The 136,714-nt window shown below is 43.2% G+C and overlaps 1 protein-coding gene across 2 annotated transcripts; it reads right to left on the reverse strand.

Moving 5' to 3' along the window:
- Positions 1-11,845: 11,845 nt before the first annotated feature.
- Positions 11,846-112,243, reverse strand: LOC137519078 (hippocampus abundant transcript 1 protein-like). 2 transcript variants are annotated; one of them, XM_068237740.1, is made up of 12 exons: positions 112,082-112,243; positions 60,885-60,977; positions 55,834-55,896; positions 38,175-38,302; positions 35,816-35,930; positions 35,412-35,630; positions 33,382-33,495; positions 29,146-29,217; positions 27,933-28,045; positions 23,643-23,740; positions 20,798-20,955; positions 11,846-13,921 (listed from the first exon to the last, which is right to left on the reverse strand). In XM_068237740.1, exons 1-12 carry the CDS (start codon positions 112,157-112,159, stop codon positions 13,709-13,711), a joined length of 1,464 nt encoding a protein of 487 aa, XP_068093841.1. In that variant the 5' UTR covers positions 112,160-112,243; the 3' UTR covers positions 11,846-13,708. The 2 variants fall into 2 exon arrangements, with proteins under 2 accessions (XP_068093841.1, XP_068093833.1); XM_068237732.1 differs by having other exon boundaries at positions 60,885-60,980.
- Between the last annotated feature and the right edge of the window lie 24,471 nt (positions 112,244-136,714).

Genomic DNA, 136,714 nt, shown 5'->3' on the forward strand with positions numbered 1-136,714 from the left:
AAAAAGTAAAGAAAATAAATGAATACTTAAGTTCAGATAAAATATGTCCCTTTGGCCTCAATTCACTAAGCTTTATCAAACACTTTATCAAACGTTTGATAATTTACCTCATGGGTAAAATCTAATTTTGAATTCAATAAGGTGTTATATATTTATCGAATGCTTTATTGATAAAACATTCAATATTTCTATAACACCTTTGTGAATTCAAAATTAGATTTTACCCATGAGGTAAATTATCAAACGTTTGATAAAGTGTTTGATAAAGCTTAGTGAATTGAGGCCTTGGCCTCAATTCACGGAGCATTATCAAACGTTTATCAAACACTTTATCAAACGTTTGATAATTTACCTCATGGGTAAATCTCACTAAGGTGTTATATATTTGTTAAACATTTTATCGGTAAAAAACACCTTAGTGAATTTAAAATGAGATTTTACCCATGAGGTAAATTATCAAACGTTTGATAATGCTCCGTGAATTGAGGCAATGTGTTGAAATCGAGCACATGGAAAGTTCTTAATTTCGGGCGGGATGCTTAAGCCCAAACAAATACGACATTTACCATATTTAAAGAGACACTGAAGCGAGAATAAATCTCGCTTCAGAGCTTATATTCAGCAGGGGCATGTGTGCCCCTGCTAAAACACCGCTATCCCGCGGCTAAACGGGGGTCCCTTACCTCCCAAATCCCCTCCCCTGCAAAATCCACAACTTGGTCGTAGATTTTGCTGCTGTTGAGGCAGGGCTAACGGCTGCAGCCATGCCTCTCAGCGCCGTCTATCAGCGGTGCATCGCCGCCTCTCAGCGAAGAAAGAGGCGGAGATACGCGCTGATAGACGCGCATGAAGGCAGGGCTGCGGCCAATCCCCGGGACTCCACGAGGGGATTTGGGAGGTGAGGGACCCCCGTTTAGCCACGGGATAGCGGCGTTTTAGCAGGGGCACACATGCCCCTGCTGAATATAAGCTCTGAAGCGAGATTTATTCTCGCTTCAGACTCTCTTTAAGCCCATGCTTCTCGCACACAAATAATCCCAAATTCATAATCCTTAAGAAATAGACGTTGAAATTATATGAAACATGGCTATCGTAGGATGTGCAGTTACTGAGAAGTTTATTAACTTGGTTGTGGCTTACCGCCGCTCCTCAATATTTGTATCAAAATGTTCAGCTAGACACCACGAATCAAATGATACAACTCCTATAACCATCCTAGGTACGGTATCTCTCAAACAGGCAAAAATCATACATCACATCCAGTTTCAATCTGCTCCCACCGGTGCCAGTAGGTCTGGTCACCTGCTGAGGCAAAGTTCAGCTCTGCTCTGGGTAGCAAATGGCTTTCTTTACAGCAAGTAGTTATCTGCCAATGAAGGAACTCCTTTTATTCTGGTTAATTAAACACAAACCTTGGCTTCCCTGAAGAACATATGGAGTCATATGAATGGGGATCTACTAGAAAAGACAGACCCCAAGTAACTACACATACAATTGCAATTGTACCGTTAATCACAATCAGTGCAGAAAACCGATTGCGTCTTTTCACGGCTCATCTGTGACAGGTTGGTATAGTCAGGATGGCTGAACCAGCCAACATGGGGCTCTGGCAGCACAATCTCCCTTCTCTTTTCCCTACCAACTGGTAGTGCTTAAAGTACCCCTGACCTGGTTTTTACTTCCCTTAAAAACTTTTAATAGTGTTTTATTATTTCACAGCACCATCTCCCCCTAACACCCCCCCCCCCCCCCCCCCGAACCCCTGTGGCTCCCATTCTGTTCAGTCGTAATCTTAGACGGAGTAGAATGTCAAATATGGGCAGGGAGGAAGTGGCAGTTTTTTCTCCCTTCTGCCCGTCCACAACTACGCCCTCTCCACTCGCTGCTATAGTTCTGTTTTAAGATCCTCTGCACACAGCGTTCACGGAAGATGCGCTGTGTGGGATCTCGTGGTAATTGATATCCTTCTGACCTCAAGTATTAAAAGCCTGCACACAGCTCAGCATCCCTGCGCACTGTGAATCATATTCGGACCTAAAGCTGCGAGTGGACGGAGCGGAGTTAAGGACATGAAGAGGGAAGAACTGCCACTTCCTCCCCATCCATCATTGATGCCAGAACAGGGCCACATGGGGGCGCTGGAGGGGGGAGGATTGTGCTGTGTGCCCATGGAGAGAGAAGGATCGTGCTGGGGAGATTAGACCAGGTCAGGAGTACTTTAAAAGGAAATAAGGCTATGGGGGCATCCTCCATATTATGATCACCTCAGGTTCACTTTAAGAGGCAGCTGCAAGCCTGAAAGTGTAATTAAACCTCAGCATGTTTTTTGTTATTGATCAGTTTGCTACCAACATAGTAAAAAGGAGACCTTAGTACCTAGTGATATTTCCGCAGACCATTAATATTCCTGGCCACAGGCAAATAGCTGTTGCAAGTGGAGATCAACTCAAAGAACTTCACCAAATTTGACAAAATGTCAAGGTTTACAGGTGTTTATTTCCTCTACAGCTATGTGGTCTAAATGTTAACAGTCTTTTGTTGTGCTAACTTGAATTCTCTGTAAAGGAGTCTATATAAAGCAGCTTTTCTCTTGCAAGATTGTTTATTCTACTGCCTCTAAATCAGAGTTAAGCTATGCACATAGGGTAGCTTTCTAATGCGAGTCTCACTGTTCCATGACATCACCAATAACAGTGTTCAGTAAGACCTGTTTGGTTAAAAGAAGAGTCACATGCCGGCGGGGAGTCCTTAAGAGTTTTAGGAGAAGGGTGTTTAAGCACCAGCAAGGGTGTCTTTCAGATTAGGTAGGGTGGCAGTGCAAGGCTAGCTTTATCATTAGGCAGCGCTAAGAGTTACTATCAGGTTTAAAGAGAACTTGAGGTGGGTTCAACAATGCTATCAGCACACAGAGGCTCGGTCTGCATATACTGCCCAGCCTCTGTTGCTTTACCAATGCCCCCCTGCGCTCTGCCCCCATAAATCACCCAGCCATGCTGTCGACACACAGCGTGTCACAGCCGGCTGTTTACTTCTGTGTCAGTCTCTCCACTCCCCAGTCTCCTCCTTAGCTCTGGTCCCCACCCGCGTCCCTTCCCTCCCCGCTGATAACTAGTAGAATATCAGTAATTTTACATATATTCTACTAGCAGCCATCTCCGGCACCCTGCAGATTAAGGTCAGAAACCCACTAGGAGCTATTTCTAATCGCTAGTGATTTGAAAAAGCTGTTGCTAATGCAATGCTATAGAGGATTTTTATAAAATCACATCGGTCAAGTGGGATCATGCCCACAGCATTACATTAGCAAGAGATTTCAAATCACAAACTGCTCAGAAAATCGCTCCTAGTGGGTTTCTGGCCTAATTGTTTTGAGTTACTACACTATATTTCTACTTACATCCAGTAGAGGGGTCTTACATACTGTATATGTGACAAGTAAGGAAAGCTGTGCTGATCCTATTGAGGGCCCTGGATTTAAATGGTAAATTGTAGAAGGATATTACAAAAACAAAAAAAACAAAAAACGACACTTCATACATAAAACAATATCCGTAAATATGCCCATTTATTATGTATCATGATCTGTTAACATAAAAACCAAATGCATATTACAAAAAAATGAACTGTATGTTGAAGGAATAACATTTCAAAATATATATAAAGAAAAAAAAACAAATTAATTCATAGATAATCCTTTATATAAAAGCAGTATATTTTTCTGTCAAGAATCTTGTTACAGTTATAAATACAAGATATACACAGCCTCTCAAGTAGGGAAATGTTTCTTACAAATATCTACATATAAAACATTAAAAGCAATGCTCCTTTAATGATGTTCTAGCTTTTGTTTTAATGGTTTATGTTGGTTTCAGAAAAAAAAAACACATTTTAATCAATTAAAAGGGATGTTACAAAGTTGCCCTAAGATTGACTAGTTAAAAAAAATAGTAATGTATATTTCTTTAACAAAGCCGTGTAGGAAGAAGATTTCGATGTGACAGCTATGATTTGTGTCCGCAAGACGCCACATAGCAGTTAAGGCTGGGGTGTAATTAATGAGGTGACCTTAATATTTGGACAGAAGAAACTATGCAAGCTGCTAGCATTAGCTTTCACCTGCATTCTGCATGGAAGCCTCCTTAAATCAGGAATGTTGTCATGTAACTAAAATAGCATCCAACTGCTAATAGGTAAAGTGCAATAGAAGCGGAGATAAATAATAATAATAGCGTATCCATGGCTACATTGGTATCTAGCATCATATGATTCAAAGCCTACATACAATCTACTTTGTACAATGGATTTTGAATTAGAGATAACCATTGAGATGCAAGGAATTCTGGCTTGCATGCACACTTCATGTAAACACGATGCAGCCTGGAACTGAGCCAATCAAAGTTGAAGGTACAATTGATTGTCCCGGTACGAAGTTCCATATAATTTTAATGAAATTGGCTTGCTAGAGTGATTAGTATCTCATTGGCTATCTCTAATGCTGATAACATTCACAGATATTTATGTAGAAGAGCCCACTCCTGTTTTTGAAGCCAGTCCAGTCAGATATCAGACATCTATTTTAGCAGAACTGGGCAATCACTCCTAAAGTCCCACCTCTCACTTGTTTAGCTGCCCAATGTCCAGCTCAAGTGGCCAATAGATGCTCTCACATTTGGAGTTTGGACAAAAGAGAGAAGAGATTAATGCAAAGTTGGGCAGGAGAGGCTCTCTACAGCAAACCCATAGGGTACAGTGCTCTCCAGAAATCAGCTTGAAAATGAGCACAGTAACAAGAAGGTACCATAAAGTACCCGAACTTCAGCAGTATTGTTAATGTAATCACTTCATGTGACCCAACTGGATCACTAATGTTCTATGCCACATAAGAAAGCTCCCTTCATTTTAAGTATCTGATGAGCACCTTAAACTTACCTGTTTACACATCCCTACATTAGTGACTAGTGTGCAGTGAAGTAAACTACACTTACCTTTACAGTGCTGATGTAAAGTTAGTTCTGCCTCTATTTGCCTGTGAGGTCCCCATTTTATGCACTACAGAACAAAATTACCTTTTCACCCCAACTACAGGTTTAGATATTTGTAGAGAACACAACCAATCCTGCAATACTTTTCTGAATTTATTAGAAGCTGTTATCAGTGGCAAATGTTTGCACTTCTTACTAGGGATGATCAATGAGATACAAATATTTCCGAGCTTATGCAGCATTGTGTACATTGTTATGCAAATATATGCAGCCTGAAAATGAAGCAATCAAGACCCACCAGGTTTAAATTGACTGGTCAATATTCAAGCTGCATATATTTGCATAAAAATGTACATAATCTTGCATGAACTCAGAAATATTTGCAACTAATTGATCATCCCTACACCTCACCCATGACATATGACCATAGCATGGCAAACCGAAGGGTAGTGTTTAGGCTGTTGTGCTACTTTAGAACTGCAGTAAAACATTAACTTTTAAAAACTCCAAGGCAGACTTTATTTATAACCGTTCTTCTTGTGACAGTATGCATATTACAACATTTTCATAAGCAACAGCAACCTTTATTAAACTCCGATATACCCAAGTAAGGATTTTCAGATGCTTATTACCTAGATGCCAATTTCTGTTCATAAATTTGTCTAAAGAATAACTTTTTTGTTTTCCAAGCCTTGGTAAACCCCACATTCCTAGTTCTGGTACATTTTTATATGCATTTAACAGAACATTAATTACAATGATTAGACCTGCAGGGAATCCAGGAGACTGTGTAGACAGCTAGAGGCTGCTGAGAAGAACATGCAGATCTATGCACTGCTGCAGGAGCTAATCACCTTTATTTTGCAAAACTTATTTTTATAAAATAAAACATACAAAACGAAAATAAATGTTCTATTACATACATTTAACAAAACACATTTGCCTAATTATGGGCTTAAGGCCTGGTTTACATGTTTTCACTATTTAAATGTTATGGTTTAAACATCTTAACACTCATCTGAGATCCGCATGCATGGCAATGTGTCCATACAACAACAGGAATTTTAGGAGGCAATGTTTCATAGACTTCATGTAAACGCCATGTGATGCATCTAGAAATGATTAAAAAGACACATCACAATGCAGCTTTAATGCGACCAAATGTTGTATGTCCAATCGACTACCCCTTATTGATAAATGCATGCAAGCTTGGCATGTGCTTAGGCTTTGTTCACATTTAATATCGAAATAACTGACAGCAGCAATTTTTTTGATTTTGTGGGCGATTTTCCCCCTTCCCGGCACTCGGGTGGGCGCTGCGATTTTTTAAGGCGCTTTTACAGAGCGAATCGGTTTTTTCACTTCCTGACACAAGTAAGGAAGTGAACTCTTTGATCTGGAAATGAATAAATACAATGTATTTATTCATCAAAGCGCTGGGGAAATCACTATACAAAACGCTTTTTCAAGCGCTTTGCGATTTCCCTATACCTTCTATTGAGCAAAAACACTCAGAAATTGGTACAGGCAACGCTTCGCTGTGCGGATCAGAAACGAACCGCTCAGATAAGAACACTCTCATAGGGAATCATTGCACAAGCTTTTTAAGGCGATTTTGAAAATCACCGGTGCTTGAAAAAAGGGCAAAAACGCCCTAGGTGTGAGCAAGGCCTTATTCACACATTTAAAAAACAGTGTGTAAACCAAGTATTACAGATGCTGCTTTTTAGTGACCTTCTGCCACAATAAACTCTGAAATGATGGAAAATATTTGTTTTCCATGTGCTGGTGCCCAACACAGAACACTAGATGCTTATTGTAACCAGGGGCTGCTACAGTTTATCTACCAGCAGAATCCCCATTATTGTACTTCTCCTCATCACCACTAGTCATGCACTGGGTCTCAAACTACACATATGCCAATTGGCCTCAACCAGAAGGCAGATGTTGACATTAGGAAACGAAAGCTTCTAGTTGCCGATCTACATAGCAAGTAGCTCTTGGTTAATTACTCAATAATTTGCAAGTGCCAACTTCCACCCCCTGGATGAAGCTAATTAGCAGTGTTGGGAGATCTTTTTGATCAATACAAGTCAACGTCTCATATTTGCCATTGCAAGGAAATATGGAAAACAAAAGATGGCTCTCAATTATTGCTAAGACAAAAACCTTAGTTATAGCAGAAAGATGAATATAGATTTCAGTCGTCAATTTTAACCTGTTTGTAACTATAAAGTTAGCCAAGACACAGCCATTTAACTGGCAGACAGTGATACAGTCAATGCAACACTTTTTGGATGGACATATCCTCAAAGGCTTATTTAAATGTGAAGATAAAATGGGTTTAATCTACACAACAATGTGGACTCAAAAGAGAAAAAACTTTGGCAGTACATTACTACTGGCAGCACTGAGATGACTAGATCAGGGTCTACATTCTCTTAACCCTTTAGTAATGGGGATGTAGGGGTTTCTTCACAAACATTCATACATTTGATATATTTTATAGCTTGTTTGTGGAAGCACAGCCATATTTGCTGTGGGCAAAGTTCCCAACCTGGTGATGCAGCAAAAAGATTACAGTTCACTATGACAATCATGTCAGCATCGATCTGTAAAGCTGCTCAGAGTGGTTGAAAAAAATGCACATGCTATCAGATGTGTAGTAGTAATTTAAAAATTTGTAATTTGGTAGAAATTGCATGGGAAAATTACATTGGGGAAAATATTATGATACCAACTGAGAAAACAACTAATTTTTCAACTAGCAGATAAGATGCAATCTTCTAAACATGTCAAGTAATTAAACAGCTTAGCCTGGATAAGGAGGCCCCACAAACAGGCACAACAAAGAAGGTCTTGCAGCTAGATAATGAAAGTAATTTTGAAAAGGCTATTCACTTTATGTTACTTATCCCTCTATGTCCCCTTAGAGGGCAAGAAGAACCTCAATAAGGCCTTTCCTGCTTGGTAATCTACCTATACAGTCCTAAAGTACCCTTGAACCGGTTTTTATATTACATACTTTTAATGCAGCTTTAGTTGTGGTGCTGTGGCAATATGTCACAGCACCATCCTCCCTCTCCAGCACCCCCAGTGCCTCTCACTCTACTAGCCGTGGATTATGCCCGGGGAGGAAGTGTCCATTCTTCCTTACAGCTGTGCTGTGTGTGTTCTTGTGGCAATTGAGGTCGGAATAATAGTGTACTAATACAGCTATTAGTACAATATCCTTCTGACCTCAATTACCACATGACCACACATAGCAAAGCTCCCTTGCACACTGCGTACTGTAACACTTATCAGGAACTATAAGCAGTGAGTGGAGGGGGCGAAACGAAGGATGGGTGGAAAGGAGGAAGAAGTGACACTTCCTTTCCACCCATACATTTTGCTCAGTCTAATATTACGGCTGAGCAGAGCAGGTGGAGACGGGGGCGCTGGAGAGGGAAGAAGGTGCTGTGCATATGTCCCAGTAACACAAGTAAAGTAGGACTAAAAGTATGTAATTTAATAACCGTTCAGGGGTACATTAAGTTAAATACACACACTAGATACCACTCAGCTAAAAAATGCAAAGGACCATCTCAGCCACAAGATAGTGGACAGAAGCTCCCCCCACGTTGCCTACAGATCCAGCATCCCCAACACCCCAAGTGTATTGTACCCTCCTCAACCTGCCTACTGGAAGCCACTCCATGTGCTGCACATCGTTCCTCCTCCTCCATCCCCTGCATAGCTTCAAAGGCATCACTAGCCTCTAGGGTAGTGACACATCTGTACAGCACTCTGCCCTGAACGGTCGCTCGAGGGATCGAGTCCGGATTCCTGCGGGCGACCGTAATTGTGCATACACAGCTTTAATAAAACGTACCAGACGTTTCTGTTAAAAACATTCTACCTTGCAACTTTTAATTATAGCAAAAGGTTACACCAAAAATACACGATTCCTTCATATTACACAAAAAGTGAACAGGAAGAAAAAAAATATAAATCTCTCACTTATCAGCTCAGCACACACATTTCACACAACTCTCACATTTCTGATTACACTTTAATCAGAGGAAGTTGTAGGAAATAAAAAAAAATAAAACACAACCTTGATGTACCTGGTCTGTAAGAAATAAAAGAATGTTAATTTGGTATTTAAAAAAAACAGCCTTACCTGTCCATAAATGAAACAAAATACAATTAATAAAACCATGCGTGTCAGACCGTTTCCATTTTAGTTGTTTATTACTTATTAAATGTAAATAAACACATTTCGTCTACCTGGTGTTTCATAAACCCACTGGGCTTCTTATAAGAGAGCATATTCCTTTATTAGGCTAGTGCTGAACATGTGTTAAGCTATTTTTACCTTACCTGGCAGCCCTGAGAATGTTGGTTAATGACACAATTACTCAATGGGCACTAGCATGTGAACGTATAAGTCAGAGAGTCAATGTTCCAGATCCCTGCCCTATTTTCTCTGCAGCAATTATACAATGAGAGAGCTCAGACTAAACTGCATGCACAGCACGCTGGGGCAAATGTAGAAAACTAGATGTAGCAAATAGTCAGTTGTCAGCTGTCATTTCTTTTCATGAAAGGAAAAAAACCCATTTGGTTATTATGAGAAACACACACTTGTCTATCATTCAGACTTTACACAGCGACTGTCATGTGAAGAAGACTTTAAAGATTTTACTTTACATCTGAACTTCACCCTCTAATGTTTATACTATTTTTCTATCCCTCTACCTGTATTTTTATTTTATTTTCAGTTACCGTATATACATTTATTTTATGTGCAAATAAACACTTGACAAGACAGATTGTGGCAGCACGCTCTCTCTTCGCCTAAGAATGGCTACAAAGGACAACACATTCAATAAATAAAATATACTTAAAGCTTTGGCTATACCATACCTTCTGACAAACGTCATACTGTGAGGCAGTAAAATAAAAAAAAACCTTGAAAATATATGATCTATTCAGATTCTTATATTTACACATAACCAGAAAGTATCTGTTTTTCCCAGAAGGAGGAATGGTAATTTCACTTGTTGACTCACAAAACACAGTTTGTTCACAAAATGCTTGAAAAAAAGATTTACTAGGGATGAAGAATGGTGAGGAACAGGAGTGATTCAGCAAGAGAGGCCTGGATTTTTTTTGTTTACTTTTATGACTGATCTGACCTGGAAAATATACCAGAATATAGTAATGATTGCTGAAAGCTTAGCAAGAACGGCAAGGTTCACAGTGGAATTTGCACCGTGTTCCCTGTAACAGCAGGACCACAAGGGAACAGGAAAGCAGCGCCGCACGTTATCTGTGCATTGTGTCGCATACAGTGAATGAAAATTATGTTTCACGGTCACTGTTAGGGCCTGAGCCCACTAACGCAGTTGTGTGCAGTTGTGTCCGCTTTTCAGCAACGCATCAATGTTACGGATGATGAAAAGCAGACAACTGCGCACAACTGCGTTAGTGGGCTCAGGCCCTTAATGCTTTCGTTTCCATGCAGTGTGCTGGAATGCCACACGCAGTTATACCACATTTGCTACACTGTGATCTTTACATAGGTGGTGCATCGCAACGTGGTAAGTCAGGTTACAATGTGGCAGTTAGGCCGCAATGCACCACATGACATAGATATACGTAGTTACCTTTTGCCAACTAATTGGTCTTTAAAAAAACACTGAACACTGAAAGTTTGCTGGATCGCTTGAGTTCTCAATTATTCTTCGTCTTAGTAAATCAATCCCAATGTTGGTTCATTTTTTTTTTAACCATTGTTAAATAGGGATGGTCAAAGAGATGCAATAATGAGTTGATGCAGGGTTATTCAAATTCTGTATGTAAAAGTAAGCAACTTGAAAATGGACCAATCCAATTCCACCTCTGTATCATTAGCCCATTTTCAAGCGTCATACAAGATTTGTGTAACCCTGCATCAATTGACAACAACTTGCATCTCACTGACCATCCCCTATTGTTAAAAGAGTTACCAATCACAAAAGGCTGTTTCATGATGTTTCAAACATTGGACATGCTCAAGAATACATTACTGATTCTGAACAGTTAAGAGAGTCTGGTGCCAGCTCCTCCTGTTTTTACATTAAGAAGTTTATATAAACTTTTATATATGCCCCCCCTCCCCCAACCCTGGTATTGCACATACAGATCCTACTCATCTGCTCTGTTTTATGACCAATACCCTACACACTGGTAAATCTCCTGCAACTTATTTTGTGCTGGATGTGAGACGCTCCGATTTACTGATACAAAACAATATCCCACAATCTGGTTAGAAAAAAATAAATTTATAATAGGTAGCAGGTAGCTTAGCACTTTATAGTTATAGGTCATAATACAGGTAGGAATCAAGATTACATGAAAGAATATGGCAGAGCAGCAGTTGGGTTGGGACTGGGAAAAGGGCTCATAGGAGTCAAAGCCTGCAAATTCCCCAGGGACACAACTGATACTTCAACATCCTGTAACATTTAGTAACAAAAAGGTACTAAGAGTTCTATTTACAATGCTGGTAACATAACTGCCTGACCTACAGTATCAAACCTGTCAGAAGTCTAGAGTTGGGCTTTAAAGTGACCCATGAAAGTTTCAAACACATAATGAAACAAATTCCGGTTTGTGTAACAAAAACATGGTTCAAATGCTAACATCTTTATTTTTTTTTTAATGCCAAACCGCAGTACACCCCCTCCCCCTTCTTTTGGTAACCCTTTTGGAACCGGACCGCTCTGGAACCTTAAAGGGGCACTACACTGCCATATAGGCTATTGGGATTTCCCTAGTAGCCTGTTTCTTTTACAAGGAGCAACATATATTAGACAGTGCTTTTGTTTACAAAGGTCATTTGGATAATTTATAGCTTATATACAGATCCTGCCAAAGGAAGGGAAGCTAGGCTGTGTGATAACAGCTAATATCGTTCTCCTCTCTGTCAGTTCCAAGCCAGTTTGCCTAATGTAAGTTCATTCAGCAACAAGCACCTTGCTGTGAAATGTTCTAGGTAGATAAACAGGCTGCCTGTTTATTTACCTAGCACCTTTTACAGCATTACAAAAATGAGCTTGCATTACAAGAATGGTGCTTGGAGCTGACAAGATGAGAGAGATAGCCGTTATCACACAGCCTAACTGAATACAGAGTACATCGCTTCCTTTGCCTTGCAATGCCAGAATCTGTATGTGAGCTATAAATCTTATCCAGATGACCTAATTAAACAAAAGCACCGACTAATATGTGTTGCTCTTTCTAATAGAAACATGCTACTAGGAAAATCCCAATAGCTTATATTTCGCTGTAGTGCCCCTGTAAGGACCAGACCTGTCTGTTCCTTATTTTGCCCTGTGATTACTGAGATTGGCTCACAGTAATCCCGGGGTCAGGAGGCAGTGAAATTAGCTCCTGACTGAAATGCAGAAGCTCTGCTGTCACTGAGACAGCAGAGGTAGCAGGTGCAACAACTAAACAGCGGTAAGGACAGTGCGAGTGCACAATGGTGAATAGTTGGAATCTATGTCCTGTCAGAGCCACAAAGCCACCAGCAGGACGTAGATTCCAACTGTGCTGGTCCTGAACAGGTTAAGATACAAGGACTTGAAGAGGAGCACTACCACAGCATTGCTAAACTCTTTGCACTCATCTTCAAACGGACAAACATTTTTCTCCGCTTTATCTTATCAAGTCTGATAGGGTAAGGCAAGTAAAAGTGTTCAAGTTAAGAGTGGAGAACATCCTCTCTGTCCATCGTGCTCCAGCACATACGACACAAGATCAATGAGAAACAAATAATTCTGGCTTGTATGAAAATGCAATGCAAATTGTATGCAGCATGAAACTGAGCCAATGTCAACAGTTTGGTGCATCTAACTGATCCAATTCAAATCTGCATACAATTTAAATTAAATCTGCATGCAAGCCAGAACTATTAGGCTCTTATTCACCATTTCACCATTAAGTCCCCATATCTAAACAATGATACGATACTTTGAAAAATCTCCTGTACAGCAAATCTGAATTCAGCGTGAAAGGCGATTGGGTCACTGTAATATTGTGACATTGCTACTAGGCATACTAAGCTGTAATTTGATTGTTTTGACCTATCAAGAATTATTGGGATATGTCTGATGAATAACTGGTCAAGAAAGTTGTGGTTTGGGAGTTCCTGCAGCATTATATTCGTCATAAGACTAATGTCTCTGTAAACAGGTCATTGATAACTGCAGTCCAGAAGACAAGGCTACTCAGAATATGCAGCAAGAAAGGCAAAACCAAGACCCCTCCCACCTTTCCCAAAAACAGAAAAATAAAATGGAAATGTACTAGCAGGCACTGTATGGTGTATCACACCAGTTCTCTTTGCATATGGTACCTTCAGAGATCGATGCTCTGTCACTGCATCAACAACAGTCAATATAAAATGCAATGACAAGGTTTGAGGTAGCATAAACGGAAAATCACAATCTCAAACCTTTAGCTGCTTTCCTGCTGGAGATTTCTGCTACACATGCAACCTCCCATGCAGTGAATAGGTAATAACTGATATTTTAGACAATAATAAAACAAAAACCAGTGGCAGTCTTTTAGGGGCCTGCATGGAGATCCAATATAGAACGGTTTCGTTTCTGTTCCTTCTCTTCAGCAGAGTTTGGTACATTCTTTTAGATGCCACCTTCAGGTGTCGCCAAGGGAGAATATGGAAAACAGTCTCACACGCTGGTGTCTTGTAACAGCGGTTCTATGTCCTCATCACTACTGCGGTCTGGGTTATTTGTCTGTGGGTTGTTGCTAATGCCGTGCTTTGCAGCATTGCTGTTTTTGTTTGATTGACTGCTGTGTTCAGGTATGAACAAGGCAACCAGGAAAGCAAGGAGGACAGCAACTGCTCCAAATAAAAATGGTGGTCCTGGTATGATTGACCCCTGTGAATGGAAAGAAGAAAAAATAAATCGGACATAGAGCATTTTCACTCGTGTCAATCTAGAGACTTAATCCAATTAAATAATATAGGCATCTACTGATAGAATAAGGTCAGTATAAAAATAGTTAGAGGCAAGTTGGCCTTCTGACTCTGTATGAGGCAAATCACACTCAGCAGATGATTTCTGGGAAGATCACTGTTCAAGTAAAATAGGTATAGGTAGCTCTACATACACAGGGTTTAAAGAGACACTGAAGCGAGACTAAATCTCGCTTCAGGTCTTATATATAGCAGGGGCACGTGTGCCCCTGCTAAAACGCCGCTATCCCGCGGCTTAACGGGGGTCCCTTCACCCCCAACCCACCCCCCGCAAAAGTTGGTCGTAAAATGGTCGCTGGCAATTTTCTTCCTGGAGGCATGGCTAACGGCTGCAGCCCTGCCTCCCAGCGCGTCTATCAGACGCGCATCGCCGCCTCTCCCCCGCCCCTCTCAGTGAAGGAAGACTGAGAGGGGCGGGGGAGAGGCGGAGATACGCATCTGACAGACGCGCATGGGGCAGGGCTGCGGCGGTTAGCCCTGCCCCAACCAGGAAGCGCTCCCCCGCTGCACGGAGGGGGTTTGGGGGGACAGGGACCCCCGTTAAGCCGCGCTATAGCGGCGTTTTAGCAGGGGCACGCATGCCCCTGCTAGCTATGAGGTCTGAAGCGAGATCTATTCTCGCTTCAGACTCTCTTTAAGATATGTATTGTAGTATGACAACACAATGCTATCATATACCATATACACTTGTGTATAACCTGAGACACATAAGCCGAGGTACCCACTTTTCCCTTAACTAGGAAAAAGTTATGGACTTGTACAAACCTCCTTCCCAGTATAGCCCTCTCCACAGTATACAGTGGTTTGCACCAGTATTCGGCCCCCTTGAAGTTTTCCACATCTTGTCATATTACTGCCACAAGCATGAATGAATTTTATTGGAATTCCACTTGAAAGACCAATACAAAGTGGTGTACACGTGAGAAGTGGAACGAAAATCATACATGATTCCAAACATTTTTTTTTACAAATAAATAGCTGACAGGTCAGGGATAAAGTTATTGAGAAATTTAAAGCAGGCTTAGACTACAAAAATATTTCCAAAGCCTTGAACATCCCACTGAGCACTGTTCAAGTGATCATTCAGAAATGGGAGTATGGCACAACTGTAAACCTACCAAGACAAGGCCTTCCACCTAAACTCACAGGCCAACCAAGAAGAGCGCTGATCAGAAATACAGTCAAGAGGCCCATGGTGACTCTGGACGAGCTGCAGAGATCTACAGCTCAGGTGAGGGAATCTGTCCATAGGACAACTATTGGTCATGCACTGTACAAAGTTGGCCTTTGTGGAAGAGTGGCAAGAAGAAAGCCATTGTTAATAGAAAGCATAAGAAGTCCCGTTTGCAGTTTGCCACAAGCTATGTGGGGGACACAGCAAACATGTGGAAGAAGGTGTTCTGGTCAGATGAGACCAAAATGGAACTTTTTGGCCAAAATGCAAAATGCTATGTGTGGCGGAAAAGTAACACTGCACATCACTCTGAACACACCATCCCCACTGTCAAATATGGTGGTGGCAGCATCATGCTCTGGGGGTGCATCTCTTCAGCAGGGACTTCCAGCTTCCCTAGCTGGTCAGAGTTGATGGGAAGATGGATGGAGCCAACTACAGGGCAATCTTGGAAGAAAACCTCTTGAAGTCTGCAAAAGACTTGAGACTGGGGCGGAGGTTCACCTTCCAGCAGGACAAAGACCCTAAACATAAAGCCAGGGCAAGAATGGAATGGTTTAAAACAAAACACATCCATGTGTTAGAATGGCCCAGTCAAAGTCCAGATCTAAAGCCAATCGAGAATCTGTGGCAAGATCTGAAAACTGCTGTTCACAAATGCTGTCCATCTAATCTGACTGAGCTGGAGCCATTTTGCAAAGAAGAATGGGCAAGGATTTCAGTCTCTAGATGTGCAAAGCTGATAGAGACATAACCTAACAGACTGGCAGCTGTAATTGCAGCAAAAGGTGGTTCTACAAAGTATTGACTCAGGGGGCTGAATAATTACGCACACCCCACTTTGCAGGGTTTTTTTTTTTTTTTTTAAATGTTTGGAATAATATATGATTTTTGTTCCACTTCTCACGTGTACACCACTTTGTATTGGTCTTTCACGTGGAATTCCAATAAAATGGATTCAGGTTTGTGGCAGTAATGTGACAAAATGTGGAAAACTTCAAGGGGCCCACATACTTTTGCAAAACCACTGTAAATAGCCAGACGTGCCCCCAGAATGATGCGCCCCCGTCCCCACTATAAATAGCCAGCCGTGCCCCCAGAATGATGCACCCCCGTCCCCAGTATAAATAGCCAGACGTGCCCACAGAATGATGCGCCCCCCTCTAGTATAAATAGCCAGAAGTGCCCCCCAGAATGATGCGCACCTCCAAAGTATATATAGCCAGACGTGCCCCCAGAATGATGCACCCCCTCCCCAGGATAAATAGCCAGAAGTGCCCACCAGAATGATGCGCTCCCCCCCCAGTATAAATAGCCAGAAGTGCCCACCAGAATGATGCTCCCCCCCCCCCCCCGTATTAATAGCCAGACGTGCCCCCAGAATGGAGCACACTTCCCCAGTATAAATAGCTAGACATGCCCCCTGAATAATGCACCCCCCAAGTATAAATAGCCAGACATGCCCCCAGAATAATGCACCCCCCTCTCCAGTATAAATAGCCAGACGTGCCCCCCCCCCCCAATGATGCGCCCCCTCCCCAGTATAAAGAACCAGAGGTGCCCCCAGAATGATGCGCCCCCTCCCCAGTATAAATAACCAGAGGTGCCCCCAGAATGATGCTCCCCCCTCTCCAGTATAAATAGCCAGACCCGCCCCCAGAATAATGCGCCCCCCCTCCCCAGTATAAATAGCCAGACATGCCCCCAGAATAATGCGCCTCCCCAGTATAGCCAGACGTGCCCCCAGAATAATGTGCCCCCCCCCCCCCCCCCGGATAAATAGCCAGACGTGCCCCCAGAATAATGCGCCCCCCAGTATAGCCAGACGTGCCCCCAGAATAATGCGCGCCCCCCCCCCCAGTATAAATAGACGTGCCTCAGAATTATGCACCCCCACCCCCCAGTAGTAATTGCCAGACGTGCCGCCAGAATGCAGCCAGCAAAGAAAGACCGTCGCAGCAAGATTTTAAAATACAATGAACACACATGTAACTATTGATGTGCTTACTTCCCCCGTATAAATAGCCAGACATGCCCCCAGAATAATGCACCCCCCTCCCCAGTATATATAGCAAGACGTGCTCCCAGAATAATGCACCCCCTCAACAGTATATATAGCCAGACGTGCCCCAGAATTATGCGTCCCCCCCACCTCCTCCCCAGTATAAATAGCCAGACATGCCCCAAGAATAATGCACCCCCCCTCCCCAGTATATATAGCCAGACGTGCCCCCAGAATAATGTGCCCCACTCCCCAGTATATATAGCCAGACGTACCCCCAGAATAATGCGCCCCACTCCCCAGTATACAGTGGAGGAAATAATTATTTGACCCCTCACTGATTTTGTAAGTTTGTCCAATGACAAAGAAATGAAGAGTCTCAGAACAGTATCATTTCAATGGTAGGTTTATTTTAACAGTGGCAGATAGCACATCAAAAGGAAAATCGAAAAAATAACCTTAAATAAAAGATAGCAACTGATTTGTATTTCATTGGGTGAAATACGTTTTTGAACCCTCTAACAACAAAAGACTTAATACTTAGTGGAAAAACCCTTGTTTGCAAGCACAGAGGTCAAACGTTTCTTGTAATTGATGACCAAGTTTGCACACATTTTAGGAGGAATGTTGGTCCACTCCTCTTTGCAGATCATCTCTAAATCCCTAAGGTTTCGAGGCTGTCTCTGTGCAACTCTGAGCTTGAGCTCCCTCCATAGGCTTTCCATTGGATTAAGGTCCGGAGACTGACTAGGCCACTCCATGACCTTAATGTGCTTCTTCTTGAGCCACTCCTTTGTTGCCTTTGCTGTATGTTTTGGGTCATTGTCGTGCTGGAACACCCATCCACGGCCCATTTTCAGTTTCCTGGCAGAGGGAAGGAGGTTGACGTTCAGGATTTCACGATTCATGGCTCCGTCTATTTTCCCGTTAATGTGATTAAGTTGTCCTGTGCCCTTAGCAGAAAAACACCCCCAAAGCAAAATGTTTCCACCCCCATGCTTGACGGTGGGGACGGTGTTTTGGGGGTCATAGGCAGCATTTTTCTTCCTCCAAACACAGCGAGTTGAGTTAATGCCAAAGAGCTCTATTTTGGTCTCATCAGACCACAGCACCCTTCTCCCAGTCACTCACAGAATCATTCAGGTGTTCATTGGCAAACTTCAGACGGGCCTGCACATGTGCCTTCTTGAGCAGGGGGACCTTGCGAGCCCTGCAGGATTTTAATCCATTGCGGTGTAATGTGTTTCCAATGGTTTTCTTGGTGACTGTGGTCCCTGCTAATTTGATGTCATTCACTAACTCCTCCCGTGTAGTTCTAGGATGCTTTTTCACCTTTCTCAGAACCATTGACACCCCACGAGGTGAGATCTTGCGTGGAGCCCCAGAGCGAGGTCGATTGATGGTCATTTTGTGCTCCTTCCATTTTCGAACAATCGCACCAACAGTTGTCACCTTCTCTCCCAGCTTCTTGCTAATGATTTTGTAGCCCATTCCAGCCTTGTGCAGGTCTACAATTTTGTCTCTGACATCCTTGGACAGCTCTTTGGTCTTTCCCATGTTGGAGAGTTTGGAGTCTGCTTGATTGATTGATTCTGTGGACAGGTGTCTTTTATACTGGTGACTAGTTAAGACAGGTGTCCTTAATGAGGGTGACTAATTGAGTAGAAGTGTCTAACCACTCTGTGGGAGCCAGAACTCTTAATGGTTGGTAGGGGTTCAAAAACTTATTTCACTCAATGAAATGCAAATCAGTTGCTATCTTTTATTTAAGGTTATTTTTTTCGATTTTCCTTCTGATGTGCTATCTGCCACTGTTAAAATAAACCTACCATTGAAATGATACTGTTCTGAGACTTTTCATTACTTTGTCATTGGACAAACTTACAAAATCAGTGAGGGGTCAAATAATTATTTCCTCCACTGTATATAGTCAGACGTGCCCCCAGAATAATGCACCCACCTCCCCAGTATATATAGCCAGACGTGCCTCCCAGAATGATGCGCCCCACTCCCCAGTATAAATGGCCAGACCTGCCCCCAGAATAATGCGCCCCCCCTCCCCAGTATAAATAGCCAGACATGCCCCCAGAATAATGCGCCTCCCCAGTATAGCCAGACGTGCCCCCAGAATAATGCCCCCCCCCGGATAAATAGCGAGACGTGCCCCCAGAATAACGTGCCCCCCCAGTATAGCCAGACGTGCCCCCAGAATAATGTGCCCCCAGAATAATGCGCCCCCCCAGTATAGCCAGACGTGCCCCCAGAATAATGCGCGCCCCCCCAGTATAAATAGCCAGACGTGCCCCAGAATTATGCACCCCCACCCCCCAGTAGTAATTGCCAGACGTGCCGCCAGAATGCAGCCAGCAAAGAAAGACTGTCGCAGCAAGATTTTAAAATACAATGAACACACATGTAACTATTGATGTGCTTACTTCCCCCGTATAAATAGCCAGACATGCCCCAAGAATAATGCACCCCCCCTCCCCAGTATATATAGCCAGACGTGCCCCCAGAATAATGCGCCCCACTCCCCAGTATATATAGTCAGACGTGCCCCCAGAATAATGCACCCACCTCCCCAGTATATATAGCCAGACGTGCCCCCAGAATAATGAACCCCCCTACCCAGTATATATAGCCAGACGTGCCCCCAGAATAATGCACCCCCCTCCCCAGTATATATAGCCAGACGTGCCCCCAGAATAATGCACCCACCTCCCCAGTATATATAGCCAGACGTGCCCCCAGAATAATGCACCCCCCTCCCCAGTATATATAGCCAGACGTGCCCCCCAGAATGATGCGCACCTCCCCAGTATATATAGCCAGACGTGCCCCCAGAATAATGCGCCCCCCTCCCCAGTATATATAGCCAGACGTGCCCCCAAAATAATACACCCCCTCCCCAGTATATATAGCCAGACGTACCCCCAGAATGATGCGCACCTCCCCAGTATATATAGCCAGGCGTGCCCCCAGAATAATGTGCCCCCCCCAGTATATATAGCTGGACGTGCCCCCAGAATGATGCGTCCCCCCTCCCCAGTATAAATAGCCAGACGTGCCCCCAGAATGATGCGTCCCCCCCTCCCCAGTATAAATAGCCAGACGTGCCCCAAGAATGATGCGCCCACCTCCCCAGTAATAATAGACAGACATGCCCCCAGAATGATGCGTTCCCTACCCCCCCCCCCCCAGTATAAATAGCCAGACGTGCCCCCAGAATGATGCACCCCCCCCAAGTAATAATAGCCAGACGTGCCCCCAGAATGATGCGTTCCCTACCCCCAGCCAGTATAAATAGCCAGACGTGCCCCCTGAATGATGCACCCCCCCCCCAGTAATAATAGCCAGACGTGCCCCCAGAATGATGCGTTCCCTACCCTCCCCCCCAGTATAAATAGCCAGACATGCCCCCAGAATGATGCGTTCCCTACCCCCCCCCCCCCCAGTATAAATAGCCAGACGTGCCCCCAGAATGATGCACCCCCCCAGTAATAATAGCCAGACGTGCCCCCAGAATGCAGCCAGCAAAGAAAGACTGTCGCAGCAAGATTTTAAAATACAATGAACACACATGTAACTATTGATGTGCTTACTTCATCAGTGGGATCCTTCCTGGTGGTCTTGTCATCTGTGCTAGGCACTGGCACCAAGCCAAGCTCCACGTGGAAGAGGAAGAAAACAAAGCCATAAAGTGCTGGCCCCAGACCATTGCATAAACCCCGAATGCCAGTCACCATACCTTGTGCAACACCTACAGCAGCAAAGACACATTTGTTAGATGTACAGAACACTATACGTGTGTAAATAATAAAAACACAGGACATAACCCCACCAACTGCTTAATAGTTGATGGATGATAGCAAAAACAAAGAAAAGTTGTATTAAGCATACAAAGTAGCCTGATAACACATACCTCTGCTAAATCAGATCAGCTATCTTTTCTGTAAAAATATATCTGCTGTAAACGTAGTGATACTCCCGATGGTTAAACGTAAATCTGTAAGTCTTGTGGTTACTCTGTGCATATACTGATCATAAAATAGTTAAGTATGTGTGCTGATTACTATTTAAAAAAACGTGTTTTTTTTGAAGACCCTCAATTCTGAAGTGTTTTCTTCCTTCTCTTTTGATGCAAATTTCCTCTTTCCACCTCTTATGCTTGTGCAGGTCTTACCAGCACAATAGCAAGCACACTACGTAGTAGTGTTTCCAGCTAATTAAGACAGGTTGCTTAATTGTGTGGCTCGGCCATACATGCAACATAGTGGGGGAATCAATATGGGCACTTGCTGGGCATTGATCAACCATGTGGTTAAGGCAGCCACATGGATCATATCTACCTCATAACAAAACAAAAAGGCAGAATTGGTGCTAGTAGTTCAGCACTGCCCTGGATCTGTATCCACCCCTTACATTCTTTTACATTAGGCCAGACAATCTTCACTATTAGGCATCCACTGCCAAGACTGTAAAAACAAGGAACACCAAGTGCCCCAATAGTGTAAAATGGATTGGTAAATGGTTACTAGATAGAGTAAATATTAATACTCACAAACCAGGGTTACCATTAGGCAACCACTGTAAAAGCAGGTGGGGAGATTTTCCTGACCCCACTCAGGAATAAGAAGTCGCTCTCTGTAGATGAGAAAAAGGGGGTTCTACCCTCCACCCAGGGTGGACTCAATATTATGCAGGAGAACAGAGGCGCCAAAAGGATAAAGGGAAGCTAAATGAGCTTAAAAACCAAATTCTTGGTAAATAGAGGAGGTAATGGTGGACTTACCTCCTCCAAGTAGACACACAACGACTGTAGTAAAGACAGTCAATATATTTTATTTATGAACTCCAAATATGCAAGGCGTTTCGCAGGTTTGATCCCGCTTCATCAGGCAATAACAACGGAGCAATAGCATATGTGGTCAGTAGAAGAGCTAGGCACCTGGGTCAGTTCTTTTTCCTTCTGGCAGTTCTAGGCCCCACTCACTATTGTTAGGCAGCAAGTGTGCACGTGTATGTAACTTCACACCAGTGGATGGGAGCCTGGGCTACAAACTAGTAAAAGCTGGCATAATCCTACTAAAGGGGAAATGGAACTAAAACAAAGTAAAGTTAGTGCAGAGTAATTGAGATAAAAAAAATAGTTGGGCTTAAAGTTTGAAGAAATGTATGTACTCTCACACCTAAGGAGGTCTAAAACTAAAGATGCCCATACATGGTACAATTTGTTTTACATTTTTTTTCCATTAGATAATTTAGTTTGATTATTCCGTTAGATCGAATATAAAGATTTTTCCAGCATGTCTGATCAGATTTTTCTCAAAAAAATGGGATAATCGTTATATTTTCAACCTTTATCTGATACGATCATTTAGATCGAGCGGGAAAATCAAACATTTTTATTGTATCGTGTATGGGCACCATAAGAGAAAAATCTATTCCCCCAAAATGCAATAGGAGTTTCTCCTAACTTGTAGTATGTATGATCTGCTAGTAATTGGGGAGGCTTATACATTCACAAATAGAAAGACCTCTACATTATCTGCAGATCTCTGCACTTTATGGGACACTGACTTTCAAAATCATTAACTAAGGGCTAGCTCACACGGACGCTTGGCGGCGTTTTCCGCCAAGCGATCGGGACTCGTGGGATAAACGCTTTCATTCAAGTTAATGGGAGAGTTTAGCATCGTGCGGTTACTGGCAATTGTGAAAACGCAGCGTGCCAATTGAATGCATCGTTTCCGCAGGTCCTAGAAGCCGCATGCGACGTCCAGGACCGGCTAACCACCGCAGCTTCATGTCCCCTTGCAGGGGACGAGAAACGTCGATCGCGACGGGAAGCCGACGATCGCCGTACCACTGCCCCCAAATGAGATCACAGGACGACGCCGCTTCCCAGCCGCCCCAACGCTGCCTGCCGTCCGTGTGAACCAGCCCTAAAGCTCAAAAAAATGAAAGTTTTATAACTCATGAACAAGACAGTAATGAAGCTGTATACAGACAAAATACAATCCAACTATTATCTGTCTGCTAGAGACACCTGTACAGACATGCCACCTTGGCCAAGCAGCATGTGTTGTATTATTCAGAGGAGACAGAAACCAGAATCAGGAGACCTTTTCCTCTGACCCCATACAGTTGTTTGCTATTCTTCTGAGCAGGGTAAGCTGCACAAGTACTACAGCTGCCATTTTTTAGTGTAAAAAAAAAAAAAAAAAAAAAAAGAATGTAGTGACTCAGATCTGTCACAAATATGTTTATTTGCAGTACAGCTGAATAGAGGGTGAGTCATCAGCATAGCATACTTTATCTGTATCTCCTGGCAATACACACACTGTTAATTAGCTAAAAACCTACCAATTAACTAAAAAAATCAGCCAGCATTCGCCAGCCTCACAACATATGCAAGAAAGCGTGTGGTTTGACAGTGAAACATACCTTGTTGATCTGACTCAGCGTTGCGGGAAATTAGAGCACTTACTGCAGGGAATGTGATACTGGACATTGCAGCTACAGAGCCAGCAGCCCACATCATCCTGGAAATTACAAAGTAAAACTGGCAAGTAAGCAGATGCACTTATATTTTGATGAGTTCACAAGGGCTAAAACTACTCCATTAAACTGTCAAACTAGAGCGCCCGCCATAACAGTCCACAAACTTTATTCTAGCTTTGCTCCAAAGTTATACACTTACACTAAAACAAAAACAATAAAGCCATACATAAAGTGTGAGGTTAAAACCCTTATGAATTTGCAGAAATTAGGAAAGCACGATATTTTGTGCATTACGTATCTGTGGTTTTTGCTATACATATATCAAAAGTAACATGTCTCGCTGGCTCCTGTACATTCTCTTAAAGGGAACCAAAACCCTATGGAAAAAAATGAGTTTCACTTACCTAGGGCTTTTACCTGCCCCCCCTGCAGCCATCCTGTGCCCTCGACGTCAATCCTGGATCCTCTGGTTCCCCGCCAGCAGCTAGTTTCGTTTTTGCCGACTGAGTCGGTGGACTGCAATGCGTATAATTATACAATACAATCGCATTTCTATAGCGCTTTTCTACCATAGGACTCAAAGCACTTAGGCTCTCTCAGATTCAGTAGTTGGTAGTAGGATGAAGTATTCACACAAAAAAAGTTATATTTCTGCAAATGCCAAACTGAACAGGTGGGGTTTTTTTAGTCTGGATTTAAACACGTCCAGGGATGGCCCTGTCCTGATCTGCTGAGGTAAGGAGTTCCAAAAACGTAGGAGCAGCATGACAGAAGGCTCTGGGACCAAACGTTTCCAAGTGGACTCTGGGTATGACTAGATTATTAAAACCTGTGGATCTGAGATTGCAGGGATTGCTACGCAGCTGTAACATTTCTTTCATGTATCCAGGGTCCAGATTATTTAGTGATTTAAATGTCAGTAGGCCGATCTTGAAAAGGATCCTCCATTTTATAGGTAGCCAGTGAAGGGAATGCAGGACTGGCATTATGTGGCAGTGACATAGTTGGTTGGTTAGCAGTCTGGCAGCAGTATTCTGTATCAGCTGTAGGAGGTACAAGTCCTTTTTTGGAAGGCCAGTGTAGAGAGCATCATTATTATTATTATGTATTTATATAGCGCCGACATATTACGCAGCGCTGTACAGTGTATGTATATATTATAATTATATATATATATATATATATATATATATATATATATATATATATATCTTGTCACTAACTGTCCCTCAAAGGAGCTCACAATCTAATCCCTACCATTGCCATATGTCTATATTATGTAGTGTAAGTACTGTAGTCTAGGGCCAATTTTTTTAGGGGGGGGGGCCAATTAACTTATCCGTATGTTTTTGGAATGTGGGAGGAAACCGGAGTGCCCAAAGGAGACCCACGCAGACACGGAGAGAACATACAAACTCTTTGCAGATAGTGCCCTGGCTGGGATTCGAACCAGGGACCCAGCGCTGCAAGGCGAGAGAGCTAACCACTACGCCACCATGCCAGAGCATTGCAGTAGTCCAGTCGGGATGTAATGAAGGAATGAACTTAGGTTGGTAGATCTTCTGGGGGGATGAGGTGCTTGATTTTTGCAATGTTCTTCAGGTGAAAATAGGATGATTTCACCACAGCAGAGATGTGAGTTCTGAAGTTTAAATCTCCATCAATTAGAACTCCCAGGCTACGCACATGATCAGAGCTGTGTAGGTCTGTGCCTCCTATTCCCAGTGGTGAAGACTGCAAGTTAAGTTGTTTTGTTGTCATGCGCTGCCCTCCGATCAGAAGGACTTCAGTTTTTTCTGCATTTAGTTTCAGCCAGTTGTCACTCATCCATTGCTGAAGTTCACCTAAGCAGGCGTTACCACGGTAACAGAACGCTAAAGCAGGTGTCAACATGTATCTTTGTATGCATTCACACCTGCTATAGCGCCCTGATACCGCGGTAACACATGTAATGATACGCGTTGCGGCCTGCCGACTCAGAGTCAGAGTCGGCGGGGGACCAGGGGATTCAGGAGTGACGTCGAGGGCACAGCATGGCTGCAAAGGGCTGGTAAAAGCCCCAGGTAAGTGAAACTCATTTTTTTCTAGGGTTTAGGTTCCCTTTAAAGAGGAACTCTACTGAATATAGCTCAATGAATAAAGATGTTTATTTTTAACAATAGTACTTTATACATTTTTTAGTTAATGTTTAGCCATTGTAAAAAGAAAAAAAAATGACTCTCCCCGATTTACATTCTTAAAGCACACCTGAAGTGCGACGGATACAGAAGCTGGCATTGTTATTTCCTTTTAAACAATGCAAATTGCCCTGTACAAGCATGCAGATCAGAAGTTTCTGACTGGGTAAGCTGCATGGTTGTTTCAGGTGTGTGATTCAGACACTAATGCTGACCGGAAAGAGCAGCAGTGCTGCCAGACAACTGGAATTGTTTAAAAGGAAATAAATATGGCAGCCTTCATATGCCCTCCCTTCGGGTTCCCTTTAAAATTTATCACAAGCGGCTACATCTTCACAGCTGGAAGGTGTTTACTGAGAGTTCAGAAGTCAGTAGAAACAACACCTGGTCTCCCAGAATGCTCTAGGCAAAGCAGCATGGGAGAAAGGGGGTGGGGGAAATTTCATGCCAATATACAGTTATATATAGAAAGTGTTTCTGATGCTGAAACCAGAATAGTTTACATAAAAGTTGGTATCTTGAATAATTTACCGATATTACATTCTACTATATATCTCTAAGGAACCTCTTTAAAGGGACACTTAAGTCTCTGTAAAAAAAACCTCACCTGAAGCTTCCAGCAGCCCCCTGTAGCTGTATCGTGCCCACGCAGACTCCATCAGATGCTCCTGGCCCCGCCGGCAGCCACTTCCGGTTTCGGTGATTATTCACATTCCCTAGTGCCCTCTATGCTGCTATAGCAGATAGCAGCATAGAGGGTGCTATTGTAACTGGGAACGCGAAGAATCACTTGCGTTCCCGGCCTGTCGGTTCCTGACGCCGAAAACGGAAGTGGCTGCCGGTGGGGTCAGGCGCATCTGATGGAGTCTGCGTGGGCACGATACAGCTGCAGGGGGCTGCTGGAAGCCCCAGGTGAGTAAAAAACTTTTTTTTTACAGAGACTTAAGTGTTAAGGTTCCCACTAATAATACAATCTTACCACTTCTATGTAATATGCGATCAAGTCTGTATCATTAGTGGCCAACTGGGTTGTCCAGACTCTTTCCCATCACATTGTGAGAGACTTTTTGTGTCCAGCATTGCAGTTTAGTAGATCCTAATCCGTATGTGAGGCAAAGTCAATCTCTCAGCGACACAGAAGATTTTTAGGGTGACTGCTGTTCATAGTTTGACAATACAGTACCAACTCTGATCCCTAAAGAAAGTATGCCACTGGAAGCAGAGTCATATGACTGACTATTCCTAAGGAAATTTCTTTGGAGTGACTGCATCAAATATAAAATTTGTATGCTTATTGACAGGCTGCAATTCATTTCTTTGTAATATACAAAAAAATTATTTGAGAATATAAGCAGAATGTTCGCATGCAGATTTCCAAGTGCAGGATTTTAAAATACCAATGCGAACTTGCAATTGTACAGTGAGATTTTTCTGCCAAAATATTTTTTCTCATATTAAAAGTCTGTGAAGCCAATGAAGCTATAAGGATCACCAAGGAATCCATATGAGAGGAAAGGGGGAAACACTAGACACCAAGGACCTATATAGAGAAAAGGGGGGATAAAGCAGACCACTAGACATTAAGTACTTGTATAGGGAAATGGAGGGGCCACTAGACACCTGTAACTGCATAGGGGACTGAGGAGGGCCATTAGAAACCAGGGAACTGTGAAGGGGAGGGAGTGGGCCACTAGACACCAGGGAAATGTATAAGCGAGGGAGGGGGCCACTTGAGTTCCTGGGAAACTTTGTGGGGGGGACCAGGGTACTTTTATAAAGGGAGAAAGGACCACTAGAAACTAGGCAACAGTGTAGGGGATAGAGGGGGACACTAGACACCAGGGAATGTCTATAAGGGAGGAAGGTGTTCACGAAACACTGAGGTTGGCCCACGACTTGGTCCCTGTGTTCAATTTCGACCCACCTTTTTTTGAGTTTGACATCCCTGTTCTAGAAAGAGTCCAGCAATGCAGCCTCAATATTTTTCTCATCACAGGTTCTTTAAAAAGCATATAACAAAAAACCTTCACATCACTAGAGTAGATGAAAAACCTACCATGGCTGTGAGCCAAAGCCATACCAGGCTAGCTGGAACATTTGAAAGCCCAAACCAAGGAGAACAGTATTTTTGTTTCCAATGGACCTCATCAGTATGCTGAGAAACACAGTCTAGAAAAAGACAAGCCAAGCAAAATATGAGACAAACATGCTTTTCTCTCTGTAAAGAAAAACTGAAGAGACAATAAAGCCTAAATAAGAAATATTTTCTAACAAATCTGTAATAGCTAAGATAACTTTGGGATCGCAATGAACCCCTGCAACCAATTTTTTGATCTTGAGGAACCCCTGCATTTATTTTGCAGGTGGCATGGTCTTTGAAAGCAGGTGAGGCTGTATATTTCACAACCCCCTATTACACTGCCACTGTCTCCTTATGCAAGTGCTTTTTATTAATGTGCTCATTATTATTCTGACCCCTAATTTAGTGCTTCTTTTTATAGTACCCCCTGTTATAATGACCTTCCTGCACGATGTTGGATAATGCCCCTGCAGAGTACTCAAGGAAGCCTGGGGTTCCAGGGAACCCTGGTTGAGAAAGCCTGATCTAGAGTATTCTCAAGCATTGGATTTACTTAGAGCATGAAAAAACTGAGGATATCTGACAAAACAGATTTTTAAACGGAACCCGAGGTAAAAGATTTATTTTCTTGAAATGCAGCAGATTGCCTCGCTGCCTACTGACACACTGCCTCTAATACTTTTAGCCATAGACCCTGAAAAAGTATGCAGACTAGATATTTCTGAAATATATAACAAGGTTAACTGCATGTTTGTTTCCAGTTTGTGATTTAGACTCTGCTGACCAGAAAGATCAGCAGGACAGCCAGGCAATTGGTATTGTTTAAAAGGAAATAAATATGGCAGCCTCCATTTGGCTCTTATAATTAGCTAGAGACCTCACTGATGAGTATCTTCTTGTAGAGACTAGCACCCAATAACTTGTTACTGCATTCCAAAACCTTCCAACTCTCAATAACTCAGGTGCAGTGTTCTGCAAACAAACTCTCCTAACATTCAAATTACTTAGCTGCCATACCTCAGGCGAAGGGAAAAAATCCCTGGCATGCATACATTTGTTAATAGTCTCTAAACTTTCAATACTTCATAATTAGGGTTTTTTGCTGGACTACTAATTTAATTAATTGAATCATGGTATTAAAGGGAACACACACCACACACTACAGAATTAAATGTTAAGAGAAACATACCTGAGCCACAATGGACAAAATTCCCACCACTGCTATGAAAGCAGCAATGCTACTTTGATTAAATCCTATAATCTGTGATAGAAAGGAGATGAGCATTACTTTACACCTAACAGTGCAGACAGAATGAGTAGTAACAAAATGCAGTACAAATAACTATAGCCGTTTTTAATTTTTGCCATTTTATTCACGCTTTGAAACAGAGATCCTGACCCATAAGCAATTCACTTTCTCTTGAGTTTTCGCTTAGGAGTTAATTTTTCATCTTTTATTTAAAGTAACTCAGCATTTTGCAACTGAAAAGGTACCAAAAAGCAGATGAAAAAGTACTGTCAAATTTAATTTGAGTATTTTCTTGTTTGCTGGTGATTTAAAATGCATTTTATTGCCAAGTTTAAAAATATCACCGAGGAGAAAATGCAGTAGAAAAACGTAATTGCATTTGGGTCCTTGACTCAAATCGAATAAGATTTCAGTTTATAATCATCTCATACTCATTACTTACCACTCCATACAGAGTGAGATCGTAAGATTTTGCTGCATGCCACCCTTAAAACCCACAGAGCACATATACAGGGCATACAAGGTTTATCTGTAAACACACCTTTCACTACTTAAAGTGGACTTGAACTCTTGCACAGGACAGAAGGAAAACAGAGAAATGCACCATGTAAGTATTTATAGAGTTTAGCCTGTTTAATCCCCACTCATCTGTGTCTACTCACAAGTTGTAATCTGATCACTCCTGTGTCACATGATTGCTATGGCAGAGATGGCAGATACGCTCATTTGAAAGCACAGTATGTTAACAATATGTCTGCTTCCATGAGTCAGGAAGCAGAAACAGTGCACATTTATTTTAGGATTTGTATCTGCTGAAACAAAGAAATGTTTTTCTTTAAAGCGGATCCGAGATGAAAAACTAAGTACAACAAGTAACTTTTCTATATATCTTATCTAAAGTTTAGATAGTTTACACAGCAAATCTGGCTGCATACAGCTTCAACAGTTTATAATATAGTCCTGTGATACAATGACAGCGGCCATGTTCTGTTTGTCATCATTACACACAGGCAATCTGCAACTGCATCTCCACCCCTCAGCCTGTGAAACATTCACTCCCCCCTCCCCTCTGCCTCTGAAATCTCTGGCTAGTAACCTCCTCCTCCTTCTCCTGCCTAGACTGAGCTCCCATAAGCCCTTGCTACATGGGTCTGAGTGCCTTGGCGTTTTGGAGAAGCTGTGGGCGAGGCTTGTTTAGTTTATAGGAAATAAGAGTATTAAAACAAAAAAAAGAAAAACAGTATTTGGCTTGAGGAATGCCCTATAAACTATATGCAAGTAACACAATTGTGCAATGAATAAAGGTTCATCTCGGATCCACTTTAAAGGGCAACTCTGGTGAAAATAACCTGATGAAATAAATTTCTTATTTTTTACAATATTCATTTATAAATTATTTACTCAGTGTTTGCCACTTTGATTTACATTCTGCAATCTATCACAGGTGGCAACATCTTTAGTTCTGTCAGGTGCACATCTGCAGAATGTTCGTATACACCATGTTCCTAAGCCAGTATAGGTAATACCTGGGCTCCCAGAATGCTCTGCAAATCATCGCCTGTTAACATTTATGAGCAGAATGGCGGTTTGATTCTAGTGCTGGTGAACACACAGGTGGTACACACAAGAATCACCATGGAGTCAAGTATGAGGAAACCGGTGATGGGCGTGTGAAACATATCAGTAGAAATGTCACACAACAGTAGTGTTTCTACCCCTTGTGGATTTTAGCATGTAGCACTTATGTGATTCTCAGCACTGAAAAAGGCCTGTGTGAAATGGAGTTGCTGAAAACTGACTCTCTAACCTCAAGTGTAAATGTGCAATGAGTTATGTCAGTGGTGTGTACTGACAGATGTGCATCTGTACTCAAGCCCTGGCCGTAAGATATAGAGGCACTTCAGGATGATCAGTACGAACACTAGAAATCCAGCGCAGGAGGTTTGGGTGCAGCCGGCGCCACCATAGACCGTAATAGGAAATACGAGATAAACAGAGGAACACCAAGAGCCCCAATAGTGTAGTATGTATTGACAAAGGAGGTAATAAAGAGTAATAGTTGTTATACTCACAAACATGGGTCACCAATAGGCAACCACTGTAAAGGCAGGTGGGGAGATTATCCTGACCCCACTCAGGAATAAGAAGTCGCTCTCTGTAGATAGTAGAAAGGGTCGCAACCCTCCACCAAGGGTGGATACAATATTATATAAGAGAGAACAGAGGCGCCAAAAGGATAAAAGGGGTTTTAAAGGAGCTTAAAAGCCAAAACTTGGTAATCAGAGGCGCTGAGTGTCGTTTGTTTTGCTAGATGCTGTAACTCCTTTTTCTATTGCCTGAGGAAGTGGGCGCTGACCCGTGAAACGCGTTGCTTTGCTTTATCTGGAGTTTGTTAATAAATAGACTGAATGTACAGTCGTGTTGTGTCTGCTTGGAAGGGGTAAGTCCACCACTGCCTCCTCTAATTACCAAGTTTTGGCTTTTAAGCTCCATTAAAACCCCTTTTATCCTTTTGGCGCCTCTGTTCTCTCTTATATAGTAATAGGAAATACGGCTATATCGGTGCACAGTCAGTAACTTCGGCGCCGTCAGCTGAAGTTACTTTTTAAAACACTAATTCGGCCGCCAGCACTTGCTGGAAGCCGAATTATGTATTTCCCTACCATCCACGTCGAACTGGAGGGGGAATAGTAATTAACACCACCGGGAGTTGTGCAGGAGCAGGGTTAGCCATATACCGGCTATATCCTGCACCCAAGTCTCCTGGCGGCTTTTTCATAGGTACATGATCAGCAGCTTTATAGTGCTTTAAAAATGGAACTCATGACTACTCTAGCTGCTTGCTTGAAGTTTGTAAATAAGTAGCTATATGCTAGTTTTACATGCTTGGCCAGCAGACTCATCGAAGTCCTTCAGAATTGCTAGCGTGTCTAGTGTTGTGGTAAATGTTTCTAAGGGTAATGAATAGCCAGCCAAGAAGCCATGCATGGGAAAAAAACGTTATGAGTCAAGAAGACATTAGTTAAGGGAGTATAGATCTGTGAGTGAAACTTGTCCGTACAATAAGCACAAGTTGTGGTTTGATCTGTGTTAGTTTTGAAAATTAGCTATTTTTTTTCTCAATTACATCAACCCAGCCCGCCTACAACAGCTTACAGGCATGAAACTGGGAAGGTTTGTTGTTTGCGTAGATATCATTGTTCTATATTGTTCAGGAGATATTAAAATGTTCTTGTTTACCCTAACCTGAGGTGAACTTTTGCCTTTATTAGAAATCTTCAAATCTGCTGTGTATTTTGGAAATGCTGGCTGAAGATGGCAGGGCCCAGAGATGATGTGGATGTGGGGTGTGAAAGACTGTGTTTTTCTGAAATGGAGATGAGAGGAGGGGTAGTGAGGACATATTGGGTACAGTGAGGTGAGGAGGCACACCACTACCTGTCCTAGTGTCAGATCTAGGGGTTGAGTAAAAAAGTGCAAGCCTCAGTAGGAGAATGCAGCAGCAGAAGCAGTCAGTGAAAGCCTTTGTAGAGATGCAAATAATTAATTGAATGGCTCTAAGTAGAGATGCAAATAATTCCAACTAATTGCATGATTATGCATTTTTTTTAGCCAATTCATGTACAGTGATAACTTTCCAATCTATTCCCTCCTTGGCTTCCTTCGATTGGTCATTTTCAAACTGCAGATTCCCTCCTTGGCTTTCTTCGAATGGTCATTTTCAAGCTACATAATTTTTTATACAGAATTTGCATCATCTGGGAATTAGTAGCATCCCATTGACCATTCCTAGCTTGAAGTACTCTGAAATACACTGTGGACTATTTTGGTAGTTTATAAATATGGGAAGTAAATGATAACCTGTTTAGGTAAAACAGATCCCTGCCTTTGCAAAGAAAAAAAACCTGGAGCTCCTGTAATCAGGTATGCTCAATTTAAAGTTAGTTCCAGGTCAGAAATATGTACTTCTCTAATAATTTCTGAGATCTGATTAACTGTCTTAAAATATTCCAAAGAAGGGAGCTCAGAAGAAACTTCCTACCCTGTCAGATGTAACTAGTTTTCTTAAATTATAATCATTTACAGAGATAAAATGACCTCTAGTCATCAAAGGTTAAACATCTGCTAAGCTGATGTCTGCCCCAGGAAATAACATTCCACACTGCAAGCACTCACCTGCTTGAGATAGAGGAAAAAGCTGGAATACTGTCCTGCTTCTGGCAGGTAGGAGAAGAACACTGTGATACAAATGAGAAGAACTGTTGTGTCTTTTCCAATCTTTTTAAGTGACTGAAAGAAAATGCAAGAAAAATAATCATTTGTAAACACCAGTATGTAACAGAATGTTTTACAAAATATATTTGAGCTAATGTCATTTTATCAAAATGCAACGTAACTGGGCTGCACTGTGTCATTGTGGATAGGTAGCACTCTAGCATGGCAGTACTAGGACACTAGTTCAAATCTGTATGGAGTTTGTATGTTCTCCATGTGCTTGTGTGCATTTCCTCCAGGCTGTTCTGGTTTCCTGCCACATCCCAAAATCATACAAATAAATGAATAGGGCACTTGTCTGCCGCATAAATTTGCATAAAGCCTGGCTGGGGCCTCCTCCCAGCTCCCTCTTCCTAACCCTTGCACATTGCAAATTACAATACATTTTACACGGTATGCATTAAAGTAACAAGTCTAAACATGATCCGATAGAATGATCACAGTCATGAAAATAAAGAAAACTCTTTGAATGAGAAGATGTGTCCAAACTTTTGGTCTGTACGGTATGTAGTCTTGTCACTAACTGTTCCTCAGAAGAGCTCACAACCTAATCCCTACCATGGTCCTATGTCTATGTAGTGTATGTATTGTAGTCTAGGGCCAAGGGGGGAGCCAATTAACTTATCTGAATGCTTTTGTGATGTGGGAGGAAACCGGAGTACCAGAAGGAAACCCATGCAGACACAGGAAGAACATACAAACTCCTTGCAGACATTGCCTTGGTAGGGATATGAACCGGGGACCCAGCGCTGCAAGGCGAGATTGCCTATCACTCCCCTACCGTGCTGCCCAATGTGGGAAACCACAGTCTTGAAAGTGAATTTAAACTGATGCCAATGCCACGCAATCTTGCAAAGGAAGGGAGCTGAATACAATGACCAGTATAGCTTTTGGGAATTATTTTTTGCAAAGCATCATGGAGATCCCATTTTACTTGGATTTAATATGTTTAATAAAGTGAGACACCAGACCCTATATGTTTTTCTTTATTTAGACTTGCATAGTGGGAAAGTGTTGGATCCTTTAAATAGGCCCACGTTAGAAGAGTTCCCCTTTGCTTTCTGTTATGGTGTCACAATGGGAATAGGAAGTGGGGATACTCCCAAATGTGGTATCACCAACTATAAAGCAACAGCTGCTGATGTCCACAAAACAATTCACTACATACTACAGTGTTCTCCCCAGAACTTTTTTCCAGCAGGGTGGCATGAAATAGTAGCCGGGTGGCATGAAAAAGTAGCCGGGTGGGGCGAGATGAGAGAATGCAGGAGCCTTGCTTCTGTGAGCAATTAGGCTTACAGAATAGGAGGAGGTGAGCTGATGACAGCCGGGGTACTCATCAAAACTAGCCGGGTGGAGCACCCAGCTAAAAGAGCCTGGGGAGAACACTGCATACTACATGTGAATTATCCAGTGAGATCTGTATTTAAAAGCAGCTAAGTTGTACTTTGATCAAATGGATGTGCAAGAAAAAATGTAAAATAACGAACATCACAACGCAGAAATAAAAGTTTCACATGAGAAAAGCAACATCTCCAGTCTTCACTGCACGTCTCCCTAAAGGCCTGTACACACGCTCAACAAAACTGCTTGATTGTCGTCTGACTTTAGACTGTTTTAGACTGTTGGATGACAATCAGGCATGTGTTTGCATGGAAACTACTTGACGAGTGACTAATGACAGGCGTTTCGTAAGATCCAACTGTCAGATCTATTCACATGACTATTGGTCGGATATCGTGCAGTAGATGCATGTGTACAAGACGTTTGACTGACTTGTACTTGTTTTCAATGTATAGTCAGTCGTTCACGTGCGCAGTATGTAAATGAGTTGGTTGTTTAGCCTTTGTTGGACTTGTGTATGTAGCTTAAGTAAATCACTCCCATTCTGCTTTTCAGTCACATGAGCAATAAGAACAGCAGGAACTTACAGAAAATGGGTCAGCTTGCTCCCAGGAAATTGGTGCTCCCCAGAAAGTAGGTCTCATCTTGTCACGCAATGATTCTGGCACAACCAACAAGATGAAGCAGATATCTATCACTGCTACCACTGTTGCAAGAAGAACAACTAAATTATCACCATAGAAGGTAGAGATATAAGCGCCAATTGCTGGGCTCGTCACCAAACTCGCTGCAAATGTAGCCGATACCTGTGGGGGAAAAAAACAATGTGATATTAAACCAACTTAAAAAAAGAAAAAGTATATACAGGAGTTATGCTGAATTATGAAGGGTAGTGTAAAAGTTATACTAAAATGATATACTTCTGAATTTGCATCTAGCCCTTAGAATAAACATAAAATAGCATGCTGAATACTACTTCTACTTAACTTACCAGACCATACGCAGTACTTCGCTCATGTTCTTGTGTAATGTCCGCAACATAGGCAAAAATAACAGAGAATGTAACAGAGAAGGCTCCAGATACTGAGATCATAGCAAAGTACCACCTGAAATCAAAGCAAAATACACTGGTTACATTTTTCATAAATGTTTTCCAAGTCTCTTTCTAGTTTACAAAGCAATTAAATGCTGCACTTGTTTCAGTTATCTACGAACAGAGCGGACAACAGCAGAACAATGGACTATGCAGAATGAACCCATGATTTCCTATGAGCTCCTTTCACCAGGTCTGGTTTTGTCTGTTGTGTTTCGGCAACATACAAACTTGAACTGCATTTTTTCCCCCAGAAAGTGGATGTATTGTAATTCATCCCATAGCCTAGCCGGCATCCAACCCATAGTTCAGCAGACAGCCATGGCCTTATTGCCAATTCACTGAACGTCCTTCCAAGGACCATTTGTGGACCTACCATTTCAGAGATGTTCTGGCAAAGGAAAAATTGTGATGACAAGATGACTAGTCAGTACCGTACCTCTGAAATTGTTGCTCTACCCTACTGTCCTCCTTCCAACAAATCACTTTCAAGAATTGAGTGACTTTAACAGTTAGTCTTTCATGTCACCTGCCAGTGGTTGTAAGGTTGTGGCTGATTGGTGTACATCTTTGGGATGTATAAATATCTGCAAACATTTTGAACATGTTGAGTACTGTAAAGCTGTATGGCTACAGGCATTACAGGCATTACTGACTGTCAATACAGTACATGTGCCTTTGTCTTCAGCTTAGCATATATATATATATATATATATATATATATATATATACATATATATATATACATATATATATATATATATATATATATATATATATATATATATATATATACATATATACATATATACATATATACATATATATATATATATATATACATATACATACACACACACACACACACACACACACAATTGGCTCAATAAAAACAATCCATTCCTCTGTGTACACAATTAATCTACCATAATTCCTAGCAATAAAAGGTGATTTATCCTCAGTAAATTAAGAACAGAACAAACAAAGGAGCCAATTGAATATAGCAACCTCACCATACATATCCATCCATACATATCCATGGTGAGGAGATGAAAGTAAACAGGACTACCAGTGACAAGAGAGTGTTTTTCCTCTACATTTAATTAAGAAGTTTAACTAAAAGCACCCAATATATACAAGTATCTTACAAACAAGTCCAATTCTGCAAGTTTGATTTTCAAGTCGAGGTAATGTATTATACATATATAAGCATTAAATGGACTATGTAGTGAAAAATAAGTAATGAAACTAAACATACCCCATATAAGGTACTGACTATACTTCCAGTCAGTTCATCAGTTACTGTGCATTAGTATTATCCAGTATTTCCTGATGCAAGTTCTATACAAATCTGAACAGCAGCCTTATTACAAGGAGCTTGACCTGGTAACAGCGGCTGGCTTTGCTCACATCACGATGTCATGTCTGATTCACATTTCTGACATCAGCCTGTCCATACATGTTGGGAGGTGGACAGGAGCATGACAATATTATGGGGGCAGAGACAACAAATATCTTATCAATCTCTGCCTTGAAATGATTAACAACTCCTAATGCCTGCAATACACGGGTCGATCCGGTGGCCGATTAGCCGCCGGATCGACTCCCGTCGCGCTCCCGCTCGTATCGATTACCGCTTGTCCCCACCGGCGCTTCCTTATCAACGCTCGATTCCCTGCCATTGTCCGCCGGCGGGGATCGAGCGGGCGGGGGTCGAGCAGCTTGATCGGGCCAGCTGAATATGATCAGCTGGCCGGATCAGCTGGTCGATACACGGTACAGAAACGTACCGTGTATCCCCAGCATAAGTTGTTAACATGATGCATTGCATCCAAGTCAAGCTCTATGCGACCAGGCTGTCAGCAAAAATCAATTAACCCTTCGCACACTCTGTCAGGCTGTCAGCAAGACTTGCAAGGATCTTGCATTGAGGGACACTACACTACACAAATCAGACACACCAGTGATGGCTAACCTTGGCACCCCCAGCTGTGACAAAACTACAAATCCCCATCATGCCTCTGCCTCCCCGAGTCATGCTTAGAGCTGTCAGAGTATTGCAATGGCTCATGGGACTTGTAGTTCCACCACAGCTGGAGTGCCAAGGTTAGCCATCACTGAGGAAGACCATAGTACTGACTGAAGCACAGTCAGTGCCTGACATGGGGTTATGCTTACTTTCATTAATTTTCCCACACTACATGGTACCTTTAAGACTTCCATACTTGTGTCTTAAAATGGAAATTTGGTGACTTACCATGGGCTTATTCTCATTAATGGAATAGGAACACATGTAAAGAAAACTGTTATGAGGAGGAAAGACTTTCTGCCGTAAACATCGGATAAAGCACCAATGAGGGGAGCACACATGAATGATAAGAAGCCCTGCAGAGAAAAGATACACAGAAAAAAATTAAATTAGCAGATATCTTGACACATACAAAACACACACTAAAAAGACAGGATTTTATTAAGCAGAGCACTGCGGAATATTTTGGCGCTTCATAAATTAATAATAAAAATATGGTAGTAAGACTATATTTGATTGCTAATGCAATTTGGTTCAATGAATGTACACAGGTAATCACTGTACAACATTTCAGCATACTGTAATGGCATATTATTACAACTGTATTTTTCCCAACTCTGCATGGGAATGCATCTTAAAGCTCACCATGTGTTAAAAAGACAATGCTATTTTTTGGCTTGAAATGGAAACATTTTTTAAAGAAGCAGTGAATTAAAGGGAGTGCGTGTGAAGGTTAACACCTAGTTCACGCTTATGGTTAAACTGAATGGCTACCATGCTATTTAGTTTCCCAGCAACTAGGTACCGACCACTCCTCAAATGCTGTATATGCAACAACCAGATCCTGAAGTTGGCCACTTTGGGATCGGGCAGACTAATATTAGAAGTGGCTGGGCTACTACGTGGACTTTGACTGGCTAGAACATGACCTGACCAGAGCTGGCCAGCCAAGTCCCACAGAAAGGAAGGGTAGTGTGGCTGCAATCCCTCAGAAGTGCTGCTGCAATCACTAAAGACTCCTAAACCCGCCTTTGTGTCCTCTCACCTCTGTACACTGCCCCTCCATCCCGACTCCACTGCTCCCCATGTCCCTCTCACTGAGGCGAAAATACAAGGGACAGACCCTCCAAGCAGCACACCTGCTTGTGGCCTCTCTTTCTTGTTATTGCAGCCCCACATGTTGCCAGCATTCGCTGCCCTATGAAAACTTCTTAGGGCAATAAATGCTGTGAGGGGATACTAGTCGTGAAATTCATTCATGTGGTTTGATCCTCCATGAGCCTGCAGGTCAGCATCTTCAAAGTTTATAGACATGGGAAAAAAAAAAAAAAAAAAAACCAGCCCAAACTGACCTCATCTATAAGCACGCCTACTAACAACGTGATAGGCTAAAAGGGTTTTTATATTATTTTTTTTTTGCACAGAGGGAGGTAGTGTTTGCGTGGCAACAACACATTATCTTCCACAATGCAACAAAGATCACAGCCAGGAAGCTGCCATAGTCATGGCTAAAACAGCCAGGAAACTAACACAGAGTGGTTTCACCTCAATATCAGTAAGGTAAAGAATTATTGTGGGAAAGATGGTACTGGCTACTAATCGGGATGAAGTTCAATCCTGGGTTAAAGCTGCTCCTAAAGGGCCAGTCCACACGGGCTTCTGCCCGGCTTCCAGCGGCATCTTTTTCTCAGACTTTCAGCAGCGTTCCGTTGCGATCTGCGTTTTTCAACCCCATAGGGGAACACTAAGACACGGCGGTAATCAACCCTGGACGCCGCATGTAGCAACCAGGGTCGCCTGAAACGACGGGAAAAATCGGGAACAGAACGCTGCGTTCGTGCAAATGCCAGTAAAAGCCTGTTACAAGTGCTCCCATTCACTTGAATGGGAGCCTTTAACAAGTCCTGGACGCCATCGCTAAACGCCCATAAAGCGCCCGTCTGAACCGGCCCTAAAACAAAAACAAAAAAAAAAAAAAAGAATAGAAAGAGTACAACTCTATCTGGTACTTTTTTAAGTCGCACAGGTTCTGACAACTCTCCATTTGTTTTTTTTTATGCCATTCTCAAATATCACAGAATTCACAAGTGCTCAGGGCCTAGTTCCACATGTTCAAAGATTCCTTCAATAAAGCATTAACTGACCCCATTAAACAGGAGGCTGTTTTTATTCTGTAAAGTATCCTTACATTTTTCACTAACAAACTAGGGCACTAGCAATATATATAAAAAATAAGACATCCAAAACATTGGAATTCAATCTACAGTGGATGTCACAAAACTCCAACCACTGCAACAGAAAACACAGTTTACTGAAACAGATCTCAATTCAGGAAACATGCCCAAACTGTCGGAGACTCACTTGCAGCACACAGAAAACAGGCTGATTTGTTTCAATGCTCTCGGGAGATCTCGGGCTGGAAAAAAGCCAGCTGCACTACACACCAGATGTCTTCCTTGAGAATACTTTAGCAGAACATAGCCTTGCACATTTTACAGATTCAGACTCAGCAGCACTGCATATCTAAGGCAGATGTCAGTATTGTATGTATAAAAGGAGCTAAAATGTGTGGAAAGGAAGTCTTTGCACATACATCTTGTACATCACATTGGGATAAGCTAGAAATAACCAGTTTCTGTATTTGTAGATACCATATAGCCCTTTATAGAAGGTCGGCATAATGAATTAACGCTAAAGAGTGGCTTTGTATATGTGTTTTCCAACAACCTCTTACAACAATTACGGTTTTAAACCATTTGTTTTCTAATTTGAACAGGGAATAGGTTGAATTCTTCTTCTTCCCCTGTACCACGATGGTCGGAGCCATGCTTATGCGCTTTGAGTCCCACGGGAGAAAAGCGCTTTACAAATGTTATTTGTTGTTGTTGTTGTTGAATTATCTATGTAGTTGGTGCCAGCCAGCTATAGGTATATTCATCTGCCAGCCTGCATATTTAAACTACTATTCATTCTGACATGCACTTTTCACAGAGGCATTTCATTATATATTCCAGATCTTGTTTTTGTTACACAAGTATGCAACACATTTATGCTAGTCATACACAACACAAGCTTGAAAGCAATCTGTGAGCAAACAATCTGGTCACAAACAAATTTAGGGCTCTTGCACACTACATGCGATTCCGATCTGTGATTTAGCCAAGATTTTACATGCGATTCGGATTTTAAATTGGTACTGCAAGCTGCATTTTTTTCTTCTTGTTTTGATACCATCCAGGGAAAATCGGAATCGCAACTCGGATTTGCCTGAAGCTTCGCAATTTCCTACCTATACCAATCAGTTTTCTGTCAGAGATGATCAAGCAAAAGAATGTTCGCCATTCATAAGGAAATCTGTATTCAATTTCACAATCACTGTAATTATCCATCTATTTGATTGGTCTATCAATCATTTTGTATCATGTATAACCAATAGTACTTTAAAGCCCTCTGCCTAATGATACAGAGCTGTAGGAATAATAAGAGGTTTTATTTTGTAACTGCCTATCCTCTAGGGTAAATTCATCCCAGGCTCTTAACCACCCTGGCGTTCTGATTAAATCGCCAGGGTGGCTGCGGGAGGGTTTTTTTTAAATAAAAAAAAAACTATTTCATGCAGCCAACTGAAAGTTGGCTGCATGAAAGCCCACTAGAGGGCGCTCCGGAGGCGATCTTCCGATCGCCTCCGGCGCCCAGAATAAACAAGGAAGGCCGCAATGAGCGGCCTTCCTTGTTTCGCTTATATCGTCGCCATAGCGACGAGCGGAGTGACGTCATCGACGTCAGCCGACGTCCTGACGTCAGCCGCCTCCGATCCAGCCCTTAGCGCTGGCCGGAACTTTTTGTTCCGGCTACGCTGGGCTCAGGCGGCTAGGGGGGCCCTCTTTCGCCGCTGCTCGCGGCGAATCGCCGCAGAGCGGCGGCGATCAGGCAGCACACGCGGCTGGCAAAGTGCCGGCTGCGTGTGCTGCTTTTTATTTCGTTAAAATCGGCCCAGCAGGGCCTGAGCGGCAGCCGCTGGCGGTGTTGGACGAGCTGAGCTCGTCCAGACCGCTCAGCTGGTTAATTACCCATCTATGCTACACTAGTATATTGAACTACGGAATGACATCACTTGCTGTTCCTCAGCAGGGCTCACAATTTTATGTACCTGCTACAGTCAGAGGCTACTTTAGGAGAAGACCATTTACCTACTGCTAAGTTAGTGCTGTGTGGAAGGAAACTGTGCGATTCTACTAGACACTCCAGACATAAGCATAGAATACCAATTTCATGAACACAGTTCTCTGCTGAGAACTGATTCCACCACCTTGGAGTTGCAATGCTTGAGTGCTAACCATCTGGCCATCCACTATTCATCTTTCTACGCCCAATCTTCTAAGGCTTCTGTGTATTTGCCTGCTATTCTGATCCCTGCGGCAGCTGAGACTCCCCATTTAAACTGGGGGGGGGGGGGGGTCTAAAAACCAGACCACTTGTCAAGACTAGCAATATGCCACTACAGAGCACTCATTCTCTAGGAGCTTGTTACCACTTTCCATGTTTCTATTCACTTTTCCACATAGAAGATCCATTATAGCATTTGTTCCAATCCGTTGCAATGCATTTTATAAAAGCATTGCATTTGCTAAAGGTAGCATTGGAGATCTACTGCCTCATCCACTAACTAATGTTTCGCCTGCCCTATTGTCTCCAACCCACTACCCTCTAGAATGTAAGCTTGCAAGGGCAGGGACCTCCTCCTAATGCTTCTTCTAATGCTGAAGAAAGTCATCATATGAAAATGCACCAGTATTGGTGATGTCTCAAACGACACAACAATGTATGTATTTGTATTGCCGGATGTCCAAATTGTATGCTACTCATAATTTGTTTTGTACTATGTGCAAAGCTACAGAAAATGTTGGCGCTATACAAATAAAAAAATAAAAATGACACATTTGCGTGTACCAAATGCTTGCATACAACGCTACTGACATATAAATGAAACGTGCACTGAGAATCACACATACAGTGGAGGAAATAATTATTTGACCCCTCACTGATTTTGTAAGTTTGTCCAATGACAAAGAAATGAAAAGTCTCAGAACAGTATCATTTCAATGGTAGGTTTATTTTAACAGTGGCAGATAGCACATCAAAAGGAAAATCGAAAAAATAACCTTAAATAAAAGATAGCAACTGATTTGCATTTCATTGAGTGAAATAAGTTTTTGAACCCCTGCCAAGGGCACAGGACAACTTAATCGCATTAATGGGAAAATTGACGGAGCCATGTATCGTGAAATCCTGAACGACAACCTCCTTCCCTCTGCCAGGAAACTGAAAATGGGTCGTGGATGGGTGTTCCAGCACGACAATGACCCAAAACATACAGCAAAGGCAACAAAGGAGTGGCTCAAGAAGAAGCATTTTCGAACAATCGCACCAACAGTTGTCACCTTCTCTCCCAGCTTCTTGCTAATGGTTTTGTAGCCCATTCCAGCCTTGTGCAGGTCTACAATTTTGTCTCTGACATCCTTGGACAGCTCTTTGGTCTTTCCCATGTTGGAGAGTTTGGAGTCTGCTTGATTGATTGATTCTGTGGACAGGTGTCTTTTATACAGGTGACTAGTTAAGACAGGTGTCCTTAATGAGGGTGACTAATTGAGTAGAAGTGTCTAAACACTCTGTGGGAGCCAGAACTCTTAATGGTTGGTAGGTGTTCAAAAACGTATTTCACTCAATGAAATGCAAATCAGTTGCTATCTTTTATTTAAAGGGAACCAGAGATGAACGTTTCACACAAAATAAACATATCAGTTGATAGCTTGTAAAGAATAAATGCTCTACCTGATAATTTCGCCGCTCTGGTGTGCCTTTTTTAGTGTTTTTTATCCATTATTGCTCCAGGAAAAATCAAATATGGCCGCCGGCTCATATCCCTTCTCCTTCCGGGTTATCAGTTGTTCTGGATGTGCTGTCTAGCCTATATGAGACTAGGCTACTATCTAGGCTAAATGCAGCCTTTCATCTATGTGCTTTCATTTTGGTATGATGTACAGCTGCCTGTAAGAAGTGTCTATCATAGGAATGAAACTGCCGTTATTATCAGTATCTAGTGCACACAGGGATCATATTACAGCCACAGAGCTTCTCTCTCAGGAGCAGCAGCCACTCCCATGTCATCACAGCTCTCAGTATGCAAAGCAGGAAATCTAAGCCAGGAGAGGGGAAGGCTTGGGCTTGAAAAGACTACACAGAAGAGTGACTCAGCTATAATGATTCCAGGTCAAACCTAGACTGAATAGTCGGTGGATTCTTATCACAGTTGCTAATAGACTAATTAAGCAGATAACAATGAAACTAAAAGCAGGGTAGGTGTTTACTGTCATGTTCCCACTGATAAATGTAATAAAATACATGAGGGTGCTTCATCTCTGGTTCTCTTTAAGGTTATTTTTTCGATTTTCCTTTTGATGTGCTATCTGCCACTGTTAAAATAAACCTACCATTGAAATGATACTGTTCTGAGACTTTTCATTTCTTTGTCATTGGACAAACTTACAAAATCAGTGAGGGGTCAAATAATTATTTCCTCCACTGTAGATACAAATAAAAAAGCAGGTGCAAACAGGGTACAAAGACAAGACAAATAACATTTATATTGCGCTTTTCTCCTGGCGGACTCAAAGCGCCAGAGCAGCAGCCACTAGGACGCGCTCTATAGGCAGTAGCAGTGTTAGGGAGACTTGCCCAAGGTCTCCTACTGAATAGGTGCTGGCTTACTGAACAGGCAGAGCCGAGATTTGAACCCTGGTCTCCCGTGTCAGAGGAAGAGCCCTTAACCATTACACCATCCAGCCACCATACTTTTCTTCACCTGCAGGAAACAAGTCAAACAAGTCCAAATGCAGGGAGGAGCATTTCTAGGCTTCTTGTAGATACTAGGGAGTTGCTGCTTCACAACATTTTTTTTAGCAATGCAGCAGTTCCAGTCATTTGCAGATTTTTACTGTCTAGGTCTCAAGGACATATCGCGATTGAAGGGCTTCAATTGCTAGTCCAGTGTTCTCCCCAGAAATTTTTTCCAGCCGGGTGGCATGAAATAGTAGCCGGGTGGCATGAAAAAGTAGCCGGGTGTCGCAATATGAAAAAATGCAGGACTGGTGCTTCTTTGTGCAACTCTGCTTATAGTATAGGAGGAGGTGAGCCAATGACAGCCGGGTGCTCATCAAAACTAGCCGGGTGGAGCACCCAGCTGAAAGAGCCTGGGGAGAACACTCAAGTCTCCTATTAATGCTTGCTATGTGGCTTTAATACACATTCATGTGGTAAAATACTTTCTGAAGTTTGTAACCCGCAAAAGTCTGAAAATTAGAAAAAATAAAGGAAAATCTTCATATGATAAAAATTCAATCATTAAAAAAAGATGTCCTGGCTTGTTTGAGTGCCCAGTAGAAAATTAAGACTGCTCTTTGGCTGATTTGGCAAAAAAACATCTGAAACACAAGACTGGGCCACAAAGCTGCAACAACTTTTGGCAGACAGGTCCTTTAAGTTTAAACTAAATGGCTAAATAGACAGATGAACTACAGTTTACATCAAAGGGCAGCTGTACCTTTAACAGGGGCATGGTGGAGACCTATCTTTCTGTTATTCATCTGATCAGTAGAATCAAAATATTTTTCTGCTCTAGGCGATAATATGGAAGAATATGCAGAATTTAGACTCAACTGTTACTCATTCTACATTACTAATTGATTAAAATGGCCTGTCAATTCTACTGCGCTTTTGCATTGAATTTAAACTGACAGCATTGCAGATAGCGCAACCAAGTCCTAAATATAATTTTAAAACAGCAACTCATTACTTTCAATTTAGACAGGAGGCTGAAGCCTACAAGCAGAAACTGATTTAAGATTTTGCAAAGGTAAATAACAAATCCCTGTACCCATAACCTTTTTTGTGCTGCCTGACCCTCTCTATCCCATTCGCGTTCCGTCGTTTTCACGTGAGAAATGTTCACCTCCCATTCATTAGCCTATAACTTTATCACTACTTAATACAATGAACTGATCTATATCTTGTTTTTTCCGCCACCAATTAGGCTTTCTTTGGGGGGTACATTTTGCTAAGAGCCACTTTACTGTAAATGCATTTTAACAGGAAGAATAAGAAAAAAATGGAAAAATTCATTATTTCTCAGTTTTCAGCCATTATAGTTTTAAAATAATACATGCCTCCATAATTAAAACTCACGTATTGTATTTGCCCATATGTCCCGGTTATTACACCGTTAAAATTATGTCCCTATCACAATGTATGGCGACAATATTTTATTTGGAAATAAAGGTGCATTTTTTCCATTTTGCATCTATCACTATTTACAAGTTTGAAATAAAAAAAGTATAGAAATATTTCATCTTTACATTGATATTTAAAAAGTTTAGACCCTTAGGTAAATATTTACTTTTTTTTTTTATTGTAATTTTTTTTTTATTTTTTTTTTTATAGTAAACATTTTATTTGGGTGAGTGGGCATGCTCTTAATCAACTTCTGGGCCAAATCCTGACTGATAGAAACCCATTCTTTCATTATCACTTCTTTGAGTTTCTCAGAATTAGTTCACGGAAGTGAAAGTGGGCCATTGCGGCCCACAGGAGCGGTGGTTTTTGCGTCTACCTGATCTGGTCAGCCCTGCGGACCAGGTAGCCTACTTTTTCTTATTTTTTGAGCCCACCTCGGGTTTTTTTTAAAGGACCACTGAAGTGAGATGTATATGGAGGCTGCAATGTTTTTTTTTTTCCTTTTGTGCAATACCAGTTGTCTGGCTATGCTGCTGATCATCTGCCTCTAATACTTTTAGCCATCGCCCCTGAACAAGCATGCAGCAGATTAGGTGTTTCTGACATGATTGTCAGATCTGACAAGATTAGCTGCATGCTTGTTTCTGGTGTTATTCAGATACTACTGCATTCAAATAGATCAGCAGGCTGCCAGGCAACTGGTATTGCTTAATAATAAATATGGCCGCCTCTATATACCTCTTGCTACAGTTGTCCTTTAATTCTTCCAGCACTTGTTATGACATAGGGTCCCTTGCGTCCCCTAGGCAAGTATCAGATGTCACCTTGCCATCCATGAGAACCCTCTTAAGCTGGCCTACATTCTGTCCTAGGGTGAAAAACCATATCCGGCCCTAGCCACTCTGCATTTTTGCCACAACTGCCATTCAGTGCAAACAAATGAGACTTGCCAAATGCACTACAATAGGACCGAAAAGTACAAAGCAACTGATGAAAATTGACTGTGTTCTCCTCTGTGCACATGCGATTTGCAGTGGCAAAAGGGCCTCAGTGGTGTGGAGCAGTAAGTGGCCTGCCAACATGAAGTCTGCTAGAAAGAGGGGAGCATATGTTCTTCTGACAGACTGTTTACATTTTCCCAAAGATCCACTTAAACAATTGCCACCGCTAAGTAGGTCTACCCCTACCTCTGCTGTGCCCCTACAGCCATACATTTTGCTAGTGCTCTAAAAACCTAAACGGACCATATAGGACTATTTCCTATATCAAGCTGGAAAGCATAAATGCCTACAGACTCAGAAAGCCCACACCATTCAAGGGGTTAATCCAAATTCTCAATTACTCAATGCCACAGCATAGTTATAATAATTCAAAGATTAAGTAATATGTGGGCCAAAGAAGGAACAGATGTTCTGCATTAACTTGTTACAATATAATTCTCCCAGCTGCACTTTTCCGAAGAAAGATATTTAATAAGTTCATGCCAACAAAATCAGTTTTCACAGTCTTCAGAGCATAAATAAATATCAGTGATAGGCCTCCGCCTGGAAACTACCAGTAAAACTGTAACTCTGAAAGACAGTACTGTGACCTGATGTAAACGCCATGAATTCTGCCTGTATTGACAGCTGTTCTTTTTCAAAGCTGCATAAAATCGGATCACATTTTGGAGCCAAACAAATCTGGGTTTATTTCATGAGACTGAGTAAACAGATAAAACCAAATGGAAAAAAGTGTGTAGTCAAAGAATGTTTGATGCCAATAGCTGCCACTGGAGACATGACTACCTGCCATCAGGGACTTACCCAGGTTAGCATTAACAGGTGGCTAGAGAACAGGACTCTGATGTTATGCAAAGTATATCATTGTTTACTTAATGCAAATATACAGTAGATTCAGAGTGAAATAAACAGCAAAGTAAACAAAAGGGATGAATAATAAGCATACATTTCAGGCCTTTTCCATGTGTTTAATAATATCTCATTTTCATAATGAATTATGAAAATACAAACTGGTCCTATTTCAGTCTGCACCTCAATACCATCTTTTCTGGTACCCTGGACCTCGTGTAATAAACATTTTTCACAGGGAAGTTCGTTTTCTGACTCATTTTTTTCCCTAGAGTTCGGTATGTACAGGTTCAGCTGTATCATCATTTACTCCAATCTGCATCACCTGTAGCACATGTGAAGTACAGCTAGGTGCAAAGAGTGAAAAAATGATATAAGAGGTCTAGATTAGGTACTTAGGGAGAAAAGTCACGTGGGATTGGGATGGTGTGAGAATCAATATTATTCTCAGGGTGGATACATGCTAATGAGACCTAATATCTGCTCTACAATCTGCATGTATACATTGACACAAGATATACTAACAGCATTCTTTTGCCAAGAAAAAGTATGCTGCTGGCTGGGGAAGAGGCATAGAGTATCTGATAGATGGTAATCGCTGCATTTTGACAGAGAGCAGAAAGATGAATCACCGTCTCCAGTTCTTAAGCACTGAAATGGAGTCTGAGGTGGGCTAAAAAAAAAAAAAAAAAATAGGCTACCTGATCCACAGGGCTGAGCGGATCAGGAAGCCGCAAGAACCCTCGCTCCCGTGGGCCGCAATGGCTACCTAACTTTTGTGACCTCTGGGACATGACGCTGCGCTGAGAGACTGTGCGTCTCTCATATCATGCAGGGAGACGGGGGGGGAGGAGGCGCAGCCAGGGAGAGAGCTGCCCAATGGTAGCTGTGGAAACCCTGCAGGAACGTCCCTGGCGGCGTTTTGGTCAGGGAATTCCTCTCCCCTGTGTTTACCTCTGAGTTAGTGACAAATCTTGTCACTAAATGCAGGAGGCTATAGCGCGGTGGTCGGGGGCAGAGAACGGCAGTTGGGGGACACAGATCCATGTCATTAGGCAGAGGACATGCCTCTGTGTCCAATCTGCCCCCCCCCCCCCCCCAGATCGGGGTCACTTTGGTGCAGTTGGTGACCTTAAGCGCATTAAAGCGTAACCAAGAGCCCCTGTCACTGTTTTCCTGCTGTGTGTTGCAGTGTGTGTGTTGCGTGTGTTGCGTGTGTTGCGTGTGTTGCGTGTGTTGCGTGTGTTGCGTGTGTTGCGTGTGTTGCGTGTGTGTGTGTGTGTGTGTGTGTGTGTGTGTGTGTGTGTGTGTGTGTGTGTGTGTGTGTGTGTGTGTGTGTGCGCGCGCGCACACACACACATCACTTCCTGGTTAACGGCCATGTTTTTTGTTTGTAAAACCTGTCTAAAACTGGCACTCAAAATGTATATCTCATTTTACTCTGGAAGAAATATACATGTAAAATGTCTGCGATAATAGAAAGGCCCTAATTCACTAATGTTCTGTGAGTCTATGTGAGAATAGTAGAGAACATAAATGATCCTTCAGAATTAGACTGGCTTTAAAAAAACATTGTCCCCTATAGACAATGATACGCAGCCTGAATTCGTAAGCGGGTGCCATGGGAACGCGGTATGCGTTTCCCTGACTACGGGGGCGTGATTAGCCTGAATGGGGGTGTGCATTGGTACCTCCCCCCCTACGCACAGCCTAATGGGAGGCGCAGAGATTAGGGCGAGACCTACCCAGTGCCCGCTCACGCGAGATGCAGGAGACGAGAGCGGATGGTGCGCAAGTGAGGCGCAAACTCCGCCCCCTCAGAGACCTGTGGAACGCATACGGCGTTCCTTCCACAATGCGGACAACTGGGGAACCTTTGGCACTTCTATTTAGGGGGATGTGATCTCTACAAGTAAGCACACTTGGGGAGCCTGTTCCCCGCTATATAGGCCTTACTTCAGGGCATTTTTTAAGTGCGGGGATAATATGATAAGGGTGGGCGTGGCCCAATGTGGCAGTGACCTCCTCTTCCTCCCTCCTAAGTATAAATATGGCTGCCTAACGTGGCGCAGACAGCTCTGACTGGGGCTACCAGTTATGGGGGGCATTTTGTTATTTTAATCTAAGTGGTGATGTGTATGTTGTATAGCACTTATGTAATATATGTATAGCACCTCTGAAGAAGCCGTTTTTAGGTGAAATGTGATCTCATTAGGTTCATATGTACAGCACTATGCACGTTTTCTAAACACTATTGTATTTTAGCCCCCCCTAATGGGGTGTGTATAGGACTTAGACCGTGAGGTGTTTGCTAAAGTGGTTTATAGTACCACACCTGCGATCACACTTAGGTCCAGACCACCCTTACAGGACACTAAGTAGTATTGATGTGGGATAGCTACACCCCACTGATACATTGTTGCAGTGGAGGGGGATCAGCCAGGACCCCCACAATACAATGCTACTATAGATATATAGCTAGTGTTACTGTATGAAACACCAGGACGCTTATGGTGTTCCTCTTTTATTGAAATTTCAATCCTAATATATATCAAGTGCATTTGACTTGACCTAGTACCTATAGGGCATGTCCAAGTGACAAGTGTGTTTGTTGTATTATTTCCCTGGTACTTACCTTCGGTTAGTGTATGTACTCTATTTTTTGATTACGGTGTGCCGAACACCTTCTTTGTTTCAGCTCAGTGATATGGCCTATTTATCCGAGGGGCTACCATCCATTGAATCATTTACTAAGGAGGCGAGAGAGACGTTTAGTACAGAAAACATAGAAAGTGATACTGAGGGAGAATCAGGGACCAATCAGACTGATATTGAGCCTGTGTTCGTGGATATTTTTAAAACCTACAAAGAATTTATTAGGTCTTCATGGGAAGTGGCATCCTTTAGTGTCTATTTGAAGGAACAGATCACTGTTAGAGGTCTACGTAACCTAACAAAGTTACATTCCCATACTGATGATACTTCATTTATGATCGGGTGGGATGAACTTAAGACGAGACAATCTTTAGAACAAATGAAATATTTACATGACTACGAACAAAAATTTGCAGATAAAGCTAGAGCCAAATTGGTACAGGAACAAAAAATACTTCTGGAGCTATCCGGCCACCCGGAATTTGAAAAATTTGAAGCCAAACTTGAACGTAAGGTCAGCGCATATACTGAGGAAATTAAGAGTAGGAAACATAAGAAATTTCAAAGAGACAGTTCTGACTTTAAAAACAATAAAGTTTATACGTGGGCAGAAAAACCTAGACAACCCAAACAGCCAGTTCCTGGGAGTGAACCAATTACGGGGTCTGACATTGATACACAGTCAGGAAGTGAATCTAACAGCTCCTATAGTCAATTCTCACCTAGAGCGCGCAATAAGAAAAAACACTTCCAACGTGGTATACGTAACCCGCCTAGGGGACCACAACCAAGCCACAATAAAAATAAAAGTAAACAAACTTTTTTAGACCATCCCCCGTCTGCCCCGAACTTACAATGTGTAGATCCACAACAGGTGCAGATGAAACCGGAACAACATACCCTAAGAGATCGGAAGCAGTGGGGTTACACGGGGCAAAGGAGGGGTGGCAGCAGGAAACCCGTTCATCAATGGTAACTACATATGATTCTATAGCACAAATAAGGGTAGTCAATTTGTCATCACATATTTTGACGCCAATGGAGAATTCACTATTAACTAAAGGTTTGTCATTCGTACCCACGGAGAGATTTCGTGCATTTGATTGGGTGAAGGATGTAAATCTCTTTGCTAGGAAACTAGCACTAGTCAAAATGTATGAGAATAAAGAGGCAAAGCAAAAGGTAACAGATAGACAAGAAAAAGAGGCATATGAGGCCCTACAGGAACTGTTAACTGAATATGACACCGGTATTCCACCTCTAGCACCACCAAGTGGTACTAGGCCAAAGAGTAAATATTGCCCACCTTTATCTCAGTACCCTCAGATATACACTTTCGTTGACATGGTGACCAGAGCTCTAAAAAGACTTGAAAGTGACAGTATCAGAACCCCCATACACGATAATCTCAATAAAGATGAAAGATGTGCATTGAATATACTTAAAGCCAATAAAAATCTCGTAATTAAACCTGCGGATAAGGGGGGCAATGTAGTCATTATGGACAAAGACATGTATGAACAAATGTGCCTGACGATCTTAAGGAATGAAAACCAATACACTATCATCCGTGAGAATCCAATTAAACAACATACTGAAGATTTATGTAAAATATTAAAGGATGCGGTCAATGAGGGTTGTTTGGACCCTACTGACTATACACGATTGGAAAATTCCACTAAGTTTCCGAGACTGGCGGTTTTTTATGCCCTACCTAAGATACATAAAGAAGTACTGCCGCCCCCGGGTAGGCCGATAGTGTCAGGATGTGGTAACCTTACAGATGAAATTAGTAAATATGTAGATGGCTTCTTAAGACCATTTGTAGAGGCCCTGCCATCATATTTAAGGGATACTAAAGATCTACTAACGAAGTTACAGGACACTGAGGTTCCACCTACTACTCTATTGGCAAGCCTTGATGTTGAATCTCTGTATAGCAACATAGAACATAAATTGGGGCTGGAAGCAGTACAATATTTTCTAAGAACACGGGGACAACATCTTGAAGCACATAACCGGTTGCTCATCCACCTTCTCGAATTTATTTTGACACATAATGTGTTCCTGTTTGGAGGACGCTTTTACCACCAGCTCAGGGGCAGTGCTATGGGGACGGCTTGTGCCCCCTCTTATGCAAATCTGTTCCTGGGCTGGTGGGAAGACTCCTGTGTGTTCTCTGAGGACCTTAGTTTCTTCACGTCCCATATTCTTTATTGGGGGAGATTTATAGACGATGTGATAATATTATGGGATGGCCCTAAGGATGTGTTTAAAGATTTTGTGGAGATTCTGAACTCTAACCAGATAGGCATGCACTTCACTTATGAAATTGATGAAAATACGATTAATTTTTTAGATCTTAAGATCACGATCGATCAATGTAGGATACAAACAGAAATATTTCGTAAACCGACATCGACAAATTCATTACTGCGATGGGAGAGTTCCCATCCCAGTTCACTGCGGAGGAGCATCCCTATTGGACAGTTCCTCCGGGCCAGGAGGAATTGTTCCACACCACAATCATTTGAAAAGGAATGTACACTCCTGCGACAACGTTTTGAACAAAGAGGCTTTCCCAATCATGTCGTCGAACAAGCATACAAACGTGCCTATGAAACTCCACGCGACGTAACCCTCAGGGACAACAGTAAGAAACTCGAATCTAATCGCAAAACTAATCAAAGCAGTAATTTAAAGGTACCCCGTCTTATCGGGACCTTTACTGATAACTCACACAGAATCTTTGAGATCATACGACATTACTGGCCAATTTTACAAAAAGATAAAGATCTATCAAAACATCTTCCTGACACCCCAGCGATTACATATAGGCGATCATCCAACCTAAGGGATATGTTGGTCCATAGTACCTATGCCCCACACACGGCCCCAAGAGAGACCTGGCTACCACCCAAACCGGCAGGTTCATTTCGATGCGGCCGGTGCAAAGCGTGCACGTATATGCCAACTGTGAAACAGTTCACAGTACCAAAAAATGGCAGAACTTTTAATGTGCGGACGTTCATTAATTGTGAAAGTAAGGGGGTAGTCTATGGGGCAAAGTGTCCCTGTAACCTTTGGTATGTAGGTAAAACAACTAGACAGTTGAAAGATCGTGTCCTGGAACATGTCGGCGATATTAAACATAGGAGAAGTACACCAATCGCCAGACATATGAATGAATTCCATTTGACTAAACGCTTTGACATTCAATTTTTGGGGGATACAGATATGGAAGAGGGATTTTAGAGGAGGGAATTTCGACCAAAAGCTGACGCAAATCGAATCCCAGTGGATTTTCCGCCTGGATACCATCTCACCCAACGGATTGAACGAGGATTTTAATCTTGCATGCTTTTTATGAGAGATGTACTAATCACATATCTCCTCTTCCCCTCCCATTGTCACATGTCCATCTTCCTATTATTATCATTATTTATTTATTTTTATTCCTACGCATATCTTTGTAAATGGCACCTACCGTGAGGATCGATTTTGAAATATGTAAAATATAAAATATATATATGTATCCACCTCCCTCTATATATACATGCTGGACAGCCGGTGTGCGACATGTATGGCCCCTAGTGCATACATGCCTTTTTGTCCTTATATAGATAATGGTGGTTACACTGAACTCCTGCCCATTATGTTTATCTAGTGGTTCCCCTAACAGTGTGCATATTGTATATTACCCCCCCCCCTTTTTTTGTTCCCCCCTTCCTTCTCCTGCTCACAGGATGTGACCCATGTGCTGGCGTACCTGCCCGCTTTGAAGCTGAGTAGTTGCGGAGATGGGGCATATGTATAGCTGCCCGCACTGTCCCCTATAGACAATGATACGCAGCCTGAATTCGTAAGCGGGTGCCATGGGAACGCGGTATGCGTTTCCCTGACTACGGGGGCGTGATTAGCCTGAATGGGGGTGTGCATTGGTACCTCCCCCCCTACGCACAGCCTAATGGGAGGCGCAGAGATTAGGGCGAGACCTACCCAGTGCCCGCTCACGCGAGATGCAGGAGACGAGAGCGGATGGTGCGCAAGTGAGGCGCAAACTCCGCCCCCTCAGAGACCTGTGGAACGCATACGGCGTTCCTTCCACAATGCGGACAACTGGGGAACCTTTGGCACTTCTATTTAGGGGGATGTGATCTCTACAAGTAAGCACACTTGGGGAGCCTGTTCCCCGCTATATAGGCCTTACTTCAGGGCATTTTTTAAGTGCGGGGATAATATGATAAGGGTGGGCGTGGCCCAATGTGGCAGTGACCTCCTCTTCCTCCCTCCTAAGTATAAATATGGCTGCCTAACGTGGCGCAGACAGCTCTGACTGGGGCTACCAGTTATGGGGGGCATTTTGTTATTTTAATCTAAGTGGTGATGTGTATGTTGTATAGCACTTATGTAATATATGTATAGCACCTCTGAAGAAGCCGTTTTTAGGTGAAATGTGATCTCATTAGGTTCATATGTACAGCACTATGCACGTTTTCTAAACACTATTGTATTTTAGCCCCCCCTAATGGGGTGTGTATAGGACTTAGACCGTGAGGTGTTTGCTAAAGTGGTTTATAGTACCACACCTGCGATCACACTTAGGTCCAGACCACCCTTACAGGACACTAAGTAGTATTGATGTGGGATAGCTACACCCCACTGATACATTGTTGCAGTGGAGGGGGATCAGCCAGGACCCCCACAATACAATGCTACTATAGATATATAGCTAGTGTTACTGTATGAAACACCAGGACGCTTATGGTGTTCCTCTTTTATTGAAATTTCAATCCTAATATATATCAAGTGCATTTGACTTGACCTAGTACCTATAGGGCATGTCCAAGTGACAAGTGTGTTTGTTGTATTATTTCCCTGGTACTTACCTTCGGTTAGTGTATGTACTTTAAAAAAACAAACTGACTATTAGTAGAAGCTAACCTGTGTTTAGAAATAATAGCCAGGGTTACTAAAAGGTTTATGTATTCCAATGACACCCAGCCAGCAGGGACTTGGTGAATCAGGCCAAAACACAGAGTGGAAATTTAAAGAACAAAACAACACTTGACTTCACAATATGTATTCTGTACCTTTACTCCTTGAATGAGTCCATTCATGAGAAACGTATGCTGAGGAAATGTTTCATGCAGTACCTGAGGGTAGGAACAATACAATTTCAGAATAAGGCAAGAGGTCAAAGGATTCTTACAAAGATGAGTAAACACAGTAGCAGCAATAACTGTTACACAAGATAATATTTGTGCAAATTGTAGATCTAACCGTTACAAAAGTGATCATCTTCTGTTCTTATGGAGAAGATGAATTCCAAAATACGCTCACTCAATAAGCGGAGCAGACATGTTTAGCACAGAGTAATATCAACTAAACCAACAAATCAGACCTGAAGTCTGCTGCAGTCAACAAAACTGCAATAAATCCAGAAAATTAGCATCTCCTTGATCTGTAAAAAAAAAACAGTACGTGATAAAGCATGCCTGAACTATACTTTACATTACTTGCTTTCATCTCTGCCACTTTCTAAATACCTACTGTACAGTAAAAACATTCCTGAACAAAAGCTGTAGAATGCATTGTGTCTGCTTCATGCAGGGTGACATTTCTACAAATTACATTCTCTGACACTTCTATCTGCTGTATAAACAGTTCATTTCTCTAAACAGTTAATATCTCTAAATAGCTAATTATACTATAGTAGTCTTACCCCTTGTACAGCGAATGCCCTGTCAGAGGCATAATTGGGATGCACCAGAAGCCAGCACACTTAAATAAATCATCAGGAGCCCAAATGCTGGTTACAGAACTACATGAGATGCCAGGGAGCACTGCACAGAGACAGTCCTGAAAATCCTGGATACCTGGAGACCGCAAGATATACAGAACTGCAGAATTTCAAGAGCCCTACATACCGGAGAACACCAACAGCTGTAACACTCCCATTTATGGAGTCTCTACTTTATACCTTTTATGAATCATACTCTTCATACTGAGTGCCACACACCAGAGTGGTAAAACCTACCACTACACATTGTGGTGCTTCTGGCTGCCTGTACTGGAGATCTTTGTTTTTTGACATTGCGGAGGAGCAACAGATTCTAGAACTGATTTCATATTTAAATCTCATTTTTGAAAATTCATATTTTCTTGTGGATTGAGCTGACTGGCAGTCACTACAACATAAAAATTTGAATGTAAAGTGACCCTGAAATGACATGAGATAAGCATATATGTACTTGAGCGGTTCTTTTTTTTTACTGTAAGGGTTAAAAATACAGGCCTATAAATTGCAGTTTATCTGCAGTTGGGAAAGTCAGACTGCAGTGTAGCTCACAGATAACTAATGTGGTTGAGATAATAGTTTGGTGTGTAGGTGACAAAGTTTAACCAGTCATTTATCTGTTTGGACCTGAATAAATATTAAAACTGTACTCATGCAGACAAGACGGACACACCAGAAATCTGGAATTTTAAAGAGAATCTGTATTGTTAAAATCGCACAAAAGTAAACATACCAGTGCGTTAGGGGACATCTCCTATTCCCCTCTGTCACAATTTCGCCGCTCCCCGCCACATTAAAAGTGGTTAAAAACTGTTTTAAAAAGTTTGTTTATAAACAAACAAAATGGCCACCAAAACAGGAAGTAGGTTGATGTACAGTATGTCCACACATAGAAAAATACATCCATACACAAGCAGGCTGTATACAGCATTCCTTTTGAATCTCAAGAGATCATTTGTGTGTTTCTTTCCCCCCTGAGGGGGGAGTGCATAGCAGAACCACAACACTGAAGAACTTGGCAGCCTTCCAGACACAGGCTGACAAGTCTGACAAGGGAAAGATACATTGATTTATTACAGAGACTGTGATAGTACAAAGTGCTGCAGTAAGCCAGAACACATTAGAATAGCTTTTGGAACTTGTAGGATGATAAAAAACAGGATGCAATTTTTGTTACGGAGTCTCTTTAAGCTTTAAAAGCAAAACAACAACATGGGACACTTGGAAAGTGATGTTTAGAAGTAAGTCTTTAGATACAATTGTTAGTCTCATCAGTTTATTTTCACTTTAGGTTCGCTTTAACTTCTACTTGTGGGCTTAGCTGGTTGGATGTCACTCTCACATATATACTGCACTTTGTCTTAAAACATGTACCTGAAGTGACATGATGAGATAAACATCAGCACATCTAGTATTAGTCCTACTAATAACTTGTCTGAGGTCCCTATTTTTTTTGCATTGCAAGTTTAAAAAAAAAAACAGTGCTGTTATCTACACAAACGAGGCAGTCGAACAGCAAGTCGAATTCACCCCGGGCTCTCCTGAAAAGTAAACAGAAACAAAACACTTTTATCTGGCTATGCAAACAATCCCTGGTAACTAGATTGCTCGCTCACGTTTAAAGCTAGTCATGTATTATTGTTACGATCCAAATGAACCAACTTATAAGTCACTCTTATCTGGCTGCTGTGCAAATTTCAGTGTCAAAATATGAGACACCAGGACATTTCTATATACTATTGCTACTGTACATACAATCACGTCTTAAGTAGTTTTTTTTTCAGTTCAAGTTTGCATTACAAGTTTTTAGGGTTGAAATGACAGTCAGGACACCTCAGAATGTTTCACTAGTTCACGATCTTCATTTTGCTGCAGCGCAGTAAAGACAAAATACAACCGGACTTGGTTATTAGTTGTGAAGTGTGTTGATTTTGCTTTTATAATGTTAAGGTGGCAATATAATTTAAAAGTGGCCATACACTGGTTGATGTGGCCAACAGATGGATCCCTCTTAAATTATTCAACCAGACAGTGATCTATCTGATTGAATCCCTCCACACAGAGTGCACAGATTTTAAATAGATTTCAGCATCAAACCTATTGAAAACTTATGCGCACTGCCTGCCAGGTCCCCAGATCTCCTAGTCGTACAACCTCAAGCCTAGGCCATGGAAAGCTGACAGTCACCTATCCGCTGTCATGCGTCTTTAAATCAACCGCTGTTCTCCCGTTCCTGTGACTTCTGGCCAAAAACAACAGGTACTGTGGCAGGTACCTTACATGACCACTAGAGGCTTCTAGTATTTGGCCTTTAGCATTTCTAACGTGACGCCCAGACACAAATTCAACTAACAGCCCTATCATATATCAAAGGGAACCCGAGGTGAAAGAGATATGGAGGCTGCCATACTTATTTCCTTGTAAACAGTGTCAGTTGCCTGGCAGCCCTGTTGATCTTCTGGCATACTGGTAAAAAAAAATTGTTCATTCCACTGGGCCAACAAAATACACTTCCTATTATGAGTGACCCAATTCCAAGCAGCATACAATTTGGTTAAAATTTGCATGCAAGTCAGAATTATTTCCAAATCATTGACCATCTCTAAAAATGAATTGGATAGAACCAGCTCAACACGGTTAAAAATTTCCATCTAAGAGTAAAATAAAAAGCTTGCTTTCTTGTTCTAACGAAGCCCTGTCTAGTGAGAATGCTGACTGAAGAGTAACTGCTCCATTGACAGATGGTAAATTACCTGTAGTTCAGTGCTATCAGCTCAGTCAAGCTCCCTGTTACCTGTCTAGTAAAGCATACACTTCCTAAACCATTTCCTATTCTATGACTTCAGTCTCAAGTCCAAATTCGCTATTGTAAATATTCACGTCAGGCACTAAAAACTGCAGCCACAATCGTGCATGCACATGATCGTGCACCCATTTCATAGTGAATGATTACTGCCATAGCAGCAATTATTCAAATAAAGTCACAGGGGAGAAAAACGTGTTAAAGTGATCACATTAAAATAGTGCGTTTTTTTTGGGGGGGGGGGGGGGGGGGGGGGAGGGAGGAAGTGTTAACCCCTACCAGATTAATTAACCCCTTGTGTCACCTATATCTGGCCTTAAAATGTATGGACATCTGTAATCGCATCTGATCACTATGGGCAGCGGCCATCACTAGGGCGACAGCTCGGGGACCTAACGCTGTATAGATACATGACTATGCTGTTGCCTAGCAAAGCATCTATACAGCCTTGGGGTGCCCCAACTGTGCGCCATAGCAATTGAATGCAAATTAATACAAATGCAAAAGCAAGCAATAATGGCACGCTAAATGTCCAACTAGTGATGAAATATGGCATATATGGTATCGTTTTAACTAGGACGAGTGATATTATGTATTTTGTGGTGTTTTAAAACTGCAGCAATTGTCTGATGAAAATTGGGAGGGGAAAACATAAAAAAGGTGTAATTTTTGCATCTATGCCTAATTTTCCTCGATAAAATGCATATCAAATTAAACAATACTTGGAAAAAAATATTACCCAAAGAAAGCCTAGATTGTCCTGAAAAACACAATATATGCATCACTTTGATGGCAAAGGTAATAAAAAAGGATTGTGGTATCAATAGCGACACAGGTGATATACAACATTGTCAGGAATCTTAAGGAAAAAAACCCAGGAATGTGAAGTGGTTAAGGCTGAGCACTGCATTTTAGAATGTGAATTGTGACAGGATGATTTTTTGCGAGAACAGAAGCAGCTAGTGTGAGTGAGCAGAGAAAGTTAGCCTGGACTTGATTTCCTATTGGCCGTACACATGACCAGGCAATGTTTATACACAGAATATGGCAGCCTCCATATCCCCCTCACCATAAGTGTCCTTTAACAAATATAGTACTTCCCAATTGCTTGAGATCTGTATATAAAGTAGACCCTCTTTACTGTGGTGAGGGGCATTACAGAGAGAAACACTGCAAGCATTACTTTCTCTGACTGCATGTGCCCCCGAGCACTGAACCCTCTAACGTTGCCAAAGCCCATCAGTCACCAGGATGACTATCTGTAAATATCTGCAGGCTGTAAATCCAAATTATATGGTTAAAATAATAAGAATACATAAACAGATCTACTTGGATTTCTAAAATGAAACAATGCAATAAAGTGCTATATATTCTACTAGTCTTTACTACAGAGATGACCAGGAACTGCGCTATATAGTCAAATCATCACAGGAGCAGTTAGACATTATAATAACCATTCTGTAAACATTAAGCTAATACATTTGCTCTTCATTCCTTAATGTAACACCAGAAAGATGAAAGTATGAAAATGCTATACTCACAACAAGCATTGGTGTTGTCAAGAGACCCCAGGCGAAAAATTCAAGAAATATGACCACAACAGCATGGTATACACTAGGCTTTCCAAATCCTTGCTGCTGAAAAAGAAAGTAAAGAGAATATTCATACTGCATTTAGAAATAATACATATTTACTTGCACAATGTCAATTATTAGGCAAGGAGGGAAAAAAGTAAGGTTAAGGTTCAAAGACATCCAGTTTAATGCAGTTCACCTATGTATATGTTTAGATGCAATACCTTGAACTACGAACTTAACTTCAGGCACAGTTTCACAGCTTGTCTTTATTTATAGGTGTCTAAGATGCCAAGTCGACTGCCTCAAATTCTGATCTCGTAACTTCTGCTAAGCAGATACAATGAAACCCCCATTATCCAGCACCAACGGGGATTGGCTGTACTAGATTAGTGTAGTCTCTGGTTGCATGATAGTCAATGTTAAAAACAAGCCTAGCTAAATAAGTACTATTTGTATCCCGCACTATATACTAATCATTAACTCCGTTTTAATGTTGAAATACAGTGATTAAATTACCTCAAAATACAGTAATTGAAAACAAATTAAGACAAAGGACAGACTTAATGTAACAGAGGTTTATTACTGTATAATGACGTGTAAAAGTAAGTAGCTTTATGCATCTTGCAGGGCCAGGATTTTTTTCTGGTTGCTTGAGAATTCAGGTTAACAGAGTTCAGGATAATGGGGGTTTTACTGTATTATTTTGAATCCTGCAGCAGGATCTTCTAGACACTACAGCAAATATACTAAAGCAGTATTAAATGGCAAACACTTCTCCACACAGAATTAGAGTGAATTTTCCGCAGAGCACTTAAAGCAAACCTGAACTAAAAATAAACTTCTGAGCTAATTCATTTTGTGTAGAATTAATGGTACCGTATGTACTCGGATACAAGTCGACCCCATTATTTGAGCCTCTTAAACTGGATTTTTTTTAGAGGCTCAAGTACAAGTCTACCCCTCAAAGTTAATGGCTGCACTTGGGGACTAGGAGGGGTTAATGGCTGCACTGCGTAAAGTATTGTGGCCATGAATCCCTCCTGGCCCCCAAGTGCAGCCATGATTGTCTCTACTCCACCCTGCAGACTGCATGGCACTTGTGACGGGACACTGATCCTCCTTCCCACCCACCAACACCCAAAGGGCAGCCACCTCTCTCTATCCCCCTCTCCCCCCCATGTAATTTAATGCAAAGTAATACTGCAGCAGAAGTGAAGTGGTTGCCGGGGACTTTAATGAGAGGGCACCTTTCTCTCCCTCCCTCCCTGCAGTGCGTGCACTAGTGGCCGGGTATTGAGGTCCTCCGTAATCCCCGCAGCAGAAGTGAAGTGATTGCCGGGGACTTTAATCCTCCCTCCCTCCATCACCCAAAGTGCAGCCGCCTCTCACTAACCTTCCCGTGTGTAATTAAATGCAGCGAACCATCGCAGCAGAAGTAAAGTCATTTCCCTTCCAGCGCCGGTTGCCATGCCCACTCATCTTCCTCACTCGCACCGCGTCATGTGACTTCGGGAGCCAGCGGTACACTAATGCACGTACCGCCGGCTCCCGAAGTCACATGACGCGGTGCGAGTGAGGAAGATGAGCGGGCATGGCAACCGGCGCTGGAAGGGAAATGACTTTACTTCTGCTGCGATGGTTCGCTGCATTTAATTACACACGGGAAGGTTAGTGAGAGGCGGCTGCACTTTGGGTGATGGAGGGAGGGAGGATTAAAGTCCTCGGCAACCACTTCACTTCTGCTGCGAGGATTACTGAGGATCTCAATACCCTGCCACTAGTGCACTGCAGGGGGGGAGAGAGAAAGGTGCCCTCTCATTTTGGTTATAAGTTGTTAAATTTAGGACTACTCATGTATAAGTCTACACCCCCCCCCCCCCCCACACACACACACACACACACACACACACACACACACACACACACACACACACACACACTTTTATACTATGAATTAGTCCTAAATTTCTCAACTTGTATCCGAGTATATACGGTAAATAGAACGCTAGTAACAGAACAGTCTTATTTTTATTTTCAATTTAAGGGCTCGATTTTAATAAGACTATTGTAAACTGTAGCCATGACAGTCTGATGAAGAACTCTTTATTCAGTTACAAAACGCACAGAAGAAATTATTCTGAACTTTTCAGCTCTAAAATGTCAGCAGCAGCTAAATTTAACACTTGCTGTACTAGAAAACAGAAAGGGACTTGAGACGATTTCTTAGTAGGACTGGTAATATATATACACCTATGTTTATCTCATGTCACTTCAGGCATGCATTAACTCCATTGGCGGTACGATGCTTTCCGGATTTTAGGGTCTAAACACAGTGCAATTTTTGCTTGCTTTTAAGACCATAAAACTGGGAAAAAAAATCATGCTGCTAAAGAGATCTGCATCAGCCCAGCACAGACTCCCCTCCCTGGGATCGAGTGCTTCTGTTTTCCCTCCGTTCTCCAGGTGGCGTTGTAACCTTGTAGTGAGATCGCCATCTGTCATCATGACGACAGATGGCGATCTCACCAGGGGGATGCAGAGCCTTCATGGTAAGGAGGAAGAATGGCGGCCAATGTCGGGATCCTTTAGATGAGTGAAAAAGCCAGATACGTGCATTGTTCTGCATAGACCTCCCAGCGGCAACCATGAGTCACGCTCGGGGTTAAAGCTCCTGGCTTATTTTTTTTCACCCCGAGCTGTACTCTTGATTGCCGCTAAAGAGGTTAAACTCTTAAAGTGGTAAGTGCAGGACCTTCATATCAGAAAGCGGAATTGCGATTTGTTAGGCATTTTTAAAAATCATTAAAGAGACCCATCACAAATCTATAAGCACTAATATTCATTTAAAAAGTGTACCAGAGCTGATTAAAAGAAAAAGTTTTATACATACCTGAAGCTTCCTCCAGCCCCATCTGCTTGGATCACTCCAACGCCACCGTCCTCAGCCTTCTGTATCGCCGGTATCGGGTCCCGTCACTTCTGCCAGTCGGGCCAGTCTACACAGGAGAAGTGCGCCCTCTACGTATCTTTCCAGCTGCTGGAGAGGTACGGAAAGAGCGCACTTCTCTTACGCCAGACTGGCCCCGACTGACAGAAGTGACGGGTATCAGAGCTCCAGAAAGCGGAGGTCGGCAGCGTGAGAGCGATCCGAGCAGATGTGGCTGGAGGAAGACCCAGGTATGTATAAAAACTTTTTCTTTTAATCAGCTCTGGTTTCCTTCAACATTTCTGCAGTGTGCAGGAGGTATACTTCGGGTAACGCAGATTTTGTTTTTGGCTCAAGGAAGAGGCATATTTATTTTAAATACTTCTGCATCTGGAGATTTCTTCAAAAGTGATGTAACAGCAATGATATACAATCATCTGATTAATTACCTCGGTTTACAGAAGTGGATTCCTAGCCAAATAGATCCAAGAAAGGATATGTAATTTTGTCCATTTAAAGGCTCCTCATTCACACCATAGTGTCTGACTGTAAAGTTATTTAGCCATTTCCTGACACAGCTATAAAAACTGTTACAGCCTAGGAATGGAATATTTAATTTGACTTACATGCTCCCCCAAAACAAAACAAAAACTTCTTTCTAAAGTAAAGACTAATTCCCATTCCTGTACTGCACTTGGGTTTTCAACTCTGGCACCTAAGCAGGTAAGCAAAATACTTAAAATACTTACCTAGTGCAGGAGTCCAAAATTGCTGGTACTGAGATCAGCTGAAGCCCATGCTGAAACCACCCAGCACTGAGCAAAAAGCTAAAATTACACACTTGTGTGCAGTCTTCGTGTGTGTTATTCCTGCACTGAGGTACTTTCAGGGCACAAATGTAAAATGGTGTGCTGGTGTCACAAGGCAATCTTTCACGAAAAACATCTCAATGCCTGACTGAAAAGCTTTATTACACACATTCTGGAGTTCAAAGTCCCTGAAGCTAGGTGGTATGCACTTAAATCATTTCTCATGCAAAATGATCACTCCTTTCTAAAATTCCCAGAAGAATAAAACATGTGGTGAGGTAATCTGTACAAGCAGGCAAGCAAAGTTCAGGGACACCTGTACACACTTTTCCATTCAAAACAATCAAGATTGATTGCTATGGCTGAAAAATAATCCAAAGGGTTTGTGTAGCTGAAAAGATTCCTCCATGACGTGTCGCATTGTGTGAAGCTGAGTGTACACTAAAAAGATTGCACAAAAGGAGAAACACACTCTTGTTTGAACCACAGACACCTAAAACAAGATTTTTTTTCTTTATTTGATAATTATGGAGCAGCTGATACTTGCTGACGTGTTTTGTTGCTAAGCAGCAAGCCTGACCTATAAGACTGCCAGAATGTTAGCATTGCATATCTCCATCAACACAATTGATATGGAAAAATATATGCACGTCACCCTACTACAATTAAATATCTATTATGAATCTGAACCGAAGCTAAATGCTGCTGCAGTTTTATTGTCTGTGCTTTGAAAATCTATTTCCAATAAGCGGAGACATGTTTGTCAAACCCGTAACGATCACAACACTAATCTTCAGTGGCACTCTAGTGCAAAATAAACATTTGTGGAACTGCAAGCTGAATGTTTAACATTTTCTATGAAGAAAAGCAGAAAAATCAACTTGTAATCCTATATACAGGTCCTTCTAAAAAAATTAGCATATTGTGATGAAGTTCATTATTTTCTGTAATGTACTGATAAACAGACTTTCATATATTTTAGATTCATTACACACAACTGAAGTAGTTCAAGCCTTTTATTGTTTTACTATAGCTGATTTTGGCATACAGCTCATGAAAACCCAAAATTCCTATCTCAAAAAATTAGCATATTTCATCCGACCAATAAAAGAAAAGTGTTTTTAAAACAAAAAAAAAAGTCAGCCTTCAAATAATTATGTTCAGTTATGCACTCAATACTTGGTCGGGAATCCTTTTGCAGAAATGACTGCTTCAATGCGGCGTGGCATGGAGGCAATCAGCCTGTGACACTGCTCAGGTGTTATGGAGGCCCAGGATGCTTAGATAGCGGCCTTAAGCTCATCCAGAGTGTTGGGTCTTGTGTCTCTCAACTTTCTCTTCACAATATCCCACATATTCTCTATGGGGTCCAGGTCAGGAGAGTTGGCAGGCCAATTGAGCACAGTAATACCATGGTCAGTAAACCATTTGCCAGTGGTTGTGCCAGTTTGTGCTGAAAAATGAAATCTTCGTCTCCATAAAGCTTTTCAGCAGATGGAAGTATAAAGTGCTCCAAAATCTCCTGATAGCTAGCTGCATTGACCCTGCCCTTGATAAAACACAGTGGACCAACACCAGCAGCTGACATGGCACCCCAGACCATCACTGACTGTGGGTACTTGACATTGGACTTCAGGCATTTTGGCATTTCCGTCTCCCCAGTCTTCCTCCAGACTCTGGCACTTTGATTTCCGAATGACATGCAAAAGTTGCTTTCATCCGAAAAAAAGTACTTTGGACCACTGAACAACAGTCCAGTGCTGCTTCTCTGTAGCCCAGGTCAGGCGCTTCTGACGCTGTTTCTGGTTCAGAAGTGGCTTGACCTGGGAAATGCAGCACCTGTAGCCCATTTCCTGCACACACCGGTACATGGTGGCTCTGGATGTTTCTACTCCAGACTCAGTCCACTGCTTCCGCAGGTCCCCCAAGGTCTGGAATTGGTCCTCCTCCACAATCTTCCTCAGGGTTCGGTCACCTCTTCTCGTTGTGCAGCGTTTTCTGCCATACTTTTTCCTTCCCACAGACTTCCCACTGAGGTGCCTTGATACAGCACTCTGGGAACAGCCTATTCGTTCAGAAATTTCTTTGCATTACACCATGCAGTTGGCTGATGGTGTAATGGTTAAGGGCTCTGCCTCTGACACAGGAGACCAGGGTTCGAATCTCGGCTCTGCCTGTTCAGTAAGCCAGCACTAATTCAGTAGGAGACCTTTGGCAAGTCTCCCTTACACTGCTACTGCCAATAGAGCGCGCCCTAGTGGCTGCTGCTCTGCTCTGGCGCTTTGAGTCCGCAAGGAGAAAAGCGCAATATAAATGTTATTTGTCTTGTCTTGTCTTCTTTCTGTGTCTTACCCTCTTGCTTGAGGGTGTCAATGATGGCCTTCTGGGCAGCAGTCAGGTCGGCAGTCTTACCCATGATTGTGGTTTTGAATAATGAACCAGGCTGAGAGTTTTTAAAAGCCTCAGGAATCTTTTGCAGGTGTTTAGAGTTAGTTGATTCAGATGATTAGGTTAATAGCTCGTTTAGAGAACCTTTTCATGATATGCTAATTTTTTGAGCGAGGAATTTTGGGTTTTCATGAGCTGTATGCCAAAATCATCAATATTAATATCAATAAAAAGCTTAAACTACTTCAGTTGTGTGTAATGAATCTAAAATATATGAAAGTCTAATGTTTATCAGTACATTACAGAAAATAATGAACTTTATCACAATATGCTAATTTTTTTTAGAAGGACCTGTATAATGCATGTTTATTTTGCTTTCCTTGGCCCACCATGCAGTGCCACATTGTTTATAAACAGCTGCACCATGCAGCTCACGCACATGTCACATGGTTCTCGGCCAAAGAGGCTGCTTGGGACAGTCTCTGCCAAAAATCTACCAAGTATATGGCGGCCCTTGACTCTACCCGATGTGTTGCTGAAAGATCCAGAGTGTGCCGTTTCTGCTCTCCGCTTTGTAGGAACAGTACGCACCCCTAGCCTCTAGTCTGTACAGCAAAATGCCCCCAACTATCACCCAAGGCATCCAACCCCTGTGGGCGATAGTAATTGTGCATGTACCTTATGCCCTGTATTCTCTTTTGTTTGGGAAACGTACCCCAGCGGCGATGGAGGGAAGACACAGGAGGAGCATGCCAGTGGACAAGGGGAGTGTGAGCACTGCTGCAACATTCTTTATGGTTCTGGCGAGCACATTTTAGATGGGTGGGACCCATCCCACCTTCCCTTGCAGCGCTAGGTACCTGGTTAATGACAAGACAGTATATACTATGTAAATAATAATAATCCCCAAATCCACAGCCAAGCACTCAACCGCCCCTTTTCGAGCAAGATCTTTCCAGCCTGCGTGATCAAGAGTTTTGGCCAGAAATCAATCAAAATTATGATTGGGCAGCTAAGCTGCAGCATTGAACTATGGCAGATTTGGTGGTGATTTAATCTGCTGGGGGAAAAAAATCCATCAAGTATATGGGCACCTTAACCCTTTAAAACTGTGACACTCCGCTACAGGCATACAGTGGGCTGCTATATTTTGTATCAGATGCCTCAGACAACTACCTGCCAAAGATGCAGTGCTAAAGTGAACTGCTCACAGTCCTAGAGATCAATTTAGGCTCATACTAACATACAACAGCTGCTGATCTGACTGTAAACAATCAAAACTGGTTGAACGCAGGGTTCTCCCTAGTGTCTTTTAGCTGGGTGCTTCACCCGGCTAATTTTGGTGAGCACCAGACTGCCATCAGCTTGGACCCCAGCTGGCTAAGTTTTCATGCCACCCAGCTAGAGAAAAATTCTGGGAGAACACTGGAAAGTTAAACAAATAGCTTCAGCACAAAGAGGATAAAAAAAGCGAGCAGGGGTTTATAAAAAAAAAAAAAAATTATTTAAAAACAACCGTAAAACAATAAATGATGTGGCATTCTCATACTAAAAAATAATTTTATTGTTGCACAGGCAACGCATTCCACGGGTCTAAAGGTGGCCACTAACTGTCCAATTTCTAGCGAAAAATCGCTCGAGCGATCAGAAATTCTGATCGGACGAAAAATCGTTCACTACACCATCAACTAACCAATCTTTGCTTCCTATCTATCACGACCACCAAGAAAATCCAAATTTTCGTTGACGAAAATTCATTCGGGCGACATTTTTTTCACTCGTTCATAATCGATTGTGTCCACCAATAGAGATTATTTACAACCAATCCGATCAGAATTTCTGATCGCTCGAACGATTTTTCGCTAGAAATTGGACCGTTAGTGGCCAGCTTTAGCCCGCTTCCTCATGCCAATGCGCTCCATGGATACTGGCTCTACATACTTTGGCACGCCTATTGGCCTGAGGAAGCGAGCTTAGACCCGTGAAACGCATTGCCTGTGCAAAAATAAAACCCCTGGGTGCTGGTTTACTCTCATTGTGCTTAGTCAAATTTGCTGTAGGCAGGGTTCAAAAATGGCCCACGATTGAAGCAGTTATTGTCCTTTAAAGAAGAAGCGACCACCACCAGTCCCAGTTTGGGACACCCCGAGTGGAGATGGGTTCATTATCTCCACCTGCTACCTGTGGTCGGTCGCCCCTAGCAACCCACAGCCCTTTGTGAGTAGCCCTTTTATTATATTGTTTTCATTCAGTGTTGCTGACATACTACACCATTTGGGCTCTTCTTGTCTTGTCTTTTCTTTCCAGGGTGTCCCGACACCCCATCCACTGCATCAAATAGCTTCAGGCTTACCTAAATGTGAACCACTATGGTCGCTTTTAACAGCATGTGGTAAACACAGAAGTTTTATGGTCAACGGCCAAAACTCCACAGGCCCAAAAAGCTTTTGTTAGATGTACAAATGAACAGGCATTTCTTGTGGACAACACCAATAACTAAAGCTACTTATAAAGTGTAAATTAGAGTCACCTGACACAATCTCTTCTGATCGTTTCGGGGACAGGTTAGAAACACTCACTGAGGCACACCACTGTGGAAACTGCAATAGAACTACAAAATCGGTCCGGTTTAAAGAAACAAATGCGCAGAACTGCAGATGCTGAGACCATTAATATTGAGGTATTCCTGTGCAGCCTCTATATTTTCAGTGGAGATTATACTGCATTGTCTTGGCCAACAAAATGTAACGTCTATGCAGCTTAATTCATCCTGGCTCAAATATTTGTTTAAAAAAAAAATAAAAGCCTTGCTAGCAAGAGAAACAAATTAACTATATTCCTACCATTCAAGAATAGCAAAAGTAAACGTGTCTCTGTTGCTTGAGTCTGCAGGCCTTGTGTGTGAATCATGAGATGTGAAGCCTGTCAGTCTGGCTGGGTGCAGCAGCCCATTGTGACATGACAGAAGAAGCACTAAGTAGATTACAGCAGTAAATCAAGTCTCAGAGCAGAACTGGCTTTTCTATGCAGCAAGCAACACTGAGGATTCACTTTGTGTACCTACGTTCTCACTCTACGTAAAGTGATTAATCTCAGGTTCAATGGTTAAACTAAAAATAATAGTCAGCAGGGAATACAAATATATAATTCATACAAATAAACGGAATTACACCAACATTACGTTTTTAAAAACTAAAACTAAATGAAGCTCAGAGAATATGACTCCACCACAGTGCATTTGCTACATTTGTAGTGATTATTTAAGTCTTCCTTCCTCCTGCATAAAAGTGTTACTACGCCCTTCCTCTTTTATGTTCCCCTGAGCTGGATTACTGTTGAAAGCAAGGGAACACCTCAGCAAAGAGGATTGCCACAAAGCAGCACAGTAATAAACTCATGTGTTTTCACTCCTCTCAGGAGCACATTTGTACCCATATAAATGCAATAAATTGGCGTTTTGGACAATACTGCAGTGAGTGCGGTATGCCGTTTCATCACAGAAATCTTGTGTACATGTAATACAGTTGCACCAATGCAGATTGTATATAAAGACTACCATAATTAAAAATTGTGGACAGTGTGTCTTTATACTCATCCAAAATTCATAATTCATGAGATGTATACTAGCTCACATTTGACGAGAAGTCCCGCCAACTTACACTAAAGTAACCAAAAATTCAAAGATTAATAGGAAACGTTTCCCCTGCTCTCTACCCTTTACTAAGCACTCCAATACTATCGAGGAGTTTTAAAATCCAGGGCTGTGTAATCTGAGTTGGAGTCAGAGTCGAGGAGTCTGAGTCGGAGCAATTTTGGGTACCTGGAGTCTGAGTTGGAGTCGGAAGGGTTCATAAACTGAGGAGTCGGGAGTCGGAGTTGGATAATTTTTTGTACAAAATCCACAGCCCTGGTATGTATTAGACTAAGGAGTTGGAGTCGAGGAGTCTGAGCCATTTTCAGTACCTGGAGTCAGAGTTGGAGTCGGTGGTTTCATAAATTAAGGAGTCGGAGTCAGATGATTTTTTTTACCGACTCCACAGCCCCGGTAAAAGCATTTTGGGGAGAAGTCAGTTTGCCTTTATAATGTGTTGAGCAACAAAAATAGTGGCAATAAATATCACAAATCAATTGATGGAAAGAAGATAATTTTTTGACATTACTGGCTCTTTTATAAAAGTGTCAAACATAACAAAGCCTATGTTTATCATGACAAATTGTCAAAAAGTCTTCTGATTGCCCTGGTGGTAAACAAGTCTCTCACAATATCAGCTTGTGTGTGATGATTTTCAAATGTGTGCTTTTGTAACAGACTTTTACAGACTAAAACACGTATTTTATATTTTAGCAGGAGGTTCCACTTAAATGTTGCTCAGAATTCAGGAACAAAGCCAACCTGATGTAACGAACACTTCCTGCTTGTGTACAGAAGGCCAGTGTGCAGCTCCATCAACCACTGCAAATAGTAGAATACCAATCTCAATGCACTAAGGTAGTATATGGTAGTTTATTAAAACTTGTAGTGAAAGCATGGAACTTACACAAGGTACCTTTTTTGGGAGTGTGGAAATTCCAAGTCACTTTGCTAATTTATATCAACGCAGCACTGACAAACCTTCCTTTAGGCTAGTTACACACCGGGACATTGCGTTATAGTGGACGTTATGGTCGCATAACGTCCCCTAACGCAACGCCTGTCGGTGTTGGTAGAGGACGTTGAGTGAGCCTCATAAAGTGAACCTTAAGCCTGTGAAAAAAAATGAGATTAACTCACCTGGGGCTTTCTTCAGCCCCCTGCAGCCGATCGGTGCCCTCGCAGCTCCGGTCGGATGCCTCTGGACCCGCCGGCGACGACTTCCGGTTTCGCCGTCACCGGCCGACAGGCATGGGAACGCGAGTGATTGTTCGCGTTCCCAGCCTGTATATCGCCCCCTATGCTGCTATTGCGGTCGCAATAGCAGCATAGGGGGCGATATACAGGCTGGGAACGCGAACAATCACTCGCGTTCCCATGCCTGTCGGCCGGTGACGGCCAAACCGGAAGTGTTCGCCGGCGGGTGCAGAGGCATCGGACCGGAGCTGCGAGGGCACCGATCGGCTGCAGGGGGCTGAGGGAAGCCCCAGGTGAGTTAATCTCATTTTTTTCACAGGCTTAAGGTTCACTTTATGAGGCTCTTTCCGCATTAGGGCAGTGAGAGTGGCGCTGATTGGCCGGCGAGACCACGTAATGCGGAGTGTTCACTCCGCATCACGTGGTACCGCCAGCCAATCAGCGGCCACCAGTGCAGTGCATATTGAGTAGCCATGTGAGCGGCTACGTAGCAGCCTCTCCCCGCCTCCTCTCCGCCCCAACACTGAGCATGTGCAAACAGTCTAACGTGGCTTAAGCCGCTGAAACGCTATAGTATGCTGCACACTCTGAAGAACGTGCAGCGTTACATGTAACGCATCGTAGGCAGTGTGAACAGCCCCATTGACTTTGTATTGCTGTGAGTTGGGGAGCGTTACGGGCTGCACTAACATGCGCCTGTAACGTCCCTGTGTGGAAGCAGCCTTAATCTTCATAAGGTTTTGTGGCAGTAAAATACATGTATTCATATAGTGGAGATGCAGACAGAAAAGCATATATCACTCAGTTCCCGTTTTACTTTGCAATCTAAATAGCAGCTTTGGGAGGCAGCCTCGCCTAATCATCCATCTGCTAAAGCGGAAGGCTGGAACATGATACAGTTCCCTTTACTAAAAACCGCATGAAACACACAATAAAGATATGATTTAAAACAGGAACAAAAATGTATTAAAACATCACGTCAGACTTCTGCTTTAGCCGATTACCAAAATGAATCCAGTGAGAGAACGTCATGAAAAGAAGGAGCCTTCAGAAACACAAAATATCACACGCACACACAGCTCAATAAATATATGCTGTTTTACTACATCTACAACAGTGACAATAAACAGATTTAGCTTCAGTGATCTGGAACTGGTAGGCAAAACACAGAGGGAATATGCACTTTCCCAAGATTTTATTTCCAAAGCAGTTTGCCAGTGGAACAGATTCCTTAAAGTGACACTTAAGTCAGAAAAAAAATGAGTTTTACTCACCTGGGGCTTCTACCAGCCCCCTGCAGCAGTCCTGTGCCCTCGCAGCCACTCACTATTCCTCTGGTCCCCCGCTGCCAACTAGTTTCGTTTTTGCCGACAGGCCCGTCAGGACTGGCTACGCGTAGCTTTTTTCGCATTCCCGACTGTAATTAGCGCTATTGCGGGCCACAACGCGTACAAAAATACGCGTTGCCGCATATCTATGCGTTCGTAATGCGGCAACGCGTATAGTGCTAATTACAGCCGGGAATGCGGAAAAAGCTATGCGTGGCCAGTCCTGACGGCAAAAACGAAACTAGCTGACAGCGGGGGACCAGAGGATTAGCGAGAGGCTGCGAGGGCACAGGACTGCTGCAGGGGGCTGGTAGATGCCCCAGGTGAGTAAAACTCATTTTTTTTTCTGGCTTAAGTGTCACTTTAAAGCTCATTCAAATTTACTGAATGGGGCTGCAGGCCCAGTTTGTGAAAAGATGTAAACTTTTTTTTAGTACAAGTGTGAAAGTCCACTAAATAGCAATAGATCACCTGTCCAATGGCAGTGAGAAGGTGGTGCCAACTGGTGTGGAATGCCATTGGACCACATTTTGTGATAAAACCAAAAAGTGACAGGGGTTAAAGAGGACTTGACCTCTTGCACAGGACAGAAGGAAAACAGAGAAATACATGCTTTTATGAAGGCAGACATATTGTTAACATCCTGTGCTTTCAAATGAGCTTATCTGCCATGGCAGTCATGTGACACGGGAGAGATCAAATTACAACCTGTGATTAGACGCAGATGAGGGGAAAATAGACAGGCTAAACTCTCTAAATACACACAGTTGTAATTTGATCTCTCCCGTGTCACATGACTGCCATGGCAGATAAGCTCATTTGAAAGCACAGGATGTTAATATGTCTGCCTTCATACAAGCAGGAAGTAGACACTGTAAATGTATTGTAGGATTTGTATCAGCTGTAACAAAGAAATGTTTTTCTTTAAAGGGTATTATGCTGTTGCGTATCTTTTACAGCAGAGAGGAAGGTCTGAGTTTAGGTACGTTTTAAGCTACAGGATCTGCTATGGAGTGTAACAAGCTGCTCTGCTTACATATAATGCCATTCAGGACAATGGACAGGAGAAATTACTACTGGTGGTCTATAGCGATGATCATTAAGATGCTAATTTTTCAGCTTTCTTGCAAATTCCTTTTGCAAGTTTCATGCAGCTTGAAACTAATGGCCCATACTCACAGGCCACAATTGTTGCTAGTCGCTAGCACACGGGAGCGTGTGCGCGACAGACCGACGACAGCTCGTCGCTGGGTCCCTCCACATACACACTGCGGAAGAGGGATCAGCGGTGCGACGGAAGCTGTCGCCGACGTTCCTCCCCCCTGCCGGAAGCTCCGTGTTCTGCATAGAGGTTGCTGTCGCTAGTCCGCAATACACACGCGGACTAGCGACAGTTGCAGCGAAGTTGCGCCAATCGCTTGGCGACAGCAACGACGAGCGACGGTTTAGGGTGCACGCGCCATACTCACGGGCGACCTGTCGCCGCAACACGCACGCGACACATGGTTGCCGCAACAATTGTAGCCCGTGAGTATGGGCCATAAGTTATTCACTGCAATTTCATTTGTTTGGCCCAAACCAATCCTACAAAAATACTCTGCAAAAAAAAAAAAAAAAAAGCAGTCAGGAAATCAGCAGTTCACTGACCCGCCTCTGGTGGGCTACATGTAACAATCTAAATTAAATGTCAATATGCAGTCACTTTCCACGTTCTGGTCAAATCATTGTTCCTCTTACCTACCCAGAACTACTGTGAACTTCTTCAAGGAAGAACTACTTCAACCACATGTACATCGCAGAAAATGTCTTAAAAGAGAACTGTACCTTCAGAACTGCATCAAAACTGGAGGCCTAGTAAATGAAGAGGCTTATGGTGCCCATACATGGTACAATAAATACATTCGATTTTCCCATTTTTTCAATCTAAACAATCGAATCGAATGAAAGTCGAAAATAATTATTTTTTTCAATCTAGAAATGTAAACGATTATCCGTTTTTTTTATAAAAAATCTGATCGGACATACTGGAAAAATTTTGATGATTGTATGTTGTAATTGTATCATGTATGTTAAATTGTATGAAAAGATCTTTCAGATTTAAATTGTTAGAAATGTTTCAAAGTTTTTTTTTATCTTTATTTGTATTGTTAAAAATAACATGATGGTGAAACTATCTGAAGATAGCTATCCAGATATCTGCCCAACTATCCGGATCCCGCCAGATAGGGTAAAAATGGTCGGATATCCGAGTTACCCGGATACCCAAAATCCGGATGAGCATCCCTGGAAATATGTGGCCAGCATTAGATTTCAGCTGACTCACACTGGTAGCCTTCTTCCACAGGGGAAGCTGAAGGCAGTGAATTTTTCCCTTATTAGCCAGGGCTGTGGAGTCTGAGTCGGAGTCGAGCAGTTTGAGTCTGAGCGATTTTGGTTACCTGGAGTCGGAAGTTTCCATAAACTGAAGAGTTGGGAGTCGGATGATTTTTGTACCAAATCCACAGCCCTGGTAAGTATTAGACTCAGGAGTCAGAGCCATTATAGGTACCTGGAGACAGAGTTGGAGTCGGTAGTTTGATAAAATGAGGAGTTGGTAGTTTGATAAAATGAGGAGTCGGATGATTTTTCTACCAAATCCACAACCCTGCTATTACAGTATGCTTACTAACACTCAGCACAGGCAGTGCAGCGGCGGCCACTGCATGGAGCCACATCTCAGCACGGCCACACTCAGATACCACAGGAGGGTTTTCTTTCTGAACCAATACCAAATATTAACATTAGTTCACTAATTAAGATGGACAAGAACCTAAACTTTCTGTCAAAGCTGTCATCAGTATTTGCAGTTCCTACTAAAGTTACAGAAACAACAGAAACATTGATTTAGTGTATAAATTACCTAATACACAGATGACTACTAAGCACTATCTGCATCTGAACTGGTAAAATAGCATTGACATAGGAGGCAAGTTATATTTCAGCGATATTATGCTATTCTGGCCCATTCAACTAGCATGACATATTGTGCCATTTATCAAACGAAATAAAATATGGGCTATGCAGAGGCACTTCTAGACATTTTGCTGCCTGAGGAGACTTAAAATGCATGTCCCACTGCCACTACACACATACATACATACACACATTCTAGAACATCCACCCACCCTAGTACAACTAAGGTGAATAGGGAACTATGTTATTCCACAAAAATGCCATATTTGATGCAGCTGTTGCCAAGAAATTACCAATAGAAAAAACAGATGACAAGAGATCTGTGCAGAAATGAAAGAGAACCAGCAGAGTGGAGTTCCTCCTGTGCACAATGTGACCACCACCTCCTTCTGCTCCATCCTGAAAAACACAGAATGGAGTGTCAGCTCTGTGTTCACAGGAGACACTGGCTGATGTTCCCTCCTTTCTCATCTCCTGTGGGCAACAAGGTATTTTGACAGGCATTGCAATACCAGGCAGGCAGGTAATAAAACAATAATACAATGAATAATGTAAAATGGATTAGATTTAGTGCACAAAACTTTGTGCATTGTAAATTATATATTCCACAAGATTAATTAATAAAAACATGAAACAGTGCTATGGCTTTAATTATTGATAAAGAATGCTATGCCGGCCCTGTGTCTGGGCACTCAGTGCCTCACCTTGTCTGATGGCAGGAGCACTCCTGGTGCTACACAAAATGTAGGATAGATAAAGCACTTCAACATCATCAACACAAGCTTATTGTTGAAAGTGGAGAATAAGCTGAGCAAAACTGGGAAGTAACAGATAAAAAAATCTGCTTTGCCGAGCTTCAATAAAAGAAGAGGTAATAGCTCTTTGAACTGGTCAGCTCTGAAATGTTTTCAGCTGCATTTTCGCTGTCATATAAAAGTTCTGTTGTTTCCATTTACTTTTCAGGACATGCACTGAAATCCACAACCTGTTCCAAAGAAAGGAAATGCAGAAAATGTTTTAGTAGGACTAGTACTATACATACACCAATGGTTATCTCCTCATGTCACTTCAGGTGCCCATTAAATATCCTATAGACCTATATAACAACAAAAAGGATAGGTGTGTGTGTGTGTGTGTGTGTGTGTGTGTGTGTGTGTGTGTGTGTGTGTGTGTGTGTGTGTGTGTGTGTGTGTGTGTGTGTGTGTGTGTGTGTGTGTGTGTGTGTGTGTGTGTGTGTGTGTGTGTGTGTGTGTGTGTGTGTGTGTGTGTGTGTGTGTGTGTGTGTGTGTGTGTGTGTGTGTGTGTGTGTGTGTGTGTTGAAAAGATGGAAATGTTATGGTATGTAGCAGGGCTGTAGAGTCGGAGTCAAGGATTCTGAGTAATTTTGTGTACCTGGAGTCAGATTTGGTGGTTTCAATAAACTGAGGGGTTGGAAGATTTTTGTACCAACTCCATAGCCCTGGTGAGAATAAGGCTAAGGAGTCGGATTTGAGGAGTTGGAGCACTTTGGGGTACCTGGAGTCAGAGTCTGTCTGTGGTTTCACAAACTAAGGAGTAGTAGAAGTCGGATGATTTTTGTACCGACTCTACAGTCCTGGTATGTAGTGTGAAAATAATACATTTGGAATTGTGGGGATTTTGTAGAATTGTCATAATATGTAACTGTATTGTACATGGTTTATTTATGTAATTAATAAACAGAAAGCATTGAGAGTGTGTATCAAAATAAAGTTTGGCAAATGCAGTTAAGTAGAAATGTCGTGTTCAGTGGTGATTGTAATGCTAAACGGCAAATGATGATCACATGAGATGTACAGGAGATGGAAAATGGGAATAATGTCACAGTGGAAAATGTAGTTCTATGAAAATGCAAAATGGTCAAAAGCTGCTTATTGAGTGAAAGTTTTGCCACACAGGAAGAGTTTGCTATACAACAAACTTTTCAACATTGAGGGCTTGTTCACACTAAGGGCGCTTTTGGCTTTTTTTTTTTTTTTTTTTTTAAGCGCCGGTGATTTTCAAAATCGCCCTAAAAGCGCTTGTGCAATGATTCCCTATGAGAGAGTGTTCACATATGAGTGGTTCGATTTCGATCCGCTCACCAAAGCGCTGCCTGTACCACTTTTGGGGCAATTTGCCTCAATGGAAGGTATAGAGAAATCGCAAAAAACGCTTGAAAAATCGCTTTGTATAGCGATTTCCCCAGCGCATTTAAGAATGAATACATAGTATTTATGCTTTTCCGGTTCGAAGAGTGCACTTCCTGACTTGCGTCAGGAAGTGAAAAAACAAATCGCTCTGAGAAAGCACTTAGAAAGCGCTTTAACAAAAAAAAAATCACAAGGTGCTAAAAATAATTGTGCACAAAATCGCAAACCGCTGGTGTCAGCTATTGCGATTGTAGATGTGAAAAAGGCGTTAGGATCTTTTTACCTGAAACTGCAGCAATCTCTAACACATGTGTGTTAAACTTAAAGAGACTCCGTAACAAAAATTGCATCCTGTTTTTTATCATCCTACAAGTTCCAAAAGCTATTCTAATGTGTTCTGGCTTACTGCAGCTCTTTCTACTATAACAGTCTCTGTAATAAATCAACTTATCTCTCTCTTGTCAGACTTGTCAGCCTGTGTCTGGAAGGCTGCCAAGTTCTTCAGTGTTGTGGTTCTGTGATGCATCTCCCCCCTCCAGGCCCCTTTATGCACACTGCCTGTGTATTATTTAGATTAGGGCACCTTCTCTCTTCTCTCTTATCTTTTACAAGCTAGAAATCCTCCTCTGAGCTGGCTGGGCTTTCACATACTGATGAATTACATACGGGCAGAGCTGTCTGCACTCTGCAGTAAGAAACAGCCTGACACTTCAGTGGAAGATAGCTGCAGGGGGAAAGAAACACACAAATGATCTCTTGAGATTCAAAAGGAAGGCTGTATACAGCCTGCTTGTGTATGGATGTATTTTCTATGTGTGGACATAATGTACATCAACCTACTTCCTGTTTTGGTGGCCATTTTGTTTATAAACAAAATTTTAAAACTGTTTTTAAACACTTTTAATGCCGCGAGGAGCGGCGAAATTGTGACAGAGGGTAATAGGAGATGTCCCTTAACGCACTGGTATGTTTACTTTTGTGCGATTTTAACAATACAGATTCTCTTTAACACTTTCTTCAAAACTTCCAATCAACTGAAAAATCGGATCAGATTAGTCGAATAGAATCAAAATAAAAAAATTGTAATGTGTGGCCACCTTTACAAGTATGCAGTGCATGTCACACAGACAAACATGCAATGCAAAAGTTCTATGCAGTCCACAATGCTGAAAAAAAAAAAAAAAAAAAAAAAGATGGAGAGATCGGTGTAAAACTCTCACTGCTTGAAGCATATAGATGCAAGTCTAAAAAGATTACAAGATGACAGTCAAGTTTATCTTGGGGTAGTGTGCTAAAACACCACACACACGGGGCCCGAACCAATTCACTTTTTGTCCTAAGTTTTCTCCTAGGAAATACATTTTTAAGCTGTTTAAATAACTTTCCAACACTTTTCAATTCAAAAAGTTCCAAAAAGTAGGTGAAAAATTACTGTCAAAATTATTCTGAGTATGTGCTTGCTTGCTAGTGGCTTAAAAGCTGTTTAATTTACGGTATGTGAAAATATATTTACTCTTCTCTTGATACCACCATGTAGGGTCTGAAACTCAGTGGCTCAAGTAATGTATTCTTAAATCCGCTTGTTTTAGTACCTTCATTGAATAGGACCCCCTTATTTGTTATCCTGCATTGGCCCTCGTTGATTTTAATGTTATTGTATATTAAGGCTCTGTTCACACTGGGCGGATCAAAAACTAATCAATGCGAAGAGTCTGTTGTGCCGGAATTATCACGGCCTCCCTAAACTTGTGATTCATTTGGTGGAACATGACGAATGGATCAGTTTTAACGGAGCAATGTGAAAATATCCAATTCACTAAAACAGAATCCATTCACCTCCATTAGGACCCAGTCTGTTGTTTTTAGTGCCGGTGTCAACCGGGTCTTAGTGTACTTAGCGTTGTTTTATAAATAGGCTAAGCCTAAGCTTCATAAATACATACGAGCACTCTCGCCGACAAGTATAGAGAATCCAACAATTAGGCTACAGTTTAGACAGAGCACTGTACAGACACGCCTTTATCCTGATTTTAGGCTGAACATAATCTGAAACAAATAGTCTAAATTGTGCCTTACATAAAAAGCACCATGTGAGTTTTAGCCCTCTCCAAAGCAGTAAAGGTGCCCATACATGGTACAATTTTTCATTTTTTTTCAATTAGATAATTTAGTTTGATTATTCCGTCAGATCGAATATAAAGATTTTTCCAACATGTGCGATTTTCATAGAAAATTTTTCATAGAAAAAAAACAAGATAAAAAACAAGATAATTGTTCATTTTTCTAAATTGAAAAAAGATTTTTCTCAACTTTCATTCGATTTGATCGTTTTGGTAAAAAAAAACCCGAAAATCAATGTTTTTATTGTACCGTGTATGGGTACCATCAGACATGTGATCTGCTTTTTTGCAGAAAGCCTGAAATACAGATAAAATACAGATAAAGTGTTTACAAAATTTTTGCCTAGACATAGAAACTGTGACAAACCAAACGACCCGGGGATGGAGGTCATGCTAATAGTATTACAATTAAGATAAGGAAGTGCTGTGCATCGTGTACACAATAATGTGCCTTAGGCTGGTTTCACACCAGGACGTTGCGTTTTACGGGACGTTAAGGTCGCATAACGTGCCCCTAACGCAACGCCTGGTGCTCTCTGATGTGGACATCAGAGTGAGCCGCGTTGTGCAGCTCACTCTGGCGTCCGTGATGCGCACTCTTGGACGCATGCGGCATCACGTGGCCCCGCCCGGCCAATCGCCGCACAGAGCGGCCGCTCCAGGAAGTAAGCACTGCACGTCACTGAGTGCAGTTAATATTAATTAGCCATGTGCCCGGCCACTCTCCGCTCCTCCCCAACTTTACTGAGCATGTGCAAGCAGTCTAACGCGGCTCTGCCGCGTGTAAAGTACTGCATGCAGTACGTTATCTTATGGCGCAGCGTTACAATGTAACGCAACGTGGGCACTGTGAGCAGCCCATTGATTTTTCATTGCTGTGCGGTGGGGTGCGTTACAGGCTGCTCTAACGTGCGCCTGTAACGTCCCACTGTGAAACCAGCCTTAGGGCAGTAAAAAGTCTGAAAGGCCATTTCTGGGAAGAATTTCAAAAACGTCAGATGACCAGGAAATCTTTCTGAAGAATGGATGGATTCAAGTGAACAATGCCCATCAGCACTAAAAGTACAGTGCTTCCATACTCCTCTATTCAGAAGTGACAACTACATTCATGAGTACAGTCATCCAATATGCTTTGTTCTTGACAGTTTGAGTAAAAAGGATTAAAAAAATTAATATTAATTGTAATAAAGACTATTGTGCTGCTATTGAAGGTGAAACCCCTTCCACAGTGTGGCGATGTCATGACAGTTTCCTTTCTGTGAACGCTGTTGTATTATGGGTTAGAGCAGCTATTTCCAACCGCCAAGCAATCTGTATCTCCCTCTGTGAATATGTATATCTATATAATGATGCCCATACACGGTACAATAAAAATGTTTGATTTTCCCATTTATTCGACCAAAACGATCGAATCGAATGAAAGAATCTTTTTATTCAATCAAGAAAAACGAACGATCATCCCGTTTTTTTCTAACAAAAATCCAATCGGGCATGTTGGAAAAATAACGGTGTAATCGAACAAAATTATCTAATCATGAAAAAATTTGTACCATGTATGGGCACCATTAAGACAATTTTTTTGTCTATCACATTGTTGGTGGCTGTGGTTACAGAAAATGGCAGTTGGCATGGTCTAGTTCTTTTCTAATCTGCAAGTAGTGTATTGCGAATGAAAGGCAGGCACCAGCAAGTAAAAAGCGCTTTCATTTATGGCAATGTTGTTACAATGCTCTGAAGGCTTGACAACGACAGCCCGCTGTTTCTGGCCTTCTGCCTGTTATCAAGCCATGCAGCCAAATGCCAGAAACAGCGGGCTGTCGCCACCCAGCCTTCAAAGCATTTTAACAATTTTGCCAATAAGCTTGGTGGTGCCTGCCTTCCCTTCATCTGCACTATTGTGGATCCCAGAGTGCGGGGGTCTTTCCAGGCCTTAGCCTCTTTAGGGAGTTTCACTTTTTTCCTTTTGTTTCCAAGTAGTAAAGATGATGACGTGCAAGCTCATTGTGGATCAAACATGAACAAACTGCACAGCTTATATTAATCATGATATAATGATGATTATAACGATTACCTATATATTAATTCTTGATCACTCTTCCATTTTTTACCTTCTCACTTTGCAATGTATTGATTTACTATTTTTCCCCATTACTATTTTTCAGTAAAGTTTCTATTTAATTGTCTAAGGCCAATTTTGGTTTTGGAATGTAGGAGAAAACCTGGGTACTTGGAAAACACACAAACTCCATGCAGGGTGTATCGTGGTCAAGATTTGAACTCTAAACTGAAATATATATTTAATATTGATTTCTGTAACGTTTGCGGGTGACACAGCGGAAATCCTCCACAAACGTGTAATTTGGAGAACCCAGGTTAGGTGCAATGCACCAGTAGTGGGCAATACCCACCAGCAGATGGAGCTGTGGAGTGCAGACGAGCACAGCCTCTGCACGGCCACAGATGCCATATGGGAATTGTACAGATAAGGCAAAGTAGGGCATGATAGCCCTCTAAGAGAGAGAGCACAGAGACAGACTAAATGTGTGTTCCCCAATCTAGCCACCACCCAGCGATGGTGAACACACATCTGCAGAAACAAAAGCGGGAATGCAATCGCAAGAATGGCGATTGCCAACAGACACCAGCCTGAGAAGGACAGAGCATGAGAGTAGCAAAGGCACAGCAAACAACAATGAGAAGATAAGGAAAATAACAAACGCTAGCTAAACGCGAACACCGCACTCATTCGCAACAGCGAACGCGTTTCTGCATGATCACCGAGCGTTAGGCACCCAGTGATAAGCGTGCCACCCTAACTGACCAAAGACACACAAACACGAAATAGAGAACGCGATTGCTTGCTAAACGGTTACCTCACCAAGCCTACAGCAAGCGTTCGTATCAGACAAGACAGGCAGACAGACAGGTGGGGCTGCCAGTAGCAACCGCTGCACTGGCCAGCACCCCTAAGGCAGAGATACAGAAGGAGGCACTGCCACTACCACTAGGGCAAGTGCGATCCAGACAGATGGAGCAGCCAGCAGCTCTGGCCTACACTCTCAGACAGACAGAATGATTCCCTGTCGACCGCCGCTGGCGACAAGGCAATCAAGGCACAGAAGGAAGCACTGCCACTAACATTAGGGCTAATGCAATCCAGACAGATGAACACAAGGGGCTACCTGTAGCAACTGCTGCTCTGGTTAGCACCCCCAGACAGACAGAACGATTCCCTGATGACCACCGCTGGCGACAAGGCAAATGAGACACAAAGACTGTACAGGCAAAACAGATAATACAATCTGACTGCACTAGAGGGAATGCCTAGTACAGTCCCAAGAATTACTCTAAGATAATCTTTGACAAACAGGCAAGGCTGACACTCTAGGAGTGTTTAGCAGTAACAAACCATAAGATGACCAGCAAAGGATTCTGGGAGAACATGGTATTTATACTGCCAGCCCTCAAAGGAGGCAAGTAGGCAATTTGCATAACAAATGTATGCAAATTCCTCAGCAGCAGAGCAGGTCTGAAACTTGCAAAGCAAAGACAGGTCTCTTTTCCAGAGACCTGCAGCCCTCAGACTTAAGGAATGGTCAAACAGCTGTCTGTCTGTGCAGACAGCTGAGCGGATCATTACAATTTCATGCTGTTTTGCACACTGATATAGCACTGACATTTTTTCTTTACAAAAGAACTGAAAAATGTCACATTACTCACTGGCCCACAGTAGGGCTCAATATTAGAGCATGTAAGATTTTTTTTTCATGTAGCCCTCTCCTCAGTTTCCTCTACCCTGGCAAAAAATACTATTATTATTATTATTTAGTATTTATATAGCGCCGACATATTACGCAGCGCTGTACAATATATATATATATATATATATATGTATATATATAGTCTTGTCACTAACTGTCCCTCAAGGAGCTCACAATCTAATCCCTACCATTGCCGTATGTCTATATTATGTAGTGCATGTATCATAGTCTAGGGCCAATTTTAGGGGGAGCCAATTAACTTATCCGTATGTTTTTGGAATGTGGGAGGAAACCGGAGTGCCCGGAGGAAACCCACACAGACACGGAGAGAACATACAAACTCTTTGCAGATAGTGCCCTGGCTGGGATTCGAACCAGGGACCCAGCGCTGCAAGGCGAGAGAGCTAACCACTACGCCACCGTGCTGCCCATCAAATATAAACAGACATGAAGACATCATGTAAACACTTCTGGTCTCCTGCAAAGGCTTCTGGGGGCATGGCACAAACACCCATCACCTGCTCCCTTGAGTTAAGATGCTGTTACAGCTGCCCCCATTCAGTCCTGTTGCAGAAGAGGGGCTTCAGCAAAAAACACAAGTGCACAGATGTGGCTGGGGGAATGTGTGGAGTTGTGGGAGACAAGGGGGGGTTGCTGTAGTGGATTACAAAATAAAGGAATGACTTGGAAGTAGAATCCAGGTACTCTAAAGCCTGGTCAGTGCATGGAGAAGAAGTACTTAATAGGTAATAAACATCACCACTGAAGTTGTGGCCACCATAGTGGGGTATAAGGGAGTGAGCTAGAGGATTTGGGCCTTTGTGTAAGGCAGAAAGGGATTACTTATAAAGAAAAAAAAGTGGGCCTGCGCATGGACGTGGTTGGAGGGAAAAGGCTCATAAAGGGCAGAATACCACCACTTTCTGTCTGATCATCTCGCCGGTCACTGATTGCCAGATATATGGCGTACGGAGATTCTACCACACGTAATCGTAAGAAATTTAATAAAATGTCCCCATGTCAGCAGGAGCCCATCCCAATGAAATCCTGAGTTGCAAGACCCAGCACAGTCATAAAAGTCACAAACTTCACTGCAGTGCCAAACCTGGGGGAAGCAACTGACCTACCACTAGGTTTCTGGGTCATGAGACAAGTAAATAGATAATATATACAGTTGTGTTCTAAATTATTCAACCCCCACTGAAATTGAGTGTTTTGGCCAGCTTGACATTGATTTTGATCATTTCAGTGATCTTGTTTACGATTAAATCAAAGAGGCACTTGTAAGTCAGACAAATATAACATAACATTTATAATGAAATAACCACAAATGTCTTTTCTGTGCTCACATGATTATCAGTTTTATTCAACCCCCAAGTGACATTCATTCTTAGTACTTAGTGCAACATCCTTTTCCAGTTAGAACAGCTTTTAAAACGTGAAGCATAGCTTGACACAAGTGTCTTGCAGCGATCTACGGGTATCTTATCCCATTTTTCATGGGCAAAAGTCTCCAGTTCAGTCACATTCTTAGGCTTGCGCGGTGCAACAGCTTTCTTTAAGTCAGACCAGAGGTTCTCAATCAGATTTAAGTCTGGTTACTGCGATGTCCACTCCAAAATGTTCCAGCCTTTAATCTGCAACCATGCTCTAGTGGACTTAGAGGTATGCTTGTTATCATTGTCCTGTTGAAAGGTCCAACGTCTCCCAAGCCTCAGGTTTGTGATGGACTAAATTACATTTTCATCCAATATCTCCTGGTACTGAATAGAATTCATGGTACCTTGCACACGCTGAAGCTTCCCTGTACCTGTAGAAGCAAAACAGCCCCAAAGCATGATTGACCCCCCGCCATGCTTCACAGTTGGCAAGGTGTTTTCTTCATAGGCCTTGTTCTTCCTCCTCCAAACATAGCGTTGATCCATGGGCCCAAACAGTTCTAATTTTGTTTCATCAGAACACTATCCCAAAACTTTTGTGGTAGTGTTCTGTGGACTGATGAAACAAAATTAGAACTGTTTGGCGCTACTCTGCCAAAGACTCTGCAGAGTCCCTGGGGAGCAACAGTTAAGACAGGGCAGGGACACCCTGGGGGCCCCTACAGGCTCTGGGGCCCTGGGGCAATTGCCCATTTTTTCCTATGGTAGCTCCGGCCCTCAACATGGAAAGGAAAAAGAGCAAAATACAAAAACTGTTCTATAAATTACATTTGGAGTTACAGATTGCCCAGCAAGCTCATGGTGAACCTGGACTCTGAGGGGTGTGTAAGGGGCTGAAAAGAGACCAAAAAGCCGTCTTACTCCTTACTAAAAATGCTATGCAAAACAAAACAGAAGGTATTTGTCAGGGCTGTGGAGTCGGTACAGAAATCTTCTGACTCTTCAGTTTATGAAACCACCAACTCCAGGTACCCAAAATTGCTCCAACTCCTCAACTCTGACTCCACAGCACTGATATTTGTGATTATTAAGGCTGGAGTGAGCATATCTTGTCTCCCACAATGCATCACTGCTGAATAGGCAAAATGTTTCTGTGCTCACTCCAACCTGAATAATCGCAAATACGTTCTGTTTTAAGAAAGCAAAATTCTGTTTTATATAAAATTTCATGTAACATTTAGTAACCCACAGGTCCAGATTCCCCCTGAAACAAAACAGCATTTCAGATATACAGTATATTCATATGAAGCTGGTCATATTTAGAAATTTAATCTTTTCACCTCTCTGAAAAGATGCATTAGCTGGGATTAAATAAGATTAACCTGTGATTATGAAATTACTTCCAGTTCTATTTTTGTATCAGGATTAGATGCCAATTCATACACACTCAAATATACAATACATTGAGTACAACCTAATACAATGAATGTCTATGATAGGTTTCATACTAATACTGATACCAACTCACAGGAATAATACTAGTATCAACAATAATCTATGTTTTGTATGAATGTGGTTTATTCCTGTAGACAGAATCGCTAAACCTAACCCACATGCGATAGTGAACAGAGGCCTTGCTATTAAAAATAGTAACAGCAGAGTCACAAATGTGTCATTTCAATGGCAAGGTTGGCAAAAGTCTAGCAAGCAAACTTTTGCAGTTTTTGTTTTTTAATAAACTGTGTGGGGTGAAAACCGAGAAGCAAATCTTTTTTCTCGTTAAGGATACAAGAGTGTGACCTACATTTACCACACGTTGGTAACACAGTAATGTGGAGGAGAAAAGGCCTATAACAATCAGCTCCTGAAATGATAGCTTTGATAAGGGGGAGTTTACTTGCAATTCACCATAGTTTGATTGGATGCTTGTACTCATAAGGAACAAGAGAACTCAGCCCTTTTAGAACACAAAAGGTCTCTTTCATATGGGAGGCTTGTCAGGCAGCTCAGCCCTGTCTGCCGGCAACTAAGCACTTTCCTGATACAATTGAATGCAGTCGAATGCCAGCGTTTGTAACTCCACACATGTCAGCATTTGACAGGTGGTGCAGTCACTTGGCAGCAAAAGTAAGTACCCGGCTGGTGAAAGGGAACAGTCGACAGGTGGAAAATTCACTGCCTTCAGGTGGAAAAGTCTCTGCCTTCAACCTCTCATATAAAAGAAACCTTACAGACACAATTGGCTTGATACTACAGAATACCCACATAGTTCATGGTGACCAGAACCACTAGGAATGTTTAAAGGGGAACTTCAGCCTAAACAAACATACTGTCATTAAGTTACATTAGTTATGTTAATTAGAATAGATAGGTAATATAATCTCTTACCCACCCTGTTTTAAAAGAACAGGCAAATGTTTGTGATTCATGGGGGCTGCCATTTTTGTCATGGGGCAGCCATCTTTTTGGTTGAAAGGAGGTGACAGGGAGCAGGAGACAGTTCCAACTGTCCTGTGTCCTGATCACCCTTCCGAGCTGCACATGCTAGGCTTCAAATGTCAGATTCAAAATGTAAAAAAAAAAAAAAAATTGCACCAAAACAGCAGAGCGAGAACAACATCAGAAATCCCATCATGCTTTGCACAGCATCAGGTCATAAATGCCCGGGCAGTTTTCTTCTGTGCAGCTAAAAATGAGGCTTGTATAAGAGAAACAAAGTTCTGATGCTGTGAAACTGTTACAGAAACACCAGGCCTTTTCAGTGCTGCTAAGTCAATTTTTAGTCTGGACGTTCACTTTAAGGGGCTAAAGAAGAAGGTATCTGCAAAAATTCAGCTTGAAGAAAGCAAAATCGGTTTCCCACAATGGCTATCATTCATAAAAGCATGTTTGGTTAAAAATAATCTGGTCGAGAAAATACCGCATTTGGTATTTTAGACTTTTGCATGCTAATTCATAAACATTTTTACAGCTGCGATAGAAGTGCGGTATTTTACCAAACTAAACTGTCGGTAACATTGTTACAACATTGTTACATTCATGCTCTCCGTGCAGAGACGGCATTACAATAAAAGAGGCATCCCCATCTTTTTGTTATAGTGCCTCTGCTTGCCCTGAATCTGCACTGAATTTGTCTATTAGTCTTTCTTAACAATTTAATTGCCACAGTGTAGAAGAACTTCAAGAAACTTTATACATGCCATGCTTTGCGATTCTGACATCCAGCGCATAGACATCTCAAAAGCAGGAACCAGAGAGATTAAAAAACACAGCCTAAAGTATTCAGAGGAAGCCTTGTTTATTGCGATCCCTATGCTTCAGAGCTCACTGCTTCTGCTGAGTCTCTATTAACATCACACAGTTCCTCTCTCTTATCGCCTCTTCAAAGCAGGCGGTATGTTCCGTGCCATTACCGCCTGCTCTAATCTTTATGAATTGACGTGTTGAGGTAATTACTGCAGGAGTCAGTAATTTACCTCACTGCTTGGGATTTTCAGCTTTTCATGCGGTAACTGTTTGTATGAATTGACATTTTGCTAAGAGCTTGGTAAAGTCAGCTGTTTTCTGCATTACCGCATGCGGTAATGCTTTATGAATGATAGCCAATGCATCACTCCTGAATATGCAATTTATCTCTTTATGCCCCTGAAGCCAGGCTTACATCCAGAACCGCTGATGTACAACAAGCCAATAGCTTATACATTTTACAAAGCCACATCAACCCAACATGCAGACAGCCTGACCGAAACAGCATATTGTATATTCAGAAGTGACACTTCATGGGAAACCACAGTAGCTAATTTAAAGCTGTATTATTGCTAATACCTTCTGTTTTAAGAAGGCAAATGATACGCAAATGCCTGGATGTTATAACATGAGAAGTTTTCCTTTAGTACTGTCGATTTAAATATTCAACTACAATATTGTGCAAAAACAGCCGATCTGCTACCGGAGGTAAATCTGGCAACATGTAAATTTCCTTCTGTATAGCATCAGGCCCAAATGAGACAAATCACAGAATTCAGTGATTTATAATAGGCAGTGGAACCTCCATGTCTTTGCATTTTGTTTTTGAAAAGGTAAAACTTCAGATTAGATTTCAATCTACCATAAATCAAAAGACTGCAGGCAATGAAAGGGTTTTATTTTTCGCTAGGAATATTCATGACTTTGCCTTAATCTGGCTGACCTGTAAGCAAACCCTCCCAAATACAGTAATAGCACACAATAATACTCCTGGGAATTGGAGAAGAGAAAGTTACAGACTTCAGTGCAGAGATGCAGGGAAGTACGGTAGTCATTAACAAGCACATTAACTTCACCAGTGAAAAGGAAGTTGGAGTTAACAAATCACTAATTATAACAGCTTGTCATGCAACTTCCCTGGACACCGTGTACACTCAAACGTGAAAAGACATTTGCATCTTCCACAGCTGCACAATGTAATTTTATAGAATGAACATGCAGGGTGTGGAAAACTCATCGTGCTGGCAGACTTTTGTGATTTGGAGGGTTTTTTTGTGCATGAAAAGGTCAGTTGATTTTACATGAGCTGTAAGATTGAATGCATTTTTAGTGTGTAGAAAAATCAAGCCGAAATGGGGCCTAACTGTAGTACAGCAGGTAGAAATATCCTTCACTTGGCTCTCGCCAATCATTTTCTATTATATTCTGCACTCTGTTCCCACACACACTTTGTCTGCATCTGTTCAACTTTCCTTTGTAGATTTTATCACTTCTAATAGAATTCCAGTATCTTCTGGTCCTGAATTTTTTTTTAATTATTATTATTATCTGAATGCCTTTGTTTTATTAGATTTATTATTGAGCTATGTACACACTTTCAATTGACATTGCACGAGCGTCAGTTCAGGGCCAGGTTCTGTGCAGTCTGTTACTATTGAGGGGGTGGAGAGATGACACGCAGCACACCATGGAGCAAGAGGGGTAAAAAGGGAGAATAGCGTCAGCCTACACTTTAGTTAAATAACATTCTATCTAAACGTCCTAGACTGTACAATCAGATTGTAACACTAGTATGTTATAGCCTAGAGGTCAGACTTCTGAAACAAATACTGTAGATATAAACATCTCCTACACAATCTAACGCTAGCTAGATAACACTGGTCATGAAAATGTAGCCCAGCCTTTTCCCTTTCACAGAAATGAACCACCCAGGATATCTGCTAAAATGGTTAAATATTCATCAATGACCCTAGCCTGTGGGTACTTTTACACATTTGCTGACAAGAACGGTTGAGCTCAGGCAATGCCATGTATGGTCAGCTATACTCATTTAACAAAACGTGTTTAAAAACGTAACATGCAGCTCTGTAACAGTATTATGATACTTTTACTGTTGTGCATTACAAAAACATTACATATGCCATAAAGCTAAGATCCCCTACTGTGATTTTATTACTGCAAAATTAAACGAAAGCTAGGAGAGCCCATAAAGCTAAGCGAGACCATAACTGTCTACATACATCACTGAAACAAAGTTATAACTAATCATTTGAAACTGCCATAGAGCAACACGTCAGCAAACAACCTGGTTTCAAGCATCATTTTAGAGGACCACTATAACAAAAAATTACATTTTTACTACCTGTAGACACAAACATACAAGATACATTTCACCTAGAGTAAGATGAAGGCAGGGCTGTGGAGTCGGAGTCGTAGCAATTTTGGGTGCCTGGAGTCGGAAAAAAATGCACTGACTCCGACTCCTAATGAATTTGTAACTGTAATTAAAATAGAAAATGATAAAATGTTCTAATTCTCAGATAATAGTCATTAAAAATAATGTATATATACAGTATATATACAGTAATAGCTGTGTTCAGTCCACAAAAATGAAATAAACCAATCAAAAATTAGTTACTTGTGCTTCTTCAATAAAGCAGTCCCCGTATATTTAAAGTCAGATATACATATCTGATTGTGACTGTACAGTATTTATGATGTGTACACAGGAATCTCTTATATATTCGAAATAACATCTATGCTGTAAGTATAAAGCCTGATGTGTAGCCGTGTCACTAATAGAGATGGTCAATGAGATGGAAATAATTCTGCATTGATGCTGGTTTATGCAAATTTATGCAAACCGCCGCGCTGGACGCGGAACCAGCCGCCTTACTGGTGTTGCATGCGGTGGCTTTTCCGCGTTCTGCCCTGCTATCAAACACACGCTTCCGCGTGCAAACCGCCGCAATGGACGCGGAATCAGCCGCCTGCTCAGTAGCACATGTGGCAGCTTTTCCGCGATCTCTCACAGATGGTTTATAGTTAGTCTCTCCTGTTTTTTACATGTCCCCCACATCGTGTTGTTTCTACCTTCCCACACTTTCAGCTGAGTGTTACCCCCCCAATAATCAAAAATGTTTAGTTCTCCTCTTCCTTACATATGTTCCTAACCCTTCCTAATACATTATGTCTGTGACTGATATGGATTAGGGCCAAATCGTTTTATCTCAATGTATCACATGTACAATTATTACCACCTGCGATCTTTGTATCCAGAGATATGTTGTACACTGTGGAGCCCAATATATGGGTATCTAGTGCTGCACATTGATGGGTGCAGCCAATCTACTAAGAGATATGACCAATGTGTTGAATCTATGCAGCCCGCATTTGGAAATTGACGCGTTTATTGCGTCCAGTGGATGCGGATACATGGCGTCCGCTGCCACTGATGTTGTCCCGTGATCTACTATGCGGCCCGCATTTGGAGATTGACGTGATCGTTGCGTCCAGCTATGCGGATACATAGCGTCTATTATTGCTGAGGTTGCCCTGGTGATCTACTGGAGACAACGGTTGCCGTGGCAACGAAGAGGCGGGTTGGACGCCTTCAGCCGAAGGGCCTATCAGCGCTGCTGAATGCGGACAGATGTGACGTCACAGGACATGATGTCGCGACCAGGAAATCCCTCAATGCGGCGTCTGATGTTTACTCACCGCATAGGAACAAACACATGAGACAGGGCATGATGTTCTTAAAGGCAAGGGAGGAACAAGCATGGAGATACATATGGAGGAGGTACATTCAAATGGGGGCAGCAACGGTGGGCTGTATTTAAACCACTCAGCACAATACACACTCAGCTCTGACTTGAGCGGGTTGCTGGGGGAATCTCTGTTGGTTGGTGGGGGGGGGATTACTCTCTGTATATATTGTACATAGTGTTTCATTTTGTGCATCACAAACTCCTGACGACGCTTCTGTTAATGAGGTGAAACAATTGTTGAGTGGCACCAATTTTTCCTACACACTTCTCCTCACGCTATACACCTCAATGGTGAAATCATTCCAACCCAGCTACCTTCTGTGAAGGTGATAAATTTGCCCCCATGGGGCTCCTTTGTTGTCATGATATTTCATGCTGGTGACACTAGCAGATACCAGCCATCACAACAAAGTAGAAATCTGTGCTTCTGCTGTACTCAGTGCATAAACGGTTGTATACTTTATGCTCAGACTGTTAGTGACTTAAAATCTGTGGGATAGCTACACCCCACAAATCTCGTGTGGGGGGAGATCAGCAAAGACCCCTGCAGACAAAACAGTCTCCGGCAATATTTCACCGATGGGCATCTATTGAAACTTTCCGAGTACATAATACACTTACGCACATTGTTTTTAGCAAATCACCATGGACAGAGTATGCATACTTTTGACTCTGACCCAGTGAGGAGAGACTGTATCATATGTCCCTCTGTATTGTATGTACAATAAGGTCAAGCCTAGCTTTGGCACGGTGCTACATAAAACTGTTAATTACAAGCCAGGATTGCAGAAGGGAGTGGCAGAAATAGCACAGAGGGGCCCAGGAGAAAATAATAAAGAGAATGGTATGCTTTTTATTGTAAGAATTATAGAGTACAGATTCTCTTTAAATCTACTTTTTAAGTTTTAACTGTTTTCTTGTTTTTGTTCAATGACACATTCATTGAAGTATGCCAGAGCCAAAATGTACGAACTATTGACCCTTTGTATCTCTTTCCTGCTTTCAGAAGCCATTTTCTGCTAGGAAAGTGTTTTATAGTTGGAATTTATTATTAGTGAGGGTCACACTGTAGTCAGGACCGAGTCAGCCACTTACATACCTGATATTTTACCCTTTCAGGCAGAGAAAAAAAAAAGGAACAAAGCATAGTTGTTGTGTGCTATGCACTGTACATACCCATGTCTATCATCATGTAACATGTCACCTCGGGTATCTCCTCTGCAGTTATTTTCACATGTAGTTAAGTATCAGCCTGTGTAACTTTAGAATTCACTAGTTATTTTAAGGATTGAAATGTTAACTTTAGAGATCTCTCCTTAACTTAAAGTGAACCCGAGGTTAGAGTGGTATGGAGGCTGCCATATTTATTTCCTTTTAAACAATACTAGTTGCCTGGCAATCCTGCTGATCTATTTGGCTGCAGTAGTGAACTAAATTACACCAGAAACAAGCATGCAGCTAATCTTGTCAGTTCTAACAATACTGTCAGAAACCCCCGACCTGCTGCATGCTTTTTCAGGGTCTATGGTTAAAAGTATTAGAGGCAGAGGACCAGCAGGGCAGCCAGGCAACTGGTATTGCTTAAAAGGAAATAAATATGGCACCCTCCATATTATTCTCACTTCCGGTTTCCTTTAAGGTGCCCATACACTAACTCGATTTCCCGCCGATAGACAGCAGATTCGATCACTGTGAATCTGCTGTGAAATCGATAACACAAACGGGGACCGATTTCAATCTGAGTCCCCGGGTCTGTGCTGCCCCTTTCTCCGGCTGTCCATCTTCTGTGCACTTCCTATCCCGTCCTGTGAGAAGGGGAAGTTCAAACAGTAGAGCGCCCTCTACTGTTTGAAATTCCCCTTCTGACAAGACAGGAAATGAAGTGAAGATGAAGAAGGCCAGCCGGTGAAAGGAACTGCACGGACCCGGGTACTTGCGCCAGTGGGACAGGTAACATTGCTGCTCCAGTGGGAGCAGGAGTGAAAGGAGGCGGCAGCAGCAGCTCCACTGATTGTAAATCAATTTCATGCTGAAATAGATTCAAAATCTATGTGCAGTGTATGGGCAGCCATTAGATCCCTCTCTGATTAGATTTGATCAGAGAGGGATCTATCTGTTGGTCGATCTGGTGGGAATCGACCAGTGTATGGCTGCCTTAAAAGTTAACTACGTACTAAAGTTTACTACATGCCTTATCATCGTGGTGATAACACTAGAAACAGCTCAGAGAGTTATTAAAGACAGGAGATAAGCTTAGTGAATTGAAGCCATTGTTGCAAAACAGTTTAAAAGTGGCCATACAATTATAGATTTTCAGCAGATTCGACCATAAGATAGATTTCTGTCAGATGCCTGTCAAGTCGAATCTGACAGGAATCTTATGTGTGCCACACACTAGGAACATATTTTCAATAAATTTCAGAATTAAATCTATAGGAAATCGATCTAAATGCATTATTGGAGCATTAGATCCAATGCAACTCTATGGGCCATCAATCTGCTTCCAGCAGCAGATCGACCTAGATTTTCCATCCTGTCAGATCAAATTGATCAAAATCAGCCGCAAATCGCTAGATTTAATAGAATCGATTTCTGATCATTCAATCGATTCCATAGAATTGATTGATGGCTGAAATCGACCAGTGTATGGGCCCCCTTAAGGTAGCCATACACTGGTCGATTTGCCATCAGATTCAACCAACATACAGATCCCTATCTGATCGAATCTGATCAGAGAGGGATCGTATGGCTACCTTTACTGCAAACAGATTGTGAACCGATTTCAGCCTGAAACCGATCACAATCTGTTGTGGTGGTGCTGCCGCCGCTCCCCCCGCACGCATACATTACCTGCTCCGCTAGTGCGACTGCCCCGGGTCACCGCTCTTCTTCTCCGTCTCCGCTCTGGTCTGCTCTGGTCTCCGGCATGCTTCCCTTCTTCCTGTCTGGGGGAAGTTTAAACAGTAGAGCGCCCTCTACTGTTTAAACTTCCTGCCGGGACAGGAAGAAGGGAAGCATGCCGCAGACCAGAGCGGAGACGGAGAAGAGCGGAGACCCGGGAGTCGGGCCGGCGGAGCAGGTAATGTATGCGGCTCTATTGCGTCGGTCGTCGGGCACTCGAACGCCGCTAGCGATGCGCTCTTTACCTGCGGGCGATCGACGGTTATTTTCCGCACGACGGGATCGGACGGAATGGATCGAAATTCGGCGTGTAGCGTGAACGATTGGCAGCAGATTCGATCCCAGTGATCAAATCTGCTGTCGAAACGGGCGCAAATCGGGCCAGTGTATGGCCACCTTTACAGTTACTGGTTAAACTGCCTTTGCTGCATAGCACAGTGATTCAGGTGACAATATTTATTAACCTTTCCTACATCAGCTGTGTGCTTATCCTAGCTGGGTAAAGAATCAGTAGTGTAACTATGATGATTTGCGGTCCAAGAAGCAGGAAGATGACACAGGAAGCTGAGAACCAAACAGAAATGTCACTTCTAGATGTTTATGTGATGTAGCAGTAGCAGCCTACCTCAAGAGACTGGCTGGAGACAATTGTAAAACATTTTCACATGTACACTAACATGGTACTTAGCTGTTTGCGACTTCAAATTACAGCTTCCTGGCATTGTGACATTAAACTTAATTTACAGAGGATATCAATTCTTAAACTGAAATGAACATCTGATCCTGCACCATTCAATAAATGAATAGTAGTCTGAAAAATACTCCAAATACAGCCACCATAACAGGACTGAAAACATGAGATTCACACATCACAATCTCAACTGTAGCAAAAGTAGGGCCCGTTTCCACTATCGCGAATCCGCATGCGTTGCCCGCATGCGGATTCGCACAGTCAGTACAAGTGGATGGGACTGTTTCCACTTGTGCGTTTCCCCGCACGTTTTTCTGTGCAGAAAAAATCTGCAGGGTAGGGCCCTCAGAATTCGCCTGCGTGTGGAATGCAGGCGAATCGCACGCAATGTATTTAATAGGGAAATCGCATGCGGTTTCCCCATGCGTTTTTTGCCGCGATTTCGCATAGGTATTAATGTTAATTTACACAGGCAGTGACATGGTTAAATTCGCATACAGCCTTACCTATGCGAAATCGCATGCGAAATCGCGGCAAAAAACGCATGCGGAATCGCACCCGCATGCGATTTGCCTGCGGTGATTCGCCGGCGATTCCGCAACGCTATAGTGGAAACGGGCCCTAATTCTTGGCATACACGGGTCGATCCGGCAGCCGATTAGCTGCCCGATAGACTCCCGCCGCGTCACCGCGTGCGCCCACATCGATTCCCACTGGTCCCTGCCGACGCTTCATATCTTGCACTCGATTCGCCGCTATTGTCCGCCCGCGGGTATCAAGCGCGGAATCGATCCCCGCGGTCATCGGACACATTGAATATTATCAATCGAGCCATCAGCGGCTCGATTGATAAGCCTGCGTCGAGCCATGTATGCCCAGCATAACCCGTTAAATATTTGTCTGTTCATCTATTTCCCTCCCCTACCTAGGGATAAGCTTACACTGGTGGTTTGAAGGAAACCCTTACTGCCCTCTGAAAGTGGGAAGGCAAGTGCACAGTGCATGACAAAGTGACCAACAATAGCAGAGGTAAGGAGAAGGAACAATAGCTTCAGCATTGGCGCCTCCACACAAATACTAGGTTCTCTGCAACGTGTGTATGGTGGCCCCAATGCCTTAGCTTTAGACCTAATTCACTGTCATTCCCAGTTAGGGTAAAAGCTGTGAAGATAAAGACATGAGGGGTTTAACAGCAGCATTCACATTAACGTCTAATGTCAACATTCGGCTGATGCTGCTTAGCGCATATTTTGGATGTGTCAGGGGCAATCCAGAAAAGACAACGCACGAAATGTAAGGAAACACTGTGCAGTGATGACAATACTGCATCCATTACTGACATTTGTGAATTCCAGTGTTAATCTAGCCTACAGCTTACCCAGACCACATTGACATATTTCTGCTGTGTGCAGTCCATTCTGTCACAGATTAGTGTATGTACAGTAAACTGACAGAACTAATTCATCCACACTAATCATCCAGAGGGAGCCACAAAGCAGATGATTCAAGAAGCACACAGGAACTCACATAATAAAAAAAAGACTCACATGAGATCTGAGAAAAACAACCTGACAGCACAGAAACGGGGGTTTCCCAAAGTAAAACAAATGCCTTTCCTTAGCCATGATGGTTTACTTTGGGGTAGACTGAGGGTAAAATACTAGAAGACTAGATCATACGTATAGTAAATGGGAGATTTTAAACCGGTGTCCTGCTTAGCTGAGAAACTGCGTGCAAAGTTAAGTTTCCTGATGAGCCTCTGAGGAATTGGTTAGGGTTGTTAAACATGCGTCAGGCAACGGTTTATGTAACGCACTTTGATTGTGTTGTGTTGGCAATGTTTTAGAACGTTAATGTAAAATTTTTATGTTTTATATAGAAGAATGTGCAATATAACTGTTAAAGGTCCACTACTGCAAAATCATTTAAAGGGACTCCGAGCAGTGCAGAAACTATGGAAAGATGCATATCATTTTAAAGCTCTCTTTCTCCTCTTTCCGATGATATATAAACCGCTGCCCTACGCCTTTTAGTTTTCGATATTTTTGCGATTGAAATTGCCGCGGCCGCGATTTCAATCGCGAAAATAAAGAAAACTAAAAGGCGTAGGGCAACGATTTAGGTGTCGCCAGAAAGAGGAGAAAGAGAGCTTTAAAATGATATCCATCAAGCCATAGTTATATTGTATTACACAGGACGACTTTTTCTGCTGAATGGAGCTGCTGACACTGGGGAAAGTGTCGGCCTGTGTAATACAATATAACTATGGCTTGATGGATATCATTTTAAAGCTCTCTTTCTCCTCTTTCTGGCGACACCTAAATCGTCACTCTACGCCTTTTAGTTTTCTTTATTTTCGCGATTGAAATCGTGGCCGCGGCAATTTCAATCGCGAAAATAGCGAAAACTAAAAGGCGTAGGGTGGTGATTTATATATCATTGGAAAGAGGAGAAAAAGAGCTTTAAAATGATATGCATCTTTCCATAGTTTTTGCACTGCTCGGAGTCCCTTTAAGTACACATGAATCTAAGATGTTCATTTGTTCACAAGTAAATGCACTATAAATTACTTTTCCCCTATGTTGCTGTCCATTATAGTATGTGTAGAAATCTGACAGGTTTTGGACTAGTCTATCTCCTCACAGGGATTCTCAGCATTTTCTTTATTTTTCACCAAAGCACTCCCTGGAAAGGATCTAAATAAAGATTCCAGACAGCCTTCCTACTCGCTTGGACGCCATCTTAGCAGTGGGTCTGAGCAACTGCTGTTCCGTAGATGCTTTTGAAAATAAAGAACACCCTGAGAATCCCCCACAAGGAGATCGATTCATTCAAAATCTATCAGAACTGTTGGATTTTGACTACCTACTGTGACAGCAGCATAGGAAAAAAATAAATGTAATAAATTTAAATTAAGCATTTTGCTATGGGAGAAATGTACATTTTATTTTGTATGTATGCACATGTATTTTCAATTTTACAATTTGTCACGATAGGGGTCCTTTAAGGATAAGATCCACCAATAGTTATTTCCACCAATAATACCAATTAGTTTGTGTGGATCTTAAAAGGAACCAAAGGTGAGAGACATGAAAGCTGCCATATTTATTTCCTTTTAAATAATACAAGTTGCTTGGCAGTCCTGCTGCTTTTTTGGGTTAGTGTGTCTGAATCGCATACCTGAAACAAACATGCAGCAAATCTCGTCATATTTCTCAGAAACATCTGATCTGCATGCTTGCTCAGGGCCTATGACAAAGTCATTTGTGCATTATTGAAAAGGAAATAAATGTTTGCGTTTGCCAGATATGTTCAGAATGACCCTGCCCTGGAACGATGGGCACCAGGACGATCCGGGATGGATTAACAAATAACAATGTGAATAACACTTTAGCCTTGTAGCGTTGTGTCCTCGGTTCAAACCAGAGCCAGGAAACTATATTCACGGGCTTTGTTTCTTCCAGGTGTCCCAGTATCCTCTCAAATCCCCCAAAAATACTTACAAGTCAAATGGTCCACCCAAAAAAATTACTTTAGCTTACTACAGGAACATATGACAATGACTGACTATGGTTGGAATTAGACTGTGAGCTCCACCGGGGGACAGTTAGTGACATGACTTTATACCAGGGCTGTGGAGTCGGAGTCGTGGAGTCGGAGTCGTGGAGTCGGGCAATTTTGGGTGCCTGGAGTCGGAGTCGGAGTCGGGAAAAAATGCACCGACTCCGACTCCTAATGAATTTGTAACTGTAATTAAAATAGAAAATATGATAAAATGTTCTATTTCGGAGATAATAGTCATTAAAAATAATGTATATATACACAGTATATATACAGTAATAGCTGTGCTTAGTCCACAACAATGAAATAAACCAATCAAAATTAGTTACTTGTACTGCTTCAATAAAGCAGTCCCCGTATTTTTAAGGTCAGATATACACATCTGATTGTGACTGTATATATGATGTGTGCACAGGAATCTCTTATATATACTAAATAACATCTATGCTGTAAGAATAAAGCCTGATGTGTAGCTGTGTCACTAATAAGAGATGGTCAACGAGATGGAAATAATTCTGCATTGATGCTGATTTATGCAAATGTATGCACTCCCTTTGCTGATGAAATCAAATTATTTGATATGTTGTTAAAATTTGGTTTGGTGACTACAAATTAAAGGGTAACTGAGACGGATGAAAAGTAAAGTTTTATACATACCTGGGGCTTATTCCAGCCCCCTTCAGGCTAATCATTCCCTCGCTGTCCTCCACCACCCGGATCTTCTGCTATGAGTCCTGGTAATTCAGCCAGTCAGCGCTGTCCGGCCGCATGCCGCTCCCACAGCCAGGAACATTCTGCACCTGCGCAATAGTGCTGCACAGGTGTAGTATGCTCCTGGCGGCGGAGTGTGTGCATGCGCACTACGCCCGACTGGCTCAAGTACCTGGACTCATAGCAGAAGATCCAGGTGGTGGAGGAGGACAACGAGGGACTGATTATCCTGAAGGCGGCTGGAGAAAGCCCCAAGTATGTATAAAACTTTAATTTCATCTGTCTCAGGTTTACTTTGTTACACAGTAGTACTATACTCTACATATGCACTCTCCACAGAGCTGCAGGGAATCCACTGAGAATGCTGTGCACATTGAATACAGAGGTGTTGTCTGTTTACAATCTCCTTATTCCCCTGCAGAGTACCTGCACATCATTCTTACATGTACCCACACTTACATTGCCTAGGGCCTGATAGATGTTCTTTGTTCCGGTTTGTACCTTTTACAAGTACTCTTACCAAGGACTAGTTTTAGTCTAAAGGGAATAAATATAGTAGTCTACATATCCTTCTCACTTCAGTTGTCTTGTAAAATTCCTAAGCGTTGGCAGTTAAGAGACGAATTTTATGTTACATACTTTTAATCAACAAAATTGTAATATGCAAATTAGAGGAGTCGGAGTCGAGGAGTCGGAGGAATCCTAAACTGAGGAGTCGGAGTCGGTGGATTTTTGGACCGACTCCACAGCCCTGCTTTATACACTATATAAAAGAGCTGCAGAAAGCATTAGTGCTATATAAACAGAAAATGATAAAATAGAAGAGATTAATGTTAACTAGTCCACAGAAAATGACTGCAGTCTTTGACCCATCTATTTTCAGTGTGCTGTCTGGTACATTATAATAGCTCAGTAAATAAGATAACATATCATTACAAGACTGGTCATTCTGTAAGGGCCAGTTTCCACTTGTGCCGTGTGTCCGGCTGCGATACACTCGGCGGCACTTCCTAGTCTGCGGGTACACAGACGAATCCCATCAGCCATGCCACAGCTATGGGATTCGCAGCCTCCGGCCCGGAAAGAGATGGCAATGCCGGCAGAATCGCTATGGCAAGTGATTCGGCCGGCGGCGCCATTGTCTTCTATGGCAGAGTTCTGCGGATTCGACACAGAAACGGGCCCTAAAGGAATACAGTTCTCAACCCTACACTACCTCTCAAGCCCGCTGTCTGGGTGTCACCCTGGACTCCGCACTCTCCTTCACTCCACACATCCAAAACCTCACAAAGTCCTGCAACTTCCACCTTCGTAACATCTGTAAGATTCGCCCTTTCCTGACCTCTGCCACCACCAAACTCCTCATCCATGCCCTCATAATTTCCCGCCTTGACAACTGCAATGCCCTTCTGTCTGGTCTCCCTATGACCCAAACAGCCCCACTGCGGTCCATCATGAATGCGGCAGCCAGAATTATCCACTGCTCCCATCGCTCCACCACGGCGGATGCCCTCTTCGAATCCCTCCACTGGCTTCCTATCCAGTCCAGAATCAGATTCAAGATCTGACCTACAAATCTGTCCACAAAACCTGTCCAACCTACATTTCTGATCTTACTCAGAGGTACACACCTAGCTGCTCACTCCGCTCTTCCAATGAACTTCGCCTAACCACCCCCGCATCACCCAGTCCCATGCATGCCTCCAGGACTTTTCAAGAGCTGCTCCAACACTATGGAACTCCCTACCTCCACCCATTAGGGCAGCCCCCCCAACATCTTTAAGAAAGCCCTCAAAACTCACCTTTTCACTCTGGCCTACCACCCCTCACAAGTGCTCTAAACCCACAGCTGAACTCTAGTCCCCCTACCTTTCGTGTCCTTACCTCTCCCTCTAGATTGTAAGCCTTTGGGCAGGGTCCTCCTCCTTTTGTGTCCTACCTGATCATGCACCTCCATTACTGTGAACTCATGCTATGCATCTGAGTGAACCTAACTTGCCTAATCTCCATGCTCCCCTCCAGTGACTGACTAAGCATTACCTGGTACTCATACTGTGCTGCATGATCTGGTCTTTCTTGTATTCAGGTATTGTCATTTTGCTGTGTCACCCCTAAACATTGTCTGTAACCTAAACTAATGTCCAGCGCTGCGTAATATGTTGGCGCTTTATATACACAATAAATAAACTGCAATAAGTATTTTAGGAAGCTTGATGAAAACCATAGCAACACTATAAAGTTCTTTGTTAAAGATAGCCAGAATTCTCCTGTTTATCTCATGGATTCATTCATCTTCACAAAGCAAAAAGGTATTTTCCTTTTACACCCCTACAGCTAGTCTGGTTTACTGCAAAGATACATTCATTCCATAGAATCATTACATCCATAGGAGTGCTAGCATGTGGACCTAGTTGGCAGTAATCATCGCCATCTCAGCAACAGGGGACACAGTACAAGAAAGCTTACCGATGATTGACTATGAAGAGCATGGGAAGTAGGGTAGAAAGAAGAGCGAGAGAGAAAGAGGCATCTAGGAAGACACCCAAGTATCACAGGTATTCAAGTGTAATGGAGCTTGTTGAAATACTGTACTTAAAATACACAGTCAACTTTTTTTTCAGGGGGTAAATCAAGTACAGTAGAATCTCGTTCTAGTAAACTCTGATACAGTAGAGTAAACCTCTGGAATGGATATTGTAAACTCCAGTCCTCAGGTCCCAGCAAATGCTTTTGTATAAATATATAATGTATGACCAACTCTGATATAGTAAAAGTACTTTTCCTGGTGCTTTGGAGTTTACTATAAAGGGAGTCTACTGTATTCTTTAAATATGTCCCACTTCTGACACGCACGGTGTTACAAACGCTACCATTGCTGCTCAAAGGGGCTTGGGTGGTCAACAGACTGGAGGCTGAAAGGCTCAACTAGCATGCAGTTCAGCCTTCCATGTGAAGGAGGCATAAGTCAGGGTTCACACAACAGAAGTGTGTGCCTTTTCCCTACATAAGAATTTGCAGCCCATGTAAATGGCCTCATTCAAATGTAATGCAATTTCTGCAAGCAGGGAAAAAAATACAAAAAACTGAAAAACCTTACAGCAGTGCAGCATTTTTTTCCACACACCTCATTGTAACAGAGACAAATGCACGTGTCACATGCATGCGAAAATACGCTTTCTGCACATAGAACTGTGGACTCTCTCTAACAGAAAGTGGTAGTTTTCTTTTCAGGTCGACAAACACTATACAATTAGTGGTAGATTAGGTAAGCCATCAATATCCTTCTGATATTACAGGAAGTTTAGAATCAGGATGCTACTCTTCTGACATTGATCATGCACTTGTCTAACCACTCTGCACAACTAGATATCAGGACAAGGTTTCAGCAATACAAAGCTATGCAAAATATCACTTGTCTACCACTGCTGCCCCTGACCCACCCTTCTACCCAGATGAAACATATGCCCAAGAAACAATCGATTGACAATGCAATAAGGAAGACAATATGTGAACGTTTATAAAACATTTTCATTAGAACTAATTCTGCAGCCCATCACTGGATGCTAGGATCCCCTGGAAGCTTGTGGCCGCCCTCCTATACGTTAACAAACAGAGCTGCACAGGATGGTTATGCCAGCACAGTAGGAAGGAGCAGCTGCTCAGGCATTTGGCTCCATACTGCTGCGCAGTCCCGAGCCATCTGAACCTGCTGAGTGTGGCCGAGCTTCTCTGACAAGCCCTTGTCAACAAGTTTTGGGGGGTCCTAGTGGCTAGTGCTGAAATGGCAAGGTGGAAAGGGACAAGGGAAGCCTCTAGATTATGCAGAGTTTTCCCTCTATCGATGCAAGTATCCAAATTAGGCACTTTTTCCCATCAGTTTTCCTTTAAAACTGTCTGGGATTTAGTTCTGCAGAGAGAATAGGAGGGTGACAGCACTGCAACTTGCTGTGAACTGGAGGGCCGTTCACCACTATTGTGTTATGAGGAAGAGATCAAGAAACATTTTATGCTGGGCATACTCTGATTTACAGCAGAAACATCAACAAAGAGTTGTCTGAAAACACATTAATAGGTTTTGGCTGCTTAAAATTGGGACTTTAATTCTGTTCACATAATTTAAGACTCATAAAACGTCTGCAAGTAGCTTGCATCTCCTAATTTGTAAAGATCATTATGTGGTGCTAGCCTGTAACCACTTCTTTTTCTGAGGCTAAGATAAAAAAAACTCCATATAAGTCACTGATGTACTTATTTATATCTTGGCGTCTTAAAGTTTTCAATTATACTAGCTGCAGCTCACATTTGAAGATGTCCCAAGGGGAGGGAGTATATCTGAAAGGAACCTGAACAAAGAAGTCCAGCTCATCAAGGCAGTGCTAAATACCTCACTGAGGTAGCAAAAGCTCAGCTACTAATTCAAGAATGACGTTTTATTTTACCACACCACAAAGAGAAAGCAAAGTGAAAACAGGCCCTGTGCGCCTTTCACATCCCTGAAAAGTATTGTGCTGCAAATGAACTATGACTGCAGTGAGCGAACAGTTTAATTAATGTCCGCTGCCGATATGTGATGTGCTGGCTCATCAATGGATGCAGGTACAGGAACTGTTGAGTTTGAACTGTAGTCTAGGCAGGCAGCCAGATGACTTCTATGCTGGTCATTTTCAACTTAAAAGCACATTCATCACGTTCTGTATGGCTTTACACTCAACGCTGTACACCACATAACTAAACCAGGTGATACAGTCAAAGTGCATGGACAGTTTTCCAAAGCTTTTCCACCTCTTCTCTTTACTCAATGAATGAGATATAGAATATATCTATCTATACACACACATACACAGTAGAATCTCATTATAGTAAGCTTTGATATAGTAAACCTCTGGGTATAGTAAAGTCAGTCCTCAGGTCCCTGCAAATGCACCTCTATAAATATACAGTATAAGACCAATTCTGACCACGCACGCACACACCTAAAGAACAAAAAAACTTTCCAGATGTATTTATTTGTGAAACTAGATTGCTGCTATGTTATCATCAGCAAAACTTCTGCCTGGCACTCTTTAAAGAGACTCCGTAACAAAAATTGCATCCTGTTTTTTATCATCCTACAAGTTCAAAAAGCTATTCTAATGTGTTCTGGCTTACTGCAGCACTTTATACTATCACTGTCTCTGTAATAAATCAATGTATCTTTCCCTTGTCAGACTTGTCAGCCTGTGTCTGGAAGGCTGCCAAGTTCTTCAGTGTTGTGGTTCTGCTATGAACTCCCCCTTCCAGGCCCCTCTATGCACACTGCCTGTGTGTTATTTAGGATTAGAGCAGCTTCTCTCTTCTCTCTTAGGGCTGGAACCCACAAAAGCGTTTTTTCGAGCATTTTGGCAGCGCTGCGATACGCTAGCGTTTTGCCAAAACGCTCAGCTGATGTTAATGGATGGGGCAACTTCCACAGGAGCGTTTGCGTTTCCCAGAAACGCAAACGCAGGACCTGCAGCATTTTGGGAGCGTTAGCGCTTCAATGTAAAGTATTGAAACGCTAGCAGAAACGCTCAGCAAAACCTAAACTGAACGGTTTTGCTAGCGTTTTGCGGTTCAGCACACTGTAACAAAATTAAAAATAATTCACAGGACCAATCAGGATAAAAACGCGAAACGCAAAACGCTACACAACCGCTGAGCAAAAAAAAAAATACACTGTTGCAAAATGCGACCGGTTGAACTCGATGGACGTATGTCTTTTTTCAACCAAAATAACTATGTAACTATGTAACCCGCATGAATCCGCTTGCAAACCGCTCAGACAAAACCCTAGCGGTTGCGTTTTGCGTTTGCGGATTTCAGTGGGTTCCAGGCCTTAGGGCTCTTTCACACTAGAGGCTGCGGTAGAAAAGGCTGAAAGTCAGCCTTTTGCTTAACGCCAATACATAGCGTTTTCAAAACATTTTCAAAGAGTTTTACAGCTCATATGAAAACGTCCTTTTTTTTTTTCTTCTATAAAAATAAGTGAACAAGTTAGCTGTAAAACGTTTTGAAAACGCTGAAGTTGGCGGTTTCCATTGACTATCATTGAAACGCCAACAGCCAACTTCGGCTGTAAACAGCCCTAAATAAGCTCCTGGGAGCGTTGAAACGCAACGCTCCAAAACGCCGAGTTAGATGTGAAAGGTAAAATGAAAGTCTATGGACTTTCTTTTACCTAGCAAAACGCCAACCTCGGCCGTGGTGTTAAAACGCCGAAACATCCCTCTGGTGTGAAAGGGCCCTTATCTTTTACAAGCTGGATAAATCGTCCTCTGAGCTGCCTGGGCTTTCACATACTGAAGAATTACAGACAAGGGCAAAGCTGTTTGCAGGAAGAAACAAGCAGCCTGAAACTTCAGTGCATGAGAACAGGGGGAAAGAAACACACAAATGATCTCTTGAGATTCAAAAGGAAGGCTGTATACAGCCTACTTGTGTATGGATGTATTTTCTATGTGTGGACATACTGTACATCAACCTACTTCCTGTTTTGGTGGCCATTTTGTTTGTTTATAAACAAATTTTTTAAAACTGTTTTTAACCACTTTTAATGCGGCGAGGAGCGGCGAAATTGTGTCAGAGGGTAATAGAAGATGTCCCCTAACGCACTGGTATGTTTACTTTTGTGCGATTTTAACAATACAGATTCTCTTTAAAGGAGTTCTGTGGGGGTTGCGGAGGAGAAAAACAGACACTTACCTGGGGCTTCTATCGGCCCTGTGCAGCGGTAATGTCCCATGCCGTCCTCCTCCCATCTGCCGTTCTTCGCCGCTGGCCCCGGTCTAAGCGGCATGGGATCCAACTGCGGCTGTGCTACAGTGGCCGCGCACCCGCTCGCTTCCGCCTGCGTCATCTGAAGCTTACTGCGCAAGCGCAGTACAAGACACCGTTGTACTGCGCCTGCGCAGTAAGCCTCAGGTGACGCGAGCGGAGGCGCGGTAGCGCGCATTATTCGTCTGTGTGTCAGATGAATAATAGCCCAGTGCCGGCTGCAGGGAACGGCAGATGGGAGCAGGACAGCGTGGGACATTACCGCTGCAGGGGGCTGATAGAAGCCCCAGGTAAGTGGCAGTTTTTCTCCTCAGAAACCCCCACAGAACCATGTCAAACTCCAGCCCACGGGCCAAATATGGCCCTCGGAGCCATTGAATTTGGCCCTCGAGTGGTTTCCCCACTTTGCATTATGTTTGGCTGACTCTACACCACCAGGGAAGCTATACTGGAGGTGAAGCCTTAGAACACCAGGGAAGCCATATGGGGAGGTAGGGGAAAAACACTAGACACTAGGGAAAGTGTATAGGTGAGGGAGGACCACTAGACACCAAGGAACTGTATAGGGGTTGGAGGGGAGCAATAAGACACATTGGAACTGTATAAGGGAGGAAGGTGGCTAGTAGACAGAGGTTGGCCCGCGACTGAAGTCCCAGTGTACAATTTCGGCCCACTTTGTATTTGAGTTTGACACCCCTGCTCTATATTTATATTTGTCCCCATACTAACTACTTTCAGTTGGTCTATATTATAAAATCACCAGGTAGTGCTTAGCAGTGGCATAGCAACCCCCCAAAAAAGACTGGTTTGAGGCCCCCTCCTTGAGATAAAGATGTGCACACACACACACCTACCTTTGCCCTCAGCACCCACTCCCCACCTTGAAGAGTAGCGCTGCAGAGTAGAACAATAATTACCTGCTCCAGCATTGCAACGGTTCGCCACTTTCCTTCCCACAGCCACCAGCTCTATGGCCTAGTGCACACCAGAGCGGTTCTGCTGCGGTTTGCGATCCGCTTGCGGGTGCGGATCCGCTAGGGTAATGTATTTCAATGGGCTGGTGCACACCAGAGCGGGAGGCGTTTTGCAGAAACGCATACTCCCGGGCTGCTGCAGATTTTGGATTGCGGAGGCGTTTCTGCCTCAATGTTAAGTATAGGAAAAACGCAAACCGCTCTGAAAAACGGCACTTCAGAGCGGTTTGCCAGGCGTTTTTTGTTACAGTAGCTGTTCAGTAAGCTTTACTGTAACAATACATGAAATCTACTACACCAAAACCGCTATACAAAACCGCAAAACGCTAGCTGAAACGCAGCAGAAAAATAAGAAAAGGCGTTTCAAAATCTGCTAGCATTTTGCGGATCTGCTAGCGGTTTTTGGTGTGCACCAGGCCTATGTTTGCATTCAGCCAGCTTCCAATCACATGATAGTTACTTTTGGCACCTTCAGCAATTTAAGTGTTCTGCAGCCTCAATGCAAGCCATTAGGCCATGTACTGCTGCTTTTTCAGTTACAATAATTTACTCCATTTAAGAGAATGGGTTGTATACAGCAAAAAAGGGCACCAGGGAAATTTGGGCGCCGGGTGAAGCCACTAGAAGAATATCAGCAATGTGGCCTGTATTCTTCTATTGGGTACTGGCTAATAATATTGTAACAGACTATCACTAATTTTACCAATATTCTATTATTGCTTTACCAAACCTTCCTCTCACACCAACCCTCCCTGTATCTATTCCCAACACTAACCTACCACTATGTATGTCTAACACTTAACACACCACACACACGCACGCGCTCGCTATCTAAGCCACTTAACACTATTTAAGCCTAACGCTATCTTCCACCTACCCACTCCTAATGCTGAGGATACACGGTACGTTTCTGTACCGTGTTTCGACCAGCTGATCCAGCCAGCTGATAATATTCAGCTGGCCCGACCATGCCGCTCGACCTGCGCCCGCTCGATTCCCCCGGTGGACAATGGCAGGTAATCGAGCGGTGATAAGGAAGCGCCGGCGTGGACGAACGGCAATCAATCCGCGCGGACGAGCGGAGACGCGTCAGGGGTCGATCGAGCGGCTAATCGGCCGCCGGATCGACCCATGTATGCCCAGCATAACACTGACCCAGTAACTTACCCCACCACTATCTAAGACACAATCTCCCCACTTTTGGTCCCTTGGGCCTTGTCACCTCCCATTCCCAAATTGTCCACTGGGAACTGCTAAAGCTGCAACTAGTATTAGTAAAGCTGCAACTAGTAGGCACCCACATTTCCATTAGAATGGGGGGGTTCATTTCCGTTAGCCGGGCGCATCCACTAGGTGGCGATAACTCCACCAGAGTTACATCTTTCCCTACTATCTACGGCAGCCTGGAGGGGGAATAGTAATTAACGCCACCTATTGGTTGCGCCCGGCTAACGAAATAGTACTGAATGGGGTTTTCGAGTGGAACTATAATTACAGTAAAAGATTAGCATCTCGATCACTTCCATGTAAAATCACTGATTATAAAAAGTGAAGAAACTGATCTGTTAGCCAATTCGTTATGAGTATGTCCCTTAAGGCATGTACACATGTTCCGTTAGTGATGCCCAACAGGAATGGCCTTGATCATGCGGCAGCACCATGGGGTTCAAGCACTGTACAGATGAATCATTGCTATGGGACAGGGAGATGGGATGACAGCACACACATTGCAAGATAAAAAAACCTCCCAGGTTAAAGTAAGGACCTGGTTGAGAAGGTGGATATTGCAGCCCTTTAACACAAAGCCGCTCAGGCATTGCTCTATCTCCTATTCAATAAACACATTTACCATTCCTCACAACAATCCTAAATGCCAGCTAAAAAGCTACACAAAGATACAATAAATTGCTAATCGTTATTTTCATGAAAACACTACTCGTTTCACTCCACAAAGGTTTCGTCAGGAGAAATCATCAAATCGTAAAAATGATTCGATACAAAAACAGTTTTCCGCATTGGATCAACAAATATGTTGAGGGATCCTTTGTCATGCTTAGAATCCATTCATACATGCCCACTTACAATGGATCCACTGTCTCCATTGCGGTGAGCAGAATGCAGTCTTGTGCGGTGCACAATGCAGACATTGGACAAAATTTAGATATGTCATATATAGACATGCTATATATGACATTTCCAATGGAACGGAGACACTGACACAGTGTTTGTGCCTTGGACGGAAACAGTGCATCCGCTGTCACTGCGCATGACACAAATCCAATATAGTGTGGACAATGGTGCTTGAGCATGACTTTTTTCTTCTATGCACAAGCACCTTTGTCCTACTGAGCCTGTGCGAAACATACTTAGGCATGCACAGTATTGGCCATGCCTATCCATGGCCACACTCGCACACAGAAGAAAACAGAGGGATGCAGCACTGTAACAGTACTATGTAAGAAGATATGGAAAGCCTCTGGACTATCCAGAGGGCTCCTACTACCAAATATTGCTTTATAAACTTTTTCCCTAGCACTTTAGGAACTATTTTTTCTGACAGTTATTAGTTCCATATAAGCTTTCTCTAATTCCAGTGATTGTAAAGAACTATAAAAAAAAGAAAGATTCTATTTCACAAAACAATTAAGTTAATTAACAAGTTTTTTCCTTCTTCAAAACCTGGAATTAGTGGGAGCTGGAGCAGATCTTTGCACAGGGCTCATCAAACTGCAGCTTAACTTATTTATATAGCGCCAACAAATTACACAGCGCTGTACAGAGTATTTTGTCTTGTCACTAACTGTCACTCAATGGGGCTCACAATCTAGTCCCTGCCATAGTCATATGCCTATGTATGTATCTATTGTGTAGTGCATATATCATAGTCTAGGGCCAATTTAGGGGGAAGCCAATTAACTTGGTATGTGAGAGGAAACCGGAGTACCCGGAAGAAACCCACACATTATAAACATTGTTTTGCAATAAGATAGAAACACAACGTTAATAAAAGGTTGCATCACAATGCATATAGTACATAGAAGTACGCCCTACACATACAGCATGCTGCGCATTATTTATACGGAAACCAATGCACCTCAGTGCTGATGCACCAATGTGAAGGTACTGTCGGAACTGACAAAATGCAACAAATGCAGTGCAAAAGAAGCTTAATGGCTTGCTTTTTTGACAGGCAGTAGACCAATACAACAGATCCCTACTTTCACACAAACCTGTTAACACGCATTTGTTGCGAATGTGGTTCCACTGCATTAGAATGCAGCACTACACTTTTTTCCCAGGCAAAAGAGGTGTTGCCATTCGTTTAAGGAATGGCGCGCATCTGCTCCTAGCCAACAGCAGAGTGTACTGCTGGAGATAGATTAGGGTTGCTCATTTGTGAACCGGCTCTGAGGCTAGGTTCACACTTTGCCAGGTCCCCAATGCAAGTGGTCACATCAGATGCAATATATGATTTGCTGTGCCTGTCCATGATTTAGTGGTGTCGTAACAGACACGTCAATAGATACTAAGCCATCTATGACATGTCCATGTTCAGTGCGATAACCGGAAAGCCATGTAAGACGGGCCACTACGTTTCACTAACGCAACAGAAATACGATTTGGCCTTCTGTGTTAATTTTCCTATCATTTATCCACAAGCCGCACCAGTGGGTGATATTAGCAAAATAATTTGTAAAAATAATAAAAAGATAATTAATTTCTCCTGAATCCCACTGAAAGCTGTACTTCACTATCCCACTTGTGTGACTACAGATATAAGACAACATACAGCTAACAAGCATACAGAGTTGTTATCTTTATTTTCAGTATTCCAGCCAGCCTGGGGACGGGGGTAGCGCTGCCCAGTACTCACCGAGCCCCCATCTTTCATGAGGATTTTCTTCACGAACATAATCCGGTTGCCGCTCTTCTTCTTCTTGTCCTGGCTCATCTTGGCGTCATCATCCTGGCAGGCGCCTGCAGTCAGCACGGTAGCTCGGGTCACTAGCAGGGGACCTTCTGCAGGCAGCTCGGCCGGGTCCAGCTGCCCACCCGGAGGGCTGCTGATGTCTATGGTGGCCACCAGTACGGCGCTGCAGGGGGGAGCAGGGTGCGGGCACACCGGGTACAGGCTGCTGCACGTCTCTATGGAAGGCTCCAGCAGCACAGGGTAGCAGGTACGGTGCCAGCTAGCGGAGGAGGGAGGCTCGGGCTGCTGAGCTCCGGTGCCCTCTCCCGGACTCCTCTTGTCCCCTGGGGGATCCAGACTCCAAGCCCGGTCCGGCTGGACCTGCCCGCTTACACACTCACACACCGGCAGCTGCGGCCTCTACCTTCCCCTCTCCTGAAACAACGGCAGCCGCGCACTCCCCCGCTCTCACCGGATGCGCGTCACCATACCGCCCAGACTGCCTGACACTTGCCGGGAGCGCGTCACTCACTGCACGGCGCACTGCTGGCTGTCGGCGCCAGGGGGCGCCCGTACCATCAGCACAGATGGACACCTGCTGGAGTGAGCGACTGACTGACTGTCGCTATTAATCACTGTGCACGTTTGTCATGTCTTCTCTCTCTGGCCTAGGATTGGAGTGATGCACTTGGATGTATTTGAGCAGTCATGTAAAAGTTTAGAATAATCACAAAAATATTAAAGAGGTGGTTTCCTCAGTAGCTCCTGGCGGAGAAAAAATTGCCACATAAATATGTGTGCACAATTTTGTAAAATTGTTTTAAAAACATTTCATCTTAAAAAGCTATTACCACAAAAATGTATAATACGTATAAAAGAGTAAAATGCACTTTAAATTAATATTTCCAATGTTTCCGTCTCTTTAAATAAACAGTAAAAACAGATCTGACATATTTTGGACTAGTTCATCTCTTCATGTGGGCTTCTCAGTATAAGGCTAGTTACACACCGGGACGTTGCGTTATAGTGGACGTTATGGTCGCATAACGTCCCCTAACGCAACGCTTGCCGGTGTTGGTAGAGGACGTTGAGTGAACCGCGTTATGCGGCTCTTTCCGCATTAGGGCAGTGAGAGTGGCGCTGATTGGCCGGCGAGACCACGTGATGCGGAGTGAAACACTCCGCATCACGTGGTACCGCCAGCCAATCAGCGGCCACCAATGCAGTGCATATTGAGTAGCCATGTGCGCTGCTACGTAGCGGCCTCTCCCCGCCTCCTCTCCGCCCTAACACTGAGCATGTGCAAACAGTCTAACGCGGCTTAAGCCGCTGGAACGCTATAGTATGCTGCACGTTCTGAAGAACGTGCAGCATTACATGTAACGCAATGTGGGCAGTGTGAACAGCCCCATTGACTTTGTATTGCTGTGAGTTGGGGAGCGTTACTGGTTGCACAAACGTGCGCCTGTAACGTCCCTGTGTGGAAGCAGCCTTAAAGCAGCTAATTTTGGCGCACTGCTGCACAGGGGCGTAACTAGACATCACTGGGCCCCCCTGCGAAACTTTGGATGGGGCCCCCCACCACTGCAAAACTTTGGATGGGGCCCCCCACCCTTCTCGCTTTCTGCACAGGAAAACTGAGGACCAATGTGTTTTTCCCATGCAGATAAAAACACTTATACTTAGGCCTGGTTCACATTAGCGTTCCCTGTCCGGATCCGCCTGATCGGATCCGGACCTTATACTGTACAAACGGAACGTACGTTCCGCATAGCAATGCAAAGGCTATGCGGACGTTCACACGCGTACGTTCCGTACACTCCGGAGCCGATTCGGATCCGGACTCCGGAGGCTTTTCCAACATGCGCTATTTTTAGGGTCCGGCTCATCCGGCCCACGCACCCGGAACGGATCCTGACTGCACCATGCGGATGTGGAAACCTATGGGGAACGGAAAGCACAGAACACACAGGATGCAAACACCTGACGTTCTACCCCACTTCCTATGCGCATTTTAGCGGCCATTTCGGATGGGGACACATGGGCAGCAGTGGAACAGCCAGGGGAGGACTGGCCAGGGGGGAAGGGGGGAGATTTCCCCCCAGGCTGCCTCTCATTTAATGATTTAGGGCTGGCACTGTGCCTGGTGAATTCAGATTTATGTATAAGGCAATGTGAAACACTAGGCTGAATAAGGGAAATAAATGCCCAATTACAGAGCAATTTCAGGGCGGCCAAGCTAGTAAATATACACAGCATGATACAGAGCAGAGGCTTGCCTGCATTGTCCGTGGGAAAAAATCAGTCTGGTCTCTCACCATTGTTAACTGCATGTGCACAGCTACATAAGATATTGTCTAGGTTGAAAAGTTTTCGACAGTCCCTAGACTCCAGAAGGGCTGCTTGCAGACAGTCCCTAGACTCCAGAAGGACTACTTGCAGGACTTGTGTAAGAGATAGAAACCCCAACCGTTGTAACTCAAAATGTATTATGTGCCCCCCGGTGCCAGTGCATTTATACTTTAGCTGTCACGCTGTCCCTTGAGTGTCCTTGCTGTATTTCCCACGTGACTACCGGCATATAGCACGTGGGACACTTGTGTGATGTCATTTGGGCTGGGGCTGCCGTGAAAACGGGCCTCTAGTTTGTTTTTCCCCCCAGGCCAAAAGGTCCCAGTCCTCCCCTGGGAACAGCAGTAACTTACATGCTGGAGCGTGCTGGAGCTGTTTGGCAGTATTTTGGAGGTGGAGGTGCGGCCTACAGCGGAGGACCTGATTCTACAGGTTCACCAGGTGCACCTTCTGCAGACCCCAACAAGTTTAGGTACTTTTGTTATTTTTTTTTTTCCCCGGATCCGCATGGCAGCCGCGTTCACACCGCAAGAAATACGCATGCAAACGGACCGGATCCGCATCGCATGCGGATAGGTGCCATACGGCTCCCATGCGTATCAGGTCCGGCTCCGATGCGGATACGGTCCGTTTGCGTGACAGAACGCAAGTGTGAATGGGGCCTTAAGGAATACTATCGATTCACATATTTTTTTCAATTAACCACCCTAGCGTTCTGGACGAGCTGAGCTCGTCCAAGAAAAAGTTGCTGTTAGTGTTTAGGACGAGCTCAGCTCGTCCAGCGCTGTCCCCACTCACCAGCGTGCACAGCGTGATCTCCGCCGCCTCCTCTGTGCTGCTGCGGCTGCTGCGGGGCTCCCTCTCCCTCCTGCTGGCTCTGATCGCCGGCGCCAGGCTCCTCCGATCCTCCGGTCCCCGCTCCCCAGGCTCCCCCGATCCTCCGGTCGCCGCTCCCCTCCTCTCCGCAAGCCTACGGAGATCTGGCAGTCAGGGAAGATGGCGTAGCCCAGCCACTTCCTCTGACGCCGGCTCCTGCGCCCCCTAGTGTCCGTCGCGGCGACAGCATCATTGGATTACATAGGTACACAAACTCTATGTAATCCAATCATGCTACTGTATTTCAAAAAGTTGTTTGCACAAACACAAACACCTGTCAGCTCTCAATAAAAGCCCTGAACAGTTACTGGCTCTCCCTCTTTCAGAGTCCTCAGCGTCCAGTGTTAGTCTGTTTACAGCTATCATCTGTGATTTCTGTGCGATTTCTGTGCGATTACTGCTTTTTTCCAGCCTTAGCTTCGTTCATATTACTGTCAGATTGCGTATTGCTTTCCGTCTTTTTCAAGACGCTGTGATCCCTGTGCGTTTGCTTTTGCTGGTTTTTTTTGTTTGTTTTTTTTGTCGCTGCTCGTGACCCCGTACCCTGCTTGGGGTCATGGCCTCGTCCTCCCGGAGGCGTGTGCGTGACGAGGAGTTGTTGGATGTCCTCGAGGCAAGCGACAGCGAAGACGAGCTCCTAGAGGAATCGACAGACAGCGATGTTCCCGGTAACCTGTCTTCGGAGACGGAGACCAGTGATGAGGAAGCCGAGGAGCCAGTGACGGTCGCACGCACCTGGTGTGAGCTGGGGAGCCCCACTCAAGCTCCGCCACCCAGGTTCCCCTTCACAGGGGCACCCGGGCAGAAGATCGCGTGCGACGAGAGTCCGCTGTCCTTTCTGGAGCTCTTCCTGACTGATGACGTCATCCGCAAGATTGTTGAGGAGACGAATCGCTATGCAGCGCAACATCAGCAGGGATCTTCTCTACCCAGGTTCTCGCGGAGCAGGAAGTGGGAACCTGTGACCAGCAACGACATCTGGGTGTTCCTGGGGCTCGTCATCCTCCAGGGAGTTGTTGGTAAGCCGCTGCAGAAGTGGTACTGGACCACTAATAAGATCCTCAGTACGCCCTTCTTTGGATCTGTTATGTCCGAGCCACGGTATACCCTCATCATGAAGTATTTGCACTTCGGAAACAACGAGGAGTTTGATGAGGCCACCCATCCCGCACCCAAGCTGAAAAAAATTTGGGACATATACCAGATGATTGTTGCGAACTTCAAGGCTGTGTATGTTCCAGATCGCGACATCACGGTTGACGAAAGCCTCATGGCATATAAGGGGAGACTGAGCTGGGTGCAATTTATTGCCTCAAAAAGGGCACGCTTTGGGGTGAAGTCGTATATGCTCTGTGAGGCCAACTCCGGGTACATCTGGAACTCTGTAATTTACACGGGCAAAGGCACCAAATTTGCCCCTCAGTTCAGCCAGTTTGGGTGTGCCACCTCCTCTGTCCTAACCCTAATTGAGCCATTGCTGGATCAGGGGTACTGCCTGACGACAGACAATTTCTACAGCTCCCCTGAACTTTTTGATTACCTGGTCCAGCATAAAACCGATGCCTATGGTACCTTGAGGGCTAACCGTCGGAATCTGCCGCCGGCCTTTTCTGCCAGGAAGCTGAAAAAGGGGGAGGTCGTTGCCTGGCAGAAAGGCAAAATGATGGCTCTAAGGTGGAAGGACAAACGTGATGTCTGTGTCCTCAGCACTATTCATAATGCCGAGACTGTCCGCACCACCAACAGGAGTAAACAGGAGGTGGATAAACCCAAAGCCATACTGGATTATAACAACACTATGGGGGGTGTGGACAGGGCTGATGGAGCCATGACTTTCTATCCGGCTGTCCGCAAGCAGCAGCGGAAATATTATAAAAAAAATTTCCGCCACTTACTTGAGCAGTGCTTGTGGAATGGCTATGTGCTCTACAAGAAAAGGTGTGTAAGGCCTGTACCCCACCATGACTTTGTCTGGCAGCTGACGGAAGCAATCTGCACGAAGTACCCCCCACCAGAGTCAACATCTAGACCGGGGCGCAGGGCATCATATGTCGTGAATCCGGCACGGCTTTCAGGGAGACACTTTGTGGAGTACTTGCCACCGACCCCACAGAAAGCAAACCCTACAAGAAGGTGCGTTGTTTGCTGCAATAAGAAGGACAAGGATGGCAAAAAGATGCGGAAGGAGACCCGCACTTACTGCCCAGATTGTGACGTGGCACTTTGCGCATTACCATGCTTCAAGATCTACCACACTAAAGAAGTGTTCTAAGGTACACTTGTAGCCTGTATAATTTTGTTTCTGCCTTCATTTATTTATTTCTGCATTGATTTATTTATTTCTGCATTTTCTTTATATTTCTGCATTGAGGAAAAATGCAAGGTATTTCAGTTAGTTATTCATAAATTTTATTTTATTTTTGACAAGAATTAGTGTTTGACACTTTTATTATACTCAGAATGTATACTAAACTCTTGCTTGGCTCATTTTGGTAAGTTACAGGAAAAAAGGTGCTGAAAATTAAATGTACCGCTTTTTGCACAGAAATCCTTGGGAATCAGAACGCCGAGGTGGTTAACACAGGAATTGTTTGGGAAGTGCTGCTAAGTACTGGTGTATACATTTTAGTAGCAACTTCTTTGTTTACTGTTAGCAAAATACATTGAGGCAGGGGTCACACTTGTCTTTCAGTTTCTACACTTTTCAGAAAACTGAAAGACAAATGTGACCTCTACCTTACAACAGCTAATGTAATTTATAGAGAAAACTGACAAATTGCGCAAGATGTCAGTTTTTTTTCTGCGCGCGAAATCTACATACAAGTGTGACCTAGCTCATTGATTAACATGAGTTCTCAGTTGAAAACAGTTTTTCTGTGCAGAAAACGCGCACGAAAGCCGACAAGTGTGTTCCCTGCCTCAAAGTTTACTGACGCCAAAACTGACGGCTGACTGAGCCATGAGGAGAGGAGAAATTCCCCTCACACTTGATCAGCTAACTCTATGTGTAACTCTGTGTGTGACAGAGAGAGACAGGACACAGGAGCTGCAGCTGTTGGGAGCTCTGTTTCTGACTGAAGTGTCTGAAGAGAGCAGAGGAAATGTAACTGTTTTTGCTTTCAGAGTTTGATGTTTGATAATTGCTTTCTGTAGTCTGATATGCAACTCTGGCTGTGCATTGAAGCAGACACCCCTTCTGCAATTGATTTGTCCCAATATAGCTAAATCCTACCCTCAATAAATTACAGCTTTTGCCTCTGATATTTACCATGAAAAGTAGGAAAATGTTTACACAGCTACTTAGACATTATTTGCACACTGTCATTTTAGAACACTTGGGTATCGATAGTATTCCTTTAAAGGAAATGTCAGGCAATCTATGCTACCCCCAGATCTTCTTACCCGGGGCTTCCTCCAGGCCTTTGCAGCTGATAAGTCCCTTGTTGCAGCTCTGCTCCCAGTACATACATTCACACACAGCTTTATTATTTTACTACATGAGAGCACATGCTATATGGAGGAACAACAATGAGATGCTAAACATAAGATATAGTATTCACTGTAATGCTGGGTTTACACCGTGACCATACAATTTTCTGTTAGATTTACCTGCCAGATAGATAAAGTTCAACATGTTGGAAATGTATCTATCTTACAATATATCTGCAGAGCAATTAGGCAGTGTTCTACTCAGCAGGAGATAAACAGAAGACAATGCACCAAAGATAATGACCATTCCCTACCGAAAATAATCTAATTATGCATTCTAACAGAAAATCTAACAGAAAAATCTAACAGAAGAATGTAACAGAAAATTGTATGGTGTAAACCGAGCATAACTTTGGCAAAACATTCAGAATGTCACTGATTGATACTGTTATTACAAGATCTTGGACCATGAGACAACAAGCTCTCAATGAAGCAGCAACAGTAAAGACATTAATCTCCACTCCATTGTGTTGTAAAAGTAATCCGAGGCCATAAGGTCAGCATGTGTGATAAGAATCTAGGAATCCTTTCAGAGTGAAAGCAAGGAGTTTAAGGGAAAGTGTACAACTTTTTTTCAAAATGTGACTCGTTTGGTTTTAAGGTTGTACTTGAAGTCATCAGAACTTTGTAGCAGTGAGAGACAGATGTTTTTTACGAACCCTAGGGAGCAGGGACAGTGTACAAATTCCAAAGTGTGTACGAGTCCTTATCTGTGTGGTGGACACATGCAGTCAATATAACAATGGTGTGAGAGCAGAATACATTTTTTTCTCCATGCCCTTAGCTGTCAGTCTCTCAAACATTTCCCCCCCCCCCCCCACGGCCCCTGTAGCTTCTGGGCCCCCCTGTGGAGGCATTTCTTGCAGGGTCTATTGTTACACCCCTGCCGCTGCACCAATCGTTTTAAAGAGAATCTGTATTGTTAAAATCGCTCAAAAGTAAACATACCAGTGCGTTAGGGGACATCTCCTATTACCCTCTGTCACAATTTCGCCGCTCCTCGCCGCATTAAAAGTGGTTAAAAACAGTTTTTAAAAGTTTGTTAGTAAACAAACAAAATGGCCACCAAAACAGGAAGTAAGTTGATGTACAGTATGTCCACACAGAAAAATACATCCATACACAAGCAGGCTGTATACAGCATTCCTTTTGAATCTCAAGAGATCATTTGTGTGTTTCTTTCCCCCATGCACTGAAGTTTCAGGCTGCTCTTTTCTTCCTGCAAACAGCTTTGCCCTTGTTTGTAATTCCTCAGTATGTGAAAGCCCAGCCAGCTCAGAGGACGATTTATCCAGCTTGTAAAAGATAAGAGAGAAGAGAGAAGCTGCTCTAATCCTAAATAACACACAGGCAGTGTGCATAGAGGGGCCAGAAAGGGTGAGTTCATAGCAGAACCACAACACTGAAGAACTTGGCAGCCTTCCAGACACAGGCCGACAAGTCTGACAGGGGAAAGATACATTGATTTATTACAGAGACAGTGATAGTATAAAGTGCTGCAGTTAGCCAGAACACATTAGAATAGCTTTTGGAACTTGTAGGATGATAAAAAACAGGATGCTATTTTTGTTACGGAGTCTCTTTAAGTGTCACTGTAGGTCACAATGAGAAATATGGCTATTGTAGCGATCAGTGACTAACTTGGCTGCCACTGATTACCGGAGATCAAATTAGAAGAAAGATGAGGTAGTTCTGCTGTCGGTAATAGCTGGTACACAAATGTACATGTACATGTTCCTCTTCACACCCTCCCTGAGTTGCAACAACTCGGATGGGAAATAATATTTAACACGCCCCGAGTTTCAGCAGCAGCAGAGTGCACATCTTTTGCCCTCAGACAAATTTGCCCACAGCTATTTTAAAGTGAACCAGAGGTGAGAGTTATAGGTAGGCTGCCATATTGATTTGCTTTTAAAGAAAATCTGTAATGAAAAAAACTCCCCTGGGGGTACTCACCTCGGGTGGGGGAAGCCTCCGGATCCTATTGAGGCTTCCCCCGTCCTCCTCGGTCCCACAGCGGCGGCGAAAATCCTCCTGGACCGGCGGCGATGTAAATATTTACCTCTTGGCTCTAGTGCAGGCGCAGTACCCGCTCTTCCCACGGAGATAGGTGAAAATAGCCAATCTTTCCGTCGGGCCACTCTACTGCACAGGAGCAAGTCTCCTGCACCTGCACGGTAGAGCGGACCCGACTGAGATAGGCTATTTCCACCTATCTCCGTCAGAAGAGCCGCAACAGCGCCCCCGCTGGAGCCAGAAAAGGTAAATATTGCACAGCGTGACAAATTGTCGCCTGTGCGTTCCGGGGGCTGCAGCGAGACCGCCGTGGGACACAGGAGGACGGGGGAAGACTCGATAGGGTCCAGAGGCTTCCCCCTACTGAGGTGAGTACTCCCCAGGGGAACTTTTTTCAGTACAGGTTTTCATTAAGCAATACCAGTTGCCTGACTATACTGCTGATCCTCTGTCTCTAATACTTTTAACCATAGACCAGGGGAGGACCTTTTGGCCTGGGGGAAACACAAACCAGATGCCCGTTATCATGGAAGCCCCAGACCAAATGACATCACACACGCACCCCACGTCGTATATGCCAGTAGTGGAGCGCCAAAGCGGAAATACAGGTAACAGGTGCACATAATACATTTTGAGGGACAACGGCCGGGGTTAACGTCGTGTCTAACATTCGTGGTTATCGCATGCCGTGATTATCGCACCTGACAATCACATTGGCCCGAGATTTGCCAACATCTCAGATTGATACATTCAACCAATTTCCACCCAAAATTTTTATCCGATTCGATAATATCAAAACGGTTGGACAATCGGCTGTCGAGTCAACAGATATATGGCCACTTTAATTCCCCAAAGCTCATTCCTCACCCCCCCCCCCCCCCCCCCCCCCCCCACACACACACACACACACACACACACACATACACTTATGTCCTCCCCTGTGTCACTATCTCTACTAATCCCTCAAATATGCCCCTCCTCCACCTCGGATATTCCCTCCTCCATTATCAGACACATCCTTACTGACCTCCCTCCTGGCACCATGATCCCTGCCTCGTTAATGCTAATTTCCCAAGTTTTGATACCCCTCCTTCCATCACTGTTTTCACTCTCCCCCCCCCCCCCCCCCAACATCCATGCCTTGCTTACCTGCTTTTTATTGGTGGTCAGTGGCAGTGAATCACTGCCTGCCCACGACCCACTTCCCTATAGTATGAAATCCTATAGGCCACATCCATTTTCAGTACTGACAGGTGGAAAAGACATTACGATTCGATCATAGCGAAAGAATCTGTCTGTAACAATTGATGCATGTATGGCCAGCTTTAGATTATGGTTTCGAATAACAAAATTGGAGAGAGGAGAGAGAAGGCAAAGCAGGTGGTTTTGGTGCAAGGCGCCAGGGCTGTGGAGTCGGTATAAAAATCTTCAGACTCCAACTCCGACTCCTCAGTTTATGAAACCACAGACTCCGACTCCAGGTACCCAAAATGGCTCCGATTCCGACACCTGGACTCCGACTCCTTAGTCTAATACTTACTAGGGCTGTGGATTTTGTACAAAAATCATCTGACTACTGACTCCGACTCCTCAATTTATAAAATCTCAGACTCCGGGTACCCAAAATGGCTCCGACTCCTCGACTCTGACTCCTACTCCGACTCCACAGCCCTGCACCGGTTGCCCAAACCAGGAGCACCATAGCAGCAATAATAAACTGAACGGGGAGCGTATAGGTAATTTGGGGCTCAGGTGATCGCCGTACCCCAAATTACACCTCCCTCTGAGTTGCAACGACTCGGAGAGGGAATAGTATTTAACACTGCCAGGGAGTTTAGTGGCAGCAGGAAGAGCCGTCATTTGGTGCTCCTGGTGCCCAACTGACCCACAGCGTACAAATACTAAGGGATCAGACACACTATAAGTGATTTTCTGAGCTCTTTTAGCCATCAGAGCTTTCTGAGAGCTTTTTAAAAGGGCTCCCATTGACTTGCATTAAAATCATGGTAAAATCGTGATAACAGTAAAATCGCTCAGAAAAGTGCTTATAGTGTGTCTGAGACCTTATGTGTTATGCAGAGAAGGGGAGAAACAGTGAGGAGAGAAGGGCCTGATTCACAAAGCGGTGATAACTCAATTATCACGCCTAAAAGACTTTAGGCATGATAACCTTTGCACTGCGTAGTTTTGTGCTCTTTATCGCACGCAAAGTCCTGCGCGCAAAGTTTTGCAACTCCGCGCGCAGCGCCGATAGGGTTTAATGGGCGCATCGCGCGCACTGCACCGCTCAGCATCGCGCTCACTGCACAGTTTGCGCGAGTTTCATTCTATCACGCCTAACCTGAGTTTAGGCGTGATAAAGGGCTTTTCACAGGCGTGCAAATACTTTGCACCGCTTTGTGAATCAGGCCCAATATGTTCTGTAAAGCGCTGCGGAAGATGGTGGCACTATATAAATACTAAATAATAATAACAATAATTTGCCTCACCATGATTGCACTTTCATTTAGCTTTCCTGTATAAGAAGAGGACACAGCCAGCCAGCACTAGGGGAAGAGGGAAACAAAGGTGAATGAGGGAGGTCTGGTGCACACCAAGAGGGCGTCTGAGCGTTTTTCAAATCGACAGAAATTTGAAAAGCGATTGGCTAATGTTACCCTATGACGGTGTTCTCACAGCAGCGTTGTGATTTTTTTCAAAATCGCAAACACGTTGCATGTAGCAATTTTTGAAGCGAGTCATTAAAAAATCGCTCTGAAAATCGTTTCACAAAACCGCACTCGCAAATTGCTAGCAATTGCTATTGTTATTTTGACGTTCACTAGCCCAGAGAGAGGAGGAGTGGAGAGAGACTGAGAATAGCCTGAGATGGGTGATATTTTAGTTGGGAATGTGTCTTTTTCTATATATGGAAGAAAGACTAAAAAACCTTCCAGTCCTTTTTGATGTGATCCACTTCACTTCAAATCATTCACTGTATTGATAGAAAGGACTACAGCATAAATATAAAGCACAAAAGCCTTTGCTATACTTGATTTTTGAAATTCCTATGATTATTTATGCAAGTGAGGAGCATCCTGCAGAGACCTCCCTTTTTTAAAGGATTTTTTGTGTCAATAAAGATTTTTGATAATTTTATACCTCAAGATTTGGAAGACTTTGTGCTTTATATTTATGCTGTAGTCCTTTCTATCAATACAGTGAATAGCCTGAGATGGAGCAGAGCTGTATTGCAGTCTCACATCACACAGAGGCTACTTGCCTATAATATGACTCCTGTCCCTGCCAGTCTCTCACACAAATCAGAAAGCAACCCTCCTGGAGTCTAGGGACTGTCAAAAACTTTTCAACTTGTTTAACGCCTTATTCACACATGCAGTCATTATAACAAAGGGGAGAGACCAGACAGATGTTTGTCCACTGACCCTCCAGGCAAGCTCTGCATCATGCTGTGTATATTTACCAGCTTGCCTGCCCTCTAATTGCACTTTTATCAGCTAGCCTAGCATTTCACATTGCCTTACAACAACAAACCTGAATACACCAGGAGTTTCACATTGCCTTACAACAACAAACCTGAATACACCAGGCACTGGACCGTCTCTAAATCACTGAATGAAAGGTGGCCTGGGGGGAGATTGCCCCCCTTCCCCCTTGCCCAGTCCGCCCCTGCCATAGACCCTGAACAAGCATGCAGCAGATCAGGCGTTTCTGACAATATTGTCAGATCTGACAAGATTAGCTGGATGCTTGTTTCTGGTGTACTTCAGACAGTACTGCAGCCACATAGATTAGCAGGGCTGCCAGGCAACAGGTATTGTTTAAAAGGAAACAAATATGGCAGCCTCTGTATCCCTCTCACCTCGGGTTCACTTTAAAGGGAGCCTGAGGGGAGAGAGGGATATGAGGCTTGACATATTTATTTGCTTTGAATCAATGACAGTTGCCTGCCAGTCCTCCTGATCCTGTGTCTTTAATACTTTTAGCCACAGACCCTGAACAAGCATGCAACAGATCAGGTACTCTGACTTGGCTTAGGTTTTATTGGATTAGCCATATGCTTTTTGCAGGGTTTTGATTCAGACACTACTTATGCCAGAAGATCCACAATGCTGCCAGGCAGGCAACTGGCATTGTTTATAAGGAAATATATATGGCAGCCTCCATATCCCTCTCACCTTGGGTTCCCTTTAAATGTATGCTCTTAGCAAATGTATGCCTTTATTCTTTACAAAAGCATCCCTGGCCTGGACCTGTCTGCATTTGGACTGAGTGAGACCTTGTTCACATTATAAATCCCCAGCGCAATCGCAAGTGCTGGCGATTTATGGAGTGATTCTGAAAGCACTTTTACAAACGCTTTCAAAGCATTTTCCGCTTAAAAAAGTGCTTTCATAAGCTATTTTCTAAGCGCTTTTGTGGAGCAATATCAGTCAGAAACGTCACGTCAGTCAGGAAGTGAACTCTTTAACCCGGAAATGAACAAATACAATGTATTTATTCATCAACGTGCTCAGGAAATCGATATACAAAGCACTTTTTCAAGCTCTTTGCGATTTCCCTATACCTTCCATTGAGCAAAAACGCTCGGAAAATGGTCCATGTAGTAAGTTTATAATTTTAATAAAATCGAAACTTTCACATGTGAACACTGTCATAAGAAATCATTGCACAAGCACTTTTACATTGATTTCTAAAATCGACAGCGCTTAAAAAAAAATAAAAAATGCTCATAGTGTGAACAAGCCCTTAAAGAGACACTGAAGCGAAAAAAAAAATATGATATTATGATTTGTATGTGTAGCACAGCTAAGAAATAAAACATTAATCAGATACATCAGTGTAATTGTTTCCAGTACAGGAAGAGTTAAGAAACTCCATTTGTTATTTCTATGCAAAAAAGCCATTAATCTCTACGTCTTTCAAAGTCGTGGAGAGGGCTGTCTTCTGACTTTTATTATCTCAACTGTAAGTGAACAGTTTTCTTTTTATCTGCCAGAGGAGAGGTCATTAGTTCACAGACTGCTCTGAAAGAATCATTTTGAATGCAGAGTGTTGTGTAATCTGCACATATTAGAGAATGATGCAATGTTAGAAAACACACTATATACCTGAAAATAAAAATATGAGAATATTTTCTCTGCTGCTAATCTTCTACTAATTATTCATAGTACACAACCAATTCATTATATCATATTTTTTTTTTCGCTTCAGTGTCTCTTTAATGCTATTATAGTAAGTGCTTTTGTATAAATACTTGAGAAACTCCATGAGGAGATGGACTAGTCCAAAATCTGTCAGATCTATCAGATTTTTACTCCAATTTCTAGCGAAAATCGTTTGACCGATCAGAAATTCTGATCAGACGAAATATCGTTCACTGCACCATCAATGAACCAATCTTTGCTTTCTACCGTATCTATCACAACCAACAAGAAAATCCAAATTTTGGTTTGACAAAAATCCAATCGGACGGCTGTTTTTATAATCGTTTGTAATTTATTGTGCCCATCAACTGAGATTATTTACAACCAATCCGATCAGAATTTCTGATCGCTCGAACGATTTTTTGCTAGAAATTGGACCGTTAGTGGCCACCTTTACAGAAGCTGTTCAGTAACAGCTTTACTGTAACAATATATGATATCTGCTACACAAAAACGCTCCAAAAAACCCTAGGCATGTGTAATGATCTGCTCTGCTGTCTGCACAGGCAGGCAGCTTTTTGACCATTTTTCAGGTCTGTACGCTGCAGGTCCCTGGAAAGGAGACCTGTCTTCACTCTGCAAGTTTCAGAGTTGCTGTTCTGGTGAGAGATTTGCATTCACTTATCCGACTATTGATAGCTCTGCCTCTCTTGAAGGCTTGCAGTATAAATACCATTTCCTCCCAGAATTCCCTGCTGGTCATAAAGGTTTGGTTCTGCTGGACTTACCGTGAGTTTCAGCCCCTCTGCTATTGTTTGCTAAATATTGTCTTAGAGTAGTTCCTTGGGAGTGCACTAGCATTCCTTCTAGCGCAGTCAGGTTGTTTATTATCTGTATTGCCTAGATCTGTCTTGGAGTGTAAGCCAGAGCAACGGTTGCTACTGGTTACTCCTTCTGTCTGTCTGTTTGGATCGCATCCGCCCTAGCTGTAGAGGCGGTGGTTCCTTCTGTACTCTGTCTTGGAGTGTAAGCCAGAGCTGCGGTTGCTACTGGTTACTCCTTCTGTCTTGTCTGGTCCGTGTGATGGTACTGTCGCCAGCGGTGGCTGACAGTGAATTGTTCTGTCCTTTTCCTAGATCGCATTCGCCCTAGCTTTAGAGGCGGTGGATCTCTCTTGTCTGAACCTTGGAGTTTAACCTTAGCTGTGGTTGCTACTGGTTACTCCTTCTGTCTGTCTTGTCTGGAACGAACGCTTGCTGTTGTCTGGGTGAGGCAATCGATTAGCAAGCGTTCGCGTTCTCTGTTTATTTTCATTTTTCCGTGTTTCATTTGTTAGTCAGGGTTGGTACATTTTGTCACTGTTGCGCTTAACGTGCGGCGACCGTGCCTTGAACGCGCTTTATCGCTATTGCGCTTAACGTGTGGTGACCGCGTTTAGCTAGTCCTGTCTGTTCCTTTGTGTTGGATTGCAGGTTGCTAATTGGTTCTGTCTTTATTCATTCTATGTTCTGTCTTTACTCCATCTTGTGTCTCTGCTAGTAATCGTCATTCTTGCGATTGCTTTCTCACTTTGGTCTTCGCTGTTGTATGTCAACCGTCGCTGGGTGGCGACTAGATTGGTGGACATACATACATTCTGTCTTTGTGCTCACTCTCTCTCGAGTGTCTATCTTGCCCTGTTTTGCTTCACTTCGTACAATCTCCTTCTGGCATCTGTGGTTGTACAGAGACCGAGTTCCTCTGTACTCCACAGCTCCATCTGCCGGTTGGAATTCCTCTCTACAGGTGCATTTGCACCAAAACTGGGTTCCCTTATTCAAACGCTTGTGGAGGGTTTTCCGCAGTGTCAGCGCACATGTTGTGCGCTGACCACGGAGATATTTCCACAATTGTTACAGCATGTTTAGAAAACGTCTCTAAACAGAATTGCTTTGAAAATCTGCTTCAAAGACCTTGAGCGTTTTGCGGATCTGCTAGAGGTTTTTGGTGTGCACTGGCCCATAGAGACAGCAGAGCTCCATATCCCGCTCCTGCCCCCATGATTACTGTGAGCCACTCACAGTACAACAGAGTAACCAAGCAGCTCAGGATGACCCAAACCACTAGGATCACAAAAATCACATTGCTAAAACAGGGAAAAGAGTCCTGAAGGGGCCATCTGGTCCCAACGAAGCTAAGCTTTACAGTACTGCATCCATTTTGATGCACCACCACTCCAGAGATGAGACATGCTGTTCATCAAATGAATGGAAATGCAATCCGGTGTTCTTAAAAATGCTTGCAATAGGATTAATTTCACAACCAATGAAAATGGATTGGAGAAATGTGAGTTGGGCTATAGTACTACTGTCTGCATTGAAAATAAAAAAAATTACACACAGAGAATCCTTTCAAATGCTGTGTTATGCACTGTGTACTAAATTATAATTTACTTCAATTTTAGTTTAGGTAATTTCCCACTTTATCTTTGACAAGGTATTCTCCATTAACTGGCACCTAAGTGTAACGATTGTGGAATTATCTCCGTGGTCAGCGCACAACTTGCGTGCCGACACCACGGAAACCCTCAACAAACAATGCGGAGCAGGATAGTTTCTCTCGAGGGAGAGAGCACAGAGACAGAATGTATGTATGTCTACCAAACTAGTCACCGCCTGGTGACGGTCGACATACAACAGCGAAAACCAAAGTGTGAACGCAATCGCAAGAGTGGCGATTGCCAACAGTGACACAAGACAGAGTATAGGTTAAACACAGGAGCAGAGCGAAAGGCACAGCATATCATACAATGAGAATGTCAACGAAAATAATAAACGCAATACCTAAACGCGGTCACCGCACGTTAGGCGCAACAGCGACAAGCGCGTCTACGGCACGGTCTCCGCACTATAAGTGCAACAGAGACAAGCACGCCACCCTGACTAACGAATGAACACAAATAAACAAATAACAGGAATGCTTGCTAAACGGCTGCCTTACCTCAGGCAACCGCAAGCGTTTGCTCCAGACAGATAGACGAACGGAAAACAGGAATAGGTCAGATAAGATCCACCGCTCTTCCGCCAGAGCGAGTGTGATCCGGGTTCAGGGACAGGACAGGAAGGATCCACTGCTCTTTCCGCCAGAGCGAGTGTGAACCAAGTACAGAAACAGAGCTAGCAGGATCCACTGCTCTTTTCCACCAGAGCAAGTGTGAACCAAATAGAGAAACAGAGCTAGCAGGATCCACTGCTCTTTTCCACCAGAGCAAGTGTGATTCGAGTGCAGAAACAGAGCTAGCAAGATCCACTGCTCTTTCCACCAGAGCAAGTGTGATCCAAGTACAGAAACAGAGCTAGCAGGATCCACTGCTCTTTTCCACCAGAGCAAGTGTGATCCAAGTACAGAAACAGAGCTAGCAGGATCCACTTCTCTTTTCCACCAGAGCAAGTGTGATCCAAGTACAGAAACAGAGCTAGCAGGATCCACTGCTCTTTTCCACCAGAGCAAGTGTGATCCGAGTACAGGAATAGGCCTAGCAGGATCCACTGCTCTTTCCGCCAGAGCGAGTGCGATCCACACGGCAAGACACACAGAAGGAGTAACCAGCAGCAACCGCAGCTCTGGCCTACACTCCCAGACAGACAGAATGATTTCCTGTCAACCGCCGCTGGCGACAAGACAATCGAGGCAGAGAAACAGAACAAGGCAATACAAGTAATACAACCTGACTGCACTAGAGGGATGCCTAGTGCAGTCCCCAGGAATACTCTAAGATAATCTTTAGCAAACAATAGCAAGGCTGACACTCCAGGAGTGTTTTAGCAGTAACAAACCATCATGACCAGCAAAGGATCCTGGGAGAACATGGTATTTATACTGCAACCCTTCAAAGGAGGCGGCTAGGCAATTTGCATGACAAGTGTATGCAAATTCCTCAGTGACAGAGCAAGTCTGAAACTTGCAAAGTAAAGACAGGTCTCTTTTCCAGAGACCTGCATCCCTCAGACTTAAGGAATGGTCAAACAGCTGTCTGCCTGTGCAGACAGCTGAGCGGATCATTACAGTACCCCCCCCCTCTAGAGACGGCTTCCAGACATCTCTCAAAACTGATATTTGCAAAAAACTCTGACTGAAAACTTCTGAAGGTCGGGACAGCCCGACTAGGCCCAGTTCCAGAGTCAATCCTCCAGAAACCGACCTCGTCAGAAGCAGAAGCCACCGAAACATGCCCATCAGTACTACAAGTCTCAGCGTAACATCCATCAGAACTGTGAATGCCAGAGAAGACACCCTCCGAGCAATGCCCACCACCTTCCAGGGACCGTCCAAAAATACCAAACCTGCCACAATACCTATTTGAAGTGTCCCTTTCCACAGAGAAGCCATTGTTGATCTCATCCAGGGTACCAGGAAATATTTCTCCCAGAATCTCCCAGAACACTTTGAAGCTCCGCAGAGATCCCAAGAGGGCAGAACGATCACCAGGCTCACATGGAGAACTACCAAGAACCCCTATGGAACCAATGACAATTCCGGATTTAGGATTACCAGGACAAGCATCAAGATCAGGGCTTTCAGGGACCACTCTTGGGCATGCAAGCAGGCAGGCAATATCAGACCATGTCTCCACCGAGGAAGCATCTGGGCATGCTGGTAACCGAGACACACTTGGGCTTTCTGAGTCACAGAGCACATCGGGGTACTAGCACAAGAGAAACTTCAGGACATGTCGAGGAACTGCCAACCTCAGAGTCCGACACGACAAGACCAAAACCAGGACCGGGCAAAAAATCATCACGAGGAGTGGTCACAAGCATTGGACTTTCAAAAGCAGACTTGAATTCAGACTTAGAAGTCTCTATGACTGTACTGGTATCTAACCAACACTTAACATTGACTACGCATGACTGAAGCTCCACAAGAGCTGCAAAAGTAGTCAGTATAGCAGCGATGCCTACTGAAGTGGGCAATGCTTCAGACGGCCCTGCGGGACAGGAGGCACCTCCTAAAAGTTCTGCACCCTTTGGGAGGAACTGGGAGACCTCCAGAACATCAAACAAAAGCTCAGGAGCATTGTTTCCCAAGTTTTCTGACAAAGAAATCAAGGATTCTGAACTATCCATGTTACAGGGCAAAACATCAAATACATTTTGCGGACAGAGCAAATGTCCCAGGGATGGTTCTACAATCCGCTGAGACTGAATTTTATCTTCATGAACAGGATGCACAGGAATATTTACTGGAACACACACTGACTCCCTAACTCCAATCTCACTGCACGCAGAATTCTGCACAGCAGTCAAACTAGACTGAAATTTCAAAATAGCAGAAAAACAGGTGAGAATAGTAGCAATACCTAGACGAGCCTCTAGGGTCACTGCAGGAGATTTTATGCAAGGCAATATTGACTCATCCAGAGTACAGGGTGGAGAGTCAGTACTTGCTTCTGAGCAAGAAAGGGCCTCACATATGTCAGTGCGAGTGGACATCATGGTTTTATTCATGGTACAGGGCAGGCTCACAGAGATCTTCTCTGGACAAGGCAAAGATTCACCAGTAACAGATTCGCAAAACCAAAGCGCTGTCTCACCCTTAGACTCGGCTAACCATGTAGAATCCGAGGAGTCAGAAGGCAAAATTTGCGAATCCAAGATCGCTTTAGGTTGCGAAACTGACGCTTCCAAAGCGCAAACCTCCGCAATCTGTGGACCAGACTGCAAGGTGTTCAGGACAGAAACACTGGAGCAACTGTCATCAGGCAACGGGCCTTTACAGGTGTGAACAGAGTGAGACATAGATTAATTTGCAGAAGAAGTTGCGACAACAACAGGAGAAACTTTATTAGACATATTAATATTACTTTTGATGCTGCATAGTTTAGGAATTTTCCCCATAGCAGGATCATAGATGGAAGGTATTAAAGAATTACTGAGAGAAAAAGATCTGTTTTTAATTGACAAGGGATCCCACATATCTTTGACAAAACTGACACATTTATGTTGCTCACAATCTACCGAAACGCCTGAGATACGGGCGTTAGATCGCACAGATTCACATTCCACCGAAACAGGAGAGAATCTTTCAGAATTCACACAGGTGTCCACCACCGTATTACACCCATTCATTTCAGATCGCACAGTGTCTAAACTCACTTGCGTTACCCCAGAAAGACAGAAACAATCATCAGACAACGGTGTCACTTTATTGGAGTCAATTGGTTGGTGTGTGTGCAATTCATCCAAAATCGTCTACCACACACAAATCAGCGGATCCACAAAACATTCGGCACACTCATCAGATCCAATCAAAGCGTACACCGACTCAACACAAGCATTAAGAATCACCTCGCTTTTTGCGATGTAAAAATCGCAAAACGCCTTCCAATCAAACTCAAACTCTTCCATCAAAGCCCCAACCTTCCACGGAGTAAATGGAGGGTCAGACAACTATGTATCAAAGAAACACTCACAGGGTTTGGGATCAGAAACAAGCATAGATTTTCTTACACCTTTAATATACCAAATAATTCTGCCTATCATAGGCTCCACATATGCTTTAGCCTGGGACAACAAAACCTGAGACTGAGAAGTCTCTCTGAATTCATCACACTCAAGTGTTTTACAAATTTCAGACTTTACAGAAATAACATCTTTATTTGTAGTTGCTATGGGCAACGGATTTTTCCGATGGGAAGCTTTTCTAGATTTTCTCTTTTTAGTTTCAGCCGCTACAAGTGGCTGCTGTCTAGATACCAGGGAGCTGTTACTGCATTTATTATCACACTGAATGGTTTTGCATGAAAGGGATAGAACAGCTATGGGAAAAAATCAATGTAAGAAACTGATAAAGATTATCCTCCCAGGAATTGCTTTTCAATATCTCATAAGCCCACACAAACAGATCTCCTTGTAATAGCGTATAAGCGAATTGGAGAGCTGACGTGGTCGGATCAGTAATTTGAAAGGTAGGATTCAGCAAAAATCTTACACATTCAGCAAGGAAGTCTTCCTTGGTTTCAGAGTCTAGTCTCTTGAAGCTCTTAAAGATATAAGAACCTAACTCGACAAAAACGTACAAATCGGAAATTCCCTCTACACTGGGAATTTCGGTTTGGCTGGTCATACTGTAACGATTGTGGAATTATCTCCGTGGTCAGCGCACAACCTGCGCGCCGACACCACGGAAATCCTCCACAAACGTTTGGATAAGAGAACCCAGCTAAGGTGCGGATGCACTCGTAGAGAGGAATACCAACCGGCAGATGGAGCTGTGGAGTGCAGAGGAACAGATCCTCTGCACAGCCACAGATGCCAGATAAGGATTGTACGTATTGGGGCAATGCGGAGCAGGATAGTTTCTCTTGAGGGAGAGAGCACAGAGACAGAATGTATGTATGTCTACCAATCTAGTCACCGCCCGGTGACGGTCGACATACAACAGCGAAAACCAAAGTGTGAACGCAATCGCAAGAGTGGCGATTGCCAACAGTGACACAAGACAGAGTAAAGGTTAAACACAGGAGCAGAGCGAAAGGCACAGCATATCATACAATGAGAATGTTAACGAAAATAACAAACGCAATACCTAAACGCGGTCACTGCGCGTTAGGCGCAACAGCGACAAGCGCGTTTATGGCGCGGTCTCCGCACTATAAGTGCAACAGAGACAAGCACGCCACCCTGACTAACGAATGAACACAAATGAACAAATAACAGGAACGCTTGCTAAACGACTGCTTTACCTCAGGCAACCGCAAGCATTTGCTCCAGACAGACAGACGAACGGAAAACAGGAATAGGTCAGATAAGATCCACCGCTCTTCTGCCAGAGCGAGTGCGATCCGGGTTCAGGGACAGGACAGGAAGGATCCACTGCTCTTTCTGCCATAGCGAGTGTGAACCAAGTACCGAAACAGAGCTAGCAGGATCCACTGCTCTTTTCCACCAGAGCAAGTGTGAACCAAGTAGAGAAACAGAGCTAGCAGGATCCACTGCTCTTTTCCACCAGAGCAAGTGTGATCCGAGTGCAGAAACAGAGCTAGCAAGATCCACTGCTCTTTCCACCAGAGCAAGTGTGATCCAAGTACAGAAACAGAGCTAGCAGGATCCACTGCTCTTTTCCACCAGAGCAAGTGTGATCCAAGTACAGAAACAGAGCTAGCAGGATCCACTGCTCTTTTCCACCAGAGCAAGTGTGATCCAAGTACAGAAACAGAGCTAGAAGGATACACTGCTCTTTTCCACCAGAGCAAGTGTGATCCGAGTACAGGAATAGGCCTAGCAGGATCCACTGCTCTTTCCGCCAGAGCGAGTGCGATCCACACGGCAAGACAGACAGAAGGAGTAACCAGCAGCAACCGCAGCTCTGGCCTACACTCCCAGACAGACAGAACGATTTCCTGTCGACCGCCGCTGGCGACAAGACAATCGAGGCAGAGAAACAGAACAAGGCAATACAAGTAATACAACCTGACTGCACTAGAGGGATGCCTAGTGCAGTCCACAGGAATACTCTAAGATAATCTTTAGCAAACAATAGCAAGGCTGACACTCCAGGAGTGTTTTAGCAGTAACAAACCATCATGACCAGCAAAGGATCCTGGGAGAACATGGTATTTATACTGCAAGCCTTCAAAGGAGGTGGCTAGGCAATCTGCATGACAAGTGTATGCAAATTCCTCAGTGACAGAGCAAGTCTGAAACTTGCAAAGTAAAGACAGGTCTCTTTTCCAGAGACCTGCATCCCTCAGACTTAAGGAATGGTCAAACAGCTGTCTGCCTGTGCAGACAGCTGAGCGGATCATTACACTAAGCTAAAGTCTTGTACACACAGTAGATAGTTCTTGGCCAAGGCAGCCTTTCAGGGCCACCACTGCCAAGAATCTAGCATGTGTATGGTGACCCCTGATCCACGTTGATGCATCAGTAATAGATCTGGACTACAGGATCATCTCATCCAAGCACCAGCCAAGTCTATTCTCCCTCCTTTCCTCTTCTGCTCTGTACACTTAGGGCCCTTTTACACATAATGCGTTTTAATGTGTTGCTGTGCATTGCGTTTTAATGCGCTTTTTTTCTCCATAGCAGTGCACTGTGAAAAAAATTTAGTTTTTCAGTGTATAGTGTTAAAGAGGCCATTATAACACTGGACTGCACATCAGTTGTCCTTTCAGTTACAACTGACAGCAACTGATATAGTGTAAAAGGACCTTTAAAAGATGCCTTAGCCAATAAAGAAACTTTAAAAGGAGGGGAGCAGACATGTGTAGTGGGCTCTCCTCATGACCACCGCTCCAACCTCCGATGCCCTCCGTTTCTGTGAAATGTCACCCCAAACCTACTTACAGGTCAGGAGGGTCAGGGAACACTGCACAGGCACTACCTGGTGACACGCACGGCCACGGGAATGCGGTCAAGGATGTGCGTCGCCGCGCAGTATTTCCCGACCCAGAAGTAGGTCCGGGGTACATTGCACACATGAGGAGAGGACACTACACTTGCCTGCTCCCCCCATTTTAAATTTCTTTATGGGCTAAGGTATCCTTTAGAGAGAACCTGAGAAGGGGCATTTAAAAAAAATATACATACTTGGGGCTTCCTCCAGCTTACTCCAGGCTGATCGCTTCCATGCTATCCTCCTGCGCTGCCCAGACCCTCCGCAACAGCCCTGAAAATCCTTTGGTCTGGTGCGTACTTCGCATGCGCGGCCCGGCTGCGTGTGCGCTCCCACTCTGCGTCCTGAGCCTGCAGGTGCAGAATGCTGTCGGTCATGGGAGCACGATAGGGGAGTGCACGTGTCTGTACTGCCCCTGCACTGACTGGCCCTGACTGAAGGAATTGCGGGACAAATTGCGGAGTTCCAGATGGCGCAGGAGGACAGCAAGGGAGCATTCAGACTGGAGGGGGCTGGAGGAAGGCCCAGGTATGCACCATTTTTTTAAATCCCCCCATCTCAGGATCCCTTCAAGGGTCCTTTTACACTTTATCAGTTGTAACTGAAAGGACAACTGATGTGCAGTCCAGTGTGTAATGCTCATCATGCGTCCCCTCCCCATGCTTTGTACAGTGGCTCAGAAACAAGGTCTTGTCAACACTTAAATGATTTGACACAGACTAACTGTATTTATACTATATTTATCAACATGCACATTTTCATGCAAAACTGTTTCCCAAAAGCCGTAGGGCTCTGCATTTTCAATAGCTGTCATCAATTTCAGTGGCTGTGAAGGTCAGGGCCTGTAATTTTAAGGGTTGCAACTAGTAAGGTATCAGGTCAGGCTTAAGCTCAACACACACCATACAATCTTGGTTGTACAGATTTACCAAATCTATGTAGTATAAGGGCCAACAGATTGAAATTACCTTGAAAGATTGATTGGATAAGCTCTTATACTACATGAAAGTGGTAAGATTGAACAACCAAGATTGTATGGTGTGTGTTGACCCTCACTGTAAGGTTATCAGTTAGAATTCAAGTTGAGTAGAGAATCTCTGCTCACCTGGGATATGGAAGCTGCATTAGCAAATTACATTTAGCTGGCGGCTGATTAAAAAACACAGCTGCCAGATAAAGCTTTGTACTCACACTAGATGGTTCTTGGCTGAGTTGGCCAGTCAGGGCCACATCTCCCGAGAATCTAGCGTTTGTACAGTGGCCTCTAAACTCTCTGCATGCCTCTGCCGACGATTAGTCTGACGGATCAACTGGTCGAGGGCATTATTCTCTCCACTCAATC

Source organism: Hyperolius riggenbachi, chromosome 1 (assembly GCF_040937935.1).
Source record: "Hyperolius riggenbachi isolate aHypRig1 chromosome 1, aHypRig1.pri, whole genome shotgun sequence".
Lineage (NCBI taxonomy): Eukaryota > Metazoa > Chordata > Amphibia > Anura > Hyperoliidae > Hyperolius > Hyperolius riggenbachi.

Coding starts and splice junctions, on each gene's coding strand:
- LOC137519078 (XM_068237732.1), bottom strand. CDS start 112,159: ATGAGCCAGGACAAGAAGAAGAAGAGCGGCAACCGGATTATGTTCGTG. Junction 23,741..27,932: donor GGCTTTGGCTCACAGCCATG/GTAGGTTTTTCA, acceptor TGTAATTTCCAG/GATGATGTGGGCTGCTGGCT. Junction 13,922..20,797: donor GGAAGGATCCCACTGATGAA/GTAAGCACATCA, acceptor TTCCATTCACAG/GGGTCAATCATACCAGGACC.